At 41.4% G+C, this 125,611-nt stretch overlaps 4 protein-coding genes across 9 annotated transcripts; 3 read left to right on the top strand and 1 right to left on the bottom strand.

The window, feature by feature from the left end:
- The first annotated feature begins 14,565 nt into the window (after window positions 1–14,565).
- On the top strand, window positions 14,566–25,816 carry stk17al (serine/threonine kinase 17a like). The gene is made up of 7 exons (XM_034220141.1): window positions 14,566–14,874; window positions 18,145–18,357; window positions 21,804–21,948; window positions 22,672–22,798; window positions 22,905–22,953; window positions 23,264–23,443; window positions 24,140–25,816. Exons 1-7 carry the CDS (start codon window positions 14,762–14,764, stop codon window positions 24,435–24,437), a joined length of 1,125 nt encoding a protein of 374 aa, XP_034076032.1. The 5' UTR covers window positions 14,566–14,761; the 3' UTR covers window positions 24,438–25,816.
- Window positions 25,817–55,019: 29,203 nt separating this feature from the next.
- On the bottom strand, window positions 55,020–77,197 carry atp6v0a1a (ATPase H+ transporting V0 subunit a1a). 2 transcript variants are annotated; one of them, XM_034219903.1, is made up of 22 exons: window positions 77,040–77,197; window positions 75,737–75,902; window positions 71,621–71,699; window positions 71,297–71,394; window positions 71,077–71,205; window positions 69,758–69,837; window positions 68,545–68,671; window positions 68,360–68,442; window positions 68,186–68,279; window positions 65,679–65,891; window positions 62,715–62,865; window positions 61,946–62,085; window positions 61,124–61,290; window positions 60,933–61,023; window positions 60,602–60,720; window positions 60,297–60,513; window positions 60,090–60,197; window positions 59,347–59,454; window positions 58,626–58,670; window positions 57,873–57,990; window positions 57,572–57,743; window positions 55,020–55,991 (listed from the first exon to the last, which is right to left on the bottom strand). In XM_034219903.1, the coding sequence occupies exons 2-22, from the start codon at window positions 75,851–75,853 to the stop codon at window positions 55,898–55,900; spliced, it is 2,550 nt and encodes an 849-aa protein (XP_034075794.1). In that variant the 5' UTR covers window positions 75,854–75,902; window positions 77,040–77,197; the 3' UTR covers window positions 55,020–55,897. The 2 variants fall into 2 exon arrangements, with proteins under 2 accessions (XP_034075794.1, XP_034075795.1); XM_034219904.1 differs by lacking the exon at window positions 58,626–58,670.
- Window positions 77,198–79,473: 2,276 nt separating this feature from the next.
- Window positions 79,474–103,992, top strand: cavin1a (caveolae associated protein 1a). The gene is made up of 2 exons (XM_034219431.1): window positions 79,474–80,297; window positions 101,235–103,992. Exons 1-2 carry the CDS (start codon window positions 79,785–79,787, stop codon window positions 101,994–101,996), a joined length of 1,275 nt encoding a protein of 424 aa, XP_034075322.1. The 5' UTR covers window positions 79,474–79,784; the 3' UTR covers window positions 101,997–103,992.
- Window positions 103,993–104,402: 410 nt separating this feature from the next.
- stat3 (signal transducer and activator of transcription 3 (acute-phase response factor)) lies at window positions 104,403–123,024 on the top strand. 5 transcript variants are annotated; one of them, XM_034219693.1, is made up of 24 exons: window positions 104,403–104,630; window positions 107,623–107,772; window positions 108,453–108,696; window positions 108,797–108,889; window positions 109,017–109,098; window positions 109,270–109,370; window positions 109,837–109,988; window positions 110,579–110,737; window positions 110,994–111,086; window positions 111,219–111,278; window positions 111,386–111,415; window positions 111,506–111,599; window positions 111,679–111,726; window positions 111,844–111,927; window positions 112,843–112,941; window positions 113,080–113,215; window positions 118,498–118,550; window positions 118,643–118,737; window positions 118,847–118,986; window positions 119,066–119,287; window positions 120,017–120,059; window positions 120,548–120,607; window positions 121,661–121,758; window positions 121,846–121,910. In XM_034219693.1, exons 2-24 carry the CDS (start codon window positions 107,645–107,647, stop codon window positions 121,908–121,910), a joined length of 2,379 nt encoding a protein of 792 aa, XP_034075584.1. In that variant the 5' UTR covers window positions 104,403–104,630; window positions 107,623–107,644. The 5 variants fall into 5 exon arrangements, with proteins under 5 accessions (XP_034075584.1, XP_034075586.1, XP_034075585.1 ...); XM_034219695.1 differs by lacking the exon at window positions 104,403–104,630 and having other exon boundaries at window positions 107,645–107,772; window positions 121,870–123,024; XM_034219694.1 differs by lacking the exon at window positions 104,403–104,630 and having other exon boundaries at window positions 107,645–107,772; window positions 121,846–123,024.
- The last annotated feature ends 2,587 nt before the right edge of the window (window positions 123,025–125,611 follow it).

Genomic DNA, 125,611 nt, shown 5'->3' with positions numbered 1-125,611 from the left:
TCTCCTCTTTGCCTGAAGTTAATAAGCATTTTACCACAATCACTGCCTTTACGTGCCAACAGAGTCTAGTCGTCGTGCTAGAGCTAAAAATTCCTCCGGTCTGGCAGGTCACGTTGCCAGAAAGTGAGGCAGGAAGGATGTGGCATAACGTCTTATCTGTCTCTACCTGAGAACAGCTTTCATCTTCTCACTTCTTCACTTCCTGTGCGTCTGCTTTGCACCAACCCACACAGTTTGAGCTTGAAGAAAACAAATCAGTTGCTGCAATCGGGGGAATTAAAATCGGTAAAAATGTGGGTAAAAAACAAGTGCAATTCTTTCTAAATCAGCCCGGCTGTGATTCTAACACAAGTTTTCCCAGCGCTCTACTCTTTCCTCAGTGTTTCCCATTTGGGGCATTTATTCTGAACATCATGTCACTTTTTCCCCATAGGATATCTGGTAAGGGGAAATGAACCAAAACCAGCTGTTAACATTTGATTAACACCCAGCAGTGTTGCCCCTTCGAAAATATTCCCACACCAAAGGTGGCTGACCTTGCTTCAATTGCAGATTGTAGCACCCATGGTGTAAAACATGGCTGTTGTTTTTTGCAGATTTGCAACAGATTATGTAATCTTCATACATGTATGTTAGCCTGGAGGGAAGATTTTGACAAATGAGCCTCCCCTGAAATCGAGAGGAGTTGAAGAACATTTTCTCTTACTCACTTAAGGTATCAGGATCAGACTCTTAGACCCTCAATGGGTCTGAATTAAGGTTATTTTATGAACTTAATTCAATCAAATCAATCAATCAATGTTTATTTATATAGCCCAATATCACAAATGTTACATTTGTCTCAGTGGACTTTACAGTTTGTACAGAATATCAGTATGACAATACGACACCCTCTGTCCTTAGACCCTCACATCGTACAAGGAAAAACTTCCGAAGAAAACCCACAGTTAAAAGGGAAAAATGGGAGAAACCTCAGGGAGAGCAACAGAGGAGGGATCCCTCTCCCAGGACGGGCAGACGTGCAATAGATGCCGTGTGTAAATTGAAAAGATAATACATTTGCAACATAGGTAGTCCAAATGTTTGGAAATGCATGTGTGTATAATAGGACGATGAATCCACGAGGATATCCATCCAGGACCTATGATCCAGGACCACAGCCACGACTCAAGATCCAGGGCTTGCGATGCAGGACACAGGACCGCAGGATCATCCATGACTCCGGATCCCAGCGTATATAGACACCAAAAAGAAAGAAATTTGGGGAAGCTGGGTTAATCGGAGCATGAGAGTACACAGGTATAGACAGAGAGAAGGAAGAAGTAAGATGTCCCCCGACAAACTAAGCCTATATCAGCAAAACTAGGGGCTGAATCTAATCAGCCCTAACTATAAGATTTATCAAAAAGGAAGGTTTTAAGCGCACTCTTAAAAACGGATAGGGTGTCTGCCGCCGAACACAAACTGGAAGCTGATTCCACAAATGTGGAGCTTGATAAGAAAAGGCTCTGGCTCCCATTGTACTTTTAGAGACTCTAGGAACAACCAACAACCCTGCATTCTTGGAACGCAATGCCCTAATAGGACAGTAGGGTATAATGAGTTCTTTAAGGTAAGATGGCGCCTGCCCATTAAGGGCTTTGTAGGCGAGAAGAAGAATTTTAAATTCTATCCTGTGTTCTATAGGGAGCCAGTGTAAGGCAGCCAGAACAGGAGTAATGTGGTCCCTTTTCCTAACTCTGGTTAGTACACGAGCTGCAGCATTTTGAATCAGCTGAAGCGACTTGACTGACTTCTTGGTACACCCTGATAATAAGGAGTTACAATAATCCAGCCTTGAAGTAACAAATGCATGGACTAGTTTCTCTGCATCGTTTTGAGGCAAGATATGCCTGATTTTTGCAATGTTACGTAGATGGAAGTAGGCGGTCCTTGAAATTGATTTTATGTGGGCGTTAAAGGATAAATCCTGATCAAATATAACACCAAGATTCCTTACAGTCTCACTGGAGGCCAAATTAATGCCATCCATAGTTAGTATATCCTTAGATAATTTGTTTCGTAGATTCTTCGGGCCAAATACAATAACTCACTAATTCGTTTTTATATTATGGATAAATAACAAAACATATCTTAAAGACAGTGCTCACCTTTTCCATTTTTTTTCACTCAAAGAAATGACATTAGAGATGTCCCATCAATAATAAATTAAGTTAAGATGCGTGGATACCTGAACATAAGGACACATTAACTGTTTCATTTGAACTTTCTTCCCAAACATTATAAACAACCATTGACAAAACATAATGGGGGGCTGTCAAGCTTAAACTCTAGAGCTAACCTCATATTATAAAATAAAGTGATGACTGTGTGAAATCCAATGTGAGGACGAGGCTACACACCGCTCCCCCTCCATCCTGTTTGCCTATGTTGTCTTTAGATTACAAACAAGGCAATGAGATTTCAAGCCTATTCTAATGTCTTATTTTTATCCCTACTTCAGTCGGAAGTTTGCCAAAAGGATTAGGAAATTATCTTGTAATACCACACGAGCGTCAGCCCTGCACGTCATCCTGCAGTCTTGAGGCGAATCTCTTCCAGCTCTGGAGTTTGGGAACCCACTGATCCTCCCCTCTCAGGCCACAGAGATGTTTGTCCTTTTTGTTAACCACAGAAGTTGATGTGGCAGAAATATCAGCAGTTTTCAGGGCGAGAGAAAGGGGTTTAGATGTGGGTGGTGTGTTAAGCATTTAAATCATCGGAGCTATTGGGCTGTTTAGTTTTATGAGGTGCCTGACCTTTGCCGCTCCATTCAGACTGCTCAACACTGAGGTCACCGCAAACAGATTTCAGCTCACACCAGTGTGTGACCTAGGCTCGCCACCATTACACCACTGCACCAATGATTTGTTAGAGTTGGTAAAAGCATGACATCATGTATTACATTGGCCTAAGTTAGGCTTCCCTAACCCTGTAAGTGGTATCATACACGCCATCTACCTAAGCAAATTAGGGCCTACCAGTGTAGAGACATCTGTTGCGTGGTAATTACAAATTGCACAACGCATGGTGCATAAATTGTGTATTGAAGCCCCGTTTAAGCAGCCAAAGAAGGCAGGGAACACTTATCGACTGAGGTGAGATTACCAAGTAGCGCTCCCGAGTCTGAACCCATTCATTACATGGAATCCTCTTTTGGCGTAAACAATGGTTTACGACTAACACAGAATGTAGTTAGCCTTGAATCATTCTCTGTAGGGATTCAGCTTTTTGCAATTGAGCAGTCTAGATAACAAGACACATTTCCTAAAAAAGAAAAAAGAAAAAATTGGTGGCTTTTTCATTCTCACGAAATGATTGTGTGTAAGCAGCCATCAGGTGTAATCATCCAAAGATGGAGCTAAACAAGGGAAAATATTTCCCTTTTAAACATTGTTAAATCATCAGTCAGACATTTGCTGGTGCCGGATGATGGCAAACTTCCTCAATCAAACCTCCTCCATGTTATAAGCGAGGGGTGGAAACAGGTCATTGTGGTCTTTCAAACAGAAAGGAAAAGTCTGGGATGTTATCAGGGTTGGGCATCTTAACATAACTGCATGGGCCTCCAAGCAGACTCATAAAGGAACAGTAGCAAGAAACAGCCCGGTGTCATAAAGTCATGGAGAAAAAAAACACTTACATAATGAGACCCTTCCCCCCCTTTCTCTTTTTACACATCCATTGGCGACAGAATAAAGGACATCTTTAAAAATGTGGACAAAAGACTGTCTGTCTCCAGTCTCCACCACACTTACCTCAGGGAGCAACCCAGTCTCACGGCATTTCGTGTTATAGTCACGACATTTAATCTATTGATTCGTGTTCACCAACACGATTTTCCCCTTTTTTTCGTGTCACACAGAACGATTTTAAAAGCAATGTATATGTTTCGTGCCTGCAACACGTCTTTTTGTCCGGTCTGGTCTTGGAAGACTGGAAGCTGTGTGGTCCATAAAAACATGTTCTTACTCAATATCAAGCCACGATTATTGTTTTTATTTTAAATCGTATAATGTCGGACTTTTTTTGCCGTCCGCGAGGAAAATAAATGGGGCTCAGAGCCTTAGAATACTGAAATCTGTATTTTTTAAATCTTGTTTTTCTTCTAATTTGTTATTATTTTCTAAATAACACACTGTTATTTACTCAACAATAACACACAATTATCCTTGTTGTTATTTATTTGTTTAATTCTATAACCTCGGGCTTTTTTGGCGTCCGTCAGGAACTGAATTTCAAAATAAAATAACCGGAAACAGACGTAGGCCTACAGTATATGGGACATTTCGAGCATCATTGCGATACACACCCACTGAACTGATTACCCAAGATCCTCAGCTATGGTTTAAGCTCAGTGATTGGATGTTTTAGCCGTAATGCACGTTGGGATATGGTGTTAATGCGATATGAAATCCGAAAAACATTTCGGAGTTTAGGATGGCCGAAGACATTACACTACCCATAATCCTCAGCTAACGTTTGGGACTACAGTCCCGTTGCTTGATAAACCCTGTGATTAATCTTCAAGCTCTGGGATTGGATGTTGGAGTGGCAGTGCCCCAAGATTACACCGAGCATCAAACAGCACTTTGAAATGGAACGAAACCACGGCAGACTATCCGAAACTGGACTCGAATGGGAGTCCCTCCCAGAACTACACATGCTGGCTATTGTGTTTCGCAAAATGTTCTATGGGACGTCTCTACTGGGAACGTTTTCCTTTTTCCCACAATTAGAAGTTGCCAGTATTAAACACATGTTATCAAATTTAAAACATATCATTAATAAATGGGGGGAAATTGCTTGTGTCCATAATGGGAAGCATTAATGTATACCCACATGACAGCTCATTGTTACTTTGTAATTCTACTCCACTACAATTCAGAGGTTAACCTGGTATTTTTACTCCACTACATTTATTTTAGTTACTTTGCAGATTCTGATTAATGATGTGAAATATAAACAACCCTTAAATCTGACTTTAGTTACACCTGAGTAAAATTCAGGGAAGGTGATTGTCAAGTGCCAACAATCAGGAGAGATATTAGTTTGTGCTTGAGAAGACTAAACATTTATCTGCATATCCCTATAAAGTATATTCATTACTCGTTATTTTCTACTAATAGTTAATTAAAGACTGTATATAATGGCTATTTTGCACATCCCTTTCAAGATTTCAAGATTTTCAAAGGTTTATTGACATATCATATACACAACTACGGTGTAGTTATGCAATGAATTAAAAACTTGGGTCGCAGGTTCCTCAACAGTGCATTACAAGACATCTATCAATATGTGTGTACCTCCACCATTAAACTGTCATATTCTGCACATTTCTTATACTATCTATATACATCAAAGTATAATTCATATGTATAATATCAGTTAAAACTAGAGAATACAATTCCTGAAGAAATTGCTAGTGGGAATGCTTTATGCTGAAAATCTGATGCTAAACTGCTATTCTGAAATGTAATGTGTAAGAAGAAAGTGAAGAATTTAGATTGAAATGATACATGAACACTGGGGGCTTGAATGTGTGATGAGAGAAGAAAAGAAAGTAAAAAGGCTTGGAAAAGCAGCAGAATATTTGAACTGCAAACTTTTGAACTAAGTTGATGGTGAATGATCTGTCGCCATGCCAACGGCATTTGATGACATCCCATAATACGCTTAGATGCGTTGATGGCTGCATCGTTACCAAACCTGTGAAGTTTTGGGCCATTTGGAGCATTTTCACTGAAGTTCTGAGAAAACCGTGTTTCATGGCAGGCATTGTGTTGCCATGGCAACGGCATGTCCAGTAGATGTCTTCACGGCTGGACTGTTAGCACACATGTGAAGTTTGAGCACTTTTTGAACATTTTCATAGGAGTTATAGCGACATCGTGTTTTATGGCGAGGGATGCGTTTCCATGGAAGAGTCATATGGTGAGATCTCAGATTTGGCGTAGAGCTGTTGAGGTATGGACCGGTGATATACAAGTGAAGATTGGGGGACGATTGGACCGTGTCCATTGGATTTACAGCGACATCGTGTTTCATGGCGAGTGGTCTGTCGCCATGGCAACGGCATTTGATGACACCCCATAATACGCTTAGATGCATTGATGGCTGCATCGTTACCAAACCTGTGAAGTTTTGGGCCGTTTGGAGCATTTTCACTGAAGTTATGAGAAAACCGTGTTTCATGGCGAGCATTTTGTTGCCATGGCAACGGCATTTGAAGACATCTCAAAACTGTCCCGTAGATGTCTTCAAGGCTGGACTGTTAGCACACATGTGAAGTTTGAGCACTTTTTGAAAATGTTCATAGGAGTTAATGTATAGCGACATCGTCTTTTATGGCGAGGGATACGCATCCATGGAAACGGCATATGATGACACCCCATAATTGACGTAGAGCTGTTGAGGGCAGGACCATTAACCATTATCTGAAGTCTGCTGCTCTGAGCATGTCAGTTGGAGTTATGACATCATCGTGTTCCATGACACAGGTGTTTATATTTGAGCTAACGAGGTGTCCAGAGATCAAAGGTTTCCATTGTTCTGAATGAGAGATAAACCTCTTACATGTGAACGTTTTGTTGAAGAACCGTAACAGATATCGGTGAAATTTCAAAGCGTGAAGCATCTCAAGGACCTTGAGTATCTGAAGTGTGCTTTTTGTGTACTTTCGGGTTAAAAATGTGGCCTTTTTGGCAGATTAACTAAAGGTGTGCGGCTGCTGCTATGAGGAAATAACAGCCTGAAATTACAATGGGCTTTAATGGAGACATGTTGAAAGTTTTTGTCACTTCATGCCCTCAAGAGGCATTTTGTTTAATTATCTTTTGCCTAATTATTCGTCATTTTTCAAGCTACAAGATATTTTCCTACGTTTGTCATGAAAAATTATGTCTCAGGAATGTAGGGTTTTGGAATTATGGCAGTTTAAAAAAAATGTTTTCAAGATGTCCTACACTCTAGCTGTGACATCACATACTCTAGTTAATGTTAAAATCTACCAAGGTCTGAACAATGTGTAATATCTCTAAAAGAAAGAATCAGATTTAAAAGTTGTGTTAGACGAATAATGTCAGAAAGATGTGTAACATTTTAAAGTTAGAATGAGGTTTCTGAGGGAAAGTATGAAGGAACAGTTAGCAGTTGAAGTCGCATGAAGATTTGTTGAAGTCTGAAGAATTTCTCCATTGACTTCAATGGTTAAAAATGTGATGAATGAATGAAATGTGATGTATCTCTGGAATTATGAAAGTTATGAATGATAAAAGTAATGGCAATCGATTCCCGACCGAGCTGAACGTTTTGATGTTTGAACGGAGTTTCTGCGATGTTCAATGCGGGAGGAGAAGACCGGCAAAATAACGGGCGGAATAATAAGAATAAAGAATTTCGTGCGTAGAAGAACAGATAGTTGGAATGCTGTTAACAGCATTCCCACTAAATAAGTGCTTCAACATAGTTAACATTGCAGGAAAGCAATATATTCAGGGCTGCACATAACTGGTGCGCAGGTGCGCATGCGCACCTCCGCCAAAAAAAGAGCACCGGGTCATTTGAAACAAAGCGCATTTGCGTACCAACATTGAGAGGGAGAGAGAGAAGAGAAAAGAGAAAATAGAGGAGAGATGAGAGATGAGAGAGAGAAGAGAGAGAGAGAGAGAAAGATATTTGCGAGTTGCATATGAACCATGATATGAACTCAGGGCCGGCCCGTTGCGCTGACTAGATGTTCGCCTAGGCCGCCAGATCTGGGGAGGTGCTGCGCTGGCAGTTCTGGGAGGAAAAAAAACATTTTGACCGTTGGGGCTCATCCTAATTTTTGGCCTTGATGTAACAATATTCACAATTAAGTAAATGTAACACCCTTTTCACCCCGGTTCCACCTTTCATTTGCCCTGTACGATGGGCGCTGTAAGTGATGAAAATGGGGGATGTTGGCTTATCTGGCGCCCGCAGCTCACAGCCAAAATGCGAGGGAGAGAGGGAGGGTGGTACCAGCGCTGTTGTTATTATAATCTGGTGCCGTGCTAGCTGCTCTAACGGAGATAAGAAGAAGATGTTTCTACAATAATGTGGAGGGAGAGTCCTCTCCAGTCAGACTGAGAGGCTGATAAGTTAACTACAGCTCAGTGAGGTAAAGGACTCTTAGTCTAAATTCAAACGGTTTGGTCACAATTTATGTAAACACATATTTCCAAGGCACTCCTTTGTAATTATTGGGATAAACAGGTTTTAAATCATTCCAATGTATACTATAGGACAGTAACCAAAAATATCCTTTAAAACTGGAGATAAAAAAAATATGCATAAATAAATAAATGTTAAGGTAAAATAAGATATGAATGAACAACACAAATAAAATAAGTTACATTAATTTGTTATTGGCTATGGTAGGTTATTGGTTATGTTCACATACTTATTTGATTACATCCACTTGTCTAAGATGACAACAGACTTTCAACCCAAAACAAGCAGCTAATCGCAAACTCAACCAGAGAGGAAGTAGTAGGCCTACATCATCAGCTACCATGTCTGACAGAGAGGAAGACAGTGAGGAGAACAGTCAGGAGGGTAGTGATGACAGCTTGTAGGATTACTGGTCGTGCTAATGTTGTCTTGTGTTCACCTCTGCATGTGTGTTCTGTGTTCACCTCTGTGTGTTCAGTGCCGTGTGTCTGGCAAATAAAGTCAAGACCCCCTCTAAAGTTACGGTTTATTTCATTTTAAGGATGAGCACCAAGCAACATCTCCAGGTGCTCCTTTGAGAACCAGGGCAAAAAAGTTATGTGCACCCCTGAATATATTAGACGTTAAGTACTTTGTCAAGCTTAATATTTATCTATAGATACCCCCAAAGCTTTTTTCTTAGTTAAAAGAAGACCTTAACCCAAAGTATTCTTTAATGTTTAAATAAAGGTTAATTCGTTTTTCTGTTGTGCACATCCTCCTACTAATATCTTTGTACATCCGGCACTAAACTGTTTTATTGTAGAGATCACTTACAGTATCTTCTTGATTTTTTATATTCTATAATTCTATCTATATTTTTTTCATAAAATATAACATATTTAAAACATAATTAAATAACGTGCTTTAACCACTAGGCGGTGCACACAAGGTAAACACAGCATACAATGCCATAATAACTTTGTATTACTAGTTTAGGACACTTATGTATGTATAATATCTGAAGATGTGTAGTTTTATTCATGTTTTCACATATTTTTACAGGATATTGCTATATTATTTCACATGTTTTACTTCTACACATTAATATCTGATTTGTAAAACATCACAGACAGAAAGGTATATCCGTCATTTAATGGTAAGCTATTGAAATTCTGATTCCATAGATGTGTCTCCCATCACCCAAAACCCCTGACTATTCTCTCAACTCAGTATTTACATTCTTATATTCAAAGAAAATCAGTAATATCTTAAAAAACTACAAGTCCTTTTCTATCAGCTGTGCACCGTTATGGTGTAAATAAATCTACCAGTTGGATCAAATATAAAAGTCAGCCGAATTAGTGTTGATACTGCAAGGAGACGTATTGTGTGAAGAGGAATTGAAGATGTTGTTTAATTGCTGATATATTTATGATCCACATCACGTATTCAGTTTCGGTGGCATTTCTTGCAGTTTGTCCAAAGGTCTTCTAATCAGGGCTCTATAAATAAAGAACTATGGCAGATGTGTAATATTCAATGCAGCCGAACCGTGTATTACAATGCCGTTATGTGATGACTTCCAAAGAGAAAAGCAAGCACACTCGGAATAAAGTATTATTTTCTTTTTTTAAATGTTTTTCGGATTTCATATCGCATAAACACCATATCCTAACGTGCATTGCGGCTAAACAATCCAATCACCGAGCTTAAACCATAGCTGAGGATCTTGGGTAATCAGTTCAGTGGGTGTGTATCTGTTTCCGGTTATTTTATTTTGAAATTCAGTTCCTGATGGACGCCAAAAAAGATCGAATAAATAAAAACAAGGATAATTGTGTGTTATTGTTGAGTAAATAACAGTGTGTTATTTAGAAAAGAATAACAAATTAGAAGAAAAACAAGATTTAAAAAAATACAGATTTCAGTATTCTGAGGCTCTGACCCCCATTTATTTTCCTCGCCGACAGCAAAAAAAGTCAGACATTATACGATTTAAAATTAAAAACAATAATCGTGGCTTGATATTGAGTAAGAACATGTTTTTATGAACCACACAGTTTCCGTCTTCCAAGACCCGACCGGACAAAAAGACGTGGTGCAGGCACACTACCAATAGAAATACATTGCTTTTAAAATCGTTCTGTGTGACACGAAAAAAAGGGGAAAATCGTGTTGGTGAACACGAATCAATAGATTACATTTCGTGACTATAACACGAAATGCCGTGAGACTGGGTTTCAGGGAGTCTTCAGAGAGCTAAATAGTGTACACTTACCCTCACCCCTGCAACTTCTTTAACATCCACATGCTTGTGTGACTCTACCCGCAACCTTTTACATCCTCTGCCTAACCCTCATCAATACAAACTCAGGCAAACATTATCCCATAACCTTGTGATCCATCCAAATCCCTCTTTCATCAATCAGATCCATATCTTGAAAACTTGTTTTAATCTACAGCCAGGGTCGAAAAACAAGAGCGGCCTTTTCTGACCCAGTCATGACAAGGACTGTTTGTTCAGAAAGTGTTTGCGCTCCCGAGGTCACGGCTGAACTTCTCATATTTATGTTAGCTAAACTGCAGGCTGGCAGGCTAATTCGCTGGTATGTGTTTTCATTAGGTCTCTGGGGCCGAGTAGAGCTCCCTCACTAACGTGGCTCCTGTAAACTCTGACCCCAGCTTTAATGGGAAGGCTGGCAGAGAAGGAGGGTCAAGGCTCCCAAGTAGGCTCCCATAGACTTAAGGTAACAATTTGAGGAAGCGTAACAGGTTATGTAACCTTGTCGCTGGACACTAATGACTCGATAGTGCCTGAGGAATGTCCACTCTCAATAGGTCTCTTTTACATCAGTTGCTGTTTGTGGCAACAACATTAGCTTTGGTATGGTAAGGTTGGACAAATCGTGCTCTGTGTGCTAGATAACAGCTATGTAGGGCATGTGACAGACCACAAGCAACGTGCTCAGCCATGGGCCATAACACCAGTACAGAGGGACCTGTCATCCTTTCTTTTTCCTTCACTCCTTCTTTTCCCTTGAGGAAGCACAAACACTCATGTCCTCATTTAGAAACATGAAGAGGACAGACTGGTATGAGTCTCTCCGTTCTTCACAAAATTATGTGGTCACTTTTATAATGGCAAGTTTACAATCTTTAAAGTTTTCAAAGGTTTTATATATGCCATGCAGCAAAATAAATGTACTGAAGTAATGCCGTCCTGTGCAAAATAGTGAAGTCACATTCTCTCTGTATGTGTTGTTGCCATAGAGTGTCACATTGGCTGTGTGTGACTGCATGCGAGCTAGCTAATGGTCCCGCTCTGCACTGTGCTGATACCATGGATGTATTAAGCTCCTTAAACACCAAGGCGATTTTCGGCGTCGATAGATGTCGGGCCGTCGATGAGCGTTGTGTCGCCCTACTCAGATTGGTGTGTACTGCACCGTCGAGTCTTTTCGGGCGTGCCGACACCTTCCGCCGACGATTCGACATGTTGAATCGGTCAAAGAAATCACTCTGATTGGCTGTTCAGCTTAGCGAATCAGTGCATGAGAAGCGAAACGGAAGTGAAGGACCCAAAGAAACTATTAAGAAGGCAAATCTGAGATTTCATTCTGACTCCAGCTCTCGACACAGGTTCGGGAAAGCCCCATGAGCTTCTCGCTGTAGAGTGAAAATGGAACACACACGCTATTTGTCGTTTGTTTATATCACGCAGTCTGTTCTTCTTCTCTCGGTGTATCACGCAGTCTGTCTTCCGGTTGTTGCGTCTTTTGAATGACGAATACACACTACCGACACCTGCTGGTAAGGAGAGTTATTGCCACTCACGCATGCGCAGTTCGTACGTGCAACTTGGCCGTCGGCTGAAGTCTTTGTTGTGTGTTCCAGTGCGAAACATAGCCAAGACGCAGGAGACGTGAGGCAACGCAGGAGACGGAGACGTGAGGCGACGCGTCCCGACTTCTTTGGTGTTCTTTGGTGTCAGTTTGGTGTGTAAGAGGCTTTATATGAACTGGATACTGGACCCCAAGATGTCCTGGGTTTAACTTCCTGGGGATGTTCGTCACAGATTTTTGAATTGCTTTTCTTGGCTCTAGGAAACATTTTCAAACATGCAGGCATTACAAAATGCCGGCATTAAAAAATGTAAATAAAAAGGGTCCTAATTGACCTTGTTCACATGCTCCAATGTTTCCTGTTAGCAGTTTTATAGATATTTCTTTCAAATGCTGGCGTATCGAGTCACAGGGGGATTATTCAACACCATGAGTGCCCAATCCACTAGTCAAAATTATAAACAAGTCCAAGTGTAAAGCACACGCTCACTCTCCCCGAAGGTTAACACTAGCTCTGTTAGCACTGTTGCAACTGTTTGCACTGTATCGCTGTTAGCAGCTCCGTTAGCTGCTGGCTGCTGGCTTAGCCATCACGATGTTGACAGCCATGAGGGGAATCCATCAATCATAGATATTCTTTGAGTTTTGTAAAGAGAACATTTCAATCATAGGTCGACTGCTCTTCTCTGTTTGAAAGAAGAGTCCTGGGGTTTCAGGCTGTCATTCAAACAAAATGAGACATTTCAAGACCTCTAATCAACTCAATTATTCATATAAAGCAATGAAATTAATTGTTAGTTGTAGCTCCAAAGGGCAATCAGGCAGTTCAGATACTGCTACAAAGTACAGCAATGCTATTATGGGAAGCTCACACTGTGTCACATGTTCTCATTAACACAAGGCTTAATCTCAGACAGAAAACCACATCTTCCAGCAGAGGTGCCTTTATCGTCTGGAATTGACTCTCAGCTGGGGAAATATGCCTTGTGAGTCAGTGTGCTGCTCTGTTTGCTTGGGGTCATTCAAGGCCTCTGTCTTTCAAACAGCTTCAAAGTTTCAACGTTTTAGCATCAGCACTCTCTGAAACTTAGGTGACACATTTCCCATGGAGTCAGGCCCTAAATACCATACACTTTTCTTCAATGACTTTAAATAACAACAACAGAATGATCATCTTTCCTACACTGGATGTCCCCTTCAAAGCCTTCCACGTTTCTTCCGCCTTGCCACGCATGCTGAGGAGCTGTCTAATGGGATGTTTTGAATTCTTCTTTGATGACATGTAGGTTCAATGAGCAGAGAAACAACTCTCCCACAGATAAGAAAACAAACAGGCTCTGCAGAAAGCCTCAAGGTCACCTTCACATTCATGGCTGAGAACGAGTGTGAGAAAAAAGTCCTGTAGCACAGCCAAGCCCACATACAACAAACAACTATACAAAACATGCCTGCAATGTTTCTGAGCACATGATTGTTCATGAGTTTTTGTTTGAGTATTTTGTTTTGTCTTTTTAGGAGTACATTTGTGGGCTGTGGAAAAAGGAGGGTTTAAAAGGTACAGTGAATGTTAAGTTAAGTAACAATGTTGGTGTCTCTTTGATTAAACAAACACTTTTGAACGCATTGCTTTCCCTATTCAGTTTAAGATTAGCTGGAATTTAGGACACACACATCTAAACTGATACATGAAACTATTATACTGCTGTACATTATAAGAAGATAAAGTGTGCAGTAGTTGACTACTAAACTATCATGTTTAATAATTAATATAATTTCCAGTGTTGTAAAGTAACTAAGTATATTTACTCAAGTATACTGTAGCCTACTTAAGAAACAGGTTTAAAGGATTTGTAATGTTCTTCAGTGTTTTTTCAATTTTTGAGGTTTACTGTATACTTTTACTCCACTACATTCATGTAATACCTTTAGTTACTTGGCGGATTTGGATGAATGATTTGACATATATTTAACACTTAAATAAGAATGTAGTTACACCTTTCACAAGCTATCCTAAAGCATCCAAAGTAATTTAAACTAGCTGCCCTTGACAAGCTTTGATAACTTTAAATTAATCAGTGATTAAAATCAATCAATGTAAATAATTCTGATAAGGGCCAACTTTAAGTATATTCTGAAGCTAATACATTTGTACTTTTACCTGAGTAACATTTTAAATGCAGGACTTTAACTTGTAACAGAGTATTCCTACACTCTGATAGTTCTACTTTTACTCAATTGCTGAACTGAGTACTTCTTCCACCTTTGATCATATTATTAGTCTTTATGCGAACTATTCAACTGAAACTAATGATAAAGGTCTTTGTTTATGTTTGTGTACCTGTACCGATAAGCTCCAGCCACATGAACGCACCACTTGCCAGCTGATTTGCACCTCCTCTCCGGCGCATTCATTGGCTCTTCGCTGCCGAGCGTCATCGCAGGGGGCGGGCCCTGAGCAGGAGTTTATTGTTAGGAATATGTAGTAGCACTCAAAGTAATTTACCACCCCGACTGTGCTGCACACTCCCGCAGGGCATCCTCCTCTTTTTTGGAGCGCGCGCACTGGATTATCTCCCGGTGGTTTGACACAGCTGCTGCTGGCTCTGATCGGCACTTTTATCATGCGAGTTTTCACTTGAGAAAATACTTTGTTGAGTGTTATTTCGCCGGCATAAAATTGCTTAAGTTCACGCGCGACGTCAATGCTAGAATCAGCGAAGATGAGCAAAAACGGAATGTTGACAAAAATCCACACGAGGATAAGATCTGACCCCTTCACAACCAATTATGACCTGGTCGGCAAAGAACTGGGCAGGTGAGTTTCTTCGTTGATTTCCAGCATGCATTTGTGGAAATAATTGAATATGTGTACTGACTTTGCTCATGTGCTGGCAGAATGGAGTTTGCGACAATATATTGAGTTTGTGTCATTCTTGTTATTAGATGTGCCCATGCAATGGTAAGCGTGTTAATTGGACATTTCCATTCCTGCATTCTTTCCCGGAGAAGGGTTAGATGGCACTTTGGCACGCGCAATGGTAATGCGTCTTTGTGCGAGTAAAGGAATAGTTTCAAGAGATTCAACGGTTTTTTGTCATATGCACATAGGCTACAGTTTAAAAATGACAATACAATTCTTCTGACCGTAGCTCCTCCAACAATGCAATATAGTTGTATACAATTTAAATTAAATAAAAAGTCATTCATTATGTGTAGATGCTCAGAAAGTTTTGTAAGACAAATAGAGACTCCACACATCGTTCTTATATGTCTGCCATAAGTGGTGAACTTATATCTTACTCTGAGTATCAAAACTCCATATAGACTGTGTTATAGTATCTCTCTGCACACTTATGTGGTCTAGTACTGTATATCCCGTGTACTGTATGAGGTGGTCAAAATGTAAACTTCTAAATGCCTTGAGCTGAATTTCAGTTTGGAATCCCTTTTTTAATGTATCATATACAGAGGTGACAAAGTGACAAATCATTCAACAATTAAAGAACAGCAAACACAAAGTTGTCCTTACAAATATTGGATTCATTTTATATGCATTTGTTGTCTAAATCAGAACTCATGTGCTTCTTTCATGTCACATACTTGTTTTTTTTATCAGGCTATCTAGCATCAGAAACTTTTTTCCAACCTTCCTCAGCCAAGTGCATTTTATGGGTCACACTCACTGATGTGCACATTCCAGAAGTAGCCTATTTAAGTGGGGATTCCCCAGTGAGCCAGACAATAATGACTTTCCTCAAAAAGCATTCAGAATTAACACAAGGATCTGCAGTTGAGCCCCTGGGTTTCACTTAACCTCGACAGCTGTTTGATTGCACTCTGTGCTAAATCTGCATCTGTCTCCATAATTCTAATGTTCCCTGCAAGGTGGTTTGCTCCTCTGCAGAGTGATGGGACAGCCTAAATAAAAGAGTCAGTTGGTAGCAGCCAGTTTTCCTTGTCGGACATCCTGGGACTCCAGCCAGATCCTGTGGGGGGTGAGAGGGGCGCTATACGCCCCCTCTCCCTCTTCTCACCCTCATACCTCAACCGATCATCCTGTTTCCCTCTTCTTCCCAGGATTCCAACTTAACAACATCCTGAGAACAGGCCTCATAATCGCATTAAGTGCAGGAATGTATTCTTGCAGATCAGCTATGTAGTCCGTACATTATGGGGGGAAGTTGACCATATTAGAAGCAGGAGGTGCATACATTTAGCAATTAGACTCGTTGCCTTTATTTTTAAATCCTTTTCATCATGAAGCTTTACATCCTGAGTGCCCTGCAGAACTGTGCACAACACATGCCATCAGAAAGAGGAACTCATGTTGTGTCTGTGAAAAAGGCAAATGAGAGCTGTCATTTCTCATCGCACTTCAGACATGAGTCAGTTTCCCGCTGGGGGAGACAAAACGCAGACTCCACAGGAAACCGACTTCTCGATCAAATTATCACCATCTCCAGTACTGGGGTAGTTTTGTGTGTCACGATTGATAACGGACAGGTTTCAGACAGATTTTATGAGACAAACCTGCAAATGAGCAATTTGATCTGCATAGACGTCATGGTGGATCCAGATAGGATGTTTTCAGTCAGTGTTTCACAGCTAAAAAAATACAACATAAAAGCTCTGTGATGTTGGTGTCATGGCAGAGTTTGAACATAGCGACTGGAAGATGGCCATGTTTGGTAACCTCTGACCTGTTGTCATCCTTTAAAAAGGCCTCCCGTTGCTCTTTTACGTGGCCAGCGTTCATTCCTTTTCACACCATATGTAGTTCCCACCCCCAGCGAGCTGCTCTGAACTTGGCTAATTAAGGATGAAAAGGCTCTGACGTGCTTTGCCTTTTCACTCTGAACAATGAGTCGTCACCAGTCTGCGAGACTAGGGGGGAGAAGCAGAAGGAACGGGCCTCGCTGTAGCCAAAACAGAACCGGTCTCTGGCCAGAACAGTTGCTGTTTTTGGTCCCGGCACAGTGGGCTTGGAGCAATGCTGTGTGGGAAAATAACAGGCACCACGCTGACTGGACTTCTCTGACTTCATTTACATTCTGCCCAGCTCAGTCATCTTTTCCCAACCCATCGCAGCGGATCTCTATTGTGCAGCTGATTAAAACATTGAGATGTTAGTCGGACATAGACGCAGAAGCTACAGGCTCCGTTTTAGCATGCTGCTCAGGCTCCAACCTGACTATAGCAGCAGTGACCCCCCGCCTGTCTGGTGGGTGGTCCTGCTGTATCAGCCGACTGGTCAGCTTTTGTACGATTGTCAAGGGGGACGCAGGCTCTGTCCGAGTGTCTGGGCGGAGGTGTCAACACGATCCCATTTGTCCCTGCTGCTGTCAGCTGTGAAGAAAGGGAAGTGGACAAGCCTCATTATCAGCCTGGGAGGCACGGCTGGTGATTGTGACAAGAGAGGCAATTCTGCACACATCGGACATCCTCCCCACACCCACCGCTGACCCCTTAAAGCCTCCTAGGAATCCATCAATGTATATGCTGCGAAATGAATGGTAGTCATGAGGTCTTTAATCTCGTGTTTTACCAGGAACATCTAGCAACCGAGCCGTTGCATGTCTTTGTTTTTGCTTGACCTGACCCTTATCATGTCCCTGCCCACTATTTAGCAGCCCTTGCCAAAACTGTCAACCTTATCTGCCCCCTGTCAGAATCCCCTGAAGGCTAGAGGAAAAGGAGGAGAACGGGGGAAATCTCTAACGAAGGTTTTATTACACCGCCTCCTGTATTTTCAAATGATGCAGATTAACCTTCTTATCTCTAAACTGTTATTTAACCTCGCCTACAGTGCTGCACTCGTGGCCTGCTGGCGGGCTGTTCCACATGGCTTGCACTGTAATCTAGCTTTTACCTCAAAGCACTTTAACTGTCATGAGTTTGTGCAGTAATTTTAGTCCTTCCATTCGCTGCATTTGCCTACATTTAATCTGTTGGTCGCATTGGCTACTTGGATGCAGAACAGAACCAGCGCAAAACCAAATATATTTGAAAGCCAATAATGTGGTTGTGATTATTCTGTCTCCTCACTAATCACTTTCTGCTCTCTCCCCTACTTTTTGTGTCCCAGGGGAAAGTTTGCGGTGGTAAAAAAGTGCATCGAGAAGGCAACGGGGAGGCAGTGCGCTGCCAAGTTCCTGCGAAAGCGACGGAAGGGCCAGGACTGCCGCATGGATATCTTGAACGAGATCGCCGTGCTGGAGTCAGCCAAGGCTAACCCCTACGTGGTGGCGCTGTATGAGGTCTACGAAACCAACAACGAAATCATTCTCGTTCTGGAGTGGTAAGAAAATGCCGTACACATTACAGAAACAGCACAAAGGTCACGGAATAAATAAGACCTCACATTTTAGCAGTTTTGTCTGACACTCTTTTCCTTTTCCACCACCACTGATCTGAGAAAAAGTGATTTAAATGGCCTTTTAAACTTTCCTCACTTGTCGGTGTTTGAGCCATGCCAGGAAAACTGCGGATACAATGAATAGGCCTTCAATCATTATGGCGAAGAAAATCCATTAATCAAAACTTCCCAAATGGGCTCGTAGAAAACTCCCTCGCATATATATTCAGTTTTACTTACAGTAATAAGCAACAAACAAGTTTTAAGGTTGAAAAAACCCCACAACAACTCATTCACTCACGTCAAGCGACATCCTGTATTGTGCATGACGAGAATGCTTTGTTGTTTTCTTGTGAATTCTCATCTGTGAAAAAATACTTCCTGGCTTGAGTTATGTGCCGGTTGCTGAGAGCACAGCTGCATGTCACTCACCTCAACAAAAAAAAAAGTCCACATGTGTGAAATACATAGCAGTATTGCAGCAAAAACCCAGCCTTAAATGGAAATACTCTCTGTCTGTGGTTAGCTACTTGTCTCGTCATAGCCCGACACCTCGGCTTCTTGTTATGGGAAATGGCTGTCAGGAACCGTAACTTTAAATACCTATGTGGCACTGTGTGAAAAAACAATAATGAGCGAGTGAGTTACACTCTAATAATAATAATAATAATAATGCATTACATTTTTTATTAGAGCGCTTTTACAGGTGCTCAAAGCGCTTTACACGTACACATTACACATATTAGACATGTAAGAGTCATTACTGTGGACATTACCCACAGGAGCAAATGCGGGTAAAGTGTCTTGCCCAAGGACACAAGGACAAGGACTCTACTGTGAGAACTTATTGCTCTCTATACTCATCATGCAGGTGAGGTACAGCTGAGAGGAGCTGCTGGTTCAACGACCCACTAAGGCCATCCCAGCCGTCTGGCTCTGGTCTGTTGTGGTTAGGCGTTAAATGACATGGTGCATATCCACTAAGTGTTCTCTAATGACAACCTCTAATTAGGATCTGGAAAGGACACTTGGCATCTTAATTACCTCGCTCGCCTCATTACAGGGAGATAACACGGGGCAATTATGCTTGAACCATGTTCCTCTGACCCTGTTCCTGAACTGCCTGCTGCTCTGGCAGGAAGCCCCCCCTCCCTCCTCCCCAGTCCACAGTAGTCCCAGACATGGAATGCCTTTACAGAACAAAAGTCTCTCTGTAGGGGGGGGGGGAGTTTGACCTCTGACTGAAGTGTGAAAAGGGAAGTAGCACCACAGTTCACCCCTGCATGCCTGCAGAGAAAACATAGCAGGGGGTCAGTCCACAGTGGTCCACAGTTCCTCTCGGCTTCCAACTGGTGCTGCACGGGGAGATCGAGTGGCCTGTACATGCACAATATTTTAGCACTTAAAAAGCTTCGTTTTTAAAATGTCAGCTCATGCTTTCAAAGCCTCAAAGCTGCACTCCGAGTGAGACCGTTATCCACCGAAAAAGCTGCATCTTCAAACTGTCTGACCTCAGCCTAGGTTTCGAGAATCGTGACCCATTTTCCATTTCCTGTGGTTTTAAATGTAAGCAGCAAGCTGGGCTCCCAGTAGAACCACACACCTCCACACTGGTAAGAAGTGTCGTGCGCACACACTTTTTGTATCCACAACCACATCCCTTATGTCAGAGAAATGGAGGCAAAATATTTTATTGTAATCATCTTTGAAATCTTCAGCATATGTCATTACCACAGCAACCCCCAGCATAATGACTTTTAAAGATGGTTAATTTAAAAGAAAAAGAAGCATTACTTTTGGGTGCAGAGTAGCTATGCTTGCCAGATAATGAATCGCTCTGACTATAATCGAGGACGAATGGTCATCTCCTGGTTAAATGTACTCTTTAAAAAAAGTTATGAACCCATAACAACTCTAAAAAATGCAGGCCTTTGTTTAAGTGAACTGCCAGAAGGTGTGCACTGTTATTAGTTTAAGACAGTCTTTATCAAGATTTAACATCCTCTTAGGCGCTCTGCTGACAGCTTAATGTAGCTGCTGGAACACTTTGTCATGTCAAGTATTTAATTGTTCAGACAGGTACGGTAAAAGTTCAAGTCCTGGTGAAGTCGATAGATTCCAGTTCATTTTCACAATGAGGCATGAGGTTTTTCAAGAAAGTAAAAATTGTCCGTCAAACCCTACTCCCCTGTCTTTCATTTCCTCTTTCTCGAGAACACTAGACATGCTTTCATTTAATACACACGTGCAGATCAATGTAAACAGACTAAGTGCAGTTTCATTCCAAGTCTCCACATGCTCTCATGTGTTCAACAAGAGGGGTATGTGGCAGGTCAAGTATTCGATGCTGGTGGCAAAAAAAGACCAATGACGGATATCCTCAAAAATCCCCTAAAACATGGGTGCTATTTTCACAGCTGAGGATAGTAAAGAGATCAGGGATGGAAAGCTAACAGGAGATTGGGGGCGGCACTGGTTATGTAACAGTTCTGATCAGGGACCGGTCACAAAGTCTACCTCTGAAAATAAAATGCATACCTGCCATTTAAATCCCCTGCACATGGCTTTAATTATTTTGGATAAGATGCTTCAGGCATTGATCTGACTGAGGGAGCGTCCATCGTAAATCAACCATGTCTCAACTTTATTTAACGTTGTTACAAAACTGAACAAGTCCAGACCAGAATCTGACTATTCCATATTGAGATGTCGAATAAGAAATTCCTAAAAAAGTTTAATCCTTTAACTGTGAGTTGTTTTGACCCAACAAGCAACAAGCTGAGGCCCGTATCCAGATACTTACCTGACACTACCTTCCTGCAGCCTTCTCTGGATAATTTATGTAAAATGGGTAGGCTTTGCTGATATCCATAGTGTTTGCCTCTTTTTCCCCTGCGTTGCTTCAGTAAGTGAACCTGCAGGCTGTATAAGGTCTTATCTGACTGTGCTGTAAGCTTATACGACCATTCTTATCTCCAGTAATAGTCCTGGGAACGGGAAAGTACATGCAGAGACGGGAACCTGAAATGATATTGATTAATGTTGGACTCACATGCTGTCTGTAGATGTGGATAGACTTTGGTCTTCCAAGCCAAAGTACACTAATGAGGACGAGGGTGTTTCGTAATTTTTCTTAAGAAAGGAAAAATGACTTTGGGTTTGTTTACTAAAATTCCACTAATGGGACATGTTAGAATTTGCTATTATCCCCTTGTGTGATTTAAAGTGAAAGGAAGGGTGTATTTGTGCATTTTAAGGCTTAATTTATTATGACAAGTTGAAGTGAATAATACAAAAATGAAATATAATCCAAACTAAACTCCACAGTTATTTTTCATTTTATCGTTGTTTTGTTTTACTCAGTGTTCCTTCCTGTGCTTGCCTTCCAGCGCTGCCGGTGGGGAAATCTTTGACCAATGTGTTGCCGATAACGACGACGCCTTCACGGAGAACGATGTGATCCGGCTGGCCAAGCAGATCCTGAATGGAGTGGCCTTCCTGCATCGTAACAATGTGGTGCATCTGGATCTGAAGGTGAGCATACTGAAAGATTATATATCTATATAGGACAGTGTAGAGGGACAGGCCGAGGGAGATACCATTTCTATTATGCAACCGCAGCTCAGTCAGGGAGTCACGACCCTGTTCCCACGAGGAGTCACACGCTACAGGATTGACTATCATGTTGTCTTTAACGGCCCCTGGGGTAACATGGCAGTTATCATTGAGGTTATCTTTCTACCTACACATCTGATAGATTAACCAAGTATCAATTTCTTATAACACATGCTATTCAACTCATTTTAAGGGGAATAGCCTGGTCTGACCCAGAATTAAAGTTACAATCTCAAAGATATCGGTTTTCTTTACGTTGGCGGCCCCTTTGACAATAAGTGGTAATTGCAAGTAAAAAAAAAAACTATATTCCCTTAGATGGTAACACAATGGTGTTACCTCATTTGGCAATAAGAGTGGGGACCTTTTTAAAATAAATACAAATCTTCCTTCTTTCATCCTTTCTTTCTGTGTGTACTTTCACCAATGCCAGTGGTTGACATGTATATCCTACTTGTTTTTGATTGGCTTATGATCCCACCGATGTAGCTGCATACTTACTGATGTGCCAGACCCCAAATCCTACTGGAACCAGTAACCTTAACTGTTTTGACTGATTGACCCTGCCATATCATTAATGACCTCAGACGTCAGACCTCAGGCTTCTTTAATAACCGTTATGTCTCTGTCTACCCTCTGCAGCCCCAGAACATCTTGCTGACCTGTGCCAGACCTCTGGGGGACATTCGCATCGTGGACTTTGGCTTGTCCAGATGCATGGACAAAATCACAGAAGTCCGGGAGATCCTGGGCACGCCCGAGTATGTTGGTGAGTTCTGCTTTAATCCCCTTTAAATACCCAGAATCACCTGTGTCTTCTCCAAGTGAGGGCAATTTATCATGACTAATTGGGGCCATGTATTTTGTTTGTGCAGCACCAGAGATCCTGAACTATGAACCCATTAGCACTGCGACAGACATGTGGTAAGTGTGCTACTGTAGTTAATTTAAACATTTAAGTGCAGATGTCAGTCTGTTTTACTTCTGAGGATAAAGACATATTCAGGACGGCGATCATCATCTACATGACATGCAAAAGACAAGTCTAGACCTTAGACCACAACACCGTCTTTGCTACATACTTACAGTTAATTCATTATTTACCGCAGCACAGTGGAAGACAGCCAAACATGTTTTGTTTTTTTACAGTCTGTCGCAAAACAGATTATGTAACTATCCAAGATGACAAATTGCCTAATAACCTCCTTCCTTTTTCTTCCTCCCTCTCTGCTAGGAGTATCGGGGTCCTGACCTATGTCATGCTGACGGGCGAGTCTCCTTTTTTGGGTGAAGAAAAGCAGGAGACATTCCTCAACATCTCCCAAGTCAACGTCGATTACTCGCAGGACACGTTTGATGGGATCTCGTCCCAAGCGGTTGACTTCATCAAGTCCTTGTTAGTTAAAAACCCAAGGTGAGTTGACTTCAAAGCTGTTCTGAGAATGGCTAAACCACAAGAAGTTTCCATCAGCATCACTTTGAGCTTATTAACACAGCAGTCAGGTTCACAGCAGCACGGAAGTACATCCGCATGCGTCTAAATGAGTGTATGTGGTAACAAGATGTGTGTCACTGACACGAATCTTGTTACCATATTTTCAAAACTGACATCATTTAAAGAGCTCGGATCTTTGTGTTTTGACATGACAAAAACCGCAAATGCATCATCTTTGTGTGTCCCGTTAAAGATGTACAGTTTAATTTCAAGTGAAGCTATGTTACTTTATTTCCGCTGAACTGAACTCTAATTTTAATTCTGATTGAGAGCTCAAACATTGAGCCTGTACTTAATCGCCACAATATGTTGATGAGAAGTAGCAGCAGCCTCTGTCTCACATCCAAAACCATAATCTCCAGTCAGTATCGTTCAACTCCAGCGGATTACTGGTAGCATTGGAAAAAGTGAGAGATTGTTCAGTGTTTGAGTTATCGGTGAGAGATGGATGGAAAATATCTTGAGTGCAAAAAGTGCTTTTCTTTGTGGTTTTCCGAAACCAAATTTTGCAAAAAAAATATGGCCGACGTCGGAAGCTCCAGGGGGATCCATTGGTTATGTAAACTACCCGGGAATTTCCACTCATCCGCAGTGTTTTTGTGTTTGTGTGTGCAGGAAGAGAGCCACGGCAGAAGAATGCCTCACCCACCCCTGGCTGAACTCGCTCCCCCTTCCCCACTCCCACCCCCACCCGCACATCAGCACCAGGCCGGCCTCCTCCCTGGATGAGCCGGAGACGAGCCAATCAGAGTCGGAGCCCGAGAGCCCGAATCCCTCTCCCGAGCTGGACTTGATCGGGTCGTACCTCGTGTGCCCGGGTCAGGGTGGGCTCAAGGCGGGCCGTAACACCTTCTCCTTCAACGATCCCCCCTTTCCAACGCGGCCTGAGATAAAGCACGAGCTGATCTGCTGAGCGTCGTTTTGCAGGTGGAGAGAGACTTGAGGGAATTGAAACTCCGCGGGGCAGACGCTGAACGCCAGTGAGCCTGCAGCTTCTTGATCCTGATCTGACTCGGGGCCATGCTATATGGACGCTGTATGCCTGCTTGTACTGCTGTGAGCTGGGTTGTGTGTGTAGTTTAATACCTCTGCATGTGTTTTGAGTAATACACGCTTCCCCGTGCTGATTTATGATTGTACGGAAGGAATGTGAGAGGAATAAGGATGCAGGAGCAAGGAGTGGGAAAAGACACGAGGATTTTGTGTCAAGACTGCACTGCTGCCTTTTTAAAGTGACAGCTTATCACTGTGGCTATTTCACCCTGCACACACACTGGCTTCTCTTTTTACCCAATTAGCCTTTTGAACTGGGTGTCCAAGGACAGGCATCTTTGGGAAATGACTTCACTCACTGTGTGCTCTCATCAAAACAAGTTATGCTTCAGCTGACCCAGACTGTGATGAGTTTTGTTGAAGGAGGTAAAGGGTTTTGACAGATGGTTGTACTTAACAAAGGAATTAAAGGACACCAACGATGAAGCCAGACTGTTCCACTGTTGTATGTGTTTATTTATGTGTGTTCGTTGTTCCACTTCACCCCCTTGAACACAAAAAGCCACATCAATGCCTGAGTTTAGTTTTTTTTAAAGGACAATCTGAAGCACTTTTTATTTTGTTATTAGAGTTCAATGTTATATTAAGCAACCAAAGGCTATTCAAGCACAGTCACCTGTCGCAATGTACTGTATATGTTCACCATTTTCCAACACCCACTGGTTTTGTCACATTATGTTTATTCACAAAGTGCCACTTTTGTTCAACCTCACTTCTGTGTTAACATTACAGTTTTACTTTTATTTGATTTGGTTGGCTATTGCCCAAGTTGCACAAGTTCTTTTTTGTAGACACACGATTTCAGGCTCTTAATATATTGTTTGGACATCAGTCTTAGAAAGAGGGAATGGCAGGGGTAGAAAGCAACAGATACTTTTGTAATAATTATAATTGATGAACATGGTCAACTGAAGATTTATATAAATAAGTGACATTTGCCTTCAGATGCTCGGGAGTGTAGAAATTGGGGAAGTATTTCTCCAAAAGTACTGAAATGTATATTGTGAGTTAGTATTAAGTTTAATCTGTAAAATAATTACGTTTTTTTTTTTACCAGTGTTTGAATGTTAACATCATATTGTCTTATTTACCATGTCAACTTTTACTTATTGTTTCTGCTCATGAATTTCAGGCAGGTTTGCACTTGTCCTTGTGGACGCTATGTAAAAAATGAATACATGTTGATGGCATGCATTGCAAAATGTAACCAAGAAAAATACAGGTGCATTTTGTATCAAACTCCTGCTTGTGTGTGATTGTTTTTCCTAGCATTGCTATCTTACATTTGGCCGCAGCATTACTTTAATTTAATTAAGGTTGTGGAATCTCAACTACTACAGTACAAAAATATTCCAGATTTTGGCGTGTTAATTTAACAGACTCCAGGTTAGTTTTTATTGACATATAAATAGCTTGCATGTAAAATAAGAAAAATACCTAATGACCAATTGAATGTTTAACCATTTTTTACTTGCATGGCCCATACAGTAGAGATGCAATGGTTGTCAACCTCTTGAATTATCTGGACACAGTACTGCTTGATTTTATACTTCTGGCCTTAAGCATTATCCCGACTGACATTATCAGTGGATGTTTAATAGCTTACGATGTCCTTGTGCACTTTAGTGGCGCTCAATGGCATTAAACAAAGAGAACTTAGTATACTTTAGGATAGTGGTTGCCAACTTTTCTGAGCTTTTGACCTTAAAAGTATCTACCAACAACCTCTCACCATCATACATTTATGACTGGCTAATCCTATACAAAAATACTCGCATAGTTTTATATGGATTGTTTTTAGAGGCTTTTCTTGAACTAGTGTTTCATAATAAAAAGCATCAAGAGAGAAAAGTCAGACTTGCTTATTGTGTTACCTTTTGTATTATCTTATCCACCACATATAACCATCCATCAATCGACCACCATAAACTCTCTATCCCATTATACTGCTGATGAAAACCATTAGGTTAAAATGTTTGTCTGGTGTTGATAGTTGTGTTTAGTCGGGAGTAAAGGCAGACCCCATACCACAACAGATTACTGGTGTTTGGAACCGATCACATGTTCATCTGCTTTTCCTCTCAGCATGTCTATTTAGAGAAACTGAGTATCATTAAGAAAATAAAAGACCTCTCTCGGGCAAGTCTTCCATAAATATCAGCCAGACTCACTGAACAGGAAATGCCAGTATCCTGAATAGGAACAGAGGGTAATGCTTTCCACTGTAGTTGAGTCTCTTTCTCTCATGCACACACTCAGGATTGTTTACTCGTGTCAGGTTGGATAATACCCCAGCCCGCCAATATCCTGAATTCTTGCTTTAATGTGCTCTTCCTCTCGGGGTGGGCACTGAGCCAGCTGAGGAGAAAGCCGGGCTCCCTGCAGGGTCCTGCTCCGGTGGCTCTCGTACGTACCGACCACTTCCCCTAAAGAAAATCCTCCTGCTGCATGGAGCTGAGGAATGCCAGAAATGTTCAGATCTGGCCTCCTTCTTTTTTTCAACCCCGTCCTTTAAGCCTCTCTTACCTCCTTATGGTCTTTTGTTTGCCTCAGTGGGAGGTGGGATTGTTTCCACACACACGCAAACATATGAAGTTATTGAAGTGGTTGATAAAGGGTCTGTTTCTCAGAAGGACTCTCAGGGTTTGTTGATGTGACTTTGATATTTAAGGTGACCATTAGTGGATGATTTGGGGCTGTTTGTAAAAGAGCACATGGCTCATTCAGATCCAAACAAATAGAAAAAGCAGTCAAAAACATTACTGTGACATCCAGATAACCTGCTCTCAACAATCCCTGTGGATGAAACGTAATGTTTTTTGAGGTTATCTGGCAAGGAATCCTGCTTTAAAATACCCAAGTAAGATACATTACTTTGTTAAGTCCATTTGTCTCTCTTGAGTCAATGTAAGAACAGTCAAAACAGATAACACAAATATAACATAATATTGATTTTTCTTGTACTATGTGAAAACTGCTCCCACATCTGCTGGGCTGAAATATGTTTTCGCTGTCGGCACTCTGCAGGCGTTTCATCTCGTGCTAAGCAGCCACAGACAGGTCTGTCAGCGCCTCCAGCCATGACACATTGATCCCTGGAGGTTAGTGGAAATTCAGAGCTGGGATTTTAGAACGAAACCTCTCAGGAAGCTCGAAGTGCTAGATTCTACACTGTATAGGTCAAAAAGATCACTTATATAACCAAGAACTGTGGCCTCTCCGTCCATGTGCCACTGACAGATTAGGAACACACTACAAATATGGTACTGTGTCTGTAATCAAATATTTGTCTATGTAAAGTAGGCTACTTTTCTTCGTCATAGTTATCTGAGTGGACCAAGAGACATGTGAAGGCTTTAATGGAGTGTTGTTTTGCCCACATTGTGGTCATTTCATTTCATTTCAAACCTTTATTTATACAGATAAATCCCATTGAGATCATTGATCTCTTTTTCAAGGGAGACCTGCTCAAGTAGTTCCACATGAAACATAAAAACATAAATAGAACAACAAAGGACATCTTACAGCATCATTTACATAATTATCCACATGATTAGGTACCAATAGCTTCCGATTGACTAGCATCCAACCGAGCTTTAAAAACATTTAGTGGCACCAGATTGTTCAGTTTCCATTTAATCTGCAGGACTATTCCAAGACAGAGGAGCTGCGCATCTAAAAGCTGTCTTCCCTAAGACAGTCCTAGCAGTTGGCACATTTAATAAAACCACAGCATTCGATCTCAGGCAGTAGCCACTTACAATTTTCTGTGAGATCAGGGAGCAGATATAAGATGGAAGTTTCCCTAACATGGCTTTGTATATTAAAATGTACCAGTGACTGAGCCTCCATACAGTTAGTGAAAACAAACCAGCCCTTGCATACAGGGTACAGTGATGGGTTAATGCTTTACAGTTTGTCACAAATCTTAGTGCACTGTGATACGCAGCATCTAACTTGACCAGGCAATTGGCAGGTGCATTCATATACATCAAATCACCATAGTCCAGCACAGGTAAAAAGTTCACAGTGACTAGCCTTTTCCTGGCCTCAAGCGAGAAACAGGACTTATTTCTGTAAAAGAAACCTAGCCTAACCCTCAGCTTTTTAAGCAGGTTATTGACATGAAGTTTAAAAGTGAGACAATCATCAAGCCAGATACCAAGGTATTTGTAACAGGTAACCACTTCAAGTTTTATTCCTTGCGTAGTTACAATATCTAAAACAGGCTCTGGTGTCTTTTTAGCTTTAGAAAAGAGCATTACCTTGGTTTTCTCAATATTTAAAAGAAGCTTTAGTTCAGAGAGCTGAGTCTGAATAATGTTAAAAACAGCCTGTAATTTAACACCAGCCTCCTTAATGGAGGGACCTGCACAGTACATCACGGTATCGTCCGCATAAAAATGTAAAGTAGCTTCATCCACATTTTCACCTAAACTGTTGATGTAGATGGAGAATAAAAGTGGACCTAAAACAGAACCTTGAGGAACACCATTTGCAATGTTCAACCACTCAGAAGACAGCCCATCAAAATGAACACATTGGGACCTTTCAGAGAGGTAGTTTACAAACCAACCCACTGCATGGCTGGACATGCCTATACTGGCTAGCCTCTGCATTCAAATGTGATGATCGACGGTGTCAAACGCTTTTCAAAGGTCAATAAATAGAGCTGCACAACTCTGCTTATTATCTAAAATACTCGCCACATCATTCACCACTTTCATTGTGGCAGTGATGGTGCTATGTTGCTTTCTGAAGCCTGACTGATGTTTAGACAGGATGTCATTTGTACATAAAAACACCTTTACCTGTTCACTCACTAAGCGTTCAAGAACCTTAGCCAGAACTGACAACTTAGAGATTGGCCTATAGTTATTTAATAAGGTGGCCTCCCCTCCTTTTAGCAAGGCAGGACATAAGCTGACTTCCACAATTTTGGAATTGTGTTAGTGCTGAGGGAGAGGTTAAAAGAGTAGTGAGAGGTGGAGCAATCAAATCTGCAGCTATCTTTAAAAAGAAAGGTTCTACGTTGTCCGGGCCAGCCGGTTTCTTAGGATCTAACTTGGTTAAAGCTTCACGAACAACATCAACAGTAAAAGGGGTAAAACTAAAAGGGTTTTCCAACACACGTTTTTCAGAGTCACATACTGTAGTGTTCACAGAGGCAGAGTTAGTGACAGAATCAAATAGAGAACCACAGGACACAAAATGCTCATTAAAGCAATTTAGCATAGTAGCCCTGTCCGATATAGTACCAGATGCTGTGGTAATGCACGGAGGTAGCTCATTACGGATATCGCCGGTGGATAACGATTTAATGGCTTTCCAAAATTGTCCAGGATTATTCAGATTCTTTGTGGTTACTGACAGATAGTACTTTGATTTAGCACTTTTGATATGTGAAGTGAAGCTATTCCTTAGCTGCCTAAAATGCAGCCATTCTACCTCTGAGCCTGATTTCCTAGCCTTTGCCCAGGCCTTGTTTCTCTCATGAAGGAGACTGGACAGATTAGCAGAAAACCAAGGATTGTCTCGTCCCTTTACTCTAAATGTACGCAGGGGTGCATGTCTATCAATGATCTCCATAAAACCAAGATAAAAATAAGACCATGCGGTTTCTACATCAGCACACAGATCGATTTTACCCCCAATCAAAATCAAACAGATCATGCACAAAACCCTGCTCCACAAAATGTTTTTTGTCTCTCTTAATGATAATGCGAGGTTTAACCTTTTGGACCTTAGTGTCCCTAATTGTGGCTACAACACAGTGATCGCTCAGATCATTTGCAAATACTCCCACAGATGAATATTTATGGGGAACATTAGTTAAAATGAGATCAATTAGGGAGGATTTATTAGGGGACTTAATGTTAGGACGAGTAGGACTGTCAACAATCTGAGTAACATTTAAAGAGATACAAAGGTTTTTAAAATCCTCTGACCTGCAGTTAACCAGTCCCAGTTAAAATCTCCAAGTAGCACTATTTCCTTGTAGTCTAGTTGTGATAAAAGATTTGCTAGTGAAGACAAGGAGTCTTTGACAGCTGTCTGTAACAGCCCACCACCATGACCTGTTGACCCTTTGCCACTTCTATATTTATGGCTAAAAATTCAAATTGCTTACTGATCGATTTGGAAACTAATGTGGTTACACTGAACTTATTCTTAACATAAATGGCAACGCCACCACCTTTATTAGGCCGGTCGGTACGATACACATTAAAACCATTTAAGGCAATGTCAGAGGCCAAAATAGATTTGTTTAGCCATGTTTCTGATAAAACAATGACGTCAGCGTCAGTCGAGCTCGCCCCGATACGGACAAAATCTAGTTTGGCTAACAGACTGCGCACTTTCAAGTGGATGAAACCCAACCCAGACCTAGCTTTAAAATCAGCAGGAGTAGCGATCTGACTAATACTACTGGGCGGACCAGGGTTAGGTTGTACATTTCCTGACAGTAATAACAACAACAAAAACAGGCATCTTTTCCTCTTAAACGACACACATACATTGTCATCTCATTTAGAAACACTGGAAAAGTCTGCGAGAGTGTGATTTGAGCTTAAGAAGCAGTCCTGAAGAACCATCATCGCAGGAAAACAAAAAAGACAAACATATTTTGTCGAGCAGATTGTCTGTGACAACAAGGCAACCGGTAATTGTTTGAGCAACACATCCGAACCTTTGCAGGGGATGCCCACTGCGGGTGGCAGAACAGACCTGAATCCAGTAGACTTCTCAGAATGACTAGAGATCTTCTCATAGTCCAAAACAGTTAACAGGCACAGCAGAATCCCGATATGGGCCATTTTCCCAGATCAGGGGCCTCATTTATAACGCCGTGCGTAGGATTCACGTGGGAAGGTTGCTTACGTAGTAGAAATCCAAAAAATAGGTACAGAAATGTTCCGACATTTTCCGATTCACCAAACATTGCGCACCGGCGAGGGAAGTGCGTAGAGCACTTGCTACACCGGTTTCCCTTTATAAATCACAACCGACTCGAAATGCGGTGCAGCTTTTGCGGGCTTCACGTAACGCCCATATTTGCCTATAAATAGTCAAAGAAACGCCCATTCATTCCTTCATTCTGACTGACTTTATGAAGAAGATAGCAGGAAATGACGACAGAACAGCTAAAAAAGACATCTCACACCGTGTCAGATTTTGATTATTTTGGGGAGGTCGAGATAAATCATATTGTTTGGTGGATGCAGTTTGAACCAGAGTAGCAGCATGGAGGTCGGATCGTCACCAAAATAAATAAATAAATGGCCCGAAAAAGGTTAATGACAAAAACAATACACATAGCCTTCCTCAGGCAGTGTGTTTGTACCGGGGACAGGAGACACCCCCTTGATGAGAAACTGTAAGAAATGATCGGGGAATCCCTCCGGAGTGGAGTCATGACGACTGGATCTGAATTATGTTTTTGTTTTTGGTGGTTTATGTTCCAGCTGTCGATCAGCTGTGCGCAGCGTCTCCACTGCAGCCTGTGGGTCTCAACCCCCCCCCCCCCCCCCCCCCCCCCCCCCCGCAGCAACCCTATATCCACCAGTTAAAGGAAATACAACTAATGTGTTGTGTTATATTAGCTGTACAATTTACCACATATGGTGTTCTTAGTTTCCATACCTCCTGTGTTTTACGAGCGACTTATCAAGTCTTGGCAAACGGCATAAAACACGATTAAACATGATAGTATATAAAACCATGCTCGTATCTACAACCTATAGAAATGCAAAACGGCGTCAGTTTATACGTAATTCTGTCCTCCTGCCAGGGGCGGATCTACCGGGGGGGTGGCATGGGGTGGCAACTGCCACCCTAAACAATAGCCTTGCCACCCCAGCTGCCACCCCAGTTGGCATCTTTGTTTTGAAAGAAAAGTTGTGGCTCATCGGACATTTATGAGAGAAAGTCTCTAATGTCCGAGTGCAAGTGAATGCAGCACAATATGCACGTCATGTAACCCCTCCCCCGGTCCTGGCGCGAGAGTGGAAATATGATTGGTGGCGAATTCACTTGAACGGGGGGACGGCGCAAAACGAGAAGCCTTTCGGACCCAAGCACTGAAGGAATGAGGTATTTGCGGTCTACAATGACAGAGAAGAGACTGTCAGTTTGGCTGTACTCAGCATTGAATCAAAACGCACTACAGCTGTTGATCTTAATACGTTTGTGAGGCGTTTTGCTGAACAAAATAGTAATCGCCGCATTCAGCTGTAATAGACATGCCAACTTGATGCTCTGCTCACGGATGACTCGATGAGAATAACAAACTGTTAAGATGATGACCTTGTATGCGTGTATATATTTGTTTTTCTTTGAGGGGGTCTGCCACCAAAAAACAGTTTTAAGTCCTGAGAAAGTAAAATAAGACGGTGTGTAAAACTACACTGCCCAGCCAACAGAAAGTAACCACTTTGATTTAACTAGGCCAGTAGGTAAGGACCTTCCACTGGATGTTTTAGCTGAATACACGTTTTTTAACCCTAACTGATGCAGTTAGTCACTTCTTTAATGTTTGTTCTTTCTGATGTAAAGTCAAGGTTGTAACTGTATATCAATAATTATATAATTACTTGTTTTTCAAATTTGAAGGAGGGTGAGCAAGCATCTTGATGAACATTCATCATTAACTCCTCCAAAAAATATAGTTTATTCAATAATAAATGAATATGTGAATCATAACAGTTCTTCACTATATCTGTAAAGCGTCTTTGAGCACCTGTAAAAACACTAACAAATTAAATCTATTATTATTATTATTATTATTTATTAACAGTGATTGACAGCTGATAGGAATAATATGATTGTTAATAGTATCATATTCATTCAGACAAACATCAATGAGACAGTTAATTAATGTACTTATTGCAGCAGTCTGCATAGATTTGGTACCCCTACTGGTCTAAGAGTGAAACAAACTCATTCAGTTATTGTTCAGTTAAAATTCATTAAATTACGTCTGCCACCTTGTAAGGCTTTACTGATGTGCCACAATAATATCACCTATGTGATTGAGTTAAAATATTAATATTGTGGCTTTCCAAGTTAACATTGATTGTAGGGGTGTAACAATTCACAAACATTTTGGTTCGGTACATACCTCAGTTTTTAGGTCACGGTTCGGTTCGGTACGTTTTCGGTATAGCAGAAAAAATTATCACAAAACATTAAATATTTTTCTTTAATTATTATTAAACTGTGACTAATGTATTCAAATAAATACAAAATATAGTAAAATAAACATTAAGGTGCAGCATTTCGATGAACTGAAATAATCTGTATTTGAACTGTACTAGTACCTAAGCAGCCAGCTTGACATTAGGACTTGCTTGTCATTGTATTTTCATGTTGTTTAAAGAAAGATGAACTTGTCCACATTGCTTGCTGAAAGGGCAGATCTGCTGGCAATAACAATGTCTCCTGCTGTGGATAACACCCTCTCTAGGGACAGTGGCAGCAGATACAGCCAGGTAGCGCTTTGCTAACATGGCAACATAAGGATATTTGGCGTTTGTAATAGCTTTGGCTCGGTCTGAACTCTTTGCGAGTGGTGGAGGCTTAAATGCTAGTGGGAGTTGGGTTTGCACTTCAGTCTTTTTTCTTTTGGTACCGGTGATATTCACATTCGGGTGATGCCTTTTCAAATGAGTGTGATGTATTGCCAGCCGCGTAACCAATGTTAGTTGAACAATGCCGACAAACAGCTTTGGTTCGGTCCACCTGTCTTTGTCCTTCATCCTTGTACGTAACTGCGAAATCAAAATGTTCCCAAACCGGAGACTTCAATGATGCTGGAGGATTTTCAGCTCAACTTTATCTGCGTTCGCCATTTCGACAGTTCCTCAAATTACTGACTACATTTGAACGCATCCCTGTGACTAGCTCTCATAGTATGCCTCTCGTCCAATGAAATGACTTGGTCGCTCTATGATATAGATTACTTCCAGAAAGTTGTTCATGTTCTCAATTTTTTACGTTTAACGCTATATTCGTTCGGTACACACGTGTACCGAACCGAAGGGCCCGTACCGAATAATTTCAGTACGGGTACGTGTACCGTTACACCCCTAATTGATTGATATGATTGCGATTTAAATCAGCATATACTTCTGTCAGGGGATGCCACCCCTCAAAATCTCCTGCCACCCTCTTGCCACCCCATGAATATTTGTCTAGATCCGCCCCTGCCTCCTGCTTACCGCATCATTTGAGAAAACATTTCATAACATTAACACAACATATTCAAGGTGGTTTTAAATAACATATCCGTATTTATTTATTCTCCAAGTTATGTTTTTGTGTGCACTGAGGAGTCGCAAACAGGCGTTTGTTTAATCATTTTAAGATTAGCTTTAATCAATGTTTGAAAATGAATTCTTCATATATGATAAATGAGAGGTAACATTTTATTTATGGTATTATTTCCACATATTTCTCTCCATTCTTCCTTCTGCCAACGGTGTCGCAGTTTCTCGTTTCTCCCGTTTTTGTGCTTAGTGCGTACGCATGGTTTAGAGTTTGCGTGGAGGACCGCACATTTTCCCGTCAAGTTAGTATTTTATAAATCGCAAACATTGCGTAGAAACTGGCGTACGCCATCTTTTGAGCGTATATCCCTTTATAAATGAGGCCCCAGCACACAGTATCCGCGATGTTCCTGGAGCAAAATCAGCACAGCAGCAAAGGACAGGCGAAAACAGCAGCGTGGAAGCGCTCCGGTCCCTCCGTGGTATCCCCGGGGTGAAAGCAGGCCTCTGCAACAGCAGAACCAGGACAGGTGGAAAGCAGGCCCCATCGGTGGTAAAATCCTCCTCCGCACAGCAGCACACACCCGGTGGAAGCAGGCCAAGCCCGAAGCGTGGATCCACTCCTTCTCTCCGCGACGACTCCGGGGTAAAAACCTCTCCAGTACAGCCGTATTCTACAAGTGGGAGCAGGTCTCCGTAGATCGCAGGCAGCAACAGGTGGAGCCGCTCCGTCTCTTCGCGACGAGCAGGCCTCCGTAAATCGCAGATCGCATGCCGCAACAGGTGGAGCCGCTCCGTCTCTTCGCGACGTCTCCGGAGGAAAAACACCTCAGTACAGCCGTACTCGACAGGTGGGAGTAGGCCTCGGCAGATCGCAGACAACTAAAACTACTACTTGTATAAGCAGGGATGGCTAAAAGTTTGTAAGCAGGAGAGCTAGATGCTAACAGATGCCAGATGCTAATAGGTAGTGCGAGCCTGTAGAAATTGCGACTGCCTCCAATGACAGCGTAGGAAGAGTGGTGACAGCGCAGGAAGAGTGGTGACAGCGTAGGAAGAGTGGTGACAGCGTAGGAAGTGGTACTTTGTCCTTCTTTATTAATGTGTGTGTATGGCAAATTGTTCCTGGAATCCTGTCTTTGTGCTATCACTTCCTAAATAGAGATTCAAATAGGATTAGGGTAGCTTTTCAATTACTTTTTCAGACCATGTATCACTATGTAAGAGACCAACTATTAACCAATAATAAAACAATCAAAGTGCCACCTTGCCTGTGTAGAGCCTTTGCGGTTCCTCTGGACCTGTGAAACCCAGATACATGCCTGGTAGCCTGTTTTAATCTTGTGGGAATTGCAAGAAATGCTCTTCATTGAAAGGGTAGTTTGACTCGGGCTAGCTGACTGGACTGTACAGAGGAGTCACCCACTCCCTTTGAGCCCGGTGGCTGACAGGCGCAAACGCGTCAGTGTCACTGTCACTGGAAACGTACCTAAAATGTCAGTTTAATTGGCCTATTTGAACAATATGACCACATGATTCTGTCCGATATTATAGCAGAACATCTGTATGTTAGCCAGCTAACGTAGCTAACCTAGGCATTTAAAAAGAAACAACAAAACACTTACAATTATGAAACAGGCTAACTCCAACAGTTACACTTGGCCAACTTTAAAATCCAGAATGTCAACAACTGCTCCGGTCTCAGCTGTGAGCATCGTTTTTTTGTGTCCTCTTTTCCGTTGTGTTTGAGCGTTTTGTTTATTCAGTGCTTTTAGTAAACCTTGCGCATGTTTCGAAGGGTTTAATAAATTAAATAAGGAAAATATTTGTCTTCGTTGCATGTGTTTTGGCACATTAGATTTTTTTGTTTTGCATCTTTTTGAAAGTGCAGCATGTTTTGTCCTAATTGGACGTGTGTTGGGCCATTGTAGCACGTTTGCTTGACAGGAAAGGTTGCATTCACCCAGGGAAGAGTAGGAACATCTTTACATCTAACGCTCTTGGACAGAGCTGGTGTACCAGTGGTCATGTACTACAGTTTGGGAATCACTGTTATAGACCAAGCAATGACCTGTTCCTATCACTAGTTAGATATAAATTAAATGTTCCCAGCTCCTCGGTTGTCCCTCTCTGTCTCCACCCTCATGATCTTTCACTCTCCATGTCTCTCCTAATCTCACTATATCTAGATCTCTTTCCGTGCACACGTTTTATAAGGAGTAGTTTGGCTTGCACCTTATATAATGGGGAAATTCCTTTGCGCTTATGTTCCTGATTATACCGCAGAGTACACTGATGTCATAGAACTCAAGAAAGTGTCTTGTGTGGATTAAGCACAGCTTCACATTATAGCCCTTCAGGTCAACGATGTTTGTCACACAATGTGTTGCTAATAGAATCATTTTGTCCATTTAGAAATCAGATTTTATATTGACATAATGCAGTCTGACCTCTCAGTCACTCCCTCCACATCAGTTCACTCCTACTACATTCCGGGTTTGACCTTTACATATCCACATAAAGCACACAATAAGTGCAAAACTGGGGTTACGTACTGTAACCCAGCTTCTATGAGTATAGGCGCAGCCCTCTAAGGCTATCGCTATTGGGTAATCCCTCTGCACGTGTGCAGCACTGACAGACTTAATCCACGCCCACCTATGACGTGGGCCCCACCTACGGACTCACTTCCGTATAAATAGGAAGTAGTCCCTACAATCTGCTCCCACACAAACAGCTTTTCTTCAGCTATTCGCGGAGCCAGTGGGGCCCGAACCTTAGAGGGCTGCGCCTATGCTCATAGAAGCGGGGTTACAGTACGTAACCCCAGTTATATTTCGTATAAGGCTTCGCCCTCTAAGGCTATCGCTATTGGGTTAAGGGCGAAGCATGTATGCCCCACTGGTCCGTCCGTTACCAGAAGCACAAGACACACCTACTCAGTTAATAACCCATGTCCATTTCGCCATGCGTAAATGGAGCATCACATTCCCAGGGAATATAGCATTAAAAAAATTAATATTCTCCATACGGGAAAGAAGGTAGGCTAAATAGGCTACCTGTCGTTTATAAAAAGTAGAGACCAATGTCCCACTTGTTAAAACGATCAAGGAGGGGGGAAAGGGCAGCTCTCTAAGTGCCGACAGGCAGGAGAGAGGGCACGCAGTTGAGTCCCCGACATTACTCACTCTGACAGGACACTCAGTACTGAGTGTGTCAGAGAGGAATGGGAGACATCCCTCAAAATAAAAGAACAGGGGGAAGACCAAGATGCAGCAGTGCAAATGTCTTCCACTGTCTTCCACTGTTCCTCCTCCACTACACAACATTGATTGGTTTAAATTGTGTGCAATGCTTTTGTATTTTTCCCCTTCGATTCGGAGAAACAAATGTTTTTTCGGAGTAAAGGATGGCAGAAGACACTACACTACCCAGAATCCCCAGCTATCGTTTGGACTACACCATGTGCTCTGTTTGACAAACCCCGTGATAGTCCTCAAGCTCTGTGATTGGAGAGTGTGCTCCGAGGGTTACGCCGAGCCTCGAACAGCACTTGAAATGGGATGGAATCATGGCAGACTGTCCAAAACTGGATTTGAACGGGTCCACCGCGTCCCCCCTCCCCCACCCTGTCCCCAGAACTACACATGCTGGCTATTCTGTTTCGCAACATGTTCTGTATCTATGGCACGTCTCTACTGGGAGTTGTAGTTTTAAAAGACGTTTTCGTATTTCCCATAATAAGAAGTTGCCAGTATTAAACTGTGTACATCCCTGGAGGTTTAGGGGATAGGAAACACTCACATTTAAAACATATAATTAATAAATGGGTGAAAATTGCTTGTGCCCATAATGGGCAGCATTAATATATATATATACACACATGCCAGCCAAGGTCAGAAGAGCTTTATTTAACAGCTGGTCTTATGTTTGTGACCCCTGTTGTTAATTGATAACATTACATTACATTACATTAATTGATAAGCCTAAAACATGCACTTGTTAAGGTTCAGAGGCACATTTTGCAAATATGGCATGTAGCCATCGATCAGCTTAAGATAAGATATACTTTATTGATCTCAAGTTGGAACATTTGCGTTACATCAGCATGTGTAACAGTTAAATATGCAGTGGTGTTTATTTGTAAATCATTTAGTATAATCACACAAATTCTGTGTTTTATATTCAACAATTCTGTGTTCTTTATTTATTGATTGTTCAATACCTGACAAGGTCGGAGATGAAATATCTACATACATCTTATAAGAGTATAATACATTATGTATAATATCAGTTAAAATAAGTGCTTCAACATAGTTAACATTGCTGGAGGTACGCACAAATATTGATAGATGTCTTGTAATGCACTATTGAGGAACCTGCGACCCAAGTTTTTCATTCAATGCATAACTACACCATAGTTGTGTAGGCCTATATGATATGTCAATAAACCTTAGAAAATCTTGAAAGGGATGTGCAAAATAGTCATTATATACAGTCTTTAATGAACTATTAGTAGAGAATAACGAGTAATTAATATACTTTATATGGATCCTATTAATATCTAATAATAAAAATAATGAAATTCAATAACATGCTTTAACCACTAGGTGTCCCTTTATATCAGCTGTGCACCTTTATGGTGTAAATACAGCCTATCTACCAATTGGATCAAATATAAAAGTCAGCCGAATTAGTGTTGATACTGCAAGGAGACGTATTGTGTGAAAATAAATGTAAGATGTTGTTTAATGGCTGATATATTTATGATCCACGTCACGTTTTCAGTTCCTCATGTTTGTCTAGAAGTCTTCTCATCAGGGCTATATAAATACAGAACTACGGCAGATATGTAATATGTAATGCAGCCGAACCGTGTATTACAATGCCGTTATGTGATGACTTCTAAAGAGAAAAGCAAGCACACTCGGAATAAAGCATTATTGTATTTTTTTTAAATGTTTTCGGTCTGTTTCCGTTATTTGTTAATGACGATGTGCTGTGAGATGTGAGACTGGAATTGCACAGGGGGAAATAACGTAGGCTATCTTTAGATGCGGATTTTGTTAAACTAATATGTTTGCGCTGTGGACCAACACTATACATTGACGGGGAAGGGGGTAGCAATAAAGATAACACCATTAAACAGTTACACAACATAACAGAAATAATATCGATAGCAGCGTCCCTAGCAACCACCTTGGTAACAATGAAAACGTTATGGACGCAATTTCCTGAAGTAATCTTCGTAATAACTAGCAAACTAAAGATCATGTACATCCACTGCACACATAATCTGAAATAACAACTCATATTTCTCGCATCAAATGACATCAAAACGCATTTTAATGGCCAAACTAACTTTAAAATAGGCATTTTCCACAGAGAATAAAACGAAGTTCGGCCATGTTTTTTTTTTCTGCAGGGAGAAATTTGAAGATCACGTGACGTCAAACAGAGCACATGGTGTAGTCCAAACGATAGCTGGGGATTCTGGGTAGTGTAGTGTCTTCTGCCATCCTTTACTCCGAAAAAACATTTGTTTCTCCGAATCGAAGGGGAAAAATACAAAAGCATTGCACACAATTTAAACCAATCAATGTTGTGTAATTAACAAGGATAATCTGGTGTTTTTTAGTCGATGAGTAGTGCAGATATCACTGTAAATCAATCGACAGTAAGGGGAATACTTACTTCCGGGTGTACAATTCTCCGTTATCCAATGAGAATGGACGCTCACATTGCCTTTAAGGGCAGCCGACACAAACGAATGCCGTGCTTCCATGAGCGTCCATAGAAACATATGGACATCCCGGAAAGCTGAAAATGGACGCTAAGGGCCCCCCCCTTGCGTTGAAAATGGACGCTAAGGCCCCCCCCCTTGCGTTGGAAAAAGCCGACAGGGGACTTGACATAACGTCAACATAGGCCGACCTGGGAGTGAGGATGTGTTGCTGTGAACACTGCGGTGTGTGACGTCACTCTGCTCAGGGGCACCCCCACTGACAGGACGTGGAGATTTTTCCAGTAGGTCAAATCCAAAACCACGGAAGGAGGAATGTACACCATGCGTCTCCTCTGACGCACGGGGTCGATGCACAGGCGAATAAACCACCTCTGGAGTCTCCTCACTGTGAAGGAGACCCAGGGGAATCACCACGTGACCAGCTGATATCATGTCTAACAGCTGCATCACGGAGAGGGGTGTCACCGCCCCGCGGGTGTGACGCGCCGGAGGAGAGCTGTCACTTTCTCCCCTCTCCGCTGTGAGAGTCGCGCTCTCATGCGGGCTGAGTTAAATTCCACTCCCAGTTAAAAAGATAACCTGAGAGGGACGAGGACAGCTCTTCTTCCAGTTGATAATGAAACCCAGGTTTGACAGATGAGATACGAGCTGTATCGTCTGAAAAACCGCTTCCTCCCTGGAGCGAGCCAGCCACAGCCGGTTGTCCAGGTAAAATAACACTCTCATCCCCATTCTGAGTAGCTGCTCCAACCGTCTCCACCCACTTTGAAAAAGTGCGTGGAGCCAGGAATGAGAAACGCAGGAATTTGCTGTGTTTCGGGATGATGGTTACGTGGAGGAATGCATCCTTCAGGATTATGGACGTGAACCAGTCTCCCTGGTGAACACACTCCAGCACCTGTTTGATCGTCAGCAGTGGCGTTTTTATATGTACAAAAGTGGTGGGGCACAAAAAACTCAGATGTCTATATATAAGCTTCTGCAGTGAGGTTCATGGCTGGTGAGGCTCTGACTCTTCAGGTTTACAAATATTATATTTTGACATAAATCAAAATCTAATATTATTTTCAAAAGCTTTTTTTGTCTGATGCTTCAATTCATTTTAAACAGACAGTTCAACAAAAGGATACCCAAAAAATATAATTGTATCATTTAAATATTGAATTGTTCTCTCTTAGTAAGATCCCATTTTCAATACAATTGCAGTCTTACCTTGACATGAAGATGAAGTCCATTTGCCTATCCTTCTGGACAAACATCTCTATTACTTTTTTGTAAAAGTCCTCCTTATGTTCTTGTAGTTTCAAAAGTCTATCATAAATCTGATCTAATCAATAGATTTATGATTCGAAAATTATAAAAGTAGGGTAGACATGTGGATATTATCCGGCTGAACAAAACGTGCATTTATCTAACAGGTTTGTTTCCCACAGATCTTATTTGGAGCTATTTTCTAAAATCCTATGGAGAAATATCATTGCTTTTTTGTGGAGGGAAGCCATGCGCAGTTTATTTCCGGGTTTGAGGACGCCTCACTGCAGCTCTCTCTCCTCCTCTTCACACACCACACTTTTGGCGGCACACGTACTTACAGCCAATCAGCTCTGAATTATGTGAGATGACGTATGGTGGGGATGGCAGCACTATGCCCCTATGGTCATTATTTTTTTGCCACACACATTAAATAGGACAATACTCTGAGCATGCGCAGTGTAGTTTTTACAGTCACCATTGACTTAAACAGGGAGAGGGAGGGGCAGGATCGGGTTTTGTCCCACATGGCTCAAAACAGCTCAATAGGCACACACTGTAGACACTAATAAGAAGAACACAGACTAAAACAGCAATGTACAGACGAATCAGATGATTAAACATGATCTTAAAATATATTTTATATATTTTTTAATTTATCTTTTGCATTTTTTTGTAATCATTACTTTTAATACTTTCTGCTGACACTAGGTGGGGCTGTGCCCCACCTGCCCCTAATGACCAGTCGCCACTGATCGTCAGCATGGGAAAAGGCCATTCCCTTGTTGGACACTGACAGATCGAGGATGGGTCTCATTCCCCCCGCCCCGTCTCCTTTGGGACCAGAAAATACCGGGAGTAAAAAACCCTGATTTTCTTCCCCATGAGGAACCCTGGAAAAAAGCTTTCTTTTAACAAGAGTTCCTGCCGCTCTGCACGGAGCGTGAGACACTGTTCCCGGGATGACAGGGTTCCCTGTATCCCGTAGAACTGCGGGGGAGGAGAGGCGAACTGCAGAGACTATCCTCTGCCCATCCGCCTGCTCATCTGAGCTCATCTGCTCATCTGTCTGATGGACAGATGTCCATCAGACACACGCGCCGCCACCCTGAGTACCATACAGTACTCTGATAGCGCCGGGTGTACATTCTCTGGATGTGCTGTGGTTGGTGGCAAACCACGCCAGAGCCCTCCACACGCTGCATTTCACACAGGCTCTCAATATGTCGCCGTTTAGGAGAAGACTCGTAAACCGCACGTTCACGCTCAACATCACTAAGGGATGAGCGGAGGTGTGTGCAGTGCTGTCCACACAATGCGTAATAATGGCCCTCCGTGGGCTTATTACGACCGTGGGTAGGAGGTACGTCTGAGACAGAGAAAAAATCCGTGCTGCCTAAACCCAAACAGTTTAAAGGTAGACGGATTGAATAGTAAGCCCTGCTGTTTTATTAACCGATACGTTAAAAAACCCAGCCGGCTTAGGCAGCGAGCCATGCTGCCAAGTAACCAATAGGCTATTGGCAGCCGGCTTAACCGGGGAGCCTTGCTGCATATTATCTTCCATCTGTCCATTGAACACACGCGCCGCCACTCAGCACGCCAACCTGCTCTGGATGTGCTGTGGTTGTCATGTTGACGAGCCACGCCAGAGCCCTCCAGACGCTGCATTTCACACATGCTCTCATGTCAACTGTAACACATTTTCCTGTCAAATAACAGTAAAGTGCCGGCAGTCTCTTCACAGACGCCTGCACTTCACTGTAATACCACAGTACTCATACTGTGAAATGACTTTACAGCCTCTTACTGTAAAAAATAAAATACAGTATACTGCTGTATTTTTTCAATTAACAGTAAAATACTGGCAGCAGAGACGCCAGCAATACACCGAAATTATACAGTATTCATACTGTTGAACAATTTCAGTTTATTACTGTAACAAATTAAATAATTCACAGTAACATTCTGGTTAGGGGGCTGCCAGTAGATTAGTGTTGAAAATTGGCTGTAAAATAACAGCAATTGCTTACAGTGTTAAACTGGACACCGAGGTGCGTTCACGCTCAACACCCCTAAGGGATGAGCGGAGCTGTGTGCAGTGCTGTCCTCACTGTAAGAATGGCACTCGTGGGCTCATTACGACCCTGTGTAGGAGGTAGGTTTGGGACAGAGGAGAAAAACCGAGCTGCCTAAAAACCAATAGGTTTTAAAGACAGACGATTTATGCAGCGAGCCATGCTGCCTATAACCGACAGGTTAGGGGCAGCCGGCTTACCCGGTGGGCCTTGCTGCTTATTATTATCCATCTGTCCATCGAACACACGCGTCGCCACTCTGAGTAATATTCTGAGAGCGCACGACATGCTCTGGATGTGCTGTGGTTGTCATGGTGACGAGCCACGTCAGAGCCCTCGCCGCCGTTGCCCGTGAAGCAACCCAAGAGGGGCCCGGACCGAAAAGCTGCGAGGGGGCCTCCACATGCTGCATCTCACACCGGGGTTGCGTTCCGATAATCCAAAAATCAGCTCCTAAATTCTAACCCTATCTCCTATTCCTTGACCTCTGAGTGAAACGTCACAGGGTTAAGGGATAGTGGATAGGAGAATTCAAAGGACTTAGGAGAAGAGACTGCGGTACTTTAGAGAATCCGAATGCACTTTCACTATCCGACGTGTTTATGATGCGCCAGCGGACGTCATGAATGTGCGTCTGCTGCTGTGGGGAAACTATGGAAACTACAGTTTTCTATACAGCGGACTACAACATGGATGTTTAATAAGAACGAGGGACTACTGTAAACTCATCTAGAGACTCTGCACCGTGCTCTGATGCTGTTGCTTTATGCTTTATGAACGTGGACAACAGAGAAACATATTCTTCATAACCAAAGTTGGAATTGAAATAAAAAAGGAAAGTGAAACTTATGCTCGTCACCCTCTCCCTCCGGTCCACATTAATACAAATGATCCCAATACGTATGATTGTATGAACTATGAACATATCTTAAAATCAATACAAATGTATTTATTATAAACGTTAGTCCTTACCATCTATCACTGTGTATATCACCATTCAAACATCTTTTAAAAGTTGAACAAACCCCACACAGCTCAGTAAAGACTGTGAAATGTTGACTTTATTTGATCATTTCAGTAAAAACTAACGTTCATATTTCTCTTTTTGATTATAATACTGACGAACGTTCAGAAAAAAGCACTTTGGCAACTTACCACATACGTTTTAAAATGCTTAATAAGCACCGTAACTTTCATGATATCATTTCTCGGTCATAATCGGTTGTTTCCGTGAACAGCCGACTGTTGAGTGACGGCAAATGCTGCGGCTGCAATGCATTGTGGGGCAGCATTTTCTCCTCTCCTTTCGGTTAGGGAGGTCCAGTGGTTCCTAAGCTAAAGAAGGTTATAAAGGAAGTTTGAAACCTCCTTTCCTTTCATTTGGAGAATTGGAACGGCACTTATCATGGCTGCCACTGAGGGACTTCCGGGTCATTTCACTTGGTTAGGATGGTTCCTAAGCTAAATGGACTATTGTAACGCAACCCGGCTCTCATCCTGTCTCTATTTAGGAGAAGGCTCGTAAACTGGACATTGAGGCGCGTTCACGCTCAAACCTGCTGAGGAATGAGCGGAGGTGTGTGCAGTGCTATTGACACAGTGCGTAATAACAGCCCTGGGCTCATTACGACCGTGTGTAGTAGGCACATCTGGGACAGAGGAAAACAAATAACCGTGCTGCCTGCTAACCGACAGGTTAGGAGCATCAGGTTTAAACGTCAAGCCCTGCTGTCTAATAACCGCCTGGTTAAATACAGCTGGCTTGTGCTATGAGCCCTGCTGCCTGCTTACTGACAGGTTACAGCCGGCTCTTGCACCTCCACACGCTGTATTGCACAGCGGCTCTCATCATGTTGCCGTTTAGGAGAAGGCTCGTAAACTGGACATTGAGGCGCGTTCACGCTCAAACCCGCTTGAGGAATGAACGGTGTGTGGAGGCATATCTGTGACATAGGAAACAAGCCCGTGCTGTTTAATCAACCGACAGGTTTTAAAGACAGCCGGTTTGTGCCGCGATCCCTGCTGCCTAATAACCGACAGGCTATGAGGCAGCCGCTTATGTCATCCGGAGGAGAGCTCTCCTGAACCGGGGGAACGGGGAGATCTCATTAGGCGGCTGCCTTACCGATGATCTCCGGGAGTTCCTGGAGAATACCGCCTATACGGCAGAGCCGAGATGGCGGATAGAGGGACCCGGTGACCCCGTCCGGAGGAGAGGGAGGATGGGGCCGGGGGAACCACATGGTGATCCGTGAATGGAGGGGAAGGAGTCGCCTGACTGCTGCCCGCCACTCGGATCCAATAATCAAGGGCTTGGTCCAGAGAGTAGGACTCCTGGACTAGCCAATCATCCCCGGCCGCAGCCGCGAGAGCGTTCGCTCTCCGCTGTCTGTGGGCCAGAGGGAGACGGACACAATGAGTGCACGACACCTAGGGAGTGAGAGCCGCGTTTGCGTGCTCCAATCCCCGGCAGGACTCACCTGTATCGTCTGTGTAAAGCCGCTTCCTCCCTGGAGCGAGCCAGCCACAGCCGGTCGTAACTCATATGTCGGCTAACACCGAGCCCCGCCCTGTCTCCCCCGTCCGGAGGAGAGGGGGGATGGGGCCAGGGGGAAATGTTTGCTTTCTAGTAAACAGCTCTGAAAAGAGCTTGTGCCTGTACAATGCTTCTGCAACGGAGTGCTGAAGAAAAGTGGGAGCAGATTGTAGGGATTACTTCCTATTTATACGGAAGTGAGTCCGTAGGTGGGGCCCACGTCATAGGTGGGCGTGGATTAAGTCTGTCAGTGCTGCACACGTGCAGGGATTACCCAATAGCGATAGCCTTAGAGGGCGAAGCCTTATACGAAATAGAACCGTCCACCCCTTGATGCTGATGCATATCACTGGCTGGTTGAAGTGGACCTGGAGTGGGTGAAAACAAGGACAAATCCTCACAGTTACCTGGGATTTTGTATCTTAATCCCATAAATGCTGTAGTATAACATAGAGATAACAACCATGACAAATAAAAGCCTTGCTGAAGTTCTCCAAGTTCGCTGACTGGCTGTTGACCAGGACAAACAATGGAGGATTTCTTTTATTTCACATGTCCCAGGAATACTTGCAAAAGAAAAACAGAGTGAGGAGAGAATTTCCAGAAACACAACCACTGGTCATATGTTTCTCATGGTGGTGCATTCATAGCAGCGAGGGAGGCAAATGCCTCTGGTTAAGCACAGCTATTTATTCTTTCCCTGGAAACGGCTGAAGAACAACAAAAGCCTTCTCTACAAAGAGTAGCACGACCTGATGCAGCTGCATGTTTTCCTCTGTCTGCGGTGCTATCCTCCCTCAACATGGGTGCACCACTGGTACACCAATTGTACTCAGAAAGCCACACAATAGGCACACTCAGCTCAGAGAGAACTTTTCAACTCAAAGGCTGCGTAAGGAACTCATCCAAAACAAGACACTGCTAAGTTAATCCTAAAAAGGTTCAATTGTAATGTGGGTAAGCACATGGTAAGAAACAAAACACCGCCAGTTCTGCTGTTTTGATTTTCAGGACGCGGTGCTCACATGTACTTATATTGTAGTTTATACACTCGGCATAGTAACCACAATGAACTCTGTCCGCTGACTCGTTGCTAGCTTGGGAGGGAGTCCAGGTTTTCAGACTGACAGGGAACAGATTCTGTTTCATTTTCAACCCACAGCGCTCTACTCGTTACAGTACTGGGTTAGGAAGTTATTTTGAGGACACACACACACACACACACACACACACACACACACACACACACACACACACACACACACACACACACACACACACACACACACACACACACACACACACACACACCACACACACACACAAACAAACACAACAAATACAAACTAAACAAACTCAACAGATAAGTTGATTTTTCCCCCCTTTATTGATTTCCTGCCTGACTGCTTTCAACATCCATATTTGTTTGTGTTGTTGATGCAAGTATGTTGCATTTCATATTGAGCAACCTTATTTCTTATTTCAGCATGAAACTGAACAATTATTTTAATAAACACATCAATAACAATACATAACAGTTAACTCTGCTGTTCTCATGAAAAGTTTAGGACTCAAAATAGATAAAGTAATTATCGTAGGTGACTTTAATATTCATGTTGACGATGATAAAAATAGCCTTAACTCTATTAGATTCTGTTGGTTTCTGTCAGAGTGTAAATAAACCAACCCACTGCTATAATCACACTCTCGACCTTGTTCTGACTTATGGTATTGAAATTGAGCAACTATTAGTCGAACCGCATAATCCTGCTTTATCCGACCATTTCTTAGTAACTTTTGAAGTACTGTTACGAGACTACAAAGCATTAGTCAAAAGCTCCTGCAGCAGAAACCTATCTGTTAGTGCTATAGCCAAATTTAAGGAAGAGATTCCACCAATACTTAACTCGATAGCATGTCTGCATGTAAGGGAGGAAATGTATACAAAATGTACACCACCCCAAATTGATCATATTGTTGATAGTGCTATAGATGCGCTGCGAATAAAATTAGACTCTGTTGCTCCTTTGAAAAAGAAGAAAATAAAACAACATAGATTAGCTCCATGGCATAATGCCGAAACCCGCAAAATAAAGCAAAAGTCGAGACAACTTGAAAGGATATGGCGTTCCACTAAACTTGAAGAATCTCATTTAATTTGGCATATTACTCTCAATGAATATAAGAAAGCACTGCGTAAAGCGAGAGCAGCCTACTACTCTTCATTAATAGATGAGAATAAGAATAATGCAAGATTTCTTTTCAGCACTTAGCCAGGCTGACAGAGAGCCACAGCTCTATTGAGCCTTCTATTCCCATAGCACTCAGTAGTAATGATTTTATGTGCTTTTTTAACGATAAAATTGTTACTCTTAGAAACAAAATTAATTACCTCTTGCCTTTGACCAGTATAGTGTTATCAACAGCTCCCGGAAACGTAAGTTCTAATATTACACTAGATAGTAAACTAGAATGCTTTTCAGCCATAAACCTTGAACAATTAAATTCAATGATTCTCTCTTCTAAACCATCAACGTGCATGTTAGACCCAATTCCAACTAAGCTGTTGAAGGAAGTTTTTTCCATTAATTAGCACTTCTTTATTACATATTATGAATATGTCTTTATTATCAGGCTATGTTCCACAATCATTCAAAGTAGCAGTGATAAAACCGCTTCTTAAAAAGCACAACCTCGATCCAGAGATTTTAGCCAACTATAGACCTATTTCTAATCTTTCCCCTCCTCTCAAAAATTGTGTGATTACTTAAAAAACAATGATTTATTTGAAGATGTTCAGTCTGGCTTTAGAACACATCATAGCACAGAGACAGCTCTGGTTAAAGTCACAAATGACATTCTAATAGCCTCAGAGAAGGGACTTGTCTCTATTCTTGTTTTGCTCGATCTCAGTGCTGCATTTGATACTATCGACCATGATATCTTATTGCAAAGATTAGAGCACTTAGTTGGCATACAGGGAACTGCTTTAGGTCCTATCTATCTGAACGCTCTCAGTTTGTACGTGTCAACGATGAATCTTCCACGCAAACCAAAGTTAGCCATGGAGTGCCACAGGGTTCAGTGCTCGGACCTATTTTGTTCACATTATATATGCTTCCGTTAGGCAATATTATAAGGAATCATTCTGTAAACTTTCATAGTTATGCGGATGATACTCAACTATATTTATCAATCAAGCCTGATGTAATTAATCATCTAAATACAATTCAAGACTGCCTCAAGGACTTGGATGACCTTACATTTTTTGATGTTAAACACGACCAAAACTGAAGTTATTGTACTTGGCCCGAAGAATCTACGAAACAAATTATCTAAAGATATACTAACTATGGATGGCATTAATTTGGCCTCCAGTGAGACTGTAAAGAATCTTGGTGTTATATCAGGATTTATCCTTTAACGCCCACATAAAATCAATTTCAAGGACCGCCTACTTCCATCTACGTAACATTGCAAAAATCAGGCATATCTTGCCTCAAAACGATGCAGAGAAACTAGTCCATGCATTTGTTACTTTCAAGGCTCGATTATTGTAACTCCTTATTATCAGGGTGTGTACCAAGAAGTCAGTCCAAGTCGCTTCAGCTGATTCAAAATGCTGCGGCTCGTGTACTAACCAGAGTTAGGAAAAGGGACCACATTACTCCTGTTCTGGCTGCCTTACACTGGCTCCCTATAGAACACAGGATAGAATTTAAAATTCTTCTTCTCGCCTACAAAGCCCTTAATGGGCAGGCACCATCTTACCTTAAAGAACTCATTATACCGTACTGTCCTATTAGGGCATTGCGTTCCAAGAATGCAGGGTTGTTGGTTGTTCCTAGAGTCTCTAAAAGTACAATGGGAGCCCAGAGCCTTTTCTTATCAAGCTCCACATTTGTGGAATCAGCTTCCAGTTTGTGTTCCGGACGGCAGCAGACACCCTATCCGTTTTTAAGAGTGCGCTTAAGACCTTCCTTTTTGATAAAGCTTATAGTTAGGGCTGATTAGATTCAGCCCCTAGTTTTACTGATATAGGCTTAGTTTGTCGGGGACATCTTACTTCTTCCTTCTCTCTGTCTATACCTGTGTATTCTCATGTTCCGATTAACCCAGCTTCCCCAAATTTCTTTGTTTTTGGTGTCTATATACGCCGGGATCCGGAGTCATGGATGATCCTGCGCTCCTCTGTCCTGCATCGCGAGCCCTGGATCTTGAGTCGTGGCTGTGGTCCTGGATCATAGGTCCTAGATGGATATCCTCGTGGATTCATCTTCCTATTATACACACATGTATTTCCAAACATTTGGACTACCTATGTTGCAAATGTATTATCTTTTCAATTTACACACGGCATCTATGCACGTCTGTCTCGTCCTGGGAGAGGGATCCTTCCTCTGTTGCTCTCCCTGAGGTTTCTCCCATTTTTCCCTTTAAAACTGTGGGTTTTCATCGGAAGTTTTTCCTTGTATGATGTCAGGGTCTAAGGACAGAGGGTGTCCGTATTGTCATACTGATATTCTGTAAAAACTGTGAAGACCACTGAGACAAATGTACATTGTGATATTGGACTATATAAATAAACATTGATTGATTGATTGATTGATTGATTGATTGATTTGATTGATTTGAAAACAAAAGACAGGGGCTGAACAATTCCAAGTATAACCCCTTTGACCTCTACTTCTACTAAACACACCTGAATATGCTCGGTAACTACCTTTGCAAGTCTTTATTTAAGTAATGGACAAATGGACATTTTAACACAATGAAGGCGCTGGATCAATCTTTAGGTGATAACCAAAGTTAATAAAATTCATTCTGAGGTGAACACAAATGTGTGTCATTTTGCATAAACCAATAATGTTAGAGACGAGCGGATGGTTTTTGCTCTTCTTTTATTTTTTACAATGTTTTTCTAGCTTCTACTTATATTTCTTGCAGCAGCTACTGTCTTTAAAGTTGAATTCAATTTAATTACATTTTGTTTACTTTGGTATTGGGGGGCCACTTGATCTGTCAGTGTTAGTAGCTCTGTGGCTGGTACGAGAGATTTGAGACGAGAGAAGAAAACATGTTCTTCTCAGTGGAATTTGTTGCCTCCTGGAATCTTCGAGGTTTTCCTGGAGCCGGAAAACAGTTAATTAGTCAAGAAGTCAGCTGTCAAATCCTTTTTACGTGATTGTCACTTGTTTTTTTCCTTTCTCCTTGTCATTTATTCCTGCCCTTTTGTGCTGTATAACTCTCTTCCACAGAAGTATGGAGATGTGTGCATGTTTGTGTGCCTGCGTCTGTCAGATTTTCATATTGTGTTAAGCTTCCTGATGTAATCGGCCAAATCGGAGTGTGAAAAAAAAGCTGAGAAACAATAGCTGGGGGTCAGACAGGTCGTGAAAAAACTGTTTGAAGAAACAATGTTATCTGGAGACCCTGGTAATGAAATCTCAGTGATGTAAAAAGGTACAAGCCCTCTTTAGCTTCCGCTCTCCCAGCCTCACCTGGGCCGTCTATTAGCCGAATGGACCTGCCTGTTAGTCACGTCTGCATGAACAACTTTTCCTTCTGTTCCTGTCAGCAACAATCATTCCTAATGTGGCAGCCTGTGGCAGTCTGTCCTGAACAACATGTTCCGCCTTATTTCTTCTGGGTTGCAGATGAATGTCAAGATTAATCAAATATCAGAGATGACAGATGGGCTCGGACCTTTGAACACTGAAAGTCAAACAAACAACACACCATCGAGAACGCCAGGCTGTGGGTTGTTTAATATTTCACCTGATCGTCTCAAAAGCTAACTCCAGTGGGATTCGTGGTGAGATTATGAACATGCTGGTCCAAATTACACAGGGGGTGTAAAATCCCGCAGCCATAGCACCTGCTCTGCCAGATTTAAGAAGCCCCGTGGCCATTTTATACACCATGAATCCAGAGTAAAATGCTTTTGTTTTTGCGTAAACTAGGGGGATATAATTAACACCAGAGTGATTTTGGTGAGATTATTACCATCCTGGCCAAAATTACAGGGGGGGTGCCAAATCCGGCAGAAATAAGGCCATCTCTGCCAGATTAAGAAGCACTCTTTACATTTTTCACCTGATAGGCCCATAGTAACATACTTGATGTTGCTTAAAGTAGAGGGGAATAACTATCACAAGTGTTATTTTGGGGAGATTATGACCATCCTGGCCAAAGTTAAAGAGGGGGTGCCCAAATCCGGCAGCCATAACACCCACTCTGCCAGATTTGTAGAAGCCCTGTTTGCCATTTTAAAACACCATGAATCCAGATTAAAAATGCTTTTGTTTGCATAAACTAGAGGGGAATCATTTACACACTGTGATTTTGATTGAGATGATGACCATACTGGCCAAAGTAACAGCAGGGGTGCCAAATCCCAGCAGCCATAACACTAGCTCTGCCAGGTTTTTGAATTCCCCCCCTCTAAAATGAAAATATATCACTGAAACAACTTCATTAATGGTCATGTGAGTCTATGTGTGTGTTTGTGTATGTGAGATGTGAGCCACTAATAATAACATTTTGTCACTTGTTTTTTTGGAAAACAGAGAGGAGAAGTGAACATCAATATTATTCCACTTCTGCAGAGTGAGGTGACCTTAGAAAAGAGAAACATCCTTCTCATGAGAAATGTTTGTGTCATTACAGCAAGAATACAGTGAAAGGTATGCAAAACATAGTGTAGGGGTTGTTCTTTTAATTTTATTTGGATGTAAATACATCACAGGGATATTTCTATATTTCTATAGCTGTTTCTAACTGTAACACAGCAACACCATGTTTCCCAGTGCCTGGATGAAGAATCAGGAACACATCACTGAGGCCTGCAGCACAACAGCTGCAAAAGCATCTCTGTGATCCCAAAGAAAAACCTGCTCTAACCTTTCAAGAAGCACAGCATTCCTAGAGACAGTTTTCTGCCAAACTAAAGTGCACTTAACGTTTGCCTGGATAAAGGAGCAAAATAATAAGCTAAGTTTCATTTGGGCTCATACTCTGAAAGTGAGTAAAGGTCCCTGGAAGTGTAAACATGATGGGATATCTGGGGGTCTTACGCAAGCTTAATCTCCCTCTTGGTTGTACATGACACACTGGGAAATATTTGATTAAATGAGCTGGTGTGAAAAAAAATGTTGGATAAATAAAGTGGTCTGTTATTACTCTGGGCTGCTGTGGCTAATAGCAATGACCCCCCTCAAAATAATACGCTGATAGAGAACATGATGTTCCTCATGGCCGAGTAGCTGCTGGTTTCAGAGATGATTAATTTCACTAACTTTAACCTTTACTCCAACTCCAAGCTACCCAGAAGAAAACAAAGTCATTAATATTATCAGCGCCTTGGGCAGCTTGATTATTATTATAATCCAATAATATAATATAAAATGGGCCATTCCACCTAATAAATATGATTATTTTTGGTGTCTTTTAGTATATTCTGATGCTACTGCTACTTTAAATCTATTACTTCTACTGGAGCATCCCAAGACTCTTCTTCCTCCATTACTAAATAATGAAAATGTATTATAAAGTTACATATTTCCTGTTGCTTTTGTCAGGAGTGAGAGAGTCAAACAAACTCTTTCAATTGGATATTTCTGTTTGGACTTATTATAAGTAACATAATTGCATATAACTGGACATCTACACTGAGTGAACCTGTTCATTACAATATGATAAAAAAAAGGCCCTTTATGCACAAAATACTTACTCTATGCTACTTACACGTGCCCTTCTGGATCTTTCCCTTTCTGTTCCAGCACAAAGTTCAGCAGGTAATTAAGATATATTTATCTGCCACAGACAACTGTAAGTGCTTTTATTACAAGTCCTAACATGCAGGGGGAAAAACACAACACACTCATTTCTCATGGGCCACTGCAACTACACGACCTATTCAATAGCACCACCAAGAGGAGTGGGGACACATTGAAATCCTACGGTCCATGAAGCCACCATGCAGAAAAAAGGCGGTTGTTTTAGTTTAATCTGCAGCTACAGTATTTTTGCTGGACTTGAGCACAATATTAAAATACTTGTTACTTATATTCTTTGACATTTTATAGGGAAATAGTCCTTTTTACTTTAGTCCACTACTTTTATTTTAGACCTGTTTTTAATATTCATGTTTTACATACAATCATAGTCTATACATTTTGATACTGGGTTATGTGCACATCTGTTACAGAATATCAGTCCAGTAAAAGTCACATTTAAAAAAAAAGAAGATTTGCCAGTGATGTATAGAAGATTTTTCTTTCAAATCCTAAAAGATTTTAGTAATTAGTGTAATACTCATTTCAAACTACAAAGAATTAGAACATTTTGAAGTGAGGGTTGATTTAAATGTTAAACAAAGCAAAAGTTTCAGAACTATTTTAGAAATAACAAATCAGTTAAATCAATTGTATGCCCAAGTAGTACTTTCACTTAAAGTATGTCAAATGTTTAGTGCATTACTCATTTTACTTAAGTAAAGGCTTTAAATGTATCTTCCACCTCTGCTGCTGTCTAAGGAAGAGAAAAATAAAAACAAACTTAATCCAGCTCTTTCCGCTTTATTGACAGAGATGCACAATTATTGCGGTGCTAAATATTTTCTGAGGAACAGTCTCAGTGAATACGCTGCTTCTTACTCCCTTCTGAGTGTGACAATGATTATTTAAACTTTAATATACAAATGAAATCAGATGCGAGGAACCAAAATGAGCAGGACCAACACACATTCACCTATAGATTCCCCTTTATTATGCTTGTGTAGATCAATGGAGAACAACTCACTAAACCAAAAGGGCATTTATGGAAATGTTAGCTCAAAACGCAGGATTACAGTCTCTTTCAAAGCACTGACTGACATCCTGAAGCAAGTCAACATGTTTCCCTTTAAAGCTCTGTGTGAGGTCAGCGTGATAGAGGCGTCTGCTGTGCAAAGTGTGTGTGTGTGTGTGTGCGTGTGTGTGTGTGTGTGTGTTTTAGAAATTAGTGAGATGCTCTGTGCAGAACAATGCCTTAACACAACATGTGGAGCTGAGAGACAAATAAACACTTCTGTCACTTTACTCTGAATAAACATCAGTCACGACATTTGCACAACACACCTAACATATGGGAAGATGCAGGTTTTATACATTTCTTATTTGCATAAATAATATTAAACTAAATACAGGTACAACAAAAATGACTTCACTATAGGACAAGACACACAACAGATGCAATTATTCTGAGGAATGGATGTAATGAATAGTACATTCCTGAGTAGATGTTCCCGATTCTAAGAAGTGATCAGTAACTTAAAACAAACAGCAGTCTGAAAGAGCTTTTGGAGTGTCACTCATGGAAACTGCATCACACACACAAAGAGACAATCACTATTCAACACCACACATATTCTCAAGAGATGAGTGACATCAATAGAAGATCTCAGTCCTCAGCATTCCCTTCCAGGATGCTTTCGAAGGTGAAGGGCAGGAACTTGAAGCCCTGGCCGGAGTAAAACTTGTTTTGGAACTCCACCCTGTAGAAGAAACAAAGCGTCAATCAAACACAGGAACAATAACCGGGAAGCCTCTCACACAGGCAGACAGGTGTGTAGATGGTCCAGGTTGTGTAAAGACGGTGATAAACCCACCCCCCCCCCTCTTCACTCCACACTGAGCTCCCACCTGAACACACTCATGTCTACATATACTTCTGGGCCTCGTGCCAGGCCCTGACACATGAGCTTCTTCCCTTCTGGAAAATGATCAGGCTCTATTTTTGAAGCGGCCGACGCTAAGTGATGGCCGCATGACCTTTTAACTGAGAAGCCATCAATACCTGCCATTCCATAGTCTGTGTGAAGAAGCAAAGCTGCCGGGGGAAGGGAGAGTCCAAAAGCTGCTACGAGTCGACTATCGGAAGAAAATAATCTGCCTCTTAAATGTAAAGATGTCCTGCTTTTTAAATCATACTAAACTGAATATCTATAGGTTTTAGGTGAAAAATGTCATATGTCCTTGGACTTCAATAGAACTTTTAAAAATGCAGCTGTAATATAAACTGCCAGGACTTTATCATGCAAGCAAATAATCAACATGTGTGCTACTTGCCCACCAAAGTTGAAATTGTATTCCAAAAGGATACCTTAGACTTGAAGGCATCTACAAAGTAGTGTCCGACTACATTCTTCTCCACCTCTTCTTTGGCTTCTCTGCATTCCAAACTGCCCTGTATTGTCTCTAAAGGCCATTCAGTGACAGCTGAGTCACCCAGTCATACTGTTTAAAGATAATTATAGAGAAGAGTGTCTGCAACACACACGCTCTGTAAATGTGCCAGCGGATAATAAAAAACCAGGATGACATTCAGCAAAGCCTGACAAAGACATTAATGAGGGTACAACAAAGTCTCATCGGAGCCATAGTGAGGACTTACAGACGGCTCTGCCCGCCTCACACCCAGCAGAAAATGGAAAGCATAACAGTGACTGGAGCCAGACATGTTCTAGGCCGCAGGCCAGGGGAGAGAGAGGGCGGGGAGAAACTGAAATGTTCTACTTGCACACCTGACCTGTTACATTTCTTATTTTAAATGTTGTTGTGAATGTTCACCTATGTCAGGGTAACCTATTGTATGGATACTCTGAATCTACTGTTAGTGATGCTGGAAGTCAGTTTGATAGGTCTCATAATAAAAGTTAATATAAACTCTCTGATAACATTTTTACAATCAGGACCTTTTTAACTTTGATTACAAACTGTGACCCTCATGTTGCCGTTGTAATGCAGAGAAGAAGAAGAAGCTGGTCCTGGATCCTAATCTGCTTAAACCGGCAGTTATTGTGTTTTATCACTTACTTACCAAGTAAGCAAAGCAGTGGCCTTGCATCTGTTTGTCTTCACCTGTAGATAGCACTATTGCTCTGTCGGGGCTTACCGTTATTTAAAAAAGTCCCACCCCAGTGCAAAGGGACTGGATTAATGCTCATTGGATTTAAAACTCTGGTTAGGAAAATATGCTAAAAGTTGTACACTAGTCTGTCAGAACAGAGTGTTTTTCTGGCAAATAAATACAAATAAATTAACAGAAACAAACGCCACAAACACAAGAACCTACCAGTGCAGTCGCAGTGCATGCAAGAAGGCGGACAAGCCCTCCATGATGAGAAGAATGGCAACTGTGAGAACAGCAAAGAAGAAAAAGACGACGGCCAGGATGAAGCCCCCTCCGATGCTTCTGCTGGAGAGGCCGATGTGCATCACCATGGTCCACAGCACCTCGGCCAGCTCTGTGCACGGGACGGAGAGAGCACACAGACTTCAGTACTGTGACGAAGGTGCAAGCATTTGACAAACACCTCTGTTAGTCAGTGTGTGTGTATAGTATCGTATTAAAATGGAGGAAGAGTGAGACTTACGTGCATGAGCCAGACTGAGGGCCCAGAGCCTCAGATAGGAGGCAGTGTTGGATATGCAGCCCAGGCAGTACTCTATGGTGTGGATGGCCTGATGCACAGCCACATCCCCAAAGTTAAACTGTGAAGGAGATACAACATCTAACTGAAGCGTGAACATCTAGAAAACATCGTCTCTACGTCAGCTCCTCAGGAGTCAAGTTCATTGTGTTATTATAGAATCATTCAGGTAATTGATAGCAAAGACATTTGTTACAGCAGATCCCCTTAAATTAGAAGCGTCTCAGGACCCTGTGAACCCAATAATATCAGCTGCCCCGCTGATCCCTCATGCACACCACCGGAACCCCCCACACACACACACACACACACACACACACACACACACACACACACACACACACACACACACACACTACACACACACACACACACACACACACACACACACACACACACACAACACACACACACACACACACACACACACACACACACACACACACACACACACACACACACACACACACACACACACACATACACACACACACACACACACACACACACACACACACACACACACACACACACACCCACAGCACACACACACACACACAGCTAAGAGCAGCAGGCAGTGGTTGACAGCAGACTACAAAGCGAAGGGATAAAAGAGACAGCACTGCTAGACATGCACTTTGACAGGGAGGGGATAGTTTGCAGGGGGGGGGGTGCAGTGTGAGCTCCTATCCCTACCTCTTCCTCCTGGCAGGCCTTGACAGCAGGTGACAAAAGGCAACGCTTTGTTATTGATAGCACACACACAGATCGACAGACATCAGTACAAAAAAAGAAGAAGAGTGATGAGAGAATGAGTTACACACGTAAAAAGGAAGGAGGGAGAATATTACAGGATGAACACTCTGCTCACATGTGCAGACACAACATTTGAAGGATACATGGGGGGATGTATCCTGTTCTTTCTCTTAAGGAAGTCTATTTAAAACAACTCATAAATTTCCTGGTTGAGTTAAATCTCTTCGGGATGTACAACAATTCCCCCCCTGGTCTGTTTTTGACAAGTTAAGGTATACAATCTACCATCCACCACACACTAAAGTGGCTGTAATAAGAAATACAGTACAACAAAGTAAACCTTTTTTCTTTAATCTTTGTATCTTATTTGCTATGATCTGAAGGTGGCAGTCTGGAGTTTGTTAAACCAGTTCATTAAAGCGGACCTTCATCCATAATTCATGTGTTTTATTGCCACAGTGGAAGTGGAAAGATGGGGTATCGGGTTCTGTTTCCAAACTGTGGCTGAATATCTAAATGATTCAAAGATGTGAGTGGATCCTATAACCTGTGGCACCCGCACCCCCACCGGCCTGCTGTTTCTCCTGCTTAGTGAGCAAGAGGGAGGAAACGCAGCCAGTGTAGAGGACAGTGTTGCTGAAGAGGACACGCCTCTTTTTACCTCAGGCTCCTCCTCCGAGTGCTGCGAGAGCTGGTCATGCTGGATGATTTCAGCCTCATCCTCAGTGGGCCCGTTGCCCACCCGGATGCCTCCAAAATTCTGTGTACCCTGAATTGGAAGACGGGTCAAATTAAAAAAGGGATTATACATACATTCATATTGCTGCCTACTTGCCATACATCACAGGACATATTTTTTAAGCTACTGAACAATATATTTGTTAATGTTTATAGTGTACTATGTTTCTATGTTTAATAGATTGTTATATGAGAGTATTCTAATTTATTCTGTATATTTTATAGTGCTTAGATACTCCTCTGAATATATGTATTTGTTACTGAGAATGTGAATGCGTACATTCTATAAATAATAACAAAACATAAAACTAGAGCAGTTCATAAGCTAAACAAAACGTTACAAAAACTGTATAAATATATATAATTCATAGTTATTCAGTTCATTTGAGTTAATTTAAAAGAATATTTAATTGGCTGACCAAACCATAGTTAATCACCATAAATAATGTACCTAAATGGCTCTTACAATAATGTCTTTTTTAAATTTTAAATGTTATTTTTTACTTTACTTGTATTTTATTATATTTTTAAGAAATTTTGTATTTCTTGTAGATTGACTATCAAAATGTCACAAAACCAATTCTCAACTTGGGATAAATAAAGTATATATATATTATACTTAAAATGTACAAGGTATTATTTAAATTGACATTTGATTTATCTTACCAGGTTCTTCCGCCACAAATACTGTCTCCGCAGAACGAGAGTTTTTATTATTAACATACAGGGAACACAAGCCAATGCGATTACCACCAGGAGGGATTGGATAGCCATCTAAATGAAGAAGATAGAAATTAAAAAAGGACATTAAGCTTACTGTAGTTCATTATAGGACAAAAGGATGCATGTCTGACAGAAACAAGTGTGTCTGACCTGTCCTCTGTAGAGGGGCTGGATACTGGGGTCGTTGTAGTTGAACAGGAACATGTTAATAAAGGCGATGAGGAGACTGGGAGCGTCCTTGGATGTGCTGGCATCGTACAAGACCCATTTATAGAAGATCATAATGACTAGATAGCCGAACAGACTGGTCATGAAGACGATCTCCGGGATGAATCCCAGGTAGATATTCAGCGGCTTCTTGAAATACCTGCAGAGACACAGATAATCACAATGTGTGCAAAATGACAACAAGCAATACATAAAACAAGAAATGAAGCAGTGGATGGAAAGCTCACAGGTGGTTGAAAAGACTGAGTGAGATTCCGAACAGCATGTGGACGACTCCCAGGATCACAGACATCTTCATCTTAAACGAGTTCAGGAAGGTCAGCTTGTTCATGGCAATGTTCCATATCTGAGAGAAAAACAATTGTAAAAACTGTTCAACATTGGATTTTCAATATGTTTTTATTGTTGGCTTTCTCCATTCACACATCTTCAATTATAAGCACTTTATGGTAACACATTTATTGTTTGATTCAGCAACTAGCCATTCATTGAAGATGTATTTGAAAGGATATATATAAAAGACATTGGCAACTAAAATAGTTTGTAAAAAGTATTCACCGGATCAATGCCAAGAGGGTACGGCCCTTTGAACACTCCATCTACCAGCGGGTCCAACTGCAAAACTTTATTGCCTTCCAGTGTTTCAAACCTGATCGGGAGGAGAACACACATCAGTTTTATGATTTTAAACACTGTATGACTCCAACAGCGACTGGGCTACGCTCCAGTCTGCGTTTGATGACACTTACGACCAGTTGCCCCCTCGCTTAGCGTCGAACATGGGCCTGACGCTCCAGCCTGAGCCGAACACGTTGAGAGACTTCGAGAAGCAGTCGTTGTAAATGATCCCAGTGTAGATGGAGAAGATTCCCATCAGCAGGATGATGTAGCGCCCTGCAAACACCATGCTGAACATCTGCCAGAGAAAATCAATCATGGATAAGTGATTTCTAAAATTAGAAGAGCTGCATCTCTACATTAAAGGTCACCTATTGTGCAAAATCCACTTTTTCATAATCTTTTATACATCAGCATGTGTCCCCTCTGCGTAAAGAGATTCTGAAAGTTTCAGGAAAAAAGATTCGCTCACTTTTTGTCCTGATCCATTTATATAAAAATCTGTCTGAAAATGAGCTGATCAGATTTTGGCCACTTTGTGATGTCATAACGATGTTTTGGCTTGTGTAACCATTAGCCAATCACCAACCAAGGTAACCCCCCCCCTCCCACCTTATCACCTGAATCTCCTCCTAGAGCACCATTGTGTTCTTTTTAACCAAATCTCTCTCAGAGGGGCGTGGGGAGGGGCTCCTTATTTTTCATCTACAGTAACAGACAGAATCAGCACTTTTGAAACAGGGCTGAAACAGAGAGGATTATGGGATGCTACAATGATCTGTTTGGTATTTCGCGCCAAACACTTCAGAGACATGTTTTGTATATATCTGAGATCTATAAGATATTGATAAAAAACAGTTTAATAGGGAACTTTTAATGAAAGGAGCTGTTTGGCTTGAATCAGCCATGAGGGTGGTGTAAGGGCTGATGAGATGGATGTGATTGGATCATACCTCGTTGTCATTCTTCTGGGCAATCAGCCTGCTCTCTCTCAACACAAGGTAGAGGGCAGCCGCGGTCATGAGCACCCCGTGGCCCAGGTCACCAAACATAACGGCAAACAGGAAGGGGAAGGTGATGATGGTGTATGGCGCTGGAGACAAGGAGGGAGGGAGGCAGGCAACATGTGAGGGGGGGGGGGTGGTGTGGCAGGTGAAACAACATATGACGATAAACAGCATGTTCAAACAAAGTGACAATGGGTGATGAGGAAACACGCCTTTCAGTGGTTGTTTCAAAACCACAGGCAGCTGGGTAAAGTCGCTTTTTAAGACAAAAAGTTGGAATGCCTTAAAGGGGCAGTTCACCCCAAAATACATATTTTCTCTCCTACATGTAATAAAATGTATCAATCTACAGTGTATTTGTGTGAGTTGCTGAGTCTTGAGGTTATCGTCCTTAGAATGATCTGCCATCTCTTTAACATAATGGAACTAAATGGAATTGGGCTTGTAATAAATACATTAGAAAAAGTATTTACAGAAATGTCTCTTTCCAGACATTACGAGCAGGTTTCTTAACATAATCTATATACTTTGTTGTGAAATATTTACTTAACACTCAACAAATAATATTTTCATCAAACCAATATATTAACATGTGGAGGAAAATGTGTATTTTTGATTTGGGGGTAAACTGTACTTTAAAACATACATGATAACACTGATGGTCCAGATGATGACAGAAGCCAGAGGGATGTTCAGACAAAGGTGTGACGCATACCTGGGTTAATCTCACGGTAGCTGCCAATCCCATAAGCATCCACTATGTTTTGAAATCCGGAGGTGAACTTGTTTGTCTTGTTAAAGGTGGGTGGGGTCTGCTTGGTCTGCATTCGATTCAGGATGGAAGGCACAGTGGAGCCGCTCTTCTCCTAAAAAGCAAAACAGACACAAGCCATGCAGCACAGGATTGTAATAAACATGAGTTTTCTTCCACAGACCGGAACTACATACACCCTGGAGATAAGATTACAAGCCTCCTAGTCTTTCCTAGAATGGGGTCATGTGCAGAGAATGACAAAAGCAAACTAAACAAGAGGAAATATGCTGCTATCTCAAATTACACTAACTGCATAAAAAAGCATTTCAAGGAACTAATAAAAGATGATAAAAATTATTATTTGCTACAGGTGAGATCTTATACACTATACCAGGCGGGGGGGGAGCTCGCCGCTTGTGAACTGTCAACAGGAGGGCGGGGGGAGCCTCGCTGTGGGGAAGCAGTGTGTGGACCTGTCAGCGCAACTTACATGATGCCGAATTTAACTAACAGATTTAAATAATTGGTTTAAACGGCATAATAAGAAGGACGATCGTCCGTTCTGTGATTCACCAGAACACACATGTTGTGATATTAGGGTCATGCAGAGTGAGATGAGATCGCTGTCCCTTTAAGAGAGAGAGAGGGGGGTGTGTGTGTGTGTGTGTGTGTGTGTGTGTGTGTGTGTGGATGGTAGAGCGAGAGTGAGCAAGCGTGTGTATGTTTCTGGAAGTGAAACGAGGAAGCAGAAAAACAGAGGTCTGTGATGTATTTTGTGAAACAGAAGAACAACTAAATAAATACAACGGCCTCCCAAGAAGAGCTCGCCTCTCTCCAGTCATTTAAAGGTCCCATGTCATGCTTTTCCGGTTATTACCCGTCCCCTTGTGTGTTATGAAGGTTTTTATACATGTAAACGGTCTGCAGAATCAAAACCCTCAAAGTACACCCTGTAGCGAGTAAAACTCCAAAACAGAAAATACCTCCCCAAAACGCCTCGTTGGAGATACGTCATCATCCATTTGATTCTTCCGGGTATGAGATTACGTAAGCACGTACCGGGAACTAAATGGACCAATCCGTGGAGCCGTTATGTTACGTCCGCGGAGCCGTTACGTTAAGCCCCCGCTGATTGGTCCAAATTGACCAATCCACGGACTTCCTCACACACTCAGTGCAGGCAGCTCTGCTGATCTCTCCTCCCTGGCTGCAGGCTGATAACAGACAGTTGGGATCGCGGCGAAATTCTCTCTGCAGACCCATTCTCTCTGCAGACCCATTCTCTCTGCAGACCCATTCTCACAGCGTTTATCAACCTTTTTCTTACTCCATATCAAGCCACACTTATTGTTTTTACTTCGGCTGTGACTTTGTGTGTGCTCAGGATGAGTTTGGCTGTGTTTCGCTGTGTATCGCTAAACAAGGAAACAACACCTCCACGGAGCTCAGCGCGATTCACAACGTCCCGACCAATCAGAGTACACTGTGCTCACAGGGAGGGTGGGGGCTGGAGCTATTGGAGCTACAACGAGCCGTTAAAGGCAGAGAGTGAAATTCAGTGAATACACGTAGTTTACAGAGATGCTGTATGAGAAACCAATGTGAGTTTGGAAAATTGCACAATATAAATCTATTCTAGTAGACCTCAACAATGGAATTATGATCAGTGGAAATGGCCATGACATGGGACCTTTAAGCTAAAGTGGGTTATTGAACCTGAAGCTTGTTGCTTCTGCCCTGGGAGACGACAGAGTCATCCCCTCGACTACGGTCTGGGAGCCGACAGGAAAGTTCAACACACAGATGGCCAGTCCGCCCCTTTGTAGCATATTATTTCGATGAGAGATGAGCAGATCGCCACCGGGCTTTCAACTAAAGACACAGCCACGCAAAAACTGTGGCATTTGTACAGCTCCTTATGGGTACTGCAATGTGTGAAGTGCTTTCCTCCGTGGTGAAACCATCAGCACTGCACCACGGAGGAAAGCGGCAGAAAGTCACCTGGAGATAAAGAGAGCGGGGCTGCGTTGCGTGCATGGCTTCCTTCTGCAGGTAACGGGGAGTGGCGGCGGTCTCGTTCAGGATCCGAAAATACAATTTAAATATTTTGCACACTTATTCCACTTATTCCTAGTGTGCCACTGGTTACGGTGCCGGGGGTTGCCGACCCCTGCACTATACTATGGTCTCATGTTTCCCAACAAGTACAATAGAGACAGCTGAGAACGGTGAATACAAACAGTTCAGTGCAAAGTCTCTGCCGCTACACCCAACGTACAAAAAACTAAACGTTTCTATATTCTACGCTATTTTCTTAATTCGGCCAGCTGATGAAGCCCAGCCTACAGAGGCCCTTTCTTTTCAACTCCACACCCCCAGATTATTTTCATTTTAGCACTACTAGTCATGCATGACTGACTGTAGATAAGGCCAAAGCATTAACTGTCTCTTGAGACGCCTGAAAGTCAGCTCCTTTGGGCCCTCTCACTCATCACTTGCACTCAGGCAGCCGATAAGGAAGTGCACACAGCAGCTGTTAACGGTTCCACAAACAAAGATGCCTGGTCACCATGAGGGGGAAACTGTTTTGGTTTATTTAAAAATGTTAACCGTTTGTTTTGAGGAACTTGTAAGTAGTGCATAGAGTAGTCTTGCATGACTTGTAAATTCCTCTTCTTTGGATTATGCAAATAAATAAGAACACCACACTGTCACAGTGAACACAGTGTCACAGTGGTGGCTGAGTACCGTATAAACAAAAGATAGAATGAACATCCTGTTTGCACTGACGTAGCTTGGACACGTGTTTTTTCCAACTGGTTCTGCTACATTCAATACATGAACCCTGTTTACTCTGACAAACATCAACTTTGAGTTGGACTAAACCAATGAAATAGTGAATATTTTACTAAATCAGTAACTCACCGTCCCCCTGCGCAGGGCGAACTGGATGGAGTCCATGTCGGAGACGGGACACCACACCTCAGCGATCAGACACTTCTGAGTGACATCGATGTTGCAGAGGTTGAGGGTGTGGTAGACGGCCTTCATCTTCTTCACCTTGATGAACCACACTCTGACCGTCTTGGCTGCAGCCTGCAGGACCCTCTGCCTGTGATCCTCCGTCTGGTTCAGCACCTTTATAGAGACAGAAAAAAAGTAAAGTCAGTCGTTGGTTAAAAAAACCCTAATTTTAGACATTTAATTTATGTTTGTCTGATGTTGTCCATCTGTAAATCGTAAAATCGTAAATAATGTTAATATCCTAGAGCAAAACAAGGTCAAGACAAATGTCCATTGTGGTACCCAAAAAACACTTACTCGTGCCATTTTAGTTAAACCTGTGCTTTTCTATCAACTACAAGCTGATCTGTGGGAGGGAGGGTAGCTCGTTCTTCTCTAAAATAATAAACTAAAAACCTCCTCATTTCAATACCCAGAGCACAAGTATAAACTCAAATTCTATCAAATACTTGCATCACCTTTAAATCTGTCTAAATAAACAGCAATTGAAAATATAATGTCCACTGCAATCAGAAAAGGCATCAAAAAATAGCAGCAATGAATCATGCATTTGATATGTACACAGGGTTTACATGTAATCCCTCATCATTGAGTCACACGTTTAAGAGCAACAAGCTGTGTGCTCCATTAGGTTTTCCCGAAAGAGATATAGGATATTCTCAGGTATGCTGCTGTATGACTCACATTTAAAGCTGACTCCTATGATCAGCAAATAGCTGGATACTTAAGCTGTGTGCTGTCTGGCTACAGGCGCAGTCCTGCATGCTGTTGAGGGGCTTAATGGCCCACACATAAGCTGATTGCTGTGCAAAATGTTTGACATTCTTCTATATTTGTGCCAGTCAGTCAATCTGCCTTCATGCGTACGTAGCGACCAACATAACACTGCATCCACAAACGCTAAGGATCCACATCAGTAGTGTGCAAAGCCGTGAGAGAATATCAATTGATATGTTATACACAAAATATCACGTAATTGTCTCGAGCAAGCCGTTTTCAGATTCCACAAATTCTTAGCACCAGACACTGACGGAGTAAATAACATGTGGGAGTACCATGGGGGAGATTCACCTTTAAAAAAGGGGCCTTAAAATGCTTTTGGGGGTTTTCCATTTCCTGTGTTATGTTTTATTGTTCATGTAAATGGTCTGCAAAGACTTGAATCCCTATAAGGAAGGTTCCTCCAGAGGGAGTTTCTCTCCCGCACACTCCCCGCCTGCCTGAAACGCCTCCATTTGACTCTTTAGTTTACTTCCGTAACATAATGACATTTCTATGTAACACTCATGCTTCTATTGGCTTGCGCTCCAACCCATTGTAAGTATTAGGCTATGGGGCGGGACATCTCTAAGCGGTTGACCAATCACAACAGAGCCGGCAGCTAACCAATCAGAGCAGACTGGGCTCTGGTTTCAGACAGAGGGTGAGAAGAGGTGCTGCAGCACAGGCAGTATGAGGACAATAAAGAGCTTTTTGAACATTAAAGCATGGAGACATGTCACAGTGGAGGCACATAGAAATCTGAAAATGAGCATAATAGAGCCCCTTAAAGCGTCTCCAGCCCGGGCTGAGGCGGGCACAACCAATGTGTCAGTGTTATTTTTAAGTGTATGACATGATGTGAAACACCCATATTGACAGATGTAACATCACATAGCAAAGATATAAGACAGTCACACTTTGCAAAGCTAATTAAAGAGGGATTCCCCGGGGCTTTACCCTGTGCAACATAACAAGTCACTGAGGACTAAACCATCACTGCAGGCACAACAACAACACTGAAATGGAAAGACTATTCCTGCTGGAGGACAAGTCTCTTGCGGGGAGCTAGACAGTTGCTGATCAGCAATGGTTAATGTTTATTGCTATAAATCAATAACTATAATAATAGCCCAAACTGACCGTGCAGGACGGCACATATCGGGATGTTAACAAGAGGTCATATGATAGCCAGGCTGTTACTCTTGGTTACTAAAAAAACAGGAAGGAAGCAGACTAACATCTTGCTATTTGCAAATTGACAATACATTGTATTGCACACACTCAAACGTGATTTATGTGCATGGACATAATCTATTTATGTCATCTATGGGGTGACATTCGTGCAATATAAATAAAGGAAGTTTCTCATAAAAACATCAGGTTTACAGACTGAACAAGAAGCTGACAAATTAACTGTAAAAAGCAGATGTGTTACATGCCTTACCAAGCGTCCTTGGGTTTCGTGAAAGGCGCTATATAAATTATTATTATTATTATTATTATTATTATAGTTCCCTTACACTCACTTTCTGAAAAAGGGTCTTGCTTACTTGGCGGAAGTACAAAACAAAAAGAGAACTAACCAGTTTAAGTGTGTCTCTCAGATATCAACATTGTATAACCGTTTTCCCTTTCAGTTTATTTACCATTTGCAGGTCATCGATGCGTGCATTCACTCCTGCCAGCATCTCTTTCCTCTCCTGGGGTGTTTCTGGGCAAGGGTACAAGGTTGCTCTGAATCTGAAGACGTAGAAAAAGAAGCTCAGATATGAAACTGCTGGCCCAGAACACTTCCTTAAATGTGTTGGTCGGTCACTTACCCCTCACAGATCTTCTTGACTCTGATCTTAAGCTGGTCTCCCTGGAAGAAGATGATGAAGACAGTCTTGTGGACCTGATCGCCCTGTGGAAACAACTTTCAGTTAGGACTCTGGTGATAAAACACTGAAACAGGCATTAACATCTGACCAGGTTCAGAGGACGTTGGTGGTTGAACAGCACTTACCGTAGACGGGTCCTCCATAGGATCTTCAATTTCTGCCTGCCTCAGGAACACGTTTCCTCGGCAGACTCTCCACAGCATCCTCTCAAATGTGGGAAGACGTTCCCGGCCAACGACTCCAGCCACAAATCTACAACAGATGGAAAAATGCTTTCAGTGATGATAGGAGTTATTATTGATATAAATCATTATTGCACTTCTATAGCTTATATAAAGATAATGGTTTTATTTTTGAAAGCCTGGTTCATCATTTCTGTTTGAAGAGGCCTCATGTGAACGCTAAACAGAATATCAAATGTAACATTAACAATCTCTGCTACTATCCAGTGAAACAACACTTGCAAATATTTCTATACAGGGAGATAGAGTTTCCACACAATACAAAAATGTATGTTCTGTAAACATTGACGGTAATCCCTACTATATATTTAAGCAACTGCGGTAATTAAAGTTTAAAAGTCTCAGAAAAGCTACAACTACTGTCACAAACTGGATGAATGTGAAGTATTTTGTTAAAGGAGGATGAAAGCGTAATTAAGGAGCACTATTGGAGTGACTTTGATGGTTATTGGACTCAGGATTCATTAATTTGGATTCCCGCTGTATGCAGAAATGAAAGGACGGCGCAAGTGGAAACAATTCACAAAGGGATTAAACTGTTTAAAACACATGCTCAAAGTAAGCCGGATTTTGCCGATGTGTTTATGTGGATTCAAAAGTCGTAAATAATCTACAAAATGGAGGAGACCGATCTGATCGGAGCAACTGTGACAAATAATCTGAAACCGGCATGGACAATGACTGTTTTAAAAATGCGCTTATCCAGACAAGCCGGTTTGGAAACTTTACGGGCAGAAGAAACATTTATATTAAAGAAAGAATTATACATTTATGTCTTTTTATGCCTTTAATAGCAACTAACTTGAATTTGTATTCAAATTAATTAATCAATAATTTTTTATATTTTATTGTAATGTAGAGACAAGGCTTTTAGCGACAATCATGTATTGTGTTACAATTATATGTAACGCAATATATAAAAAAAAGAAGTCTAAATATGATATTTGGCCTCAAATCATCTGAGGCCTGGCGCCCCCCCTGCGATCTTTTGCCCCCAGGTTGGGAACCACTGGGCTAGATCACACTCTGGTTTCAGACACAGATGGAAGAGAAGCTTAATCTATTTGAATGAGGGAAGACCAAAACCCAGACTCACCCCAGTCTGAGAGGAGCCCTTTGGATTGTCTCATTGGGGTCCAGCAGGGATGCCTCCTCCAGTAAACTGGGATCCTCCATCTGCATGAGAGTCAGTTCATTATTTGACATTAATAATCGTTATACATGAGCTAAACTATATATTTGTTTGGATTATTTTGACTGATATTGTAACATGATTACAAATTTTGTATGTCATTTTTTTTTTTTGCATCATTATTTGTATTTAATTGAACAATTGTATTAAAATATTCCTTGGGTCGTTTTGCAATGGATGCGCAATAAACAAAGATCTTTTTCAAAAGTAGAATTGGCTATGTTGCTAATTTAAAACATCTTAGTAATTGTTTAATACATACTTGTGAAAACTGCAGTTGGAAAACTGGATTTTATTAACATGAATGCAGAGATTGGGAAAGAAGGACGAAGGAGGAGTCAGGGCCAGTGTTTGTTTTCAGCCTGCAGTGACTTTTCTCCAGTTAATGCCTAAACAGCAGCTTGTTGAGATCAATGATTCATCTCAATTACAGTCTGTAACAACTTGTAAAAGATGACTTAGCATTGTGAGTCAACAGAGTTTTGCTTGTGAATGCAGTGAACTGGAATGGATGTAGGGCAAAGGAGGACAGGAAAAGCACAGCGAATGAACAGTAAACATGAAGTCTGTGCCAAGTACTGTCCAAAGGTTACTACAGAATTTGCCTGTTTAGAAATAAGGCTTTTCATTGCCACTCAGAATATTCAATATACATTTTACCAACAGTTTTTTCCTGTTATCCGGACCCGGTGACATTACTGAGGAGTTAAATGGTAAATAATTCAATATAATATTTAAACATTACACTTTTTTTTTTTTTAATATATATGAAACAATCAGAAAATATAATAATTATTATATTTCCCATAACTTAGCAGTTTTTAGACTGATAGATTTTAAAACCAATAAAGATCTTATTTTTGGATTTTTTTAAGTCACAGTTCTTTCCAGCAGTGGATTTACAGAACATGTCTCATGTGACCGGCTGGTGTGAATGGGCAAAGACCATATAAGCAACTATGGTGTATCAAAAGTGAAACACCAAAGCCAGACTAAACGGCAACAAAAAAAATCAGTTTATCCATTTTCACAGAGTATATGAAATAAATAATGTTTCAAAACATTTGAAAAAAAGTTCATATTTTCCTACGATGTGTTAAAAGGTCTTAGATGTTATAACCATGGCAACAAAGTATTACAGAAGTTCCACTTCTTTTTAAGGCAACACAAAAAACAAAAGACCTGAGAGCATCGTTTTGTACGGCAAGAGAAGGGAAGCTGACCTCATCAAAAAACTGCTGGGTGCGACGCAGGATGTGCTTGAGCTCAGTCAGTTCCAGGAAGTTCTTCTTCAGAGCTTCTTGGTTGGTGTTTATTTCCTTCAGCTCATTCTCAAGCTTCTCAAATGTGGCCTGTGGTGAGACATACAGAACAGAGAGCTCAGCAGAGGGTCGAGTAGAAGGGTAGAGATCACCGTTAATCTTTAGGAGAGAGAGCAGGCACCTCCATGTCGATCATGTCCCTTGGGAACGGGACTTCAGGGTTCTCTCCTGTGTCAAGTATGGGGATGTTGGCCTTCTTTATTTCTTTCTCCACAAATCCTGCAAACGAAAAGTGAACAGGTAAAAAAGAGGCGTACAGTTGTTTGCGCTGTGAAGGAAGTGCCCAGCCTCCTATTGTATGGCCTGTTATGGCTCTTTAAAATGATGAAATCAAATAAAAGTATGTTGTTATGGTTCATGAGTGCAAGCATAGTATTTTTCAGATTTTAAATTGTAAAGTCATTGTAATGTTTAGCTCTGGCAAGATATAACCAAGCTCACTTACTCAGTTTGCGATCCATCTCCTCACATCGTCGTACTTCATTGACAAATTTCCGTTGGAAAACGTTCACATCGGGATTTAGCTGCATGATAAAAATGAAGGGGAACATGAGAGTGTGAAGCAACAGAAGGTAGATTATAACCAGGGCTGCACATAACTGGTCAAATAAAAGTATTTGTAGGACTATTTATATTTTCTTGCATGGTTGAAAATGTTTCGTATCTTGTATTTTGAGGTGATACTGTGACACATAAATAAAAAACAAAACGGTTTTAATTAGGTCAACTAAAATATGCTACGGTCCCGCGCTAGCGCCTTTTCTTGCAGGCGAATAACCTGACCCCCGGCTCGATGAGCGAACTATGGATAAATCAAAGAAAAGTACCGGAGGAACACAGGATTTAATTCTGCGTGGACAGAGTTAGAATTATACTTTGGCGGCCGTTAATATACCTGGGCGGCCCGCCCAAGTAGTCTATGTGTGGGAAACCCTGCTATCTTACCAGTTCTTATGCAACTCGCAAATCTCTCTCTCTTCTCTCATCTCTCTTTTTTCTATCTCTCTTTTCTCTCTCTCTCTCTCTTTTCTCATCTCTCTTTTTTCTCTTCACATAGCTGGTTTAGCTATGTTTGATATGTAGAGAGAAGTTGTCAACGGTGGTGCAGCCTTTACGTATCGAGGAACAACAAGGGAGAGGAAGACAGCTGACGATCTTCAGTCATAATTCAATGGGGTATGTAATTTATTTTAGAAAACACTTTTTGTTATATTCCATGGAATGCTCTTAACGTCCCGATAGCAATGAATATATTAAATGCTTTGACAATAAATACATTGAAAAAAATGTATCTCTGGAAGCCGTAGCGCTGTAAAAAGCACGACCAATCATTTTAGCCGGCCCGGCTAAAATAACTGGAGCTGGTTTCTCCATTCTTCCTACCCTACCTTTAACTCTTTTTAGGGTGCAGCTATATGTTTTATTTATTTCAAAGTGGGCACATTTTAATTATATATTTTTTCCTTCAAATGTGCTGAGGACTCTCCAAGTGCTGTGTTTAATTTATTTTAAAGTAGGCCTGTGTATTATTTTTTATTCTCCTTATAGGAGTTATTTGTTTCTTATTAGAGGTTAACAGTTTTATATAATGTAATAAATAGCCTAATAAATGCAAAAACACTGTAGTTTTTGTCTGATATAACAATAAATACAACTTTATAAGCTGTTTTGCAGCTCCAGACAAACATTTTTTTTTAAAAAAAGGAGCAAAATGGCTCTTTTGGTCAAAAAGGTTGCAGACCCCTGGCCTAGCGTGCCAGATCTGGGGAGGCGCTGCGCTGGCAGCTCTGGGAGGGAAAAAAACATTTTTGACCGTTGGGGCTCATCCTAATTTTCGGCCTTGATGTAACGATATTCACAATTAAGTAAATGTAACACCCTTTTCACCCCGGTTACACGTTTCATTTGCCCTGTACGATGGGCGCTGTAAGTGATGAAAATGGGGGATGTTGGCTTATCTGGCGCCCGCAGCTCACAGACAAAATGCGAGCGAGCGAGGGAGAGAGAGGGAGGGTGCACCGGTACCGGCGCTGTTGTTATTAGAATCTGGTGCTAGCTGCTCTAACGGAAGAAGAAGATGTTTCTACAATAATGTGGAGGGAGAGTCCTCTCCAGTCAGACTGAGAGGCTAATAACTACAGCTCAGTGAGGTAAGGACTCTGAGTGTTTAGATAGTTCACTTTAGTCTAAGTTATCTCAGTGGGTCTCAAACGGTTTGGTCACAATTTATGTAAACACATATTTCCAAGGCACTCCTTTATAATTATTGGGATAAACAGGTTTGAAATCATTCCAATGTATACTATAGGACAGTAACCAAAAATATCCTTTAAAACTGGAGATAAAAAAAAAATGCATAAATAAATAAATGTTAAGGTAAAATAAGATATGAATGAACAACATAAATAAAATAAGTTACATTCATTTCGTATTGGCTATGGGTTATGTTCACATACTTATTTGATTACATCCATTGTCTAAGATGACAACAGAGACTTTCAACCCAAACCCAGAGTTGACTTGTGGATGCAAGCAGCTAATCGCAGACTCAACCAGAGAGAAAGTAGTAGGCCTACATCATCAGCTACCATGTCTGACAGAGAGGAAGACAGTGAGGAGAACAGTCAGGAGGGTAGTGATGACAGCGTGTAGGATTACTGGTCGTGCTGATGTTGTCTTGTGTTCACCTCTGCATGTGTGTTCTGTGTTCACCTCTGCATGTGTGTTCTGTGTTCACCTCTGCATGTGTGTTCTGTGTTCACCTCTGCATGTGTGTTCTGTGTTCACCTCTGCATGTGTGTTCAGTGTTCACCTCTGCATGTGTGTTCAGTGTTCACCTCTGCATGTGTGTTCAGTGTTCACCTCTGCATGTGTGTTCAGTGTTCACCTCTGCATGTGTGTTCTGTGTTCACCTCTGCATGTGTGTTCAGTGTTCACCTCTGCATGTGTGTTCAGTGTTCACCTCTGCATGTGTGTTCAGTGTTCACCTCTGCATGTGTGTTCAGTGTTCACCTCTGCATGTGTGTTCTGTGTTCACCTCTGCACGTGTGTTCTGTGTTCACCTCTGCACGTGTGTTCAGTGTTCACCTCTGCATGTGTGTTCAGTGTTCACCTCTGCATGTGTGTTCTGTGTTCACCTCTGCACGTGTGTTCTGTGTTCACCTCTGCACGTGTGTTCAGTGTTCACCTCTGCACGTGTGTTCAGTGTTCACCTCTGCATGTGTGTTCACCTCTGCATGTGTGTTCTGTGTTCACCTCTGCATGTGTGTTCTGTGTTCACCTCTGCATGTGTGTTCAGTGTTCACCTCTGCATGTGTGTTCTGTGTTCACCTCTGCACGTGTGTTCTGTGTTCACCTCTGCATGTGTGTTCAGTGTTCACCTCTGCATGTGTGTTCTGTGTTCACCTCTGCACGTGTGTTCACCTCTGCATGTGTGTTCTGTGTTCACCTCTGCATGTGTGTTCTGTGTTCACCTCTGCACGTGTGTTCTGTGTTCACCTCTGCACGTGTGTTCAGTGTTCACCTCTGCATGTGTGTTCAGTGTTCACCTCTGCATGTGTGTTCTGTGTTCACCTCTGCATGTGTGTTCTGTGTTCACCTCTGCATGTGTGTTCTGTGTTCACCTCTGCACATGTGTTCTGTGTTCACCTCTGCATGTGTGTTCAGTGTTCACCTCTGCATGTGTGTTCTGTGTTCACCTCTGCATGTGTGTTCTGTGTTCACCTCTGCATGTGTGTTCTGTGTTCACCTCTGCACGTGTGTTCTGTGTTCACCTCTGCACGTGTGTTCAGTGTTCACCTCTGCATGTGTGTTCTGTGTTCACCTCTGCACGTGTGTTCTGTGTTCACCTCTGCACGTGTGTTCAGTGTTCACCTCTGCATGTGTGTTCTGTGTTCACCTCTGCACGTGTGTTCAGCGCGTGTATCTGGCAAATAAAGACCCCCTCAAAAGTTACAGTTTATTTAATTTTAAGGATGAGCACCACGCAACATCTCCAGGTGCTCCTTTGAGAACCAGGGCAAAAAAGTTATGTTCACCCCTGATTATAACGACATTACCTTTTTGTTGAAAAAAACAAATGATGCATCAGTAACATGTGTAACACTGGAATTAATTAAAAAAACAAGAACCTCCACTTACAATAGCATCATTAGCTGCTTCAATGTCAATGATTTATTGATGTGCTCAGATGATGCATAGCTATACATTGACAAATCTACCATTAAAATGGGATATTTTTTAAAGTCTATCAATAATTTATAGTAAAACAAAGATACTACTGTTTACACACAGGCCTACTCTGTCACAGCCCATCTTATATTCTAGCACACAGCTTTAGGGATTCTCAGGAATGGGCTTTCTCATGTGTGGAATGAGGGGTCAGCTGTGAGCACATGATTAACATGATACTGAAGGTATGCACTTTCTCAGCATTGTCACTGAGGTGGTATCAACAGGTACCAGTATTTGCAAGGTGGTTGGTAGAAAATGGCAATCAAAAGCAGAATCTGTTGATAATAAAGAAGTCATGATTCAGAGGACAGTATAATAGTGCACTTACATCACGAAACTGCACCATCCCGATCTCTCCCAGTTCACTGACACAACAGTAGGCCGCTTCTGACTGGAGGAAGAGCTGAGCCAGCGTCATGTCTTCACTTCTAAAGAGTTCCCCCATGTTGCTGCAGGATGCGAGCGCTCAGCACCCCTAAAACCAACCAGAACCTCTAGAAACAGAACATTAATATTGATAATTAGTCACACATTCAAGAAAGAACAACATGAAGGATCTAAGTGGTTCTCCATGTATCTCTACATAGCACATTAGTGTCAAGATCACTGATGAGGGAGGCCTTTATCAGATGTGTGTTAGTTTAGCAGGCATGTGACAAAAAAGAGAAAAGAAAAAAAGTATATCAGCTTCTCCTCATGCTGGTCTCATGATCACAGCAGGAATGTTGTTACACTTAAAATCGGTGTTTTCTGAACCATGGCAATACAGAAGCTTTGTAATATAAAATTGTGGATGCAAACCAAAGGTAAACAGAAAACGTGGTTAGAAAGCAGCCTATGTAATATTTGACAATAAATATGAATATGTTCTCAGCATAATTTAGTTTAGCAGCATATCCTCCCACTGTTAACCGACCACACAGGGCTTATCTGTGGATTACAGGGTAGCATGTGACCAGTAGCTCTAGTAAGCCTCCCCACTTCCACCACGCAAAGGGCTCATTAACCGATTTAACACAGCAAAACAAGTTCACATAACACCATAAACTTTACAAAACTTAAACAGTTAAGTGACTTCGTATTTAGCTTTTTGAATTACATATCAAGCAGTATTGTAACTAGTTTAGCACCGACGAGTCGACGACAGAACCTTTCACCTGTCAAAGATGATGTCAAATGGATAGCAGTATGGCTAACTAAATTGACATGTCACTGTCACACCAATTTACCGAAACTAGTAAACTCACATAATCTAATAACGTAGAAAAGCAATCAATACATAAGGTAACAAATTCAGCTTTTACAGTTTTAAATGTTAGCAAAACTAAATCAGTAGTCGGAAGCTAGTCAGATTAGCAACCCCTTAGTTAAAGTGTAACATTAATCTTAAAAACAGGATAATCGTACAACTAAATATTAACTTGGTTGAGGTTAATATGTATTGTATCCACAACATCAGGTTGTTAGTTAGCTCATTTAACAGTCAAGTAAATCATGATCAGTTTGCATTTTAAGTGGTGCGGGTGCTAGCCGGAGAGCTAACGCTAACTTAGCGCACCTGTTGCTCAATACTTTACCGAAATAATAAGATTAACGCTAGATTGGTTTATATAATTTACACTCTCAATTACCGTTTTTTAAGCAACAGTGTACCTACTGTTCAGGCGGAGATGTCCCTCTCCTCCTTGGTCTCTTTCCTGATTTCCTCTCTGCTGTTTGTTGTGGGCTGGTCGGTGGTTCGCAGCTGACAGCTCTTCTTCTTCCTCTTCTTCTTCTTCTGGGTTTATGGCGGTTCACGTCCTGAACGCTGCTTTACTGCCTCCTCCTGGGTATGGTTCTCCTCAATGCCCAGTTAAAGTCGTGTAATTAGCATTGGTAATTAGTCAAAAACCTATAATAAAACGAATGGTAAGTGATGGGATGTAGCTGAATACATTTACTAAAGGTAGTCAGCACTCTCATTATATCTGCACTTTATTTTAGATGATTTTATTTGATACTTCTTTAAACTTCTACATCACTACAATTCAGTAGGAAATATTGCTCTTTTAAGGCTACTTACATTTATTTGACACATACTAGTTATTTGTATATTTTTAAAGCATATAATATAATTCAGTATTATACTTCAGTAATCTATAATTGGTAGCCTAAAAGACCAAACAAAGTATCCAAAATTCGTTTTTCAAGCTCCACATTTGGACTTAAATAATAAATCATAGGCTTTTTATGTGTGATAAACACAGAACATTTTTATATTCTATAATAATGCAGCCACTCTGTATAAAACGTAGGACACTTACTAATGGAGTAATTATAAACCATGGTAGGCCTACTTTTACTTTGAATGAGGCACTACTTTCTCTGATATGTTCCTTTTGCCTGTTTCATTATCATCCCTAAGCCTTAAGATTGTTTGTATTCCATCATACACTTGTAAGAGTGTTCGTCTTTATAAGTTTCAGTGCCTTTTTTTATATTTTCCATTGCTTCACTTGCCACCATTCATTTGTTCTCCTCTTAAATGTGCCTTTACTTTCAGCAATATATTCTAATGCAGCGGTCTTATTTTATCATAAAATGCTTCTTTCCCCATATTATAATCATCCGACTTAGATATGTATCACTTTCTGTGTGAACATTCTCTTAATGAACACATTTAAATGCATATTTCATGCCCTTCATTGCAACTAGTGTTTTGTTGTTCCACTGTATGACCACTAGAGGGCTGTGAACTGTCATGATAAAACAGTCAAAATGGGTTTATGGATGATATTCTAGATTTCTTACAAACACTTATTTAGTCCACCTCAGCGCCGCTGGTCCACCTCACTACTACGTCATTATTTTTAACATATTAATTATTTCAAAAAGATGCTACCCCTTTTGTTGGATTTTATTGGTCTAGATTCCTTGATAACAAGAATTGGGACTACAATAATTTCAAACATAAAAGTTATCCTGTCAATAATCTTTCACAAAAAAACGTGTAATCAGCTGACACTTTTTTACACAAAGAGAAAAAGAAAGGTGGACCAAGATGGCGGCTGTGAGCTCAAGGCTTTTTCCTCCACTTGCCTAGGTTTAAGTTGAGTCATCTTACTTGACCAAAGTTTTTATGCAAAAACAGGTAAAACACGTGAGCATTCTTCTCATTAAAGCAACAAAAAAAAACTAGCTTAGCATGTTTTCTAGCTAGTGGTCACTTTGTTTATACACAGGAGTCAGGACGCAGGTACAGGAAGGACCTCCAAAGATAAGGTACCGTTGCCCGGCCGTTAAACCAAGTTCTGAAACTCCAAAGTCAGAGTAGAATATACACAAGCTTGTCAACTCGTCCCTGGTCAGTGCTATTTATTAACTTCCCGACTTCACAAGGCTTTTGGGACTGCTAGCAATGACGTTTCTAGAAGTCCAAACTGGTCTCGGTACTGCAACCTGTTCAAAAGAAGCCATGTTGAAGTCCGAATAGCCGACCATGTTATGATGTTCATCAAACATTTGATCAAAAACAACCAATGTGTGCAGCCAAATAATTATAAAAATATTAATATTATTTTGTAATACTACAATAGTAAAACAGTTTAAATGCACATTTTGGCTCCTACAGTATAGACTAATCAACAAGATGTTAGTTATTATTGATGAATGTTTGAACATGTAGATTGTAAGCATATCTCAAAACCAAGAATCAGACTTTAGAAAGTAGAAGAAAAACAAAAATCAATCCAATTAAACATTCAATCTAATAAACAACACACTGACACATACATCAAACACAATAGAGTAGCCTACCCCAAACCACATGCATTTGGTAAAACAATCAGCATAGCCTTATTGACATGACATAATCGGGTGAGCACAATAGTAGATTGTGAACTTCAAATTGTCACAATTCATTGGTCTGAACTGATAGACGGTCTACATTTGATTGAATTTGGAATCTGGTAGAGAAATGCTGCCCTGTGCTTGGGGACAGATTGGGTGGAGCCCATGGCAGCTGGGGGAGCTGGGGGCGGGTGTAAGAAGGGAAAACTTTGACTGGGTGGTTTCACAGGGAGCAGAGGCATTTGAGTCAGGGCATACATGCCTCAACTGTGAGAGGCCCAACTCCCCTTGGCTGGCTGTCATCCCAGAGCAGAGGCAGAGAGACACAGAGACTGAGGGTGAAGAGAAAGTTAAAGTGTAAAGTAGACTAGAAAGAGGCAAGTGTTTGAGGAAGTTGTTTTAAAAGAAGAAGAAGAAGAAGAAGAAGAAGAAGAAGAAAGGTTTACGGACTTGAGTTGTGTGTAGCAAGGCTCCTGCAGGTCGTTTTTCAGTAGTTTATTTTTAACTGTAGCCAGTGCGCAGGCGGTTTGCATTCGGAGTTGACAGCCATGGCGGATACAGGTGTCAAGAAGGCGCACGTAGAAGAGCCTTACGATGACGACGACAAGGTAGCTCTGGTGACCGCCGCCACAGAGCCGGCTGTAGACGACGATGATGATGATCTTTCTGAGGACCCTTCTGAGGAGGTGGACCTGGAACTGGCCACCAGACCTGGAGGCAAGACTGAAGCACAGATGAATGGGGTCATGGTCCTGTCTCTGCTTGACAAGATTATCGGCGTAGTAGACCAGATCCAGCAGACCCAGAATGGGCTGGAGGCCCGGCAGGGGGCCATGGAGAAGTCAGTGTCAACCATCCAAGGGGAGCTGGCTAAGATGTCCAAGAATCACGTCGGCACAACCCACACTGTCAACAAAATGCTCGATAAGGTACGCAAGGTCAGCGTCAACGTCAAGTCGGTGAGGAACAACCTGGAGAAGCAGGCGGGCCAGATCAAGAAAATGGAGAGCAACGAGAGCGAGCTGCTCAAGAGACGCAACTTCAAAGTGCTCATCTACCAGGTGAATACTTCAGTGTGTGTGAGCTTGATCTCTCACTATTTCTATTGCTGGGTGGATCAACAGCAAACCATCTTTCTTGGAGAATGTTCTGGTAATGTGTTACATGTGGCTGTTAAAGTTACACTCACAGTACATGTTAAGGGGTTGTGTTGCATTCCCAATAGGAAAGTTGGGAGGGCAGTGTGAAATGCACCTGAAAAGCTATCAAAACATCAGAGCCACCTTTTGACATCATCTCACCAGAGAGAGTTAGTCACACTGTGGCTTGAATTGACCCGTGTTAGTGGAAATATCCTGTAGTTTCTCAGGATAGGCTCTTTGGTTTCTATGACATACATGTCTAAATCAGTTTTTCCTAAAACTTCAATGAGGCTGTAATGTTTTAGAACAGAAACAGAAAGTGCAAGGTGTATTTATAAACTGTTATAAGGTTTGTATTCATGATCAGTGAGAGGCGACATCCACCTACTACTACTAGCTTTCATGGAAACTCCAAGACTTCATGATTACCAAATGAAACTATATGAAGACTAGTGGTGTAAATAAAAAGGCCTATAAACACTGGCATGAAGGGCTACTTGAGACAGAATCAACGCCCCAGCCTGGAGGGCTCAGTGAGCAGATAGTTGGCAGGGCGATGCCATGTAAGATGAAGATGTAGTTTATATTATTAAGATTTCTCGGAAGTGGCACTCACTGGCCTTCATGCATTCAATCATGCACAAACCTGCATTTTAATACCTGAGAACCCAAGTAAGAGTATTGGGGCAGTGTCAAATGTTTTTTAGGGAGCACTTCTCAAACAGTTGGGACCATGAACATGTTAGAAAGAAAAATGGGTTAGAAATCAGATTGACGTATGAAAGTGTGACTGACAGCTGTTGTGCATTTGAAACCAGGTGAGCAACTCCTTTCTTTTAAGCAGCACACTGCTGTCATGTCTCTCTGGTAAACCTGTGGCATGGACATGTCAAATGTCAAAGAAAACGTCCGAAGTAGTTACCTTGTGCACATTACATCATAACTTTTACTCCCTTGGAAGCAACACTACATCTGAGAGTTGTAGAGCTTACTACTAGCAGGCTGACCATTTCAGCTCCCCTTCCTGGGATGTCCACTATGGGAGTGGGTTACACTATTGGCATGCAGCAGAAATCCAATCATGCACTAGTCTTTGATAAATTACTCTGCCAAGCAGGTGCCCCCCTGCGGTTTGAGATACTGTCTATATGGCAAGCTCTTTTTTAACGGCATGCCAGTTAGACATTGTAACGTACAGCACTTTGCGTGAGACGAGCTGCAGATGGGGCGAAGCTTGCACCATTTTGTAATGTTAAGGCTTTATTCTGTCATAAGCTTTGATTGTGCTTCAGCAGTCAGTATTATGTAAAGTGCTACTATTGACATCTATATGGGTCACAGTCATGTTTGAAAGCGGTTGTATGAGCTGCTGCTTCCATGTTGCAGTAGCCGTTTTCAGCTCCCACAATCTGATCTATTTTTGCCAGAAGATGGCTGCACGTGTCCCGTTTAATTAACGAACGTATACTGGTCAGGAATTGGCAGCAGTGAAAATCAACACTGGCTCTCAGTCAGCTTTCAACACTTTGCTGCGTTACTGTTTGTGTGTTAATGCGTAAGGATGAGATCAGGGTCAGGGTTAGGCATGAGGAGGTTAAGGTAGAGGTTCCGGTAAACGTCCCTGTCAGTCAGAAAGCTAGTGCTCTGTCCTCACCAGTAATATCAACTCTCAGTGCGTGTGTATGTGACCATTCTTCACCAATATTGCCTTTCACTTACAGGGTCAATGTCAAGGGAGGCTATAATTGGATAAGACAAGTGAAACATTTTCAGAGCGTTACCTTTGCTGTGTAAACTTTTTACTCTGTAAATTTAGCTTTAACTGCAGGTGCTGTTTTATTCTCTCCTGTCAATCTGTCTCTGCACTCTGAGAATAGACACATACTTCAGGATTTTTAGCCTGGAAATACTTTGACAGCGATGCTTTATAATTAAACCTTCAATGATGGTCACACGCAGGATCCCCCGGCAACAGCAGGGTGTGGTGATGAAGACATGTTGACCAAATGTGCATTGCATATCAGTTGTGGTGGAACAAGTATCTTAAACTAAAGTAAAAGTACTGGTCATAAATACTCTGAGTCCTTAATTAAAAATATTCTTGAAGTACCCAATGTAAAGGTATTCTTTATTTTGGAATATATCGGATTTTTGGATTACAATTATTTATGCATCAAGTTTATCTTCTTGCATCTACTTTGTAAACTGCCTTGTAGCTTGTATCATAATGTATAACAATTCAGTACATCATTACCTAACTGTGTTTGTAGCAGTGCTTGAATTGGAATGAAAAAGGTGCCAGTACTCTAAAATCAGCAACTTTTTCAAGTCAATTTTATATATACAGCCCACAAACAAGAATTTGGCTACTATAATGCTGGTGGGTTTGTCTCTTTACTACTGTATATTTTAGAAAGGTTCACTGTACTTAACATTTTTTATGATAGGCAGCGGATATGGCTAAAGCTCAGTAAGGTCAATATTAACTGAAAATATAGCAATCAAAGTCTAGATCTTCTGCTGAAGATACATGAAGCAGAGACCTTTCAGGTGAGAGCCCCTCTGGTGGTGTTCAACATTAATGACAAGGAAACAAAGCTCTGGTCAGAAGCATTTTTTATAAAAAGCTTTAACAAAATTAAGTATTTCTGTACATTTTGAATGCAATCTAATTTTCCAACTCAGAAAACGAAAAACGAAAAAGTGCCAAAAGTCTTCTCACATGGCTGAGCTGCTTTGCAATATACTTCACCACTGAAGAATACAAATATGTATAAAGTAAACTATGATGCAATCTAACTTTCCAACTCAGAAAAATGATAAAGAGCATGAACAAAGAACATGTAAAAACAAATATAAAAAATTTGCACAATCTAAAATGAGAAACTGTAACTGCAAGTAACAAAGTCTGAGCCATGGTAAAGAGTTACATTGAACACCAAGCTGATCAGATAACTCCCTGGTTGGTCTGAAGTCCTTCTATCTCCAGGATCTGTACAAATCGGCACATTATGCCAAAAGTCTTCTCACTGGGTGAGCTGCTTTGCAATATACTTCACATTGTTAGAAAAGGCTCCAGAAGGCCTTGGGGACATCAGTATCAGGGGCTGGAGCTGGACAGGCTCTTTCATCAGCACTTCTCCTTCCCTTTGCCAGCCAGGACCTCACATACTGTTCCGGATTGAACTGTCCTAGTGATGGTCCATTACATTTAATGAAAACCAGGCTGACAGTCGGCTGACAGAGAGAGCATTCCTTTTTGCAGTAAGGATATCGTTCATGCAGCTGAATGCCCGCTCACACTCACTAGTGGAGACAGCGATGGTTCGGACTGCTTTCAGTAGAGGCTCCATGGCAGCAGGTGTACGGGATGCCCTGGTTTCCTTGTATTCGCGAAAGCCCTGAACAGTCTCTCTTCTGTCCACTTTCAGCACTTCGCACAAACGTAGCACCTCTACGTCCCCATACTGTACGTCTAACTCCTCTTCAGGCCAACTTCCAGGATGGATAACTTTCATGTCCTGGATTAGCTGATTGTCCCGGGCCTCCCGGCCATGTAATGGGATTTCTCTTGTGCTGACATGAGAGGAGGTTGTGGAAGTCATTCTGTGTCTCAGATTCTCTACCATACTGCGGAAAAACTGACCTGCATGAATCTGTACAAGCCTGCCATTCTCACGCAGGGCAACACCCTTGAAGGACTTCTCAGCTAGAGCTGTATGAACTGTAGTCATGTGTGGGCCAGGCATGGTGACCATGGATTCAAAAACTCGTATTTCTCGAGTTAAGAGCCTATCTGCTGTAGGCAGTGTCATCTCTCTTTTTTGGAGTTGCCGAGAGAGGTCGCTGAGCTCTGTGAGCGCATCGTACATCAGTCCCAGATTGCTGACAAACGTTGCAGATGTGAGCACATCATCCAGGCCCTTGTACTTTGCTCTGTCTCTGGAATCCCTGCTCGTGTCGTTTGCAGCATTTGTGAAGTGATCATGAAGCACTCTGTAGTTTTCCCAGACTGCTCTGACGCTCCTTTCACTTGAAGCCACCCAGCGGATGGACAAAACACGCCCTATCACCAGGAGACGCTGTCCGACTGCTTGCGCACACTGCGCTAACTGCCTCTGATTTTTGGGGGAGGCATGGAACAAGGAATAGAGTTTGTCAAAAAAGATCTGGAAATGATTGAGCCCTGAGACCTCCTTGACCACATCCCCAACTGCCAGCTCTAGACGATGATTGGAGCAGTGCCACACAAACAGGCTTGGGAATTTACTACACAACTGGGTAGCAACGCCTGTTCTCTTCCCTAGCATGACTGAAGCCCCATCACATGCAAAAGAAACGAAACACTGACCTAAAAAGTCCTCGTTAAAATCTCTTCCAAGACACTCCATTAACGCCTTTGTGATGTCATCAGCCGTTGTTCCATCCAACTCGATCAGCTCCCAAAAAAACATTTCGGGCTCAGCATCAGCTAATGCTGAGCGTAGACACACAACAAGCACCGTTTTACCACTAATAGTGGTAGATTCATCGACCAAAACACAGAGTTTTCTTTGGTTTTCTGTAATGTCTTTTGCCATTTTTTTCTTCAGCTCATGAGCTATGTGGTCGATGATTTCGCCACAGGTTTTATTGGAGTGCAAAACCCTGCCCACGTTCAGCCCATTCAGTTTCTGTACATTCAAATCAATTGGCATGTCTGTGAATGGCCGGCTATGTTTGCCAATTTTATATGCCGTTCGAAAAACTCTGATAGTGGTGTCTAATTCAGATGTATGCATAGACTGCACTTGATGTTGAATAGTTTCACGTGAAGCAGATGTAAGGATGTCAGCAGCTTTTACATGGGCTTGTGATTCTTTATGTTCTTTGATTTTTTTTTCTCAGGCTAGCTTGTTGTTTGCCCTTGTCAACACCGAAATGAGACACTGCACACTCACCCCATTCAGTTGACAGTTTCAGTCCTTGTCCAGTGTGTATTCCCAAAGATTTGACATCTCTGCATATCCGACATCCTAGCTTCTTATCTTTAAGAAGGAGCCATGCATTGGTCTTGCAAAAATATTGCACCTGGTCCGTTGTCCAGCAGTCAGGTGCATCGCTTTGCCCGGTGTTGGTGGTGGCAGTTGAGCCAGCAGCAGCTAACGTTAGAGGCTCTGGAGGAGGCGGCGGAGCTAGTGCTAATGCTAATGCACTAGAACTTGGAGCAGGAGGATCAACCAAAGAAAGCTCCCCATCAGACACAATTTCCAACACAGGCACAGCATTCTCTGTATTTGAAGTTTCTTCCGGCGACAACCGCTGTCTTTTTGCACTTTTATTAATCCACGCTAACATTTTAGAAATGCTAATTTGTGACGTGACTTGCTTTCCTTCTCTCGGGGGCGTGCCTGCTCTGTTCTATCACTCTACATAGCCGTGTACGTGTATTACTATTAAATCACGGTCAAATAGGTTAATTTTGACATAGTCGTTTCCACCACAGTATTTACATGGAGAAGATAAGCCCCGCCCCCTCTCCAGCACGTTCTGTTTGAATGACAGGAGTAAACAGCTGACAGCCGCTGTGAAACTCCAGCGGTTAGAGCGATGAGAATGTCCGTTCGGCACCTCATGACGCATCTACTGAGTACCGGGCGGCTGTATATATATATGGATGTATAATAAGAACGGCGGGAGAGTGTTGAGTACTGGCACGGTGCATGAGTACCGGAGTACCGCCAACATGCCGGTACTGAGCAAGAAGTGCCGGTACTCCATGGGTCAGAACCAGAAGTGCCGGTACTGCGTACCGGTGAGTACCGGCCCAATTCCAGCACTGGTTTGTAGAGGCTAAGCCAAAGCTTTAAGCCTCTGAGGATCCGCTTGGTGGGTGTAATTGACGCACACCTTGTTTGCTGCCGAATAAAAGTCAGAACCAACGTTTCCAGTTCGAAATAGTCCATTTATTTCCCTTTTTTACTGGTTTCTTTGTTTCATTCACCACACGATATTTATGGTTTACACAATACCTTTTGCTTTGTTTTTAATCCCGTGTTTGTGTGCGTGTTCTCCGTGTGTGCTCCTTGTGTGTTCCGTGTGTGTGTGCTCCGTGTGTGGTCAAAAACTGTATGGGCCTTCCGGCGGAACCTCTCACCAACACACATAGGTTCCTACCTTTATACCCACAGTTAATTGGCTCCTACAGTGTTAACAGCACTTGGTTATATTCCACCACTACATCTCAGATAATTATTGTTTTAATTTGAAAAGATCTTGGTCTATCCATTTACTTTTAAGTGATTCTTAAGTTATGGTGTTACTGAGGTCAGCAAAGAACATCCTCATTAGAAACTAAATCAAATGTATTCATTTTTATGGCTTACAATTTGAAGTGTAAGCCATAATGAGACCTGGTTTTAATGCGATACCATCACAAATGGACAAGTCTAAGTACAGGTGTGAAGGTAGCAAAGACGCATTGAGATCTAATCGCCATGCACAGATGGCTGCATTTTTACAGTGTGTGCAAATGTATCCTGGGCCTGGGTGTTACTCTAAACTTGTAAAACAATATTTATATTCTGTCGTGCTTCACCGAGTGCAGGGTACTGGCCCGCAAAAAAAAAGGTGAATAATAATAGAGTGAAGTAAATGTATCATTGCAAATAATTATTGTCATTTGCATGCAGTTCCCACCGGTTCTAATTTTTTAATGAAAACTGAACCCCTCATAACATGTTTATATGCATAAAGACTTGTGTAGTGAGATCCACTCGATCACAAGTGGTCACTCGAGATCTATTCTGATGTCAGGTGTGAACTGACAGACGTAGAGCTACCCTCTCATGACTGGTTTACACAAGACACATGTTAATGCCATGTCTTAACAGGATCTCTGTTAGAGACACACATTTGCTTCCTCATTAGAGGGCATCTTTCTGCAGTTTTAAAATAACAAACCCCTATCTAGAAGTGACCTTGCAGCAGCTGAGGGTCTTCCTGCTGCACACGGCACCAAAGTCTGTCAGCTCTGCGGTTCGCAAGCGGTCAATGAGTCAATGTGGCCCTGCTCCCACACACACACACACACACACACACACACACACACACACACACACACACACACACACACACACACACACACACACACACACACACACACACACACACACACACACACACACACACACACACACACACACACACACACACACACACACACACACACACACACACACCACACACACACACACACCTCACGTTTTTCTGCTCTGACAGTATTGCTGTCTTTTATAGACCAATTGTCTTTCCATTATTTAATTAGTGTATTGCTTTATTTCCCGTTAGTCTCATATCACCAGTCAATTGACTATATTAGTTCAGCCTCACAAGTCTAATTTAGTGTTTTGTAACAGCTGTCTGGAAATGTACCTGATTTTACAAGACCCTAGCTGTATTAGAGATATATTAGTGTGTCTTTCTCAATTAAGTCTCATGATGGTTGTTTAATAATGATTGTAAATGTCCCTCTAGAGGTGATAGCAACTCCATATTCAATCCATAAGAATGTTTTTATTATCTTTTCAAACAGCTAAAGTTGTAAGCCTCTGCTACACATAATTAACATCTTTCGAAAGTTACAAACATTAGATTTGTATAAGTCAGAATTTTCCACCTTCTCAGCTGTCAGGGTAGAAGAAACCAGCATGCTGCCGCTGTGGTGATAAGGGAAGTCACAACACAAGAAATGTAGAAGTAGATACCAATATAAGGGAATTACACTGTTCTCAATATCAATTTGATACCATGTTAAAAAACTAAACAAAACATCCCATGTACTTTAACATACACTCATTATTAACCGTTGGCATACATGTTTTGGGATCATCATCATTTTTGAATTTGTGGGGTTCAGCCTCAACAAACGTTTGCGTCCATTAAAGGATTTTTACAGCTTATTTTTACAAATGCAGTTGTATTGCCGAATACCTGTTAGCTGATATTGATGTAGTAACCCATTTTAATGTCATCAATTTATGGATTTACATGCTTCGTAACAAGCAGCTAAACAACAAGGTTTCCATGGGATAAAATGTGCAGTGTGAGGCTCATTTGTGTTTGTTTGATAGGAGGACGTGTTTGCTTTTTTTAGACACTGTGACTCAGCCCATCAGGATTGTGTGTTTAAAAAATGCTCACTATTTAATTATGCGGATTAATCCGGTTTATGTAATGCAATAGTGTATGTCCCTTAGAGTGTCAGACAGTACTGATGTGCGTCTGGAATGAGGGTGTGTTTGGCTGCAGCTCAAAGACAGTGATAGCCATGTGATCAGCTCTATCATGGAGATGTAAGTCTTCTCAGTTACAGTCTACTTATTCCAGACCAACCCAGCGGAGATCGGATCGCAGTCAAAAAGTCTTGCCACCAGCCCCAGCCCACCTTATTTGAATATACTTTAATCTTGCCCTGACTATGTGACATCTCTGTTCCAATTTTCCATGGCAAAATAATCCAGTCAAGTTTTTCTTTGGCCAATTAATTCCAAGTATTTGAGAGGAAGCAGTTATGAATCACTTAGTGAACCGCTTGCAAGCAACAGAAACCGGCCACACCAAAAAGCACTAAATTGGTGTTGTGATTCATTCCGTTGGCATCTCTCTGCCTCTCCTGCCAAGATACCCACTTGTTCTGCTCCCTCCTTCTCAGTTTCTCTCCCACTATCAATGTAGCCCCTTCTACTCCAACTCTAGACATCTAATCCAGAACTAAGGGCACAGCTCATTCAGTATTTGCTCCAGCACTTGGTGTATTATGTTGTTCTCTTCTGTCGCTCCCCTCTGTCCTTTTCTCCTCTTCCTCAGGCTTGTGGAAAGATATCTTGCAGGCTCCACATTTCACTATTGCATGTGAGCTACCATCTCGAAGCAGTTTAGAGTTCCAGAACTTGGTGGCTTGTGAGCCCCTGCGTGTAAAAAGTGATCCAATAGTTAGAGGCTGCAAGGATATATCGAGTACATGACCTAAACATTCACATTAAAAGTGTCTACTATTATCAAAAAGAAAAACACAAACTAATACCAGCCGGAATTTAAAGACAGTTTTTAAAATTTGGTTTAGTTTAAAATGTTCTCACTATCATGTCCGTGTGCTATATATGTGCTACATCCATCAACCTTTTAGCTTGTTAGCACAAAGTCTGAAAATGTAAAAACCGTTTGCCGTCCGCCAGCACCTCTAAATTGACCTCACATTATGTTGTGGTTATTTAGTCTGGACAAAAAAGTGCAAAAATGAATTGTTGCTGGACAATTTCCTGTTTAGGCACTGTCACATCTTGGTTGTAATCTTGAGATGGTAACAAGAGGAGAGTCCAGGAAGTTACTGCATCCTGTCAAAAAATAGCCCCAACAACATGTCCACTTTAGTTTTTCCTCTTGGTATTGTAAGGAGTAAAACAAAGTGAGCGAAGCTTTATGTTCCACACAGATGAGAGGTGTTCTCATGTAACTTTAGTCTAGAAAGCATTTAAGTGCCTTTCCCAAAATGTCTAACTATTCTTTTCAAGTCAAGTTTGTTTTTCCTTTGCTTATCTCTTCCACTCATCATCTTTGTTTTAACCAACAATGTCCTAAAACCAGAGCTGTTTCTCTTGGCCTGATTGTCCAAATCCAGATCTTGTAACACTCTAATCTCTCTCTTTCTCTGGCACACACAATACGTTTGTTTACCACAGAGAACAAGTGAGTTACACCTTAAGAAAAAACTACCTTTTCTTGTTTAGTCAGATCACATTTTTTTTGCATTTATTTGATGTCACCTGATGTCACAACATCTAAGGAATGTAAAGAATTAAGCAGAGGGTAATTTTGATACAGCAGCAATGACGTTACCTCCAGAGGGATATACTCCTTCTCTGTACAGCACTGTGCATTTTAAAATCATTGGCAGTAATATGCTTCTCTATTCCGGCACATTTGAATAGGTGTAATTATTATTTATTTGTATCATACATTACATCTGCACTCTTTGCTGCTTTATCAGAGTGAGTGTACATCACTACATGGAGATACAGTAATGGAGGAGGATTTGCTGATATTGTTACTGTTACCTTTCCTCTGCTCCTGCCATGAGGATATACAGTTGGTACAGTAGCAACAGGATCCCTGTTATTTCTAGAGCATGTACTATATACACTGAACAAAAATATAAACGCAACACTTTTGTTTTTGCTCCCATTTTTCATGAGATGAACTCAAAGATCTAAAACATTTTCTATATACACAAAATAACCATTTCTCTCAAATATTGTTCACAAATCTGAAAAAATCTGTGATAGTGAGCACTTCTCCTTTGCCGAGATAATCCATCCCACCTCACAGGTGTGGCATATCAAGATGCTGATTAGACAGCATGATTATTGCACAGGTGTGCCTTAGGCTGGCCACAATAAAAGGCCACTCTGAAATGTTCAGTTTTATCACACAGCACAATGCCACAGATGTCGCAAGTTTTGAGGGAGCGTGCAATTGGCATGCTGACAGCAGGAATGTCCACCAGAGCTGTTGCCCGTGAATTGAATGTTCATTTCTCTACCATAAGCCGTCTCCAAAGGCGTTTCAGAGAATTTGGCAGTACATCCAACCGGCCTCACAACCGCAGCCCACGTGTAACCACACCAGTCCAGGACCTCCACATCCAGCATGTTCACCTCCAAGATCGTCTGAGACCAGCCACTCGGACAGCTGCTGCAACAATCGGTTTGCATAACCAAAGAATTTCTGCACAAACTGTCAGAAACCGTCTCAGGGAAGCTCATCTGCATGCTCGTCGTCCTCATCGGGGTCTTGACCTGACTCCGGTTCGTCGTCGTAACCGACTTGAGTGGGCAAATGCTCACATTCGATGGCGTCTGGCACGTTGGAGAGGTGTTCTCTTCACGGATGAATCCCGGTTTTCACTGTTCAGGGCAGATGGCAGACAGCGTGTGTGGCGTCGTGTGGGTGAGCGGTTTTCTGATGTCAATGTTGTGAATCGAGTGGCCCATGGTGGTGGTGGGGTTATGGTATGGGCAGGCGTATGTTATGGACGACGAACACAGGCCACTCGATTCACAACATTACCCTAACCCTAACCCTACCCCTCACACCAGATACTGACTGGTTTTCGGACCCCCCCAATAAAGCAAAAATGCATATTTCAGAGTGGCCTTTTATTGTGGCCAGCCTAAGGCACACCTGTGCAATAATCATGCTGTCTAATCAGCATCTTGATATGCCACACCTGTGAGGTGGGATGGATTATCTCGGCAAAGGAGAAGTGCTCACTATCACAGATTTTTTCAGATTTGTGAACAATATTTGAGAGAAATGGTTATTTTGTGTATATAGAAAATGTTTTAGATCTTTGAGTTCATCTCATGAAAAATGGGAGCAAAAACAAAAGTGTTGCGTTTATATTTTTGTTCAGTGTACTTTGTTGAGTTATTTAGGGACACACATTTGTACTTGCTTATCAGCTTATGGTGCTTTAAAACACCTGGTAGATATTGTGTACACGTGTCTGGTTCCTTTCAGTTTGAATCAGTCCAGATGTTTGTGAGCGGTTTGGTTCCACACGAGGACACTGATCTGATCTCAGGCCCATGCCTTCCTGTCCCACTAAACATTCCCATCCCATAGCTGCAGACAGGATTCACCAGCTGGGACACTGATCAGGTCACCCCTCCACTGAACGCTCGTAGCTGTCGTCCAACTTCTTGGCCTGCGAACAGAAATGTGTCCTCATACCACATCACAACTCAGTGCAAGCTGCTGACACCCTCCATGCTGTTTATCCCAAGATATGTAGGCACACCCTTCACCTACAAGGCCACAGACAAAATAAAAAGTTTTCCAAAATATCTGAGTTGGTATATTAAAGTAACCCGCTATACTGCTGTGGATTAAAAATACACCACCAGCTATGCACTGGAGTCTTGTTTCATTGAGTAAGTCTGAATTTAGCGATAAGCAGCACCAACTGATTGATTTCCTGCATTTAGTGTTTTCTTATTTGATTGATGTGCTTGGGTTTGACTATGAAACCTTAGTTCTTATGTCCATACTGTGCTTTGTTCTTTTTTCCATTCAATATATTTCCCTTTTGTGGTGGATAGTTCAACAGTTCTGTTGAAAACATTAAACCACAAATCTACCATGGAGACTTTAGTAGGCTGTTTAAGCAGCATCTGGACATTCACTATGAATAGAAGTATCTGTTTTTGCTGTAACGTAAGATGTTGCGTGTGAACGTATGGCATGTCCAAACCTTTAGTATGAAGTGCAACAGTCAGGTATATGTTCACTGCTGCTGTTCTGGGCACTGGTATTTGAGTTATAGGCCGCCAGTGAGTGCGTGCCAGGTTGTTGGTTCCTTTGGGATTAGATTTTGCACGCACATAGATGTTTAGGATTATTAATCTATAAATAAAGAAAGTGCACTCAAATGATGTCATCAGTGTAAGGCGCAAACTGAGAAAAGTGCACTATAATCTGATTTATTTCCTATTTTCTTTAAAGGCACCATTTTGTTTATAGACTTCACACTTCTTCTCAGGGACGAACGTTTTCATCCAAAGTAGTGGATTATGTTTTTCACATTTAAAAACAGCACGGTTGCTCATGTTATATTATAAAAAGGTGCACAACTCAAAATGTGTGCAATTTTTTCCGTCTTCAACATCCCAGTGGTGTTATTAAGAAAACACAAACAACTGCCCATTTTAGAAGAAAGCAAAGCACTGTGGGTGCTTGCCTTTCCGACAACCCACAAGTGTTATTTTCCAGGAGTTATTGGCCATTAATCTTTAATCGGCATCATGTAATTCAGTCGTTATAGCTTCCTCTAGTTGGGCAATGTAGCAATGTTTTCACGTTGGCAGCTTTTTCTTGCCCTCACTTGAACCACTTTATTCTGTTAAGCGCCAATATGAACAATGAATAAATGCAACAAGGCAAGGCAAGGCAAGTTTATTTATATAGCACTTTTCAACACAAGGCAATTCAAAGTGCTTTACAAAAAATGAAAGAGATTAAGAAAATGGCATTTAAAATCAGTCATTAAAAAGAAAAGCTAATAAAAGAAAGATTAAAAGAAAAAATACATGGATAAAAGTTACAGTGCAGTCAATTAAACATTAAAAGAAAAAAAGTACATGGATAAAAGTTACAGTGCAGTCTAAGATATGAATAGTTCAATTAAAAGCAGCGACAAAAAGAAAAGTCTTCAGCCTGGATTTAAAAGTAGTCAGAGTTGCAGCGGACCTGCAGGTTTCTGGGAGTTTGTTCCAGATATTTGGAGCATAATAACTGAATGCTGCTTTACCATGTTTAGTTCTGACTCTGGGGACAGAAAGCTGACCAGTCCCTGAAGACCTGAGAGATCTGGATGGTTCATAATTTAGCAGGAGGTCAGAAATGTATTTTGGGCCTAAACCATTCAGTGCTTTATAAACCAGCAGCAGTATTTTGAAATCTATTCTTTGACACACAGGAAGCCAGTGTAAAGACTTCAGAACAGGAGTGATGTGATCCACTTTCTTAGTGTTAGTGAGGACTCGAGCAGCAGCGTTCTGAATCAGCTGCAGCTTTCTAATAGATTTTTTTAGTGAGACCTGTGAAGACACCATTGCAGTAGTCGAGTCTACTGAAGATAAAAGCATGGACAAGTTTTTCCAAATCCTGCTGTGACATTAGTCTTTTAATCCTAGATATATTCTTTAGGTGATAGTAGGCTGATTTAGTAACAGTTTTAATGTGACTGTTGAAACTCAGGTCAGAGTCCATGACTACGCCTAGATTTCTGGCTTTATCTGTTGTTTTGAACATTGCACACTGAAGCTCAGTGCTAACTTTTATACGTTCTGACTTGGCTCCAAAAACCATTACCTTTAACAACCAACCATTAACAACAGACCATTTTTTTTACTAAAAGATGGAAACAATTAAAGCATCTTCATTTATAGCATAAATAACTAATGCTGTGCTTAAACCAGTTCCAATTTGACATTTTGAAGGGAGTTGTTCAATTTGGATGAGTAATGTGTCAATGTGGATGGCACCTTGACAGAGAAAGGGATAGTCATATAATACATTCTAGCACTATATCTGCCAGTGCACACAGAGGTGCAAATGGAAAAATACATTTCCGTCTTTGCATGCGACTAACCCTGGGATTCCAGTGGTCTCAGAGTCATGGACGTGGATAGGCTGAGCTGTGGAAAAGGGCTTCCCTCCTCCAGGTCCATGTGTATGAAATCACAAATCACTGTGACAGAAAAACCAAGGAACTCCCTTCCTGTGGTGTTCACGGTAACATGACATCGCCATGTTGGCTACAAGGTAATACAGAGCTCCCTCTTGTCTATAAACTGAATGGGACTAGTTGTTAATATTTCCATTAGCCACAGGAGGCTTAAACATGGCACCATCAGAGTGTTATTCTAAAAGGAAAAAGAGATCTTCACGAAACAGAATTTGCATTGTGCCCTCTGTCATAAGAGTCCAAAATGCCTGAGGGAGCAAGCGGCTTGACCAGTCCTCTGTGAATTGTCCTCTGTGAGCCTTATTTAGGAGAGCGTGGGTGGGTCAGGCATCAATATTAATGACCAGAGTACATTAACGTCCTTATTTTAGCCCCGGACAACTCTTCAGGGATCAAAGCAATGTGATTCAGGCCTCCACAGAAATGGCTCTTACACACAAAGCTCCACCTCTGCTTCATGTCAATCTGTGCTTTGGCCTTCTCCCATCCTGGGTCAGGGATATCACTCAGTGAGATAGCAGAGTGCACAGCTGCAAGGACTGGACAGGATCAGACAGCTGCTGCTGTGACTCACCGCAGAGGCCTTTCTTCATGTCTCTGAGGGGGGGTGTGTTTATCATAAGCGAGCGAGTTGCTGAATGTCTGCATGCATGTAGGGGAATCAAGATTGCAAATGTTAAAAGGAATACCTCACCCAAAATAGCTATTGTATAGGCTGTGGCGCAGTGGTTTAGTACGTTAGTGTTCGGATCAGGGGAGCACAGGTTCAAACCCCACTGCAGTCAGCATGTCGTTGTGTCCCTGGGCAAGACACTTCACCCCAAATTGTTCCTGTCGGGATTGCCCACAGTATTTAGTATGTAAGACGCTTTGGATAAAAGTGTCTAACAAGTAATGTAATGTATATGATTTGTCACCCCCTGTTACTTAGAAATCTTGCAGAAAACATGTTGTCGTACTTTTGATATAAACAAAGAATCAAGTAAAGTCTTGATGAATTGAGCAAAATGTAAGTCAATCATTTAAAGCAACATTTCACAACCGCAAATCTATATCAAAACACAGTTTACAAACACTTACACAACTAGTACAGTATAATACAAGTCTTATTTATCCTATATCAAGTCACAAGCTCACTACTTTCCAAATAGATGCATTTTCTCTAAAACCTTTTAAACCTTGTAAAATTCTTCCTAAACAATCTCACTCTTGAATATTAGGGCAATCTTATTAAAAATGTAGGATATTACAATAAAGGAATTATAAATGTAGATTTTGTAAATATATTAAAATTATAACATTAATACATAACATGTATTTAAGGTGGCAGTTAACAGATCCTTATCTTAATACAATGGTTTTATTTTATAGTGGCGTGTAAAAAATGGAACAATGCACATTTAAAATGTAAATCCTTTTTGGTTGCATTTTTTTTACTGACAATCTGGCTTGTAATAGTCCTTTTCATATTACACAAGCATTCAATTATGTTATTTATTCTACTAACAGCTGACTGAATAGTGGGTGAAATAATATTTTAATAACTAAGTATGTATACCGGACCAGGTGGAATAGTGAGTGTAGGTCTTGTAACAGCAGATAGAGAGGGGGGGGAAGAGAAAAGTGAGCTGCTGTGGTCTCTGCGTAGCGCTGATTAAGTACCACTGTTTGCTCTGTCGTCCATGGTAACAGTTCAATTATCCCCGAGCCCCCCTATGAGTCAGACAGAGAACATTTCGCTCACATTGTTTAGACACTAAAAAGGCTTTGCTGCTGTTGCATGAACACCTTCGATTCAAGATCTTGTTTCAGGATTACAGAATGTTCAGCACATATTAAGAACATTCTGGTCTGATCTTCAATTAAAGTAAAATAGGCAGGAGACCCTGCTAATCTCCCACATATCTTTTCTTTTTCCTGATAGGTTGTAGTCGTTTACCAGCATCATATGTCCTCTTTCTAATTGCACCTCCTGTGTCGTGCCTCGTTCTGAGTGATGGCTCAGACAGTTGTTGACTTGTCTGAGCTAATCAAACACACACACACACACACACACACACACACACACACACACACACACACACACACACACACACACACACACACACACACACACACACACACACACACACACACACACACACACACACACCCATTCACACACACACACACACACACACACACACACACACACACACACACACACACACACACACACACACACACACACACACACACCAACAGACACACACTCAGACAGAGAGAATTCTAGCCAACTTTACCATGAGCTATGATTCACGACACATTCAAAGGAAAGAAACACTAGCAACAGACCTCCTCATTGAGGAGAGCACACATACACTCAGTGTCCATTCCCCGGGCACCTGTCAGTAAACACACACAGAGTGCCGACTTTTCCATTACTGCTAAGTGGGAGGAGAATGGTGGGTAACGCAGGGACACTAATGGACTTCCCAACTCTTCCCTAAAGCTCCCAGTCTCCTGTTTTGTGATCAGGCAGGGAAACCCAAACAAGGTCAACTGACCATTTCCACAGATTCAGCATCCTGAGTCAAGTTTTAAGAATTTAAATGACAATTTCAGAAATGCAATGTCCTCAGTGTTTCAGTCTAAAACATTTTTTATTTAAATATAACTCTAGTAGAGCTGGACTGATAAATTGGCTCATATCGAGTAATGGTAAATGAACTGTAATTGAATAACGCTTTATCAGGTCTTTAAGACCCCTCAAAGCGCTTTACATACGAGTCATTCACCCATTCACACCTCATTCATGCAGAGCAGTACCACGTGCTCTGGGAAGCTAACATCCATAAACATTCACACACCGTTGGCCATCGGGAGGAACTCAGGGTTAAACATCTTGCCCAATACATCGACATGACTACACAAGCTAGGATTGAACACACAATCTTCTAGTTGAGAAACGACCACACTACCTTGCAGTAACAGTCTCCCTCCGAGTACTGCTATCCAATAAACCATATCCATTGATCACAAGATTGCAACTTGACAAATGATGGCGATCTTAAAGCAACCAAAATCAGGCAGAACCATTAAGTCAACTAACCAAAGAAGACCATAACAGTAATCCTTTGCCACATATGTATAGCCAGTGGTACATGTTCATCTATAAAGCCATGTTGGGTAAACTCCCATCTTACATCTGCTCTCTGATCAAACAGAGAGTTGCAGGTAGCTATTGCCTGAGATCACATGATGTGGCTTTGTTACATGTGCCAAGTGCAAGGACGGACTTAGGTATGAAAGCTTTTATGTGCACAGCTCCTCTTGCTTGGAACAGTCTTCAAAAAGATTTGAAACTGAGCAAATTGGTTCCAATGCCTGTTTTTAAAGCTCGGATAGGTGCAATGATACTTGATACTGTTGGTACTTGTCAATGTCTGGTATGTAAATTTAGCCCTGTAAATACGATGTCCTTTTGTGTTATCTGTTGTTTTATGTTCATGTTGTAACCTATTTGCTGCCATGTTGGACAGGTCTCCCTTGAAAAAGAGATTGATGATCTCAATGGGACCACCTGGTTAAATAAAGGTTTGAATGAATAGAGCGAGTTGTTTTCCATCAATTTTAAGTTTCAAGAAGTTTCCATTAAACAACATGGGCAGGTTGGCCAGTGATGGTCTCGATTCAGCGTTACATACAGACGTTTTATTGAGTTATGGTGCTGATGTGGTCCTGGATCACGTTGCCGTTTCCCTGTGCTGTATGACTACAGCTGTTCCCAGGATGCCGTGCTGCCATTGGCTGCAGAAACTTCCTATTCAGGCTTCAGAAGTGAAAAAGTGTTCACAAAAATGCTTCATGGAAACATTTGTTTTTTCATTTCTTTGTGTGGGGATTTGCGAACACGTGTCAGTCTGGATACTCTTTTATGTGTTTATTTGTACACAGAGTAGGAGGGCATGTTTACTTGACTAATACAATATGTACTGTATGAGGTCAGCTTTTATTTGTGCAATTGTATCATTATTACATTCTGGTAAAATCTCTTGAACTTGCTTATGTGTCCTATTCAGCTTAGTTTGTCATACTACTAAGTTCTGACAGAATCTGTGGAAAATTATTGTGGTAGGGTTATGTGCTAATGTATTTTAAAATATCTCTCATTAATGTTATTGTCACTCACTCGACTCAACAGGTGCAGTTTTTATTATAGTTTTACTGTATCAAACGCATGTTGGAGTATTGTTGTAGAGATGTCAGCTGTTTACCCAGCAAAACTTCACCACCCACAAGGGACAACATGAGCAGGTGGTTGCCATGGTGACAGTGTGCTGTGTTTATCTGTTGGCGTGTGAGAGACGAGGGTGTTGTGTGTTGGGGGGGGAAGGCCAGCCCAAAATAAACGCATACAGAGTGGGTCGCAGAGGACACGCCCTACACGGCTCCAGATAAGGACGCAACGTCCATTTAATGATAGGATCATATGGCAATAACTGCCCATGGAGATGTGGTGATCACGTGATCTGACAGGTGTTTATCTGTCAGAAGGTTAATACCGGCATTCAAATCTAACTTTTAGTTAAGCTACTCATATATTACTAATAATCTAACGCTATAAAACACCTTATGTAGTTTTTAATTTTTTTGATTGACAGTGACAAACTAAGACATTTATCAATATATGTCTTCACACTCCATATATCTGCTCTTACATGCCACCTCCTCATGTGTTGCCCTGTCAGTCTGCAGTGCTGTACATGTGTTTCAGGTGTTTCTGCGGGAGATTCAGTTTGCATGTGGCAGCAGGCCAAAAACCACAAAGAATAGACAATCTTTTTTTCTCTCAAATTTAGCACGACTAAATTAGGCCAAATTTACCTCCTGCTTGAGGCTGAAAATCTGATTTGAATACGTCTACTTTAACATAAAACAGAATACATAAAGAAGTCATTAATTGAAGCATGCTCTCTTTGAAAACCAAAAAAATACTTCATCTTAAAATGCCCTGTGAACTATCATAATAATAAAATAAAAAAATGTATTTCAGTATCAGCAGAAGCAAATATACAATTACGCAAAACCTACTTTTGGGCCTTTTTCAAACCCTCACTGGTCTAACCCTTGTTCATTTTATGGCACAAGCATCTGCAGTCAGAAGACCTGGTGACTTACTTTATACTTTTATACATTACAGTGTAACACCATTTACTGTATCTACAAAGGCAGTGAATATGGTGGTGGGTCCTCTAATCCCTCTCGGGGCCCCAGGCACGCTGTTAGGGGGTTTACATTGTCAGCATTGTACTGCTTCTCCCTGTGTGGATATCTGGTACCACACACTGACAGTTTCCTGCCACAAAGCATGTAAATATGGTTTCTGCACTCCTGATTGATTAACAGCTGTCCCCAGCAGTAACTCTATATGCTGTGTGTTGTGAGTAAAAGACTAGAAAGGAAGTATAAGTGTACACCGACCATTAGGTTAAATATTGTAGTGCAACTGAGCTGTATTGCTGTATGGAGGACCTATAGGTGTAGTCCCCTATTTCTGGCTTCACAGAGATATATTTTGAACAAGTGTGAACCTGCTGCACTGCTTTGCTGTACATTATATTATATGGCTAAACTGGAACTGTACTTAGCACCTTGTCTTTCCAGTGAGGCAAACACACAATTATAAATGATAGTGATAGTACGATAAATGTAGATTAGGAATTATTCATAATTCAAAGATAATTCTTTATTTGTATATATATATATCAAACCACATCCCCTGTTTACTGTTAGATTTGATTGGATATTAGCGATGGAAGTTTTTATATTTAAAGATACATTATGTTCTTGTTAGTTTGTAGCCTTTATTTGCAGGTGAAGCCCCTTGAGATCAAAAGATCTCTTTTTCAAGGGTGACCTGCAGGACATTAGTTACACGTAACATAAAAACAACATAACAACAATAAGGATGACATACAACATAATGTACTAAATGTAATAGCAGGATATAAACCTGTGGTTAGATGGAACATCCTCTTGACTTTAGTTTCAATATGACTGTGAAGTTGCAGATTCTCTTAAGCCCCATAGATTTATAATTATTCTACTCATGTGGTGAACATGTGACCGCATCAGACTATGTATAAAAGCGTCAGCTAAATGCGATGTAATGTAATATGTTCTTTTATAAAGACTTAAAGTGTAATATATCTGGCTGCAGCTAAACTGGCATTTGAATGTTGGCATATGGCTGGCACCACTAGATGGCAGTCTACACTAGCTACAAGCTGTGACATGTGTGAATGACACATGGATCTGTCAAGCATCATGTGCCTGTATTTTCAAATTCATTTTAGCCCAAAGGCAATTTAATCCACTTTCTTAGACTGATCACATGACATATGAAATGAAATGCCATAATTTACATGATCATACAATACAATTAGCGTAGCAGCATTCCTGATAACATTCTAGTAAATGTCAAATAGAAAATGCGACACAATTCACACATTGTGATTTCTTAATACAATGCTTCCGTGGCTTGATAGTTGGAATTTTTTCTAATCTTTTCTTTTTTGCTCCCTTAGGACAAAGTGAAGCCTCCTAAGATAACCAAATCCAAGACCGCAGAGACCTTGGTTGAAGGCATAGCCGTGGAGGGCCTTGCGCAGATACCTGAAGGACAAGAAGAAGTTCAAGACCATCTCAACTCCGATGAAGAGGTGGAGATTGAGGAGATTATCGAGGAGTCTCGCACCAAGCGCATCCAACGCACCACCAAGCAGCAAGTGGACAACATAAAGAAAGCCTTCTCTAAAGAGAAAATGGAGAAGACCAAAATAAAGACAAAGGAGAACTTGGAGAAGACCAGGCAGAGAACCCGAGAGAACCTGGAGAAAACAAGACAGAGAACCCGCGACAAAATGGAGAAAACCAAGCACAGCCTGGGGCAGAAGATGGGCCAGCTCGGGACCCGCATGACCCCCAACATGGAGCGCAGGACAAAGATGAAGAGCTCCAAAGAGAAGGCCAAGAAGTCCCTCAATCCTGAACACAAGGTCTACGCCCGCTCCAAGACCACTGTGTACCACGTGCCGCCCTTCACCTTCCATGTGAAGAAGTTCCGAGAAGGAATGGAGGAGGTGGTGCCAAACACAGAGATGGATGAGGTGGCCGACGATGAAGGAGAGCCAGGGGGAGAGGAGAACGGGCTGGGGGTACACGTGGAGGTGGAGGATGGGCAGCTGGTGAGGGTAGACAGCCCAGAGATGGAGGCTCTGTTGGAGGTTACTGAGGACTTCCAGCTGGTCAGGGTGGAGCCGGACCTTCCAAAGGCCCAAAGCGAGTAGAGCATCCCAGCTCTGTGTCCTATGAAGGAGGAAATGAAAGGATGAGGAAGGGAACATTAGACACAATATTAGTCGTGGGGACTTTATAGACGTGATCACAATCTATGATATCTTTTTTGATTTATGTTCTCTTTTTATTTTACCCAACAGGGATGACTTTCATATTTGCTCTTCTTTAGCGAAAAACTAAAAGGCTAGCTTTTAAAACATGGTGCAGGCTGAATGGTTGTGTATGTTAAAGCTAATTGCTGTTTGTTGTGGGTTTGATCATTTGTGTGGATATAAGAATAAAAAAGGTATAAATAGTTTTTGCTATTGACGATGTAATGTATAACCTTATATTTGCCATACGATATGCACATTTGTAGGTAACAGGAAGTTGTTGGCAGGATTTATGCTTAATCGATAGATTTAGAGATGTAATGTGCAAGAGTGAAACAAACAGGAAAACATGTAAAGGTATAGATCTACAGAGAAAAAATTAATTACAATTTATGTACATTACTGAAAATATAGACGTAATTTCAAATAAATTGTATTTAAAACATTAGAACAATTTCAAATATTTAAAGAGTAGCATATAGCACCAGAATATGAAGCTTAAGTACATGTTGTGTACAAACATTTTAGGACAAGAATGTTTTACCATTTTGGACTTTTTTTGTGTTTTGATTTTCATTTCTTTAAAGATTGTGACAAAGGATCATAAGGCCTTAAAATAATCGGTAGTCCACCACTGAGTTTTAAGTTGTACTATATTATGTAGCAAAATACCTTTTTTGTGTGTCACTAATTCAGATAAATATTATAATGAAATACTCAAACTGATGTCAATAAGGTGTAGATTGTAGCCTTTTTTATCTTTACAATGCATGCATGTACCAACTTTCCACATAGCTCTGCAAACTGGATTAGAACAACTGTGTCGCCATGGTCACAGCTCATCATAGTACATGTGCAGATCCCTAACACATTTATCAAGGTAATTGCAGGCAGAAAAGAATGATAGCTTGAAAAGCAGGATGACAGTTTAATGACTCGTGGAGATGCAAATGTCATCCTAAATGCAGTGGAAGGGAGAAAGCCATTCTGAATGGCAAGGTACTTCAATAAATGTCAGAGAAGATCTTGTCAACAAATTATTTTTGCAGAGACCAGGTGCAATATTGTGTATCAGTGATGTCTACACTGATGTAAAAGCCTGCATCTTTGTACAACAAGTTAGAAAATACGTTTTTTAAAGAAGTAGAGGAAGCTAACATAATTGAATTGTAAATATTCAAAGTCTGAAGAAAACTGGCATGTACGGCAAGCACACAGTGCTCCGGACAAAGAGAAGGTGAATGCATGGCTTCCATTTTCATCCCTAGAGGCTCTGTGATCTTGATGCGGTGCAGACATGCAGAAGCCCACTGTGTAGCGTGGAGAACCATTAAAATAATCAATGGGCTGGGGAATTCAATTAAGGAGAGTGCTCTCTCTGAGCACTGACCAGGGTAGAGAACAGTGAGAAGAACAGAGGAAAGTGTGTGATTGTGAAGAGTGTGTTGATACAATATACACAATACCCTTGGCATCAAGTTCACATTTCAAAGAAGCAAATAAATCAATTACAGGCCTCTGACATCACATATCACATTATAGTTATTAAAGTTTTATATATAATTAAATGTCTATAGTGATTATTTACACAAACATGGACATTGTTTTGCACAGCAAACATTAAACACTTGTAAGATATTTGTCCTTTGTCTTCCTTTTTTTGTTAAGGTGTGTAATTTGCCACCATACCTGTTTTGACCTACTGGTTATCAATTAACTGAACCATCCTGCTATGAGCGTGAGGTAGGTCATGCGCAGCTTATACAGACATATAGTTATTTTAAAACTAAAAAATGTCACACACTACTGTCTTACTGTTTCTAATTCATACTCAAATAAAGAAGCTTGCCATTTGTTTTGTGTTTTGAGGTCCCTTTTGCCACTTCAATTTTAATAAAAGCTTACTAAATAATATATATTTCCTGTTATCTTTTCCCCCCAAATGTTATTAACTTTAATATACAGTATATGTGTATTTTGATCTAGTAGTATTCAATTATGATTACAAAAGGTCAATAGTGAATGAAGAGCTCTACTGTTATTAACTCTTGATGACGTCGACACTGCCAGTAACTCAGATGACTTCCAGCCGAGCTGTTCTGTCGAATTGCTTGCCCTCCCTCCGCAGCAAATAGGCAAACTGGCTTCTTCTGCCTTCCACCCAGGGAGGGTTTGCAGGCGGGAACAGCGCAGTTGCGACAGCAGTAAACACGACGTTCTCAACATGGGCACGCCTACTTGTAAGCTGCATTCTTATTGGCTAGAATAGAATAACGGACTCGTATAGGCTGTTAGAGCTGTCATTCTTGAAATACTGCATGGGTTCGGTGAAAAGGGCTGTATCGTCGAAGAATTTCCCATGTTGGCAAGAAAACCTACACGGTTAACGAGCTTTTTCTGTGTGTCCTCTGGCTTTTTTGTGTTCAATTGTATACAAAGCTCACCACTGACTTTTATTGTCAGTGTTTTTCAGTAGAAAGGGTAACCGTTTGATATACGGAGAAACTTTCCGAAGGAGTAACAACAAGCTAGGTAAGCGACTATAAAGGCGACTTCTGCTTTTGGTACATGTTTCTTAACGATTTTCTTCATTGTTATGTTACTGCATACCACACTAATGCATTGCTAGCCCTGTTAGCCATAGCGCTACTGCTCTACTAGTTGTAACATTGTGACGGTTATAAGTTATTCATGACGAGGAAGCCATTCCGTGTCCACCATGTTACACAAGTTATTAAAGTGTTACTGCGTTTTATCTGCAGCTACTCCCAGTTCTGATCGCCCCCTAATGGGCCTGATTATATTTCAACTTAGACTAGAAGTGTTGGAATGTGATTTTATTCGTCTTCATTCGTAAAATGTTCTCGTTTTTTATGTGATTTGAATCGCCTTTTTAAAAAAAAATGACAATTATACAACAGGACTGAAATGAGCTCAAACCGGATGCATATTTAGACAAAGTCAAATTCAGGTCATTGTTGTGTTTGCCTTCAATCGACACGCCCATCTGCAGGACAACATGAATGACACTTAGTTTGCACTATGATTCAACGTTTTCATAAACAAAAAGGAGATGTTAGGGATGATCAGCCCTTCTCAGAATCTTAGTTGTGTACTTACTATATGTCACTCTCAGACATTTCTATACATCATTTTCGTTTCAGTCATTACAGCTGTGACTCACAATGTATCAAGTGTGCTATTACACTATTGACTGTATTCAATGTTTTTTAGAGACTAAGGGTGACTTCGTGAAATGCACTATGACTTTACATTATGACGTTCATAACAGTTCTATTGTCTTTTACATTAAGACATGTCATTTGTTCAACGCTTTTATCCAAAGCGACTTACATACACTCAGTACTGTGGACAATCCCCAGAGGAGCAATGTGGGGTGAAGTGTCTTGCCCAGGGACACAACGACATGCTGACTGCAGTGGGACTCGAACTTGCTACCCCCTGATTTGAAGTCCATCATACTAGTATCCACTGAGTCACAGCCTCCTTCACCTGTTTGTATAGAAGCCATTGAATTGAAACCTGGAATGCTTACTGATTTCTTAGTTTTCTCAAAGAAGCACTTACTGGAATATCAGTGACATGAGTAAAGGAATTATATTACCCTGTGATTAGATTACCATTTTTTCGACAATTGGACAAACAGCTGGCACATTTCTAGCATTTTCCTCCTTTGGGACTGTACACACTGGGTCACTGATCATCCTGCAGAGAGTGCCCATAGACAATGTGCCATAGCCATCATCCACTTTATGTAGGTGTTGCACTCATGGGAAACGTAATGCAATGAATGTAAAGGCATGATGAGGGAAACAGTTAAAGTCACATCGTGCTCTTATGTGCCTTAATGATCCTGAGATACTATTTGTCATTTCAACCCAAGTTCTCCAACAGTGAGAGCAGGAAATACTAGCCTAATTCAGAACATGAGAAAAGAGAAACCTATTCTCCCATGATTTAGCTCCTCATCGATGTGATACTCTCAGGGTTCTATTCTCAGACATCCACACCGTGCAGAGGCACCTTTTTCACATATCAGAGAAAGAGGAACTTGTGTTACGTTTGTTAGACAATGTCAGTTATGTCCCTTGATGCAACAAAAAAAAAAACCTCGCCATATGATGTCAGCCAGAGTGATTTCTGGAACTGACGTGATTCAGGTGAAACTAAACATAATGTACCTTTAGGTTTAAGGTTACCTTAAACGGGAAAATGCGCAAAAAAGCCGTACACCGCGATGCCACTAAAACGTATTAAAGCCCCTTACAATATATAATACCATTGTTTTTATAAAGACCATACTGAGCCTTATCCATCACTAATATTAGTACCTAGTGCTTATTATGCGAACATTTGCCAGAAGGTCTGCTCTTGTGTAAACAAATATAATGACAATAATATGCTTATAATGTTCTGGTTTTGTTGACCCTATGGGAGATGAGTATTTTAGTGTATAGTATTCATTTAGCTAGTTAGTGCTTGTATTACATTGGATTTTATAATTAGCTTTCCCCTTCTGTATGTACATTTGGATGGGAAAAGCATTAAGTGTGCAGACTAATTCATGTAGGGCTTCATAAAGTACATGCATGCACTGATGTGGGAACATAGACACATTGCATTTCAGGCACTTGTTTTAACTGTTTGTATGTTCCGCAGTCTCTTTCTATCAGCAGAAGCAATACCTAAGCTCCTGGAAACAGAAAGCAAAATGTAGTTTCTTGTCGAGAACTGTTCTGAGTCATCAGTTATCAAGGTTCATCAGAGTTTAGTTAAACATCTGATCTTTTATCTAAATTCTGCAAACTATAGGACAATGTCACTCTACAAATCACTAATGATTAGGCAGCATTCAGATGGTAATGCAACAGTATTGAAAGTTGCAAGCCTCTTGAATGTAAGAGGCTTAAATAAAGGGTTCCATTAGTTGTTAAATGTGAATTCTAGAGGACTTGGTGTAGGTAGGGTCTGTTAGTTTACAGCCTGCGGCCCTCAGGGGAACAGTGTAGCTGTGTTATGTTAAGATGAGAATGCAACAGAACCTAAAATGTGGATCTGATGGATAATGGTTGTCTCTGCAGGCTGTGAGGATTAATGAGAGTATACTGTTCTTGTTGCACTGCTTCTCTTAAAGAATATATAAAGGAACGTAATTAGATCCAATCTTATATATCAAAACGGGTGTTTCTCTGGTTTCCATTCATATCTTTCAAAAGCATAGACAAAGGAAGTGTGGTCGTGTTTGAGATCCAAGATCATATATTTCTATATGCTTAGAGAGTCGATCTATATTTCTCAGTGGAGGCGTAGTGTTTCTCTGAACAGGAAGTGGCTGTTGAGAATACAAACCCTCCCAAGAGCCTCTTTTCATTTTCAGTAAAAACTTGACATTTAGCTATTTCTCTTTTGTCAGTGAAACTTCTTTTTACAATAAATGTCAGTATTGGTCTCCTCCAAAATGGTGTCTGCTATTTTAATGTTGTTACCCCCATTCTTGTTGTAGGCTTGAGGAGGTGTAAGTCAGGATGGCCCAGTGGAACCAGTTACAGCAGCTGGAGACCAGGTATCTGGAGCAGCTCTACCACCTGTACAGCGACAGCTTCCCCATGGAGCTGCGGCAGTTCCTCGCCCCCTGGATTGAGAGTCAGGACTGGTGAGGAATCATTTCATTCCTGGGCTCTGTTTAAGGGGGTCTATTATCATCTGGACGGGGACAACAGCTGGAAATGATCAATGTTGGCTAAAGCTGCCCCATTTACTGTTTTGTGTGACAGTTGATTAATGGGGACTGTCCACGACACTAAACAAATAAACTAAACTGTTATGAAAGCACATATTGTTTCCGCCGTCTGCTGGAGTATAGCATTTCATTTATTTTGAACCTCCATTCCCTCCAGACTGGCAGAGGGCCACTAACTATAATAGCTACCTTTTTGGAAAGCTATTATGTTCATTCATTGTTACCTTCTTCTCTATCATGCCTTATTATTCCCTCATGACACCATTACAGATCTCCCATGCATATACTCATACTGTAAAGCGTCTTTGAGTTGTGAAAAGCGCTATATAAATAAAATGTATTATTATTATTATATAAGGTATCACAGTGCACCTTAACAATTGAAATAGTAATATAACCTGCAAAAAGTGTTTCCTGTCCAATGGGTATTTAGATTATACAGAGAAGGTATTATCCTGAAAGTGTCCCCCCAGTAATCTTCCTTATACAGGAAGTTTGAATGAAGCAGTTGTGAACTCTTTACCTTTTACAAGCTCTTAAAAGGAACTAGATAATAATCCTATCCTGATGATCCTCTCCTCTCTTTTTACAAGGGCTTACGCTGCCAATAAGGAGTCACACGCCACCCTGGTGTTCCACAACCTCTTGGGAGAAATAGACCAGCAGTATAGCCGTTTCCTGCAGGAAAACAATGTCCTCTACCAGCATAACCTGCGCAGGATTAAACAGCATCTGCAGAGCAAGTACCTGGAGAAGCCCATGGACATCGCTCGCATCGTGGCCCGCTGTCTATGGGAGGAGCAGAGGCTGCTGCAGACGGCCACCGCTGCTGTGCAGGTAGAGAAAAGCTACACTAACCCAGCTCTAACGTTATATGACATCAATAAGCTTAAGGTCATGAATCTTAGGTGGTAAAGCGGTATATGTTATTTTGCAGGAGGGCCAGGCCGCACATCCCTCTGGGACAGTAGTGACAGAGAAGCAGCAGATTCTGGAGCACAACCTCCAGGACATCAGGAAGCGCGTGCAGGTCACTTTCCATCACACCCTCCCTGATAAAGGATGCAAATAAAAGAAAAGATTCCTGAACACTAACTAACTTGACTAAATGAGTCTGTCTTGTCTTAAATATATGTCCTCTGTTTGTTTTCCTTCAGGATATGGAACAGAAGATGAAAATGCTTGAGAACTTGCAAGATGACTTTGACTTCAATTACAAGACGTTGAAAAGTCAAGGAGGTACATTCTTAAAAATATCTATTCAGTTTGAGCAGCAATATGAATTTGTTTGGAAAGGTTTATCTCAGTCTCAGGTGAACATTTATTAAAACGCAACTTTTCAGTGTTTTTCACATGTATATTTAAGGAATTGCATTTGTTTTCTGACTGTCATGTCCGCTGTTTGTCCAGAGTTGTCCCAGGACCTGAATGGGAATAGCCAAGCAGCTGCCACCCGACAGAAGATGGCTCAGCTCGAGCAGATGCTGAGTGCGCTGGACCAGCTGAGGAGGGTGGGTGTCTAGCTTTAATATGTTCAATATGAAGTCAAAATACATTGTAACAGATTGAGCTGTGAGTGAAAACCAAGAACACAAGGATAATAAGTCCCCCACCAGTTTGATTTCATGTGACTTTTTATGGATTATAGGCAGCAGAGGAGGGGTTTGTGAGACCAAGAATATGTTTTAAAGTGTTACATTCTCTTTGCAAATGTAGATAATTGTTCAATGGAAAAGCATGCTGCTTAGCCGGCGTCTGTCTCATGCTCGTCAGCGAGGCGTTCAGGGAACCTATGTATAATCTATCAACAGTAAAATAACCTGGGTTACATGCTACTATTCTGTTACTACTGTTCTTTAGAATTTGAGAAGTAATAACATGCAACGAGGTAAAGCTAGCAGTCGAATTGACCAAGTTGACTTATTTTACAAGTCATTATTTCCATGTCTAATGTGAATGTTTCTTGTTTCCTTGTAGCAAATAGTGACAGAGATGGGAGGCTTGTTGACCGCCATGGATTATGTGCAGAAGAACCTGACTGATGAAGAGCTAGCAGACTGGAAGAGGAGGCAGCAGATTGCCTGTATTGGAGGACCACCTAACATCTGCCTGGACCGCCTCGAAACATGGTAACCATGGCTGCATTGTTGGTCACATTAATGATCAATGAACAATTTGATATTTATTAGTGAATATTAAAAGGGCACAAATGAAAAACGTTATTCGAACAATTTACATGGGTATTTATTGAATAACACTAGTAAATGATGTATTGGTATCATAAATTAAAGTGATGGCATCCCCAAATGCATTATGGGTACTCAAAATAAATCAATAAAAAACGTCCAACCACATTCTTGCTCTGGCATCTTAAAATGCAACTGAATTGGAGGCACCGTTTATAAAAAACAAAACTATTTTCTGCATAAGTAAAATGTTTCAAAATGATTATTCTGGCATCTCCCAGCCTTGGGGCTACATTTAAACATATAATACAGAACTATAAATGTTGACACAGTTTCTAAGAAGTATTTGTGGTTGTCTCTTATACCATTAAATAGATGATTTTGGCAGACAGACAGTCTCTGCTTTCCTTTTGGTGATCTCCTGTGTTTTAATGCAGACATCTACCAAAAAGCTTTTTTCTGTAATGTGCCAAATGCCACAAGTATTGTCAAGTCAGTCCGACCACTGGATCATTTCATAATTCTATCACCAGGATCACGTCCTTGGCTGAGTCCCAGCTCCAGATCCGTCAGCAGATCAAGAAGCTGGAGGAGCTTCAGCAGAAGGTGTCGTACAAAGGAGACCCCATCATCCAGCACCGGCCCGCCCTGGAGGAGAAGATCGTGGACTTGTTCAGAAACCTGATGAAGAGGTACAGCATGTGACACATATCTACTGTACACACCAAGTGTTCACATCATTAACAGTTGACCCTCAAAAAGAACCGATACAGAGCTTTCAGTTGCATCTCTTGCTCGCCATTTATCAAATGTAATGTAATCTGAGCCGTCTCCATTCTGCGGAGGAAGACGTGAGACGCACTTAAAAACTGCAACTCATTAGTGAAGTGGCCTTTGACCTGAGAGTCTGGAAACGTTCTCTGAAACATGATCCGCTCTGTGTTTCAGTGCGTTCGTGGTCGAGAGACAGCCTTGTATGCCCATGCATCCAGACAGACCACTGGTCATAAAAACAGGTGTTCAGTTCACAAATAAAGTGAGGTAAGTATCAAATGCTACATAAATATGTCTATGCTTTTTTAAATGAAATATTTGACATGTCCCGTTTGACAGAGAGTGTATCTTTTTACATATTGGAATGCGTTTTAAACACTTTTTATCTTATTTGTTCAGGTTACTGGTAAAGTTTCCTGAACTCAATTACCAGCTGAAAATTAAAGTTTGCATTGACAAGTAAGTTTGTTTGTTTTTTGTATCTGGAGTTTTTCGCACTAAGACACACAATTGATTGAAGACCTTAGCTGAAAGTGCTTCACTGATTTGAACTGTTGATTTTTCAGGGAATCTGGCGATGTGGCTGCAATCCGAGGGTACGTCTTTTTAAGATGTACTTGCCATGCCTGAGCACTGACTGTATAATATTTTAGAATATATCCTCACTTTATGCTTTTTTTCCCCAGGTCACGAAAGTTTAACATCCTCGGTACCAACACAAAAGTCATGAACATGGAAGAGTCCAACAATGGCAGCCTGTCAGCAGAGTTTAAACACTTGGTGAGTTATAGATGCAAATCTCTTACTGCTTGGTTCCGTCCTCCGATCTGCTGTAGCACTCACTTCCTGTTTGTTTCAGACCCTGAGAGAGCAGAGATGTGGTAATGGTGGCCGGACCAATAGCGACGTGAGTACTATTCTTGATAATTATTGTAATTTAATGCTCAAAATGTTTGTATTTTTTGATGAATTTCTGTCATAAAGGCTTTTTTGAGTTGAGGTTTGAGTAATCTGTTTTCTTCAGGCCTCTCTGATCGTCACTGAGGAGCTCCATCTTATCACTTTTGAGACGGAAGTCTACCATCAAGGCCTGAAGATCGATCTGGAGGTCAGTATCACATAGTATCTCTGTGTTTCCTTAATGTAGGCTTCATGTAACACCAGAAATCATCAAAAACTCAAAAGAATAATATAAAGACATATCAGCGCTGTTCTTTGACACCCCCGTATAAAGTTAGTCACCAAACACATGAGTCATTAACAAAGTCATCCACCTCCGGAGTCTGTCACTACCGTTGCTTTCTTATGAGCCGTTACTCCTCCATTAACCCAGTTAACGACCCCCATGATGGCAGTATTTCTGCTGAAGCTAATTATGATTTCTACTTTAATATGCCTGCGTCATCTACTCTACATGTCCTAACCAGGTTCACTTAGTTTTGTATTTTCTCCAACCTCTAACACACCACAGAGCTCCATCTGTACGTAGGTGTCAAAACACAAAGAGCCGTGTGATTTTCAGAGCAACGTGCGCAGCCTCTGTGAGAAACTGTTGTCCTTATGGCAGAGCAGATGGTTTGAAGACAAGTTATGAGACATATGAGCTTACATTATCAGTCAAAAGATGCAGTGATGCTTACTTTTTTTTGTCTCATTTTGAATCTACAAAGTGATATTTCTGCTAGCTTGTTACTCAATTTTTTCTAATTTAATAAGACCAAGATGAAAGAAACCTAATACTTGATTTTCAGCCACAACAGATTTGTTTGTACACAAAAATCCTTTTTCTGCAGCCTTCATGTTATCGTTTTGAAATATTATCATTGCTTATATTTGCAAAATATGTTATCTTTCTAAGAAGAGGATACTCTTTCTTAGTGTTAGAGCTGTTGTTAATGAGAGGTTCAAAAGTCCTTTTTACAAGACAATGTACTGAAGAAGGCCGGAATATTTTCACATCATTGTGCATGACTTCTCATATAATAATGCATAATATATACTAATATTTCCTCTGTTTGTGCAGACTCATTCCCTGCCTGTGGTAGTCATTTCCAACATCTGCCAGATGCCCAACGCCTGGGCCTCCATCCTGTGGTACAACATGCTCACCAACCACCCGAAGGTGAGACAGCACCCCCTGCTGGAAAGGGGCTGAACTCATTAGAGGGAGATTGCTGACACATCACAGTTGAATATCTGTTTGTAATGGGGGAATTACATTTATATTTGACACCATGTTTGCCTGGCTGTCTCTGTGCAGAACGTGAACTTTTACACCAAGCCTCCGGTGGGGACGTGGGATCAGGTGGCCGAGGTGCTCAGCTGGCAGTTCTCCTCCACCACCAAGAGGGGCCTGACCATCGAGCAGCTCACCACGCTGGCTGAGAAATTACTAGGTGAGGGACCATGCCTAAAAGTCTACAAAAACAATAGGAACATAATAGAATCATAATCAGAAACAGGTCTACATCACCAAATAGTCAGAATAAGAGTCACCCAATAAAGTGTTTTAGTTCTAAATAGCAAGCCTCTACAGTAAGTGTAAATAGTACAGGTTGTGTTGAAACTGGAACCTTCATTCAAAGTACAGTATACAATTCATCAAATCATTCTGTGAGAGGTCAAGTATATAGATGCTAGAATATAATGTTAAATGTCAGGTTCCTCAGAAACGTTAGGGGACACATGTTGACATTCTGCACAGCAGGTGCAGAACTCCGTACAGGGAAGGCCGACAGAGAGGCACTCCCCACTCTCTCCACACTTTGCATCTTTGCAATACAAGTGAGTAATGTCTCTCACTTCTCTAGGTGCTGGGGGTTTTGTAAATAGCACTGGTTGAATGGCCCCATCTCTGACAATCCACCCCTTGCCAACAGGACTCCATAACAAGGGTTTGGGTTCGGGCTGTGACACCATATCGCTGTCTGAAACATTGCTCTTTGTACACTAGAGATGAACAAAACATGCATTTGCTTGCATAATATATGAGCAGTACTTCCACATCTGTGTCATCAGACCTCACAATGATGTGGGAATATGACTCTGCAAGATGTATGGCATGGAGCACCATCCTTGTGTCTGCCTCCTCCTGATCTGTGTGATGTCAAACGGCTGACTCCTGCTGTGCAGATGCTCTTCACCTCCTCCCCTTCGTTACATCCTGAGTGTAGTCTCTGTGGGGCAGCAGTGACAATGTAGTTGCTCACAAACATGCACAGTGCAGTCTTGTTTCCACTACTCCTCAAGTACTTCCTTTAGCTTGGGACATTTGTTTTGCTTTAGGTTATAACACTTGTGTTATTCTTCAGAGCTGGGTCCTCATTAGAGTTCTGCACTTTTTAAAAATGCACCTGCATTGACACACCCGTTCACAAAATCATACAGAGTGTTTGGCACATATTATATATATATATATATAGAAAACAAGAAATGAAATGTGTGGTCATGGTACAGTATTTGACAGGTATGACGGCCCACAGTCAAAGACCTGGAGAGGTGCAAGTGATGGAAGGCCTACACATGTTATCACTGGCAAAACAAATGTCCCAAACTACAGGAAGTACTTGAGGAGTAGTGGAAACAAGACTGCACTGTGCATGTTTGTGAGCAACTACATTGTCACTGCTGCCCCACAGAGACTGCACTCAGGATTTAACGAAGGGGAGGAGGTGAAGAGCATCTGCACAGCAGGAGTCAGTCGATCAGGAGGAGGCAGACACAAGGATGGTGCTCCATGCTATACATCTTGCAGAGTCATATTCCCGCATCATTGTGAGGTCTGATGACACAGATGTGTAGGGATGGGTACCGAGCCCCGGTATTAAACGGGCCCCGGGGCTGAATTATTAAAGACCGTGGTACCGTTAAGCTCCGACGTTAGCGGTACTGGAGACATGTAAAAAATATATGTCATATGCAGGGCTGCACATAACTGGTGCGCAGGTGCGCATGCGCACCTCCGCCAAAAAAAGAGCACCGTGTCATTTGAAAAAAGGCGCATTTGCGTACCAACATTGAGAGAGAGAGAGAGAGGAGAGAGAAGAGAGAGAGAGAGAGAGAAATATATTTGCGAGTTGCATATGAACCTATGATATGATGAACTCAGGGCCGGCCCGTAGCGCTGGCGTAATAGATGTTCGCCTCGGGCGCCAGATCTGTGGAGGTGCTGCGCTGGCAGCTCTGGGAGGGAAGAAAACATTTTGACCGTTGGGGCTCATCCTAATTTTCGGCCTTGATGTAACAATATTCATAATTAAGTAAATGTAACACCCTTTTCACCCCGGTTACACGTTTCATTTGCCCTGTACGATGGGCGCTGTAAGTGATGAAAATGGGGGATGTTGGCTTATCTGGCGCCCGCTGCTCACAGCCAAAATGCGAGTGAGCGTGGGAGAGAGGGAGGGTGCACCGGTACCGGCGCTGTTGTTATTAGCATCTGGTGCTAGCTGCTCTAACGGAAGAAGAAGATGTTTCTACAATAATGTGGAGGGAGAGTCCTCTCCAGTCAGACTGAGAGGCTGATAACTACAGCTCAGTGAGATAAAGGACTCTGAGCGTTTAGATAGTTCACTTTAGTCTAAATTCAAACAGTTTGGTCACAATTTATGTAAACACATATTTCCAAGGCACTCCTTTATAATTATTGGGATAAACAGGTTTGAAATCATTCCAATGTATACTATAGGACAGTAACCACAAATATCCTTTAAAACTGGAGAGATAAAAAAATAAATGTTAAGGTAAAATAAGATATGAATGAACAACATAAATAAAATAAGTTACATTAATTTGTTATTTGCTATGGTAGGTTATTGGTTATGTTCACATACTTATTTGATTACATCCACTTGTCTAAGATGATCACAACAGAGACTTTCGACCCAAAACCAGCAGCTAATCACAGACTCAACCAGAGAGAAAGAAGTAGGCCTACATCATCAGCTACCATGTCTGACAGAGAGGAAGACAGTGAGGAGAACAGTCAGGAGGGTAGTGATGACAGCTTGTAGGATTACTGGTCGTGCTAATGTTGTCTTGTGTTCACCTCTGCATGTGTGTTCTGTGTTCACCTCTGCATGTGTGTTCTGTGTTCACCTCTGCACGTGTGTTCAGCGCCGTGTGTCTGGCAAATAAAGTCAAGACCCCCTCAAAAGTTACGGTTTATTTCATTTTAAGGATGAGCACCAAGCAACATCTCCAGGTGCTCCTTTGAGAACCAGGGCAAAAAAGTCATGTGCACCCCTGGTCATATGTATTATTGCTACACAAACATTATATTGCAGTTTTAGTTTCGCCAACTCCGTTTCTAATACGCAAAAAGACTTAAAAATGCGTCTATGATTATTTTTAGTATTTTCGATCTCTCTCCCCCGCCTGCTTGCGAGGGGGCGGGGCAGTTTACACACACGCTCTGCGAGATGCAGCCAGCAACACACACATGGAGGAGATGGCGGAGAGAACGCGCTCCGAGGTGTGGTTAAACTTTACCCGTCTCGATGCTCGTTGCCTAAAGTGCAATAAGAGTTTAGCAAGTAAGGGCGGTAACACGAGCTGTTTGTCTAAACATTTAGCAAAAGTGCTCCACATTCAGACGGAGGAATGTACCGGGTTCGACCGTCTTTCTAGCAGCTCTGTAGCCCCATCCACGAGTAACGTTTCCACGTCAGGTGTTATGTATGCTAGCAGCAACACACGGAGTTAACTACATTATACAAGCATGGGTTAATGATTAGAGGTAACAGAGTTATTTATTTTGTTAAAGTTTCAGCTATTCTGTTTACAATTATGTCATCAGATTATTTAATACGATTTGTTAAAACGTTGTTGTTTCTTTTGATGTGAAATATGATGAATTTAATTTTAAATAAAAAGCAATGTTAGTTTTGTTCACAATTTTTTTTCTCCAAAATAACCGATAAAAGTACCGTTAAAAGACCGGACCGATAAGCGGTATCGATAAAAGTAGTAGTACCGTTAAAACCTTAACGATACCCATCCCTACAGATGTGGAGATACTGCTCATATATTATGCAAGCAAATACATGTTTGGTTCATCTCTAGAGTACATGCATGCAGGCCATGGAATGAGAGAGAGATATGTCCCCATCAACACCATATGTGAGAACATTGGAAAAGACATGTCTAACTGTCTACCAGCATGTCATGCACTCACTGGCTGTGGCACAACAAGTAGTTTGTACAGAACAGGAAAGACAACAGCATTCACCAAACTCAAGACCCATCTCAGCGAGCTCAAAGATCTGGCCCATTTTGGACTCTCTGCCAGCTTGGAAGAGTCTTTGCCAGTTGCAAGAGAATTTGCGCTTCTGCTATATGGAAAAAAGGAAATTGGACTGATGTGCACAAACTTGGATGAACTGAGGTTCATAATTGCATCAACAACAGATGCAGCCTCGGAAAATCTGCCGCCAACAGAGGATGCATTTCAACAACATGTAAAGAGCAATGTTTCAGACAGCGATATGGTGTCACAGCCCAAACCCAAACCCTTGTTATGGAGTCCTGTTGGCAAGGGGTGGATTGTCAGAGATGGGGCCATTCAACCAGTGCTATTTGAAAAACCCCCAGCACCTACAGAAGTGAGAGACATTACTCACTTGTATTGCAAAGATGCAAAGTGTGGAGAGAGTGGAAAGTGCCTCTCTGTCGGCCTTCCCTGTACGGAGTTCTGCACCTGCTGTGCAGAATGTCAACATGTGTCCCCTAACGTTTCTGAGGAACCTGACATTTAACATTATATTCTAGCATCTATATACTTGACCTCTCACAGAATGATTTGATGATTTGTATACTGTACTTTGAATTAAGGTTCCAGTTTCAATACAACCTGTACTATTTACACTTACTGTAGAGGCTTGCTATTTAGAATTAAAACACTTTATTGGGTGACTCTTATTCTGACTATTTGGTGATGTAGTTCAGCCACCTGGTATTTCCCTCTCCAAATATAATGACCATCAGAGTGAGCATTCTTAACTTATAGGCTATTGTGCCACTTCTCCCCCATTCGGAGTTTGACTGTATCAGAGAAGAGGTAGGCCTATGTCTAAAGAAATCTCATTTGCAATAGAACTGTACCAGATATTTCCATACAACTACTGGTTAGTGTTCAATAGCACCCTAGACAATTCAGTAATGGTATATTTTTTAGGGATTACTGTTTTTCTGATAAATGAGAGAAAAGTGATTGAGTCCTATGTTCCTAACACCAAAAAGTACAATTTCCGTCTAAACTAAAGCTAAGTTTACAGGACTATAATTCAGTATTTTTTAAGGTAAATAATTGTCTGACTATTTGGTGATGTAGGACAGCCACCTGGTTCATACCTCAGCAGATCTGAAGAGCAAAAGAATGGTCATTCTCAAGTTATGGGCTTTTTTGTCACCTTTCCCATATCCGGCCTGCTCTAATTTGGCTCTTTTCAGGGATTGGGTAGTTCTAAAGAACAACCCAAAAAACATTTTCCCCCCCAAAATAAAATTTGACAACAATCAATTTCATTAATGGGAGACCCTAAAGATAAGAAAAATCATTGTTGTGTTTGGTTCTATCTCGGGTAGGGGTATCTCGAACACTAAAGCCTTTTTTGAGGACTTGCTGCTAGACTTGTTACTGTCTCATATGTTAATGTGTGATGTTCTTCTGTCCATTCAGGGCCGTGTGTAAACTACTCCGGCTGCCAGATCACTTGGGCCAAGTTCTGCAAGGTACTGACCTAAAAAAACACTTACAGTTCAACCTGCCATCTTGCTATTGTGTTACTTCAATTGTGAGTTATTTTTCTCCTTCCTCTTCCCAGGAAAACATGGCTGGCAAAGGCTTCTCCTTCTGGGTGTGGCTGGACAACATCATCGACCTGGTGAAGAAGTACATCCTGGCACTGTGGAACGAAGGGTGAGAGGTCGCCCTTTGTTTATGAGTCCAAGTGTTTTGAAGTGCTGTGGTCAACAGTTTCAGAATAGACTTGCTATTTTTAAACCAATATCCTGTTGATTTTCTGCAGGTATATCATGGGCTTTATCAGTAAGGAGAGGGAGAGGGCCCTTCTTAACCCAAAACCCCCCGGCACTTTCCTGCTGCGCTTCAGTGAGAGCAGCAAGGAGGGCGGCATCACATTCACATGGGTGGAGAAAGACATCAGCGGTGAGTTGTTGTTGTTTTTATACCGGCTGATCACTTGAGTTTCTGTTCAGGTACTGAGCTTCCTTGTATGTTTTCCTAGGAAAGACCCAGATGCAGTCAGTGGAGCCCTACACCAAGCAGCAGCTCAACAACATGTCTTTTGCCGACATCATCATGGGATACAAGATCATGGACGCCACCAACATCCTGGTTTCGCCTCTTGTTTACCTCTACCCTGATATCCCCAAAGACGAGGCTTTTGGGAAATACTGCAGGCCAGAAGCCGCGCCGGAGCCTGAGATGGGAGGAGACTCCACGAGTAGTGAGTGTTCCTTACGGCCCGTCCACAAACACAGGCATGAAAAGAATCTTGAAAAATCTTGATGCTGGGCGTGTCTGAAGCTTGGCGATTTTTTGCGAGCAACGCGACCAACAACCAATCACATGAATCTCCCGCCCCCGACATACAAAGCAATAGCAATGTTAAAACGAAGTAAACTGGATATAAAATCCCCAAACAGGCGAAAACCTACCAGTTTCACCCACTGTCTCTGCCACCTCCCTCCATGCCTGGTTCCTCCGGTTTGTATCCCGGTAAATAGTTCTGGTCGTAAAGAACCGGGTGATTTGCTACCGTAATTTCTCGTTTGGAATATGAGGAAATGAACTGCGGTCTGGCTCTCCCAGCTTGCACGCGGTTTGATTGGCTAGCGCTTGTACTGGCGGGATTTGCATAAACGGGATTTGATTGGCTGATGCCAGCTTCGAAAGCATCGGGAGCATCAAAAGTTGAACATTGCTCAACTTTTGATGCTCACGATGCTTGCAAAGCCATGCTCCGCTCCCCACAATGCAGTTCGGCGAAGATTCTAAATCTTCTACGTCACCCCATTCAAGTGAATGGGCGAAGCGTTGAAAGATTTGTTTCATGCCTGTGTGTGGACGGGCCGTTACGCTTCCTTTAAGACGGGCAACAAATATTGTTTAGTGTGCATGTTTTTTCTCGCTTCGTTTCTTGTGATAGTGCTAATACTCTTTTTCTCTTTGACAGCTATTCAGCCATACTTGAAGACGAAGTTCATCTGCGTTACCCCGTGAGTATCCTCAATATTTACAGGAAGGGCTCATGCCATCTTGTGACCTTCACTTATTTTAGTCCTTATTAGTAGCTCATATAAAGAAAAGAGATTCCCTCTGAATGTTCCTGGTATGACCTGAACTTCCCTTTTTGAGATTTCCTTTTTCAATATGTAGCAAATTCTGCCAAATGTTCAAGAAAAGAGAACAAATCAGTTTTTTACTCTCACTGCAAGTCATCGCTGTCTTTAGAGGAGCCAGCACTGTTCTCAGATCAAGTATTGTGAACCCAGATCAATGTAGATTATGTTCAGACAGATTGCAATTAACACAACAGGTTGTGTCTTCGCTGATCATTCCAGATAGGGTCATTTCCATGCTCCATATACTATCTGTTCGACTGTATTTGCATTAAAATAAATAAAAGGTAGACAGAGGGCAGCTGTTTGAGGGTGTGCTGGTGGGTTTGAGGTTCGCTCAGTGAGATCCTGACCTGTCTCCGTAGGTGTCCCTCCGTGTTCATGGACTTGCCGGACAGTGAGCTGCTTGGGAACGGATTCCCAGGGTAGGCGCTCGGGGAGGGGGGGGAGGTGGCATGTAGGGTGGGCTTTGTGTGTGCATCTTGTCACTTAAGTTGCAGCACCTACCTGTTTGTCTTTTCCAACTCGCCTGTCACTTTACCTGGTCATAATATAAGAGCATCTCCCTGCTATTAATCCGTTTTCATTCATTTAGATAGTTGTGTCAGTATTTTGTATAACATTTTTTACCAGATTTCAGATAAAAGTAGAATTATCACTGGGAAATAATTCCTAATCCATTCACGATTCCATTCCAAGACCAAATACAGTATCGAAATATAACTAAAAGGGCATTTGGGGAACACAGACGTTCACCAAGGCAGAAACGATTTGGTTATTTCCTCCATGATTCAGATCCGCTCCAGCTTTAATTCTTCATTCGACCAATAAACACCCTTTCACCAAGTTACATGAACATGTTACCAATATTTTATCGGTAATCCTGTTGACCACACTGACAGAACCTCCTCTGCAAAGTACTGGAAATTGTACTTTTAAAAGTCTGAGTAACAACCTGATCTATCCACCAGCAAACTAACAAACATCCTCCATTTACTTTAACTGCCGGTCATTAATATCAATCATTAACATCAAAACAAATGTTAAGCACTGCCTGAAACAGAAGCAGGGAATATTATTGAATATGCTCAACATCAGCCCAGTCTTTAGCGGTTGAAGATATATATTTTGATGTTTATATTTAAACATTAATGAAGATTTAGCCACAGATCCATCACATTTTGAATCTACCCTACTCTCTTTCGGGCATGACTTTCCTCACTGACACGAATGCTGAATTGTCTTTCTATGGAGTGACCGTTTCACACAGTAAGCCACTGATGCAGTATGTGTATGAACCACCGTAGCGATCAGTGGGATGAAGAAAAGCATTGATTTACACAAGTTAGTTGGTAGCGAGAAAATATGTTGTTACTTTAGTTTTATATATGAACATTTTTAACGAGCACAAACCTTATGGCAGAAAACAAGTGGCATTTCAGCGTCAACAACTCTTTTTTCTTGTTTTTTCCCCACAGCACAAACTCTGGAAACACCAGCGACCTGTTCCCCATGTCGCCCCGCACCCTGGACTCCCTGATGCACAATGAAGTTGAGGCAAATCCTTCACATTTGGGTGAGTCATTTAAACTATCAAACTACACATTTGTGTTAGCTAGGAAACTCAATGACCTAGAACGTGTTTATTAACCAACATTATTAGCCTCCGTCTGGTTTTCCTCCGCAGACTCAATCACTTTGGACATGGATGTAGCATCACCTATGTGAGGAGAGTCGCCAAGTTTCTTCATTTTCTTCTTTGGGATTTGGTATTATGTTGTGAAAGAGGTGTTATAATTTTCCCACCGCCTGTACAGTTTGTTTCTTGTTTCTTTGTAAAAGAAAATGTCTACTTTTCACCGAGAAGGGATCTAAATGGTTTTGAAAGATGTTTTAAATCTTTTAAAAGAGGATTTCCACTCATTTAAAGTTTGACTGTCCATCTTTAGCTCAGTGTGTGATTTTAAAGCGTCTTCCCGCTCCTGTTCTGTTCTTCCCCATCTGCATAGATGTCCTGATTACTCTTTTCAGTATCTGGAATTATATTTTTGAGAACATTGTATTTTTGCCTTTTTGAAACGGCTATGAACTCTTGTGTTCTTTTCTTTTGAATAAGAAAGTGTAAGTAGAATAATTGTTGCATACAGTAAGCTTTGCCGTTTTGGAATTGTATTGTTCTGATGCATTTAATGGTCCTTTTTAAATATGTACTATTGCATTTTTAGTGGTCGCCAAATGTTTTGTCACATGTGTCTCACAATACCTTTGTTTCATATCAAACGGTTTGTTTCTTGATAGTTTTTACTCAGAATGAAATATTTCCAATATTTCTTAGAGCCATTTGAAGTGTTAAAAAACTGCAGAGAGATGATATAACAATTTATGGATATTTTCCTGTAAAGTTATTTCCCCTTATAGTGAGAAATTACATGATATAACCTGTACAAGTTGTTTTGAAAGCAGTTTTTTGTCACTCCCACCCCATATCAAACTGTAATTTGTGATCATGTGAGTTGCACTTGCTTTAAAATTAGCAGTTTTATTGTTTCTATTGTGCCTGAATTCACATGATCAGATATGTAATGTAAATCATTGTATGAACAATTTATTTTAAGACAACCTTGTTGTTAAAATAATCATGGATGAGAAAGAGATATTTCCCTCTAACACAGCAAGGAGTGTTGACTTTGAACCTTTCATACAGCTAGTAAACTCTGAGATAAATGCAAGCCACATCTGTCTGTCATGCAATGAAATGTCAAGAGGATTTCTGTACAATACGATGTAACTACTCATCAATTGACATAAGGTAATAAAAACAAGTTAGCACTAAAGTAGTCAAGTCATTGGTTGGTGTCATTATTCACTTGCAAGTTAATGATACAAACATGATGGGAGTTTTAGCACTTGAAATGGAAATATGTTAAATAGGAAATACATTTGTCTGCTAAACATTCACAAGAACAAATCAATAACTTGTTCAAATACAGTTCAACAAAATAGTCTTCCATGTGTGACCTGCAACAGAAAATATGTGCAAAAGGGCAAACTTAAGCAAACCACCAACCGCACTGTCACACCACCAAGTGTTTCATCATACAAACCAGAGAATAACTCAAACAGGTTTTATGGCTGTGAACTTCATTCCTGAGATAAAGCACTGGCTGATAACATTTACTGGAAATATCCTCAAATGCAGCAATATAGATAGGAAGCCAGACGATGAACAACGAGAGAGTCCAAGATTTAAGAGAAATAATAAAGCAATGTGTGAAATATGCAAGCAATACATCTTTATGAGGCCTCTGTTGGTCTGAATGCTGTGGGAACAGAGCTGAAGTGTAATGCAGCACAGATTGTTCTGGAAACAAAATGAATTTTAGTTAATTGACTTCATATGGTGATCTGGGAGTTTGACTTGATATTGATTGATAAATATTCCTTTAGGGAAGGCTATTTCATGGTCCAAGAAGAGACAACATCTAAATTAGGGAGGTTTAATTTGGATGGAAAATCAGTCCCATGTTTCTTTTTAACTGGTATTTTCAATTGAATTAAAATAAAAAAGTAAATAACACATGAATTAACGTGTGTCAAGTGAAATGACAAGAGTGCGAAACCTATGGTTAGTTCGGCTAAAATATGTATACTTAAAATGTGTGACAAACCTTGTTGTCAGGGGTCATTTAGTGTTGTTGTAAAGCAGGAGGTAATTTTAGCCAATTCGTTTTGTATAATGCAGTGATTTGGATATTACACGTCATTCATGCATACAATGTGATGTCATCCCACTTCCTTTTTCAATTCAAAGAAATAACAGTGTCTCTAGCCATGAGATTTCCCTGACCGGAAACCCCCATATTGTATCTGTTCACTTCAGCTCCACTACATCTCCAGCTGTACCGTGATGTGATCAGCTGCAGTGGTTTCCCATGAGTCCTTGGAGAGCAAGTGACAGCTGAGATAAAGCCTGCAGCTAAACAAACAGGGACAGTATAGGCAGCAGTCTGTGTATTCCTGGACCTCTGGCCTGATCTACAGCTCTCTCTGAGCCCTGGTTGCCTCTGGTAGTCTGTGAGAGGCAGGGAACACAGACTGGTTTGAGGAGAGGAAGAGGGGCGTGGAGAGGAACAGCTATTACCGGCAGCAGCTGCTGACTCAGCTGTCTGAGGAAGCAACTGTCACCCTTCAGTTGGCTCACAGCCAGTCAATCTGCAGGATCAATGAGGCTTCAACAGGGTGCTGTGTGTGTGTGTGTTGTGTGTGTGTGTGTATGTGTGTGTGTGTGTGTGTGTGTGTGTGTGTGTGTGTGTGTGTGTGTGTGTGTGTGTGTGTGTGTGGTGTGTGTGTGTGTGTGTGTGTGTGTGTGTGTGTGTGTGTGTGTGTGTGTGAGACTGATGAGGACTTTTTGACATCGATGCGGGAAATTAAGTTATTTATAGTGTTTCTGCATCATAGGGGACTTTTTTAATTATTTACTGTCATCAACAACCCGAGATTCCTCATATTTTGCTTTGGTTTCTCTGGACACAGTAGGCTATATGTAACACATGTCATGTCTACAAGGGAAACACTTGGGTACATCTTACTAGGGACTCATTTTTTACTAAGCTTTGACAGAGTAGTTGTTGTTTTGTAGGCTTTTATTTTTACAAAGCTGGTAAACACATTACATCATATATTATAATACTTCTCCGATTGTTTTATCCTTAAAAAAAACAGTAAAGTATTTTCAATTAATTTACTAAAATCAAGGATAAAAGTACTTTTTCTTACAAGCACAATTTGGATTTTGGTCAAAAGTCAAGAGTAACATAACAGAAGAAGTGAACATTCCTTTCTTACCTTTCTTCAACATTCAACATGGCTCCACATGGTTGCTGTTTCCTTTCTCTTTTGGGGTTTTTATCCCAAATAGCAATATATACCTCTCTTCTTAGTTGCACACATTGACCTATACATCGTGGCAGGTTTAACATGTAAAAGCAACAACACATTTCCTCTATTAATGCCCTGTATTAAGTTTAGTTTAGTTTAGTACCAGAAGGTGTCGCTATTCTCCAGATTGAGTGAAACACATTTAGTAGATGCAATGAGTTCAATAGACATTATTGCACGACTGTACTGTGCTGTACAATAGATTCTACTTTATTTTCATTAAAAAAACGTTTGGCACAGAGAAGCTAGTCAGAAACCTGCAGAAAATACTGGTACTCATTTAATTTAGTAGTACATAATCAACATTCTTCTTCTTCTAATATTATTATTATTGTTATCATTATTATTATTGTTATTATTATTATTATTATTATCATTATTATGTGATTTTGCTTGATGAAAGTATCAGTTAAAGTTATTTGTTAGTTTCCAAAAGAAAATACCCTAACGATTATTCGTTCAGAATACACTGGGATCAGACAACAACAAAA

This window comes from Gymnodraco acuticeps, unplaced genomic scaffold (assembly GCF_902827175.1).
Source record: "Gymnodraco acuticeps unplaced genomic scaffold, fGymAcu1.1, whole genome shotgun sequence".
NCBI classification, from domain to species: domain Eukaryota; kingdom Metazoa; phylum Chordata; class Actinopteri; order Perciformes; family Bathydraconidae; genus Gymnodraco; species Gymnodraco acuticeps.
The sequence above is the reverse complement of the archived record's forward strand: the minus strand, read 5'-3'. Positions and strand labels throughout refer to the sequence as shown.

What these genes read in the sequence shown, in the direction of transcription:
- stk17al (XM_034220141.1), top strand. Translation starts at nt 14,762, where the DNA reads ATGCTAGAATCAGCGAAGATGAGCAAAAACGGAATGTTGACAAAAATC. An exon ending in ATCATTCTCGTTCTGGAGTG is followed by an intron (nt 18,358 to 21,803) that starts GTAAGAAAATGC and finishes CTTGCCTTCCAG; the next exon opens with CGCTGCCGGTGGGGAAATCT. An exon ending in GGGCACGCCCGAGTATGTTG is followed by an intron (nt 22,799 to 22,904) that starts GTGAGTTCTGCT and finishes TTGTTTGTGCAG; the next exon opens with CACCAGAGATCCTGAACTAT.
- stat3 (XM_034219694.1), top strand. Translation starts at nt 107,645, where the DNA reads ATGGCCCAGTGGAACCAGTTACAGCAGCTGGAGACCAGGTATCTGGAG. An exon ending in GACGTTGAAAAGTCAAGGAG is followed by an intron (nt 109,099 to 109,269) that starts GTACATTCTTAA and finishes CTGTTTGTCCAG; the next exon opens with AGTTGTCCCAGGACCTGAAT. An exon ending in GGTGGAGAAAGACATCAGCG is followed by an intron (nt 118,987 to 119,065) that starts GTGAGTTGTTGT and finishes ATGTTTTCCTAG; the next exon opens with GAAAGACCCAGATGCAGTCA.
- cavin1a (XM_034219431.1), top strand. Translation starts at nt 79,785, where the DNA reads ATGGCGGATACAGGTGTCAAGAAGGCGCACGTAGAAGAGCCTTACGAT. An exon ending in TCAAAGTGCTCATCTACCAG is followed by an intron (nt 80,298 to 101,234) that starts GTGAATACTTCA and finishes TTGCTCCCTTAG; the next exon opens with GACAAAGTGAAGCCTCCTAA.
- atp6v0a1a (XM_034219903.1), bottom strand. Translation starts at nt 75,853, where the DNA reads ATGGGGGAACTCTTTAGAAGTGAAGACATGACGCTGGCTCAGCTCTTC. An exon ending in ACCCTCTTGGCATTGATCCG is followed by an intron (nt 60,721 to 60,932) that starts GTGAATACTTTT and finishes TTTTTCTCTCAG; the next exon opens with ATATGGAACATTGCCATGAA. An exon ending in AGGCCTGCCAGGAGGAAGAG is followed by an intron (nt 57,991 to 58,625) that starts GTAGGGATAGGA and finishes TCTCCTTCACAG; the next exon opens with TTTAACTTTGGGGATGTGGC.